The sequence below is a fragment of the Caenorhabditis elegans genome, chromosome I (assembly GCF_000002985.6).
Source record: "Caenorhabditis elegans chromosome I".
Taxonomy (NCBI): domain Eukaryota; kingdom Metazoa; phylum Nematoda; class Chromadorea; order Rhabditida; family Rhabditidae; genus Caenorhabditis; species Caenorhabditis elegans.
In genome coordinates this window covers 10,886,692-11,009,298 of record NC_003279.8, presented here as the reverse complement: position 1 = coordinate 11,009,298, position 122,607 = coordinate 10,886,692, and the positions used below count along the sequence as shown (strand labels likewise).

At 33.4% G+C, this 122,607-nt stretch overlaps 22 protein-coding genes, 7 non-coding genes and 1 pseudogene across 35 annotated transcripts in view; 16 read left to right on the top strand and 14 right to left on the bottom strand.

Moving 5' to 3' along the window:
* Positions 1–5,015: 5,015 nt before the first annotated feature.
* On the top strand, positions 5,016–29,710 carry Y52B11A.4 (GTP-binding protein GEM; the record flags this gene model as incomplete). Its single annotated transcript, NM_001392946.1, has 10 exons — positions 5,016–5,173; positions 18,672–18,795; positions 24,213–24,298; positions 25,856–25,957; positions 26,748–26,994; positions 27,715–27,808; positions 27,851–28,023; positions 28,199–28,292; positions 28,759–28,995; positions 29,203–29,710. The coding sequence occupies 10 exons, from the start codon at positions 5,016–5,018 to the stop codon at positions 29,289–29,291; spliced, it is 1,404 nt and encodes a 467-aa protein (NP_001379254.1). The 3' UTR covers positions 29,292–29,710.
* Positions 5,707–5,727, bottom strand: 21ur-14744. The gene has a single exon (NR_050537.1).
* On the bottom strand, positions 29,548–38,812 carry Y52B11A.3 (the record flags this gene model as incomplete). 3 transcript variants are annotated; one of them, NM_001440232.1, is made up of 8 exons in its annotated part: positions 38,661–38,812; positions 37,048–37,140; positions 35,972–36,149; positions 34,480–34,691; positions 32,715–33,087; positions 31,243–31,649; positions 30,346–30,509; positions 29,548–29,750 (listed from the first exon to the last, which is right to left on the bottom strand). In NM_001440232.1, exons 1-8 carry the CDS (start codon positions 38,799–38,801, stop codon positions 29,696–29,698), a joined length of 1,623 nt encoding a protein of 540 aa, NP_001427142.1. In that variant the 5' UTR covers positions 38,802–38,812. The 3 variants fall into 3 exon arrangements, with proteins under 3 accessions (NP_001427142.1, NP_001379039.1, NP_001367059.1); NM_001392945.1 differs by having other exon boundaries at positions 35,978–36,149; positions 38,661–38,806; NM_001381214.1 differs by lacking the exon at positions 38,661–38,812 and adding an exon at positions 37,198–37,276 and having other exon boundaries at positions 29,696–29,750; positions 32,673–33,087; positions 35,978–36,149.
* A 309-nt stretch (positions 38,813–39,121) lies between these two features.
* impt-1 (Protein IMPACT homolog) lies at positions 39,122–42,974 on the top strand. Of its 2 annotated transcripts, none has more exons than NM_001026611.4 (5): positions 39,122–39,284; positions 40,379–40,526; positions 40,579–40,740; positions 40,959–41,153; positions 42,693–42,974. In NM_001026611.4, exons 1-5 carry the CDS (start codon positions 39,133–39,135, stop codon positions 42,807–42,809), a joined length of 774 nt encoding a protein of 257 aa, NP_001021782.1. In that variant the 5' UTR covers positions 39,122–39,132; the 3' UTR covers positions 42,810–42,974. The 2 variants fall into 2 exon arrangements, with proteins under 2 accessions (NP_001021782.1, NP_001379419.1); NM_001392943.1 differs by having other exon boundaries at positions 40,573–40,740.
* Positions 42,917–44,827, top strand: spe-38 (uncharacterized protein). The gene is made up of 6 exons (NM_060452.9): positions 42,917–43,066; positions 43,210–43,266; positions 43,317–43,400; positions 43,691–43,764; positions 44,489–44,677; positions 44,727–44,827. Exons 1-6 carry the CDS (start codon positions 42,986–42,988, stop codon positions 44,779–44,781), a joined length of 540 nt encoding a protein of 179 aa, NP_492853.2. The 5' UTR covers positions 42,917–42,985; the 3' UTR covers positions 44,782–44,827.
* Positions 44,828–49,392: 4,565 nt separating this feature from the next.
* Positions 49,393–51,002, top strand: Y95D11A.2 (annotated as a pseudogene). Its single transcript has 8 exons — positions 49,393–49,585; positions 49,648–49,809; positions 49,889–50,103; positions 50,193–50,385; positions 50,439–50,509; positions 50,633–50,708; positions 50,788–50,866; positions 50,988–51,002. Coding segments are annotated over exons 1-8 (1,004 nt in total).
* A 3,092-nt stretch (positions 51,003–54,094) lies between these two features.
* On the top strand, positions 54,095–56,365 carry Y95D11A.5 (uncharacterized protein; the record flags this gene model as incomplete). Its single annotated transcript, NM_001361838.1, has 5 exons — positions 54,095–54,280; positions 54,524–54,578; positions 54,627–54,702; positions 55,979–56,069; positions 56,117–56,365. 5 exons carry the CDS (start codon positions 54,095–54,097, stop codon positions 56,363–56,365), a joined length of 657 nt encoding a protein of 218 aa, NP_001348692.1.
* Positions 56,366–63,405: 7,040 nt separating this feature from the next.
* On the bottom strand, positions 63,406–63,478 carry Y95D11A.t1. The gene has a single exon. It is a non-coding gene; the product is annotated as a tRNA-Phe (tRNA).
* Y95D11A.4 lies at positions 63,408–63,478 on the top strand. Its single transcript, NR_050536.1, has one exon. It is a non-coding gene; the product is annotated as an Unclassified non-coding RNA Y95D11A.4 (non-coding RNA).
* A 133-nt stretch (positions 63,479–63,611) lies between these two features.
* Y95D11A.1 (Large ribosomal subunit protein mL52) lies at positions 63,612–65,089 on the bottom strand (the record flags this gene model as incomplete). The annotated part of the gene is made up of 4 exons (NM_060451.6): positions 63,612–63,867; positions 63,918–64,044; positions 64,633–64,720; positions 65,008–65,089. 4 exons carry the CDS (start codon positions 65,087–65,089, stop codon positions 63,730–63,732), a joined length of 435 nt encoding a protein of 144 aa, NP_492852.1. The 3' UTR covers positions 63,612–63,729.
* A 6-nt stretch (positions 65,090–65,095) lies between these two features.
* Positions 65,096–68,621, bottom strand: Y95D11A.3 (BZIP domain-containing protein). The gene is made up of 5 exons (NM_001129088.4): positions 68,479–68,621; positions 67,996–68,078; positions 67,489–67,716; positions 66,411–66,697; positions 65,096–65,440 (listed from the first exon to the last, which is right to left on the bottom strand). The coding sequence occupies exons 1-5, from the start codon at positions 68,612–68,614 to the stop codon at positions 65,377–65,379; spliced, it is 798 nt and encodes a 265-aa protein (NP_001122560.2). The 5' UTR covers positions 68,615–68,621; the 3' UTR covers positions 65,096–65,376.
* Positions 68,622–68,777: 156 nt separating this feature from the next.
* prp-17 (Pre-mRNA-processing factor 17) lies at positions 68,778–72,484 on the bottom strand. Its single transcript, NM_060450.6, has 4 exons — positions 71,772–72,484; positions 70,211–70,900; positions 69,566–69,785; positions 68,778–69,147 (listed from the first exon to the last, which is right to left on the bottom strand). The coding sequence occupies exons 1-4, from the start codon at positions 72,457–72,459 to the stop codon at positions 69,042–69,044; spliced, it is 1,704 nt and encodes a 567-aa protein (NP_492851.1). The 5' UTR covers positions 72,460–72,484; the 3' UTR covers positions 68,778–69,041.
* A 73-nt stretch (positions 72,485–72,557) lies between these two features.
* Positions 72,558–72,974, top strand: F49D11.14 (uncharacterized protein). The gene is made up of 2 exons (NM_001306349.3): positions 72,558–72,851; positions 72,907–72,974. The coding sequence occupies exons 1-2, from the start codon at positions 72,594–72,596 to the stop codon at positions 72,925–72,927; spliced, it is 279 nt and encodes a 92-aa protein (NP_001293278.1). The 5' UTR covers positions 72,558–72,593; the 3' UTR covers positions 72,928–72,974.
* A 765-nt stretch (positions 72,975–73,739) lies between these two features.
* On the top strand, positions 73,740–75,489 carry tag-296 (Glycolipid transfer protein domain-containing protein). 2 transcript variants are annotated; one of them, NM_001368568.3, is made up of 4 exons: positions 73,740–74,116; positions 74,160–74,264; positions 74,313–74,398; positions 75,063–75,486. In NM_001368568.3, exons 1-4 carry the CDS (start codon positions 73,752–73,754, stop codon positions 75,182–75,184), a joined length of 678 nt encoding a protein of 225 aa, NP_001355496.1. In that variant the 5' UTR covers positions 73,740–73,751; the 3' UTR covers positions 75,185–75,486. The 2 variants fall into 2 exon arrangements, with proteins under 2 accessions (NP_001355496.1, NP_001380241.1); NM_001392942.1 differs by having other exon boundaries at positions 73,746–74,116; positions 75,060–75,489.
* A 103-nt stretch (positions 75,490–75,592) lies between these two features.
* Positions 75,593–82,418, top strand: F49D11.10 (WD_REPEATS_REGION domain-containing protein). Its single transcript, NM_001129008.3, has 9 exons — positions 75,593–75,672; positions 76,190–76,417; positions 76,463–76,773; positions 77,524–77,844; positions 79,226–79,328; positions 79,858–80,215; positions 80,333–80,524; positions 80,902–81,228; positions 81,944–82,418. Exons 1-9 carry the CDS (start codon positions 75,596–75,598, stop codon positions 82,208–82,210), a joined length of 2,184 nt encoding a protein of 727 aa, NP_001122480.2. The 5' UTR covers positions 75,593–75,595; the 3' UTR covers positions 82,211–82,418.
* On the top strand, positions 81,636–81,718 carry F49D11.12. Its single transcript, NR_050535.1, has one exon. It is a non-coding gene; the product is annotated as an Unclassified non-coding RNA F49D11.12 (non-coding RNA).
* Positions 81,645–81,716, bottom strand: F49D11.t1. The gene has a single exon. It is a non-coding gene; the product is annotated as a tRNA-Gly (tRNA).
* F49D11.13 lies at positions 81,810–81,898 on the bottom strand. Its single transcript, NR_050534.1, has one exon. It is a non-coding gene; the product is annotated as an Unclassified non-coding RNA F49D11.13 (non-coding RNA).
* F49D11.t2 lies at positions 81,815–81,886 on the top strand. Its single transcript has one exon. It is a non-coding gene; the product is annotated as a tRNA-Gly (tRNA).
* A 1,130-nt stretch (positions 82,419–83,548) lies between the features above and the next one.
* On the top strand, positions 83,549–85,059 carry cpn-4 (Calponin-homology (CH) domain-containing protein). Its single transcript, NM_060448.5, has 5 exons — positions 83,549–83,666; positions 84,135–84,217; positions 84,581–84,707; positions 84,767–84,844; positions 84,897–85,059. The coding sequence occupies exons 1-5, from the start codon at positions 83,553–83,555 to the stop codon at positions 84,957–84,959; spliced, it is 465 nt and encodes a 154-aa protein (NP_492849.3). The 5' UTR covers positions 83,549–83,552; the 3' UTR covers positions 84,960–85,059.
* Positions 85,060–85,354: 295 nt separating this feature from the next.
* F49D11.7 (Cysteine-rich transmembrane CYSTM domain-containing protein) lies at positions 85,355–85,725 on the top strand. Its single transcript, NM_060447.4, has 2 exons — positions 85,355–85,539; positions 85,655–85,725. The coding sequence occupies exons 1-2, from the start codon at positions 85,400–85,402 to the stop codon at positions 85,716–85,718; spliced, it is 204 nt and encodes a 67-aa protein (NP_492848.1). The 5' UTR covers positions 85,355–85,399; the 3' UTR covers positions 85,719–85,725.
* Positions 85,712–87,891, bottom strand: F49D11.2 (F-box associated domain-containing protein). Its single transcript, NM_060446.2, has 7 exons — positions 87,717–87,891; positions 87,432–87,568; positions 87,263–87,389; positions 87,149–87,211; positions 86,775–87,096; positions 86,039–86,346; positions 85,712–85,983 (listed from the first exon to the last, which is right to left on the bottom strand). Exons 1-7 carry the CDS (start codon positions 87,881–87,883, stop codon positions 85,815–85,817), a joined length of 1,293 nt encoding a protein of 430 aa, NP_492847.1. The 5' UTR covers positions 87,884–87,891; the 3' UTR covers positions 85,712–85,814.
* Positions 87,892–89,521: 1,630 nt separating this feature from the next.
* On the top strand, positions 89,522–89,922 carry F49D11.11 (G_PROTEIN_RECEP_F1_2 domain-containing protein; the record flags this gene model as incomplete). Its single annotated transcript, NM_001264607.1, has 2 exons — positions 89,522–89,616; positions 89,790–89,922. The coding sequence occupies 2 exons, from the start codon at positions 89,522–89,524 to the stop codon at positions 89,920–89,922; spliced, it is 228 nt and encodes a 75-aa protein (NP_001251536.1).
* A 237-nt stretch (positions 89,923–90,159) lies between these two features.
* F49D11.3 (Carbohydrate sulfotransferase) lies at positions 90,160–92,249 on the bottom strand (the record flags this gene model as incomplete). Of its 2 annotated transcripts, NM_001047201.3 has the most annotated exons (7): positions 90,160–90,394; positions 90,484–90,641; positions 90,920–91,060; positions 91,112–91,243; positions 91,329–91,471; positions 91,998–92,044; positions 92,100–92,249. In NM_001047201.3, 7 exons carry the CDS (start codon positions 92,233–92,235, stop codon positions 90,207–90,209), a joined length of 945 nt encoding a protein of 314 aa, NP_001040666.1. The 2 variants fall into 2 exon arrangements, with proteins under 2 accessions (NP_001040666.1, NP_001040667.1); NM_001047202.1 differs by lacking the exons at positions 91,998–92,044; positions 92,100–92,249 and having other exon boundaries at positions 90,207–90,394; positions 91,329–91,426.
* Positions 92,250–93,614: 1,365 nt separating this feature from the next.
* On the bottom strand, positions 93,615–96,928 carry F49D11.4 (FBA_2 domain-containing protein). The gene is made up of 4 exons (NM_060444.6): positions 96,291–96,928; positions 94,291–94,623; positions 94,118–94,243; positions 93,615–93,815 (listed from the first exon to the last, which is right to left on the bottom strand). The coding sequence occupies exons 2-4, from the start codon at positions 94,486–94,488 to the stop codon at positions 93,786–93,788; spliced, it is 354 nt and encodes a 117-aa protein (NP_492845.2). The 5' UTR covers positions 94,489–94,623; positions 96,291–96,928; the 3' UTR covers positions 93,615–93,785.
* A 178-nt stretch (positions 96,929–97,106) lies between these two features.
* F49D11.6 (Carbohydrate sulfotransferase) lies at positions 97,107–102,544 on the top strand. Its single transcript, NM_060442.4, has 7 exons — positions 97,107–97,248; positions 97,300–97,346; positions 100,694–100,836; positions 100,887–101,021; positions 101,522–101,659; positions 101,835–101,992; positions 102,300–102,544. The coding sequence occupies exons 1-7, from the start codon at positions 97,113–97,115 to the stop codon at positions 102,485–102,487; spliced, it is 945 nt and encodes a 314-aa protein (NP_492843.2). The 5' UTR covers positions 97,107–97,112; the 3' UTR covers positions 102,488–102,544.
* Positions 102,533–104,929, bottom strand: srt-61 (G protein-coupled receptor; the record flags this gene model as incomplete). Its single annotated transcript, NM_001377631.2, has 7 exons — positions 102,533–102,650; positions 102,810–102,904; positions 103,078–103,175; positions 103,256–103,591; positions 104,082–104,213; positions 104,256–104,405; positions 104,747–104,929. 7 exons carry the CDS (start codon positions 104,927–104,929, stop codon positions 102,601–102,603), a joined length of 1,044 nt encoding a protein of 347 aa, NP_001364776.1. The 3' UTR covers positions 102,533–102,600.
* Positions 104,930–107,078: 2,149 nt separating this feature from the next.
* Positions 107,079–110,210, bottom strand: srt-62 (Serpentine Receptor, class T). Its single transcript, NM_060440.5, has 6 exons — positions 110,064–110,210; positions 109,810–109,959; positions 109,631–109,762; positions 108,044–108,379; positions 107,889–107,986; positions 107,079–107,398 (listed from the first exon to the last, which is right to left on the bottom strand). The coding sequence occupies exons 1-6, from the start codon at positions 110,187–110,189 to the stop codon at positions 107,275–107,277; spliced, it is 966 nt and encodes a 321-aa protein (NP_492841.3). The 5' UTR covers positions 110,190–110,210; the 3' UTR covers positions 107,079–107,274.
* Positions 110,211–115,061: 4,851 nt separating this feature from the next.
* The window catches only part of lrk-1 (Leucine-rich repeat serine/threonine-protein kinase 1), a 14,469-nt gene continuing 6,923 nt past the window's right edge, over positions 115,062–122,607 (top strand). The window contains exons 1-12 of the mRNA NM_060438.8: positions 115,062–115,160; positions 115,208–115,364; positions 116,155–116,352; positions 116,462–116,567; positions 116,618–116,680; positions 116,956–117,100; positions 120,369–120,460; positions 120,512–120,680; positions 121,051–121,169; positions 121,215–122,059; positions 122,108–122,457; positions 122,504–122,607. The exon at positions 122,504–122,607 is cut by the window's right edge and continues 1,248 nt beyond it. Of these exons, the coding sequence (NP_492839.4) occupies positions 115,074–115,160; positions 115,208–115,364; positions 116,155–116,352; positions 116,462–116,567; positions 116,618–116,680; positions 116,956–117,100; positions 120,369–120,460; positions 120,512–120,680; positions 121,051–121,169; positions 121,215–122,059; positions 122,108–122,457; positions 122,504–122,607 (2,435 nt within the window). The 5' untranslated portion in view covers positions 115,062–115,073. The remainder of the gene's footprint in view (positions 115,161–115,207; positions 115,365–116,154; positions 116,353–116,461; positions 116,568–116,617; positions 116,681–116,955; positions 117,101–120,368; positions 120,461–120,511; positions 120,681–121,050; positions 121,170–121,214; positions 122,060–122,107; positions 122,458–122,503) is intronic.
* Positions 117,110–122,607, bottom strand: part of mop-25.3 (MO25-like protein 3) — a 10,641-nt gene continuing 5,143 nt past the window's right edge. The window contains exons 2-7 of the mRNA NM_001330937.4: positions 120,002–120,338; positions 119,087–119,320; positions 118,567–118,710; positions 118,186–118,524; positions 117,958–118,141; positions 117,110–117,396 (exon numbers count right to left, since the gene is read on the bottom strand). Of these exons, the coding sequence (NP_001317755.1) occupies positions 117,260–117,396; positions 117,958–118,141; positions 118,186–118,524; positions 118,567–118,710; positions 119,087–119,320; positions 120,002–120,325 (1,362 nt within the window). The 5' untranslated portion in view covers positions 120,326–120,338 and the 3' untranslated portion in view covers positions 117,110–117,259. The remainder of the gene's footprint in view (positions 117,397–117,957; positions 118,142–118,185; positions 118,525–118,566; positions 118,711–119,086; positions 119,321–120,001; positions 120,339–122,607) is intronic.

Sequence of the window (122,607 nt, the reverse complement as noted above, 5' to 3'; positions counted from 1 at the left end):
GAGAGTTTCAAAATTTAAAAAAAATCGGGTTTATAGTTTGTAGTGTAGTTTGTAGCCCAAGCTGAAAAAATAAATTGAGGCTAACAAGATTGTAGTTTGTAGTCTCTAAGCCTCAACCAATCAATTCAAATTTGTTTTCAAAGGTGCTTTACCTAGTAAAACCGGGCTCTAAAAACATTTGCTCACGGCGAGTACGGGGTGGATGTATCATATTTCATCGTTTCAAGTATTTGGGTATTCAGCCAAAAAAATATCTATCTAAAATTTTTATTTACTACTGGGAAAGCAGGTTTTGAATAAATAGAACGCTTTTTCGAAGCCTAGAAAAAATTGAGTTTTTGCGTTTAAAATGGTAATTTTGTGTAGTTTGTAGTTTTCAAAATTTTGCAAATTTAAAATGTTCATGTAGAAAATTAAATTCTGAGCATTTTGTCAGTTGGCGTAATTTTTTCAGACTCGAGTATTTTCAAACCTAAAATTTCCAAAAAAAAAAAACAAATCTTTGTAGTTTGTAGTGTACCTTTCCTAATAGTAAACATGCTTAAATTTCAATCTTTCAGGTTTTTTTTGGAAAATGAAGCTAAAATGTAGCCAAAACAAAAAAAGTGATATTGAATTAATTTGTCACCCTCTCCTTTTCATTGACGCAACGAGACGAAAAAAGAAAAAAAAAGAAAAAATTTGCACAAAAAATTATGCCGGCTTCTGATTACCCCCTTTTTTGTGCTGAAACTACACTGAAACGTGATTTTTTTAAAGATTTTTTGGTTTTTAAGGATATCCTAAACAGTGAAAATTTATATATTTATATTGTTAGCTCGGCATTAAAAATATTTTTTTATGAAAAATTGTTTTTTAAACCAAAAAAAAAAAAAAAAACTTTTTTTGATTCTTGAAAATCTTTTGCAATTTCAAAAAACCGTTCAATTTATAACACATATTTTCTGATATGAAATTCAATTTTAAGTAATTTTGCAATTGAAAATTTTCTTATAGCGCTTCTAGTTATTGTGCTAAAGTCCAATACATTTTTGGTGAGGCTCACCTGGTTTTGTAGTTTGTAGTCTATTTCAGTGGAAAGGGGAGATATCAAAAAGTTTACAACTAATAAAATTTAGGAAAACGTGAGTAGAGTATTTTGGTGTTAATCAAAATTTTTTTAGCTCTGCTCCTCGCAAAGTTACAAGGGTTTGAAGTTTCGTTGAGGCTAAGACTACAAACTACAACTTTTTCAGCCTCAACCAGGGAAATTTTCGATTTTTTGCAATTCTGTGCAAATTATCAAAACAATTTTCAGAAATTAAACAAAAAAAGTGTAGTTTGTAGTCTGAGCCTCAACCAATTTTTCCAAAAATTCCAAAAAAATTTTTAAGTGTTTTTTTCCAAACTCCCGGAAAATAAGATAACAGTTCCCAGCAATTTGTAGTTTTTAGTCTGTAGTTTGTAGTCTGTAGTCTGTAGTTTGTAGTTTGTAGTCTGTAGTATGCAATTTTCTTTTCCAAAATAATAATAAAAAATTATTCGAAACTCCCAATATATATGAAATTTATGACTCATCAGTTTTGTAGTTTGTATTTTGTAGTTTTCTAGTTTGTAGTTTGTAGTTTGTAGTTTGTAGTTTCTCACCCTTGATCCGACTCAAAATTAATCAATTTTTACCTGTTTTTCTGCCAAAAAAACTTGATTTTTCTGAACTATTTCCTTGTTTTTTTTCCACCCACGGTTTTCTATTCTATTTATAAAGTCCTTCAATTATTCATTAAATTTATTTATTTCCTCTCCCCCTTATTTTTCCTATAATCGAATTTATTAGCGACACCGAAAATTTACATTTTTTCTTTCTCATTTTTCCATTTTCTCTGAAATTTTCACAATTTTCAAGAAAAAAAATTCAAATTTTAAGATGGTTGAGGCTTCAAATTGTGTAGTTCGTAGTCTTTGAGCCTCAACCAATATTTTCCAGTTACCTGAACCTTTTGTCAGTTTAGAAACCGAAAGAAAATGGAATTTCAAAAGAGCAAAGGGGTCAGATGACACATATGACCTTTTGGTCGAGGTTGAGATATTTTGTAGTTTGTAGTCCGTGAGTCTCAGCAAAGTTTAAAAAAAGGGCAAAGGCTACAAACTACAACTTTTCAATTAATTTTTCTTTAAATTTAATTTTTTTTAACAGTTTAATTTTTTTTCAAAACACTTTATTCAAAATCAAATGTTTTTTGCCTAGACTACAAACTACAACATGCAAAACTTTTGCCCATATTTTCACATTCGTGCCTTTTTTAATTAAATGTCAATATTGTGGTTGAGGCTGAAAAAATTGTAGTTTGTAGTCTGAGCCTCAACCAATCTTAAAACTTTTTTAACTTTGCAACGAGGAGTTCTAGAAAAAAGTTGTCAGCTGAGAAAATGTTGGAAATTTTATGTAGAATATTTTGTCTGTTTAAAAAATGTTGAAATCCCTGTTCCTAACGGAGTTAGGAGGGTTTTAGGGCAGGACTACAAACTACAAGTCTCCCATTGGCCTTAACCAATATTGTTCTGGTTATAACTCTAAAACTAAAAGAGCTATCGAAAAATTTTCAACTACAAACATGTTTAAAACTAAATTTTACATTCTAAAATTTTAATTTCCAAAACTACAAACTACAATTTCCCCTCAAGACCCTGCTAAAAGTCAAAATCCGTGATATTTGATCAAATGTCGAAATTTGGCATTTTCAAGAAACGACTAGGAGCAGGTGTATTAAAATTTCCTCAATTTTTTTTCTGAAACTTAATTGATTCAAGCAGTTGTTCACTTTGGTGTGTATATCTGTGTGTGTGAATGTAAAAAAGACTGCGGGAGGGGAAAAATTAATTAATTTTTCCGTTTTTTTTCTTTTTTTTTGTCTATTTTGCTGATGTTTGTTTTTTTTCACACATCATTCAATCAGAAAAATTGCAAAAAATTGTTGGTTGAGGCTCATAGACTACAAACTACAACATTTTCTGAGCCTCAACCAAAAATTTTTAAATGTTTGAGTTTGCAGAAAAAAATTCCGGTTCTAGGAACTTGCACTTTACGAAAAAAATTATTTTTTAGATTTTGAGCTGTATATTGTAGTTTGTAGTTTGTAGGTTGTAGGTTGTAGTTTGTTGTTTGATGTTTGTAGACCTCATTTTAACATAAAAGCTGAAAAAAATCTCGGGTTTATCGATTTTTTGTAAAAAAAAAGATCTAATTAGTTGTATAGTTTGTAATTTTTTTTCGACTTTTTTGACGCTCAGGGACTACAAACTACAATTATTTAAAAAAAACTGTAGTTTGTAGTCTTATGTAAATATGAATTTGCAAATTTTGTAAAATGATTTTTTTTCAATTTTTTGGAAATTTTTTTCAATCCAGTTGTAGTTTGTAGTCTGTAGTTTGTAGTTTGTAGTTTGCACTTTGTAGTTTGTAGTTTGTAGCTTGCAGTATCAGCCAGACACATTTTTGTCAGTAGTTGTTTTCCTATTTTTTGACAATTTTTTCTCAAAACATTTTAGGCTTAAATTACAAACTACAAACTACAAACCACAAACTACAAACTACAAACTACAAACTACAAATTAAAAACTCTAAAAACTACAAACTACTCGAATTTCGTCCAAATCCAACTTTTCATGCCGAAAAAAGTATTGGGAATTTTGTAGTTTGTAGTTTGAAGTCTCTAAGCCTTAACATTGGGTTAATGTGTAAACTACAAACTACAAAAAATTGTTAGCCTCACCAAAAACTTTCTATTCGAATTTTTCAGAAATTTTTTTGCCAAAAAAAAAAAAAAAAAATTTCCCAAGTAATTTGTAAGTCCTCACCACAACTAATTCCCCCACCATCTACAGTAGTACCCAATTGACATTTTCTCATTAAGGTGTCACACACTCCTTTTCCCTTTTTCTTAACCGAGTCAAAAGTTGCCCTTAGCCGTCTCTTTTGACATGCCCCCCCCCCCCCTCCCCCCCGTGCTTCCCTTCTTTCTTCCCCGAATAATTATCCAAGGAGAGCTCCGGGGGTGCTCGCCGAGCATGTTTCTTTTTTTTTATTTTGCTACGACTCTTTTTTTAGTTTTTTGTTTTGCTATACGTGCTTGACTTGATTTTTGATGTAGTTTGTAGTCTTGTTGTAACTTGTAGTTTGTAGTGTACAGTATTAAAAAATGTATGAAATCAAACCAGTCCTTTATGAAAACTGTCAGATAGTTTACTGGTGTTTTGGCACTTTTGCGAACTCGCCACACTTTTTGGTTGAGGCTCAGAGCAGTTTGTAGTTTGTAGTCTGCTTGAGAATAAAATTTAATTCTAATTATTTTTGTAGTTGAAAGTTGTTTAATAGCTATTCTAGTTTTCAAGTTACCAGCTAAAAAAAATTTGAGTGAGGCTCAGGGGAAATTTTGTAGTTTGTAGTCTTTAAAAAACCTTTTTATTGTAAAATTTCCGGTATATAATTCAACTCAAAGCATTCCTTCAATTTAAAATTTTTTGATAGCTCCTCTAGTTTTCGAGTTACAAGCAATTGAAAGATTTTGATGTAGCTAGTTTCGGCGGAGTTACTCCGATTTTAAGTTGGTAACTTATAACTCCTCTAACTCCGCCCACATTAACGCTATTCAAAAATTGTCAACTAGTAAAATTTAGAAAAACTTATGGACTATATTTTGTTAGTTAAAAAAATTTTGCTATCTTTGCTCTAGACGGAGTTATAGGGGGTTTGAACTTGGGTGAGGCTCACACTACAAACTACAAAACTGTCTTGGCCTCAACCAATATTATTTTGCTTATAACTCTAAAACTAGAAAAGTTATTAGAAAGTTTTCAATTGGCGAAGTGTTCACAATTTTATTTTCTATCTGAAAATTCAAATTTGCACAAAGACTACAAACTACAACTGCCGCTTAGCCTCACCCATCATTTTCACATGAAAAAAGTCACGTTTTCATCGAAATTTCTCGTTTTTCGCTAATTTTTCAATTTCCAAATGGGTTTTCTTTGTGTTTCAGATGAGTATCCATCGAAGACGTCAACTGCCGGCTTCACCGGACGACATTGCATCTGGTAATGTAATTTATACATCAATGACACCACAAATAATGCGAAGATGTCATCCGAGACTTCAGGAGGTCAGAAGCTTTGACCCAATGCTTGTGGCTCAATTGAGGTGAGTTAGGGAATGTAGACTACAAAACTGTAGGCTTGAAAGTCTAAAAAAATTTAAAAATTTTTTCGTTGAAAAATGTTGGAAATGAACCATTCTCACTGTAGACTATAAACTACATGGAGAAATTGTAGTTTGTAGTCTAAGCTCATCAGACTACAAACTACAAAATTGCCTAATGACATTGTAGTTTGTAGTCAAAGCTTCAACGGAGATTTATTTCATTAACTTAATTACCCGTATAGTAGATTCGTAAAATATTCTGAAACTTTTTTCTATTTTAGAATTTGTTATATGTTTTCATTTAATCATAATGCAGCTAATAATCCGGAAGTAACATGTTTTATAGTTTGTAGTTGAATTTTATAGTTCAAACCGATTTTCTTAACTCTTAAGAGCTACGGAATTTCAAAAAAAGAGGGACACATAAAAAAAATAAATTTTGTCCAATTTTATCTCAAAAACTAGAATAGCTATTTTAAAATTTCGGTTCAAATTTGACAATACCCTAAATACGTAATTTGACAACACTTTTTGCTCATTTTTAATTCTCACCAATTTTTAAAAACTCATATAATTATTATTAAAGACAATGTGAAAATTAAAAAAAAAATAACTAAAAAATAAATATACCCCATTATGAAATTTCAGTGTGAGCAAAATGTGCTGACTATTGAACTTCAAACAATTTTTTATTTCTTGAAATTTAAAACTTTTATATCTCAAAAACTAAGCTAGCTACAAAAAAAGTGCTCACTATCAAAATAATTAACATAAAATTTCCTACATTCTGCCAGTTGACAACTTTTTGATAGCTCTACCCCTCACCGAGATATACAAGTTCGAAGTTTGGTTGGGGCTCACACTACAAACTACAAAATTGGGTGCGGCTAAGATTTTAGGTTGACTTATTGCGGATTTAAATCAGTTATTGTAAAAAAATTATTAAAGTACTGTATCAAAAAATATGTTTTAAAAAATTTATTTTGTAGTTTGTAGTTTGTAGTATGAGCCTCACCCAAATCAATTTTCATAATAATTTATGGATTGCTTACTCAAATTTTTTTTTCTTTTTTTACATAACCACTATTAATTTAACTTGGCCTTAAAATTTCGTCAACCTTGCATTTTGTAGTTTGTAGTTTGTAGTCTATGAGCCTCAACCACTAACACCTGATCGTCAAATAGTATATATCCGTAATAACCACGCAAAAACTAAAAAAAAAAAACTTCAAACGATGTTCCCGTCGCCGCCGCCAATGTTCTTTCGTTTTTTTCGAAAAAGTTCCATGGGTGCTTCTGTCTTTCTTCAGCGGTGTCCCTTTTCACGATACTATTACACCCGCCGGGAGGCTCCGCCCACTTTACGGAGTACCAGCGGGGCTCTGCAGCTGATGATGATGACCACACACTTATACTGGTCTTTGTCTATCTTGTTTATCATGTTATCATGTTTTTTGGTGGGTTTGGTTGAGGCTGAGAGCGTTGGTGTAGTTTGTAGTATCTGAACCTCAACCAAATTTTTTTGTGGAAACTTTGAATTATTGTTAAAAAAAAATTTTTTTTTTTCAATTTTTTTTTTGAAAAATCCGAAAAATTCAAAAATTGTAGTTTGTACCTTAGCCAATATTTTCCCTTTTAAATTTTGTATTTTGTAGTTTGTAGTCTCTGAGCCTCAAACAATTTTTTATGTCGAAATTTTGAATTTTTGAGAAAAAAAAATTTAATTTTCAATTTTTTTTATTTCGAAAAATTCTAAAAACTCGAAATTTGTAGTTTGTATTTTAACCTATATTTTCCGTTTTAAATGTTGTAGTTTGTAGTTTGTAGTTTGTAGTTTGTAGTCACTGAGCCTCAACCGATTTTTTTGTGGAAACTTTGAATTTTTGATTAAAAAATTTCTTTTCAATGTCTTTTTAATCCGAATAACTAAAAATTGTAGTTTGTACCTAAACCAATATTTTCCGTTTTAAATTTTGAAGTTTGTAGTTTGTAGTCTCTGAACGTCTACCAAAATTTTTTGTAGTTCGTAGTCAAAAACTTCGATTTAAAAAAAACATTCTTTCGATACTTTTTATATCGATTAGGGAGATGGATTTCTAAAAATTTTTCAGTTTGTAGTTTGTAGTTTGTAGCCTCACCTAGCAGTTAAGAATCAAAAAATCATTTTGGAATTTTTTGTACTTTTTTCGTTTTTCTTTCAAAATTTCACCTTCAACTCCTCATACATTTCGAACGGCTCAAATTACGGCAGGCTCCGCCCACTTTTCGCAACATTCCAGTACTATACTAATTGTTTTTCTGTGACTAGTTTGAGATTGAGGCTAAAAAATTTTTGTTGTTGTTTGTAGTATTTTTTCCAGAAATTTTGAAAAAATTCCAAGAAAAAATTTTTTTTCCAAATCTTTTTTTCAAATTAACTTTTTTCAAAAACGAAAAATGCTATCAAAAAGTTGTCAACTAACAAAATAATGTACATAAAATTTCCTACATTTTGTCAGTTGACCACTTTCTGAAATTTTTTATTTCTGCAGAGTTACAGGGGCTTGAAGTTTAGAGGCTCGGGCTACGTTCTTTTAAAATTTTTTTTTTGCTTTCTGATACTATTTCAGCATTAACTTTAAGGTAATTGAAATAGTCAAATGTCAAAAAAAAATTTTTTTTAAGTTTGTAGTTTGTAGTCTCTGAGCCTCACCCAACTCATTTCTAGAACTTTCTCCCACCTAACCAACTTGTACTTCATGTTCGCTCCCCCCTCGTTGGATATCCGTAGTACAGAGAGTGAGAGAGTAATAAAAATAGCGAGACGCAGACACCCAGAGACACCATCACGTACTGTTTGCTCTTTTGTAGACGGAGCTCAAAGCCTCGAAAGCTGCTCTGGGAGAACTTTTTTTGCTATTGCTCGGCTCTTTTTCGTACCGCTCATTTTCATGGTTGAGGCTTGAAAAGGGGGTGTAGTTTGTAGTCTAGTCCTCACCAATTTAATTTTTGATATAATCCTGATGGTTAGAAGTTTTGCAAAAAAAATTTTTTTTTTGAAAGTGTTTTATTTTCAAAAAATTTAATTTTTTACATAAAGTCCAAAAAATTTTTTGTTGAGGCTCACCATTTTTGTAGATTGTAGTCAATTTAAACATTTTTTGAAAATTAAATTGGAAAACAAATATTCCAAAAATTCTGAAGTTTTTGTAAAAAAAATTCCTTTTCTGGTTGAGGCGTTCACAATTTTTGTAGTTTGTAGTCTTAACAATTTGAATTTTCATAGATAACAATTAATTTTAAACATTTCTTCAGTTGGAAATTTTTTGGTAGCGCTCCTAGTTTTTTTGTTATAAGCGAAAATAATTTAGTTGAGGCGCAGAGAGTTTTGTAGTTTGTAGTCTTCAAATGCTCATAACTCCACAGTGACAAAATAAATCAAATTTTTGTTAATATATTAAAATAATCTACATAAAATTTCCTATATTTTGTTAGTTGACAACTTATTTATAACATTTTTAGTTTTTGAGATATTTCAGAAAATAAGAATAGTAAAAAAATAATTTTTAAATTTTTTTCTAAAATTATTTTAAATATCTCAAAAACTATAAATGCTATAAAATTTTTGTTAATTAATAGAATAATTTACATAAAATTTCGTACATTTTGTAAGTGACAAATTTTCAATATCTTTACTCTCCGCAAAGCTACAGGGGTTTTAAGTTTGGGCCTCACTAGACTACATACTACAAAAGTTAACTTTTTACCATTTCAACGGTATTAGAGTAGTAATAGTAGTAGTAATCAAACATCAAATGACCAACCTAAAAAATTTTAAAATCCATTGTAGTTTGTAGTCTGTGAGCCTCAACCAAAATAATTTCCTTGTTTTTCGCTTAGAAATGGCCTCAGGGGGCCAATTTTCCTCTGATTTTCCCGCCGAGAGTTCACTAAATTTTGTGTGTTTCCAGTATTGTTTTTCTCATTTTATTTTCTTTTTTCTAGTGTGGCTCATTTTTTCATTTAAGTGGCTCATTGGCTCTCAAGCTTAGAAAATGAGCATCATATGGGCTATGAGGAAGAGGAAAATTTGTGTTTTTTTTGGCGGGAAAACTCAATTTTTTTGAATTTTAATAGGTTAACGCTTTCCATTAAGTAGACAAGTTTTTTTTTTTTCTAAAAGACTACAAACTACAACGTTAGCCTCAACCAAAAAAGCGAAAAAAAATTAATTTTTTTTTGAAATAAAAGTTTCTTGTAGGTTTTTATCGTTAACTTCTTTATCAAAAATTTAAAACATTTTGTTGGTTGAGGCTCTCATCTCAGACTACAAACTACAAACTACACATTTTTCAAAAAAAAAACTTTTAAAAAAATGGTTTTTCCTACAAAGTTTAATTTTTCTAGACTCAAAATTTTTTACTACAAAAGGGTTCAACAAAAGTATTTTAGTTTGCAGTATTTGTAGTTTGTAGTCTAACTTTTACCTTTTGAATTTAAATTTCAGTTGAAATAGGAGCTTTAAAAAAATTAAAAAATAAATTTTTTGGAATTTTTTTTTTCAAATCTGAATTTTTCAAAAAAAAAAATTGACACTACTAGATTTCCTATTATGTAAATATTTTACACAAGTAGTACTAAATTTAACATTTTTTTTTAAAATAACATTTTGCAAACTTTCAAATAAAATGTTTTAAAAAATTCAAAAAAAAAAAATTCCAACATTTTTATTTTCCTAAATATCTCAAAAACTAAAAGTGCTATTAAAAAGTTATAAACTATGAAAAAGTAGCAAATTATTTATTCTATAAGATTATTCAATAAAATTTCCAAAAAATCAATTTTCAAGCCCTCAAACCAAGGCTTGAATCAATGCATCTCCCCCTGAACTTGGGTAGTTGCCTCTCGACCCTAAATTGGTATAATCTCAATTTTAACGACTATTAGGTACCAAAAAAGCACAAAAATTTTATTAAAATCATTGAAAGACGCCTAAAATGACTCATATTCCTATATTTTCGTGGTTTTTGGCGGGTTTGGAGTGTATTGGTCAACACGCTCATAGCTACTCCCACCCACCCACTTTAGTCCCTCTTATAATTAGTGAAAAAGCCCATTTTTAGAGAAATTTTTTCTGGAAAAATGTTCTATTATAGTGAGTTATTAGTTTTAGATAGTTTCTGAAAAGTAGAAAAAAAATTTTGGGAATTTTTTTTCAAAATTTTTTTTTTGCAAAAAATATTTTCCCCATTTTTTTTAGAAATTTTTAAATTTTTTGTTATTTTTTCATTTTGTTTGTCTGTTTGTCAAAAGCTTAACTCTTTTTCCGTCTCAACATGAAGTCCGAATAATTCAAAAATAGTTTTTAAAAAATTCCCACCCCAGATTTTGGCTTAAGGGAATCCCATTTTGTCATGCTGTTCACATGATTTAAAGTATAAAAAGTTAACGTTTAAAAACTACAAACTACAAACTACAAAAAATAACTATAAAATGCTTGACATCAGATTTGTTATTTTGAAATTAAAAAAAAAACATCCAAATTTAATTTTTGATAAAAAATTTTTTTGGTGAGGCTAAAAATTGTGTGGTTTGTGTTCTCTGGACGTTGAGCTATAAACTACAAACTACAATTTTTTATGGTAAAAGTTCTATATAAATATAGAAAATTGATTAGTTTGTTTTAGTCAAGTTGAAAAAAAAAATCTTAAATCCAAACTGGCCCCGCTTTTGACTGGGTTTAGACGCAGGCTACAAACTACAAACTACAAAATTTTCCAATTTTTAATTAAAAATCTTGCATGGTTATATATTCAAACCAGAAAAGGCGTAATTGGAGAATTTCGGAAGAAAAAAAAACAAAATTTAATCAAAAAATTTTGCTTATTCCTCCAATATTTCAATTTTTGGTTGAGGCTCAGAAACTACAAACTACAATTTTTGCCTAGTTTTAACTAAAATTGAATTCAATGTCTTAATTAACGTGTTAGTAAAATTTAAAATAAAAAGTTTGAATAAATTTTTTTTTCTGAAAAAAAATTCACTTTTTTTTTTCAAAAATCTCAAAATTAGAAATCCTTCAAAAACAAATCTAAAAAAATGTTTTTTGTCACACTACAAACTACATAATTGTCTCAGCCTCAACCAAATTAAATTATCCCGTACATCACCCCCAACAGGATAGCACAGGGTGACAATAAAAATTGGGACTTTTTTGTTTTTTTTTCGAAAAAAATATTTGTTTCTATAGTTTATAGGTATTGTAAATTATTTGGCAAAGACTACAAACTACAAAATTTTCTGAGCCTCACCCAAACTTTGTAGTTTGTAGCCTGAGCCTCAACCAACCAATTTTCGGGATTTTGAACCTATTTTCCGCGTTTTTTTTTCACTAATCCTTTAGTTTCAGTGATATTTTGCTGAAAAAACCAGTTTTTTTTGCCAATGCCACGTCATTAATACTAAAACGACAAAAAAACGAAGAAAAGAGCCTGGAGGGGATTAGTGTTTCTTTCGAAACTTTCAGCTTTTGCTCTCTTCTCTTTTTCCAGATTTTTGCTCATTTTTGCTCATTTCTATAGTGTTTCTTGGTTTTTCTTCTGACAAATTGAAAAAAAAAAACATTTTAAGAAAATAATATTAAAATTCGAAAAAATCGAAAAAAAATTTCTGAAAAAAAATTTTCAAAATTTTTTTTCAATTTTCCCCAATTTTAAGTACACCAAAAAAGAAAGAAATGGAACATAATAAAAACGAGTCTCTTCTTCCTTCTTCGGGCCCAACAAAGTGGAAGAAATTCAATTTTCTGAGAAAAAAAAACGAGAAGTTTCAACTTTTTCGCCTCCCAAAATCCATTCATTTTCCGTTTTTCGGAGACTTGGTTGAGGCTGAGAGAATTTGTAGTTTGTAGTGTAAATATTTCAATAAATTAGAAAAAAAACATAATGAATAAAAGAATTAAGTAGTTGTATAGAAAATGTTTTAAAAAATTTTAGAATTTTTTTTTCAATATTTTTCAATTTTGAAACCCCTGTAATTCTGCTAATTTTCAATATTTTTTGACTATTTTTGATATAACCTAATCTCTAAATATTTTTCTACAATGATCACTCATGTTTTTTTTTTAGAAAAATGTGCATTTTTAGAAAAAAAAATTTTTTTTTTTGAACTTTTATATTTTTAAACACTTATAATTTCGCTCATTTTCAACATTTTTGAGTGATTTTTTGTTCAAGAAATGTGAAAAAAAAATGTGTTCACAATTTACATGTAGTAACTAAAATCAATTTATGTTCAAAAAATTAAAATTTTTATCCAAAAAAATTTTGGATTTTTTTCGATAAATTTAAAACTCTTGTAGTTCTTCAAGTATTCAACAGTTTTTGGCGAATTTTATTTCAAATAATAGGCTAAATATAAATCATCAATAAAAATCAATAAAAACAACTATTAGTTCAAAAATTGTCAAAAAAAATAAATAATTTCAGAAAAATAAATTTCTAATTTTTTTTTAATTTTCCAATTTTCAAACTCTTGTAATTTAGCCAAATTCCAACATTTATTCATATTTAAAATTTTAAATTGAAAACAAAGTATTTATCTAATAAATGTGTATATAGTTTTATTTTTGGAATTTAGGTTTTCAATTTAAAAAAATTGAATAGAAAATCTTGTTTTTCAAAAAATTCAAAAATTCAATTTTTCTAATTTTCAAAAATTTATAACTTTGTCACTTTTCAGTGTTTTTGAGTTATTTTTTACGCATTTTAAAGTAAAAATATTATTCTACAATATCTGTAAACTTAAAAAAAAATTTGGAATTTTTTAAAAATTTCCCAAAAATAATATAACTCACGGCCTCTCTTTGTTTCAAAAATTTAAAGTAAATAACGTGATGAACTGTCTCTGCGTCTCTCATGGGCGAGAGAGTGAGATTTTTATAACCGATTTTGTACTGAAAACGGAAAACTAGGCTGTAAACGGCAGATATTGCAAAAAAGTCAGATCAAAAGTCATGATCAGATTGCTCAAACACATAGCAATTGAATGAGACAAAACGCAAGTTTGGAGGTCACCTATGAATAAGTCAATTCGCGAAAAATCAAAACTAGTGATTTTCCAGATAAAACTAATTAAAGCCGGCGATTCGCTGATAAATCTTCAATTTTTTTATTAATATATTGTCAATTAAGACTAAGTTTATCTGTTTTCATGCAAATATCTAGTTTAGTGATGTTTACGACGCCGACAGACGGAAAAACACAAGGTTACCTCGAAAAATGGATTTTTTCGGGACCTCTAGTGATTCTTGAAAAGAGAAATTTGAAAATTGAAGGCCACCATTTTGTAGATAATTTTTTTCTGATTATTTTCTGTTTTTGATGAAGGTTTTTTGATGAAAATTGACGTCGGCATCTTCAAAACAAGAATTAGGCCTGAAAACTCCAAAAATCGTTAAAAAACGACAATTTTTGGCGGGTTTTCCTAATTTTACGAGACGCGCCAAGACACAATCAAAAATCTAACCTCACCAAAAGTTGCAAAATTCTCTAAGGAAGAGATTAAGATGTCAATCACCTGATTTGGTCAAAAACTGATTGAGTAATTTGAGTTTTAGGACAATGCGATTGTAATTTTTGGACAACCGCAAGCTTAATAGTTGACTTGAACGCTTTTGAAAACATATAACTCGAAAGCCAGAAAAGCAATCAAGAAACTTTAAAATACAAAAATAATCTTGATAACACAAGAAACATTTTCTATGTGTATGACACTTGGTTATTCTCACAAAATACATAGCTTAAGCTATGTAAAGATTCAAAGCTTCGAGAAACTTTGATAGAGATACCACGAAGGTATTCGAAATCATCCGTTTGTACAATCAACTCAAAGAAGCACAAAATAACAAAGTATGCATTAATATCATCTGATACCTTTTTCATATGTCACTTTTTGTTTCTCCCGTACGGGATCCCGTCCTTACAGTCGGCAACCGACTAAACCGAGGTCAGCAATGAATAACTCCGGTTGTGAACCGTGTCGGAAAAGTCTCATCAGTTTTCCATCACTGTACGACGAAAAATATAATTGGGTACAATAAAACCAGAAGGGTACGATAGGGATACGATAGGTTTATAAGTTATGTAAGTTTCTACAAATGCAACTAGTTAAGTTTCTTTGTACCAAACTTCGAAGAATTTTTTATTACTAAAGATAACTGAAATAGTGAGCCGTTGTCTGCGAGATCAATTCTGTCCGAAAATTACCATTTGGTACCGGTCCTAACAAATCAGTATTTATACGAAAGTTGTTTCATCGTCAATATTTTGAATTTAATTTTTAAAAAAACATATATTATTCAATTTTTAATCTCACGTGAGAGAGTGCGAGAGAAAAAGAGGAATTTTGAAATTAATGAAATTGAGAGAGGCCGTGTAACTTTGCTTTTCCAAAAAAAATTGCAAAAAACATTTCCCCTGTCTAACTCCTAGTTTTACCAAAAAATCCAAAATCCCCTTTGTAGTTTGTAGTCTGTCAGCCTCAACCATTCCCCACGAAAGCTAATTTTATTTGACCATCTGTCACGGGGGGGGGGCGGTGACGTCAAGAGACACGAAATATATTTCATTTTCGAAATTCACCATCTCTCTTGAATTATTTTGAATTTCAATTTTATTTGTTTTCGTGTTATTTTTAGGAATTGGCTTTTAGCTTTTACCATCAGTCATTTGACAAATTTAGTTGAGGCTCACAGACTAGAAACTAGAATTGTAGGTTGTAGTCACTGAGTTTGAGCCAATTATTACCTATTTTCAAATTGGTTTAGGACTAAATTTTTTGATGCAAAATATAGCTAACATTAATTTTTTTTTTAAATGGGCTTAAAAAATTTGTAGTTTGTAGTCTCTGAGCCTCAACAATTGATGAGTCAGAAACAGATACAAATTTTTGACTTGTGGAAAGCATGAGGAAGAAGCACATAAATTTTATTACGAACGCTGCTCACTACTCTTTAGTGTAACGTTGTTGCACTCTCATGGTGAATTTGGTTGAGGCTCACAGGCTACAAACTACAAAAGCTCTACCAAATGCGTAGTTTTTTTTTGAATTTGGAAATAAAGCTTCAGGGTGAAAATGTTTGTAGTTTGTAGCCTCCGGATCCCTCTTCCAAAAACGAAATAAGCTCAAAACGGCAGTCATTTCAATGATTTGAATGAGTCGTTTTTCGTCCTCCCCAACACAAATGGCACTTGATGTGCCAACAACAATTGGAATAGATATTGCGTTCCGGTTTTTTTTTTGGGTTTCAGAAATTTCTAGCCACAAACTACACACTTTTTACCACGTTTTTACAGTTTAAAATTCTTTAATTTTTTTTTTGAAATCTTATTTGAAAAATCAATAAAAAACATACAAAAATTTCTTTAAAATATGTGGGCAATTTTCGAAAATAATTTTTTTTCAAAATTTCTGGTAATTGCCAATTTGCCGGAAATTTTCAATTCCGGCAATTTGCTGATTTGCCGGAAATTTTCAATTCCGGCAATTTGCCGATTTGCCGGAAATTTTCAATTCCGGCAATTTACAGATTTGCCGGAATTTTGAATTCTGGCAATTTGCCGGTTTGCTGATTTTCCGGAAATGTTCAATTCCGGCACTCTGCCGATTTGTCGGAAAATTTCAATTCCGGCAATTTGCCGATTTGCCGAAAAATCTCAATTCCGGCAATCTGCCGATTTGTCGGAAAATTTCAATTCCGACAGTTTGTAGATTTGCCGGAAAATTTCGATTCCGGCAATTTACCAATTTGCCGGAAAATTTCAATTCCGGCCACTTGCCGATTTGCCGGAAAATTTCAAATCCGGCATTTTGTCGATTTATAAACTTTAACCGTTATTTATCAACTGTAACACAATTCCAATTGTTAAAAATTCGAAAAATAATTATCAAATTTTTCTTCAAATCCTAAAATTCCTCATGTCGGTTTTTTTGCAAAATTTTTTTCACAAAAATTTAGAAATCATCTTTCGTAACAAATGTATTAGAATTTAAATTAATAATTTAAATTACAATTTGTTTTAAAAAATATCGAAAATGAGGTATTTTCTAAAAGTTCTTTTTTTCTAAAAAAAAAATTCCAAAAAATTTCAAAAAAAATTTTCCAACAATTTTTTTTTCAAAAAAAAATTCAATTTCTCAAAATTTTTTTTTCGAATTCCAAAACTTTCCAGCACCCTCTAGGTTGCCAATTCATCAATATTTCCACTCCATTGTAAACTGAAGAGGACACCCCTCCCGTTCGTCCCTCTGAATAGTGCAACTCTACTCCCTTCATCCACCCAGAGCTCCACTCTTTTTTCTCTAAATCTCTCAATTTTCCAGTACTCTCTCGGGTACCTAGAGTGTGTGAAGGGCTTTTCGAAAGTGTAGTAAAATTATGACCCCTGAGGACCCACCCTGGGTGTCCTCAGCACTTTCATTTCCTTGCCGCTTCACTTGTCGCCTCGTTGAAATTCGAAATTTGGTTGAGGCTAAAGACTACAAACTACAACTTTTTTTTTGGAAATTTTTGTACTAGACATTAACTTAAAATACTTAAATTAACTTAAATAACTTAAATAATTACTGCTTACCGATAATTTTGAAAATTTGCAAAAAAAATTTTTTTCGCGATTTTTGTAAATTTTGGGCGAGGCTCAGAGACTACAAACTACAAAGTTTTTTTTATTGATTAAAACCGTATTCTGTAGTTTGTAGTCTCCAAGTCTCCTTTTTGTAAGTGAGACTACAAACTAAATACTACATTTTAACGGAGCAAATATCCAGAATTTTTTTTGTAGTTTTTAGTCTGAACATCTAATTTCCTCCAATTTTGATTTATTTTTTTTCCAAAATTCTTAAAATGACATGAAAATTTGTGTACTTGAAGACTACAAACTACAAAAGCGTGAGCCTCAACCAAAAATTTTCCCGGCTCATTTTCCCACCATAGGATTAGCCAGCAACGGTGATGGGACTTAAAATTTTTAAAATTTTCCGGAAAGTAGTAAAAACAACAACAATACGTCATTTTTCTTATTAGAAGTAGCTAAAATTTCTAGGTTCGAAAATGGTTGAGGCTGAGCTGATTTGTAGTTTGTAGTGTGGGCCTCAACCAACTCTAAAGGTCTTTTAAATTAAATTCTCTTATTAATATTGATAATATTAACTGAAAAATTTCAAAATTTAAAAATTCCAAAAAAATTTCAGTTCTCCCAAATTTTTTTTCGGCGAAAATTTTTGAAAACTTCAAAAAATCTTTTTTTTTCATTGCTGAAAATTGGCAGAGGCTCAGCTAATTCTGTAGTTTGTAGTGTGAGCCTCAATCTCAGCGAGTATTAGAAATATCAAAAATTTGTCAATTATTTTATAAATTAACTGCCCGCCAAGTTAAAGGTGGTTGAAAGGAAGGCTCACACTACAAACTACAATATTGGTTAAGCTCCCGAATTTTTTCTCCAAATTTTGTAGTTTGTAGTCTCTACGGCTAAACTGTAAATTAATATTATAATTCAAATTTTGAAATTAAAAAATAATTCAATTTTTTTGCAAAAAAAAATTTCAAAAAAAAAATTCCTTTTTTTTCTAAAATTTCAAATTTTTCGCTAATTTCTGAACGTTCCAAGCTTTGTAGTTTGTAGTTTCTGAGCCTCAACCAAAAATAAATGTGTCATATCAGTTGATGATAGTAAAAAAGATAAAAATAGCTGCAAACTCCCCGCCGCCAGCAGTTGTTATTGTTGTTTTCTTTTATTTTTTCCGGTTTTTTCTCCGGTTTTCCCAAAAATTCCCTATTGTTTCCGGCGCCCCGCCAAGAAAAAATTTCCGGCAAAAAGTGGGCGTGGCCTGAAAGTTTTCTGAGAAATTGATGAATCTCTTCCCCACATTTCAGATTGGGATCATATTTCATTGGACTTTTTTCGCTTTTTCGTTTTTTTTTGGAGATTTTCCTTTAAAGTTCACTACAAACTACACATATTTCTGAGCCTCACCGAAAAATTTTTTGAGTGAGGCGCTGCACTACAAACTACAAAAATTGTATAACTAGAAAAAAAAATTTTTCCTAATTGGTTAAGATATGATAAAGTATTTTAGTTTTTAGTTTTTAGTTTTTAGTTTATAGTTTGTAGTTTGTAGTTTGTAGTTTGTAGTTTGTAGTTTGTAGTCTCTGAGCCTCAACCAACTTTTTGAGTGAGACTCTAGACTACAAACTACAGATGAATTTTTTTTTCGAAGTTCGCAATAACTTAATTTTCTATTTCGTTGGGGCCTGTCAAACTTGTAGTTTGTAGTCCCCTAGCCTCAACCAATGTCGTAGTTTGTAGTATATAGATTCTCTGCCTCACTAAATTTTGTAGTTTGTAGTTTGTAGCCAAAACGCTAAAACTTTCAAAATCATCTAAATAAGCTAGTTTTTGACCGATTTTTTTGGTTTTTTCTTTGGAATTGCTGAAATTTTCCAATTTTTCTGTAATTTCAGAACCGATTCTGCAAATCGAGAACTTCTTACTGGTGACAACTACCTTGGAGTCACAGACATGCGGAATTCAACGACAGTCGCACGATCACAGAGTTTCAAGCATCGGCCCAAGCCGATGGTCGAGGTGAGCATTTGAATTTATGGAATAGTTGTAGTTTGTAGTTAACTACAAACCACACAAAATTTAGATTTTTTGTAAAGTGGCGAAGATATAAACTTCCATGAATTCCAAAAAAAAAAATTTAAAAACAATTTTTTTTGGAAATGTTCAAAAATTTTGGAGCATTTTTAAGCAAGTTTTTAAATTTCTTTATTTTTCATGAAATTTTTTTTAATTTTCTGTAGTTTGTAGTCTCTAAGTCTCTGTGCCTCAACCCTTCATTAATTACAAAAATTCGGTGGTTGAAGCTCACACTACAAACTACACGTTTTGAAATGAAGCCAATTTTTTTCCATCCCGGCTAAAAATGAATGAGGTCCTAAATGTCACGTATACGGTAATAAGCTTAGTTTAGAATTGTACTAGGAACCACCAAAATTAGGTGCTAAAAAGGGGCGGAGGCTTGGAGATTTTCACGTTCTCAGTTTTTTTTGTACTGATTTTCTGGAAAAAATTTTAGATTTTTTTTGTAAAAATTTTTAGAATTATTCCGCTTTTGCCCATCTTGTAGTTTGTAGTCTAAGCCTTAGTTTAAATTTTTTGCACAAGAAAAAAAAATATGGCTCAGACTACAAACTACAAAAAATTTAGCCTCGCCCAATTTTCAGGGATTGTTTTTTTTAATTTTTGTAGTTTTTTTCTCAAAAATTTTCCAACTTTTTATAAAAATGCTATGAGTAGTGTTAGTATAGATCTAAACAAATTATTTCAGAAAAAATTATTGGTGAGGCTCAGAGACTACAAACTACAAAAAGTTTAGCCTCACCCAATTTTCAGGAATTGTTTTAAAAAATCTTGAAATTTTTTAAACGTTTTTTTTCCAAAACTTCGAAAGGTTTTGGCAAAACAGTTGTAGTTTGTAGTCCAACATTTTACCCAAAAAAAAGTATTGTTGAAACTACGGACTACAAACTACAAACTACAAATAAATTTTTAGAGCCTCAACCGAATATTAAAACTTTTGGAATTAATAAAAAATTTCAAATTTTGTTCCAAAATTTTATTTGACTTTTAGGCAAAAAACATGTAGTTTGTAGTCCAAAATTTTGCGAAAAAAATTAGAGTTGAAACTACAAACTACAAACTACAAGCTAAAAATAAATTTGTTTAGCCTCACCCAATGTTCAAAAAAAAAATTGGAATTTTTTTTCGAATTTTTTTTTCGAAAAAAACCTGATTTCTGAAATTTCAGAGATCAATTTTTTTTTTGCTTCACGTGATACGAAGTACTATAGAATCAAGTTTTTCCGGCTGTTTTCTGTAATTTTCAGTTAAAAACCAAGTGATTCTTGGTGTAATTAGTGGGGATTTAGATATATATTTTCTTGTGACAACTGACAACTGCTAACTTTTGAGATTTTTAAGATTACTTCTTTTTTGTTTTCAGAGTAGGTTTTTTGTTCAGTTTTAGTGCATTTTAGTGACGTTCACACTACAAACTACACAGTTTTTGGGCCTCAACCAATTTTTAAACCCCTGTAACTCTGTGGGGAGCTGAGTTAGAAAAAAGTTGACAACTCATAAAATTTAGGAAATTTTTTGTAGAATATTTTGTGAGTTCAATTTTTTCAAATATCATAGTCCTCCGTTAAGTTACAAAGATTTCAAGATTGATAGAGGCTATGGCTACAAACTACAATTTTGGATAGCTTTTCAAACCGAATTTTGATTTTAAAAATTGTTTTTCGTGAAATTAAAATAAAAATAAAGCAAAAAATTGCGAAAAAAAAGTCGAAATTTCGGAAAAAATAATTTGGTGAAAAAATTAATTTGAAATATTTAAATTTTTGTCAAAAAAAAATGTTTTTCTGAATTTTTTTTCTCATCACTTTTTTTCAAATTTATGCTATATATATATAATAAAAGGAAAATTTTCAAAAAAAAATTTTAAAAATGTAGTTTGTAGTCAGAGCCTTAACCAATTTCACCATCGTCTTTAGCTGTTTTTTTCCAGTTTTTTTTTTTGGGAAAAGTTTTGCAAACCAATGGATTTTAATCATTCTCATGAAACAATTTGGTGAAATTTTATTGAAAAATGTATGAATATTTGGAATTATAGAGGAAAATTCAAGTTTTCAAACAAAAATTTTGAAAAAAAATTTGAAAAAAAAAAAATTTTTTTGCAGTGTTTTTTTTGAAAGTTAATTATCTATTTTCTCAAGCTTAACTTCTTTTCAAATCTTTTATAGTTGAGGCTGAGACTACAAACTACACCGTGCACTTAGCCTCAACCAAAATCTGAAATCGAATCGACCCCCCCCCCCCCCCCATCCCCTTTCCTCCGGCGGCTGCGCTCTGAAAATTAAATTTCCAGTTGAAAAAAAAGTCTGAAAGTGAGAAGAACAGGAATAGACAAAAACAGAAAAAAAACGAAGATGGCTCCTCGGAGCCATCTTCCTTTTTTCACTTTTTTGTCACGAAATTTAGTTAGAAAATCTCCGTGTTTCTTTGGTTGAGGCTAAGAGACTACAAACTACAAAGTTTTTGAACAATATATAAATTTGATTGGATTTAATCACATATTAAAAAATTGTAAAAATTCTACAAAAAATTTCTGAAAAAATTTTTAGACTGAAGATTTCAAAAAATTGTCAAATAACAAACTGTAGAAAATTTTATGTAGATTATTTTGTTAGTTGACAATTTTTTGATAAACTCATTTTCCACGGAGATATGATAGTTTTAAGCGACTTCTTTGATTTTTTAATTTTAACATTTTTTTCATCATTTCAATATTTATTAACTGTTCTATTAACAGTATAGTTATAAGCAAAATAAACAATGATTTGAAATTTCAAAATAAAAAAAAATTGTCAAAAAATCTTGAAAGTCAAAGATTTTCAGACATTTTCAAAAATAGTGCCAAAAATTTTTTTTTAATTTTATTTTATCCAAAATTAATTTTATTTATAATTTTTACTGCCAATGTAGACTACAAACTACAAATATAGACTACAACAGAAAAAAAAACGAAGATGGCTCCGCGGAGCCATCTTCCTTTTTTCACTTTTTTGTCACGAAATTTAGTTAGAAAATCTCCGTGTTTCTTTGGTTGAGGCTAAGAGACTACAAACTACAAAGTTTTTGAACAATATATAAATTTGATTGGATTTAATCACATATCGAAAAATTGTAAAAAATCAACAAAAAATTTCTGAAAAAATAAAAAAAAAAATTTTTTTTTCGAATTTTTTCCAATTTTCAAATTTCAAAAAATCAAAATTTCTTGAATTATTTTGTAGAAATATTTATAAATACGCTTTTTTAACCAAAAAACTCAATTTCTGTTATAAAATTCGTTCTAAAAATCGGTTGAGGCTACCCAAAAATGTAGTTCGTAGCCAGAACCTCCACCAAATTTCAAACCTGTGTATCTCAGCGGAGACTGAAGATTTCAAAAAATTGTCAAATAACAAACTGTAGAAAATTTTATGTAGATTATTTTGTTAGTTGACAATTTTTTGATAAACTCATTTTCCACGGAGATATGATAGTTTTAAGCGACTTCTTAGATTTTTTTTAAATTTTAACATTTTTTTCATCATTTCAATATTTATTAACTGTTCTATTAACAGTATAGTTATAAGCAAAATAAACAATGATTTGAAATTTCAAAATAAAAAAAAATTGTCAAAAAATCTTGAAAATCAAAGATTTTCAGACATTTTCAAAAATAGTGCCAAAATTTTTTTTTTCAATTTTATTTTATCCAAAATTAATTTTATTTATAATTTTTACTGCAAATGTAGACTAAAAACTACAAATATAGACTACAATCTACAAAACATTTCTTAGCCTCACAGTCAGTAAAAAAATTTTAAAAAATTTGTTCTCCCAAAATTTTTTTCGAAAATTTCTTTTTCGAAAATTTTTACAAAATTATTTTTCCAAACTTTAATCCATTTTTTCCGAATAAAAATATTTATTTCCAACTGACGTCTTACCTAGTGAGTACTTTTTCAATAGGCCCCACCGCCCCCTCGCCTACAATATTTACTTTGAAAATCCGCAGCCGATTTTTTGACGTCATTTGACACGATCTGACATGGATATATACTTTATAAATACATAGATAATACCGTTTTTCAAAAAAGTGGATGGTTGAGGCTCAGGCTACAAACTACAGAATTTGTTTGCCTCTACCAATTTTAAAACTGTCATATCTTTGTGCAGAGTGATGATTTCAAAAAAATTTTCACTCAAAAAATGATCTACTCAAAATTTACTACATTTTGTTAGTTGATATATTTTTTATATCTCTACTCCCCACAAAGTTATAAGGGTTGTAAGTTTGGTTGAGGCTCGGGGCTACAAACTACAATATTGGCTGAGCCTCACCCAATTTTTTATATGTTTTATCGAACTCATTTTTTAGAAAATAAATTATTCTTATTAACAGTATTCGCATTAATCGGTTGAAAAATTTGCTGACTTTTTTTGGGCGAGGCTAAAAATTGTGTAGTTTGTAGTCTATGAGCCTCACCAATTTATTATGATTTTTATTGCTGTTTTTAGCCAAATTTCGAGCTTTTTCCTTCTAAACTTATTGCGGAAAACTTTAAAAACACTTTTTTTTTGAATTTTGCCGAAAATTCTGAGATATAAAACAATTTCCATTTAAAAAAAATTCCAAAATTTTTTTCCAAAACCTCCTAACCTTGCCAATTTCTAAGCTATCTTTACCAATTTAGACTTAAATCAAAGCTAATATATTTAAACTTTTATATTTAATGTATATTTACCTTTAAAAACCATAAAAAAAACCCCTAAAATTATGACTTTTTCCAAGTTTTGTCACCAAATTACCCCCCTCCTCACCTTTATTTCCAAATTATCCTTTAGAAATGGCTGAAAATATTCTGAAAATAGATTTTTCTTTTTTCTTTTTTTATTTTTTTTTTATATCTTTCGATTTCACAAAAATTAAAACTTCTGAAAATTTTCGAATTTTTTTTTAATTTTAGAAAATGACGGATCTTATCAATCCAGAAATGCTTCTACAAGTTGAGGTAAAATGTGCAATAGAGCGTTGTTTGATTGGAAAATTATTTGAAATGTAAAAATATAAAAATAGTAAAATTTGAATTTAAACAAAAAATTTTTTTTAATTTTTTGAAAAAAATTTTTTTTCGACAATTTCCAAAAAAAAAATTGTTTTCCAAATTTCAAATTTTTCTTTTATTTCAATTACTTTACACATGCAATAGAGCGCTGTTTGATTGGAAAATTAATTTGAAATCTAAAAATATAAAAATAGAGAAATTTGAATTTTCCAAAAAAAAAATTTTTAATTTTTTGAAAAAAAAATTTTTTCGAAATTGCAGATTTTATTTCAATTTCAAGAGTCTAATGTAACCATTTCTAATTTTTCATAACTTTAGGTCCGCCGAATGGCAATAGACGATGTGGGACCACATGAGCGGCGCAGAAGTACCCCAACTGTATCCAGACGTCCTTCTCTACAAAAGTAAGCGATTTTTTGGAATTTTCGTATTAAGATTTGGATTTTAAGTCTATTCTAAATAATTTATAAGAAAATTCAAAAAATCGTCAAAAAAATTTTTGAAAAAAAAATCGAGTTTAAAAGAGATTAGTTCAGATTTTAGTAGTTGTTTTTTTTTCTTTGGGTGAGGCTAAGCGAGAATTGTAGTTTGTAGTCTATACAAACTAAAAAGTATAGACTACAAACTACAAAGTTCTAACTACAAAATACGATAATTCGAAGCCTAACCAAAAGTTGGATCAGAAACTTTTTTTGGCTACAAACTACAAGTTGCTGAAATTTATGTAGTACTACAAACTACAAGCTACAAAATACAAATATTTAAGATTTTTTGTGTAGTTTATAGTCTGAAAATCGCATTTTCAGTCACCTACAAGTGATTTTTGTCCAATAAAATCACGTGATGACCTTCTGTTGCCCCCAATAAATGGGCGTGGCCTAATCAATTTGTTTATATAAATAATGACATATTGAAGATCCCAGATGTATTATATTCACTTATTCATCCACCAACGCACATGGTTTTGTGATTTTTGAACTTTTTTGCAGTAATCGTTATTTTGTGTCGTTATGGTCAATCTGGAAATTTCAAAGAGAAAATTTCAGACAAATTGAGCTTAAAATAGTGTAGATATTACATTTAAAACATTTTGAAAGTTAAAAGTTTGTTAAAAAATAATTCACTACTGCATATTGTTATTAACTAAAAAATTTCAAAAAAAATTTTTTTTTTTTAGAATTTTGAAATTTGATACGTATATTAATATACATTGCACTTAAATAGAACAACGTAAAAAAAATTTCAAAAATTATTTAATTACTACCTATTAACGTATACTGCAATTACTACATATGTACATTAATATGATTTTTTTTTAAGTGTAATGTTTCCAAAAAATGTTATGGCATTTGTTACTAATGTATATTGCAATTAAACAAGATACCAAAAATAGATTACAAACTACAAAATTGGTTGAGGCTCATAGACTACAAACTACAAAATTTTTAGCCTCAGCCAACTTTTTAAAACATTAATACGAATAATGTTAATAAGATAATTTAGTAGTTTATTTTTTTCCCAACAGTTTTTAATTTTTGGTGTATAGCGTAATAACGTTATTAAGTCAAAATGGGAATCGCCATCATAACAGTTACTGTAGTTTGTAGTTTGTAGTTTGTAGTTTGTAGTTTCAGCTTGTCATCAATCTTTGCTCTTGTTCACTTATATAATATTAATTTTCAATTCAAATTTCGTGTCGTTTTCATTTTCACTTATTTCCATGCCGAAAAAAATGTCACATTTTCATTAAAAATTCCAGTTTTTCGTGACAATGTTTCAAATTTTCAATTAGTCCACACCATTTCATACAGCCTAATTTTTTGGCCTCCATGAAAATGTCATTATTATTATTGTTATTATTGGTTTTTGAAACACTGAGAATATTGCAAAATGACGAAAAAGAAACGGTTTGAATATTCAGGCTTGAATTACTGTAATATTCCAAAAATAATAATTCTCAGATCCCGAATCATGGAGCCCAGAACCGATGTGTGGCCTGAAGCAAAGCCTATTGGCCTGGAGGAACGATTTTTGAAGCTTCCCGATTCTGAGGATTATACCAGGTAAATAGGTCGCTGTAGTTTCTAGTCTTTGTAGCTTTTGTAGTGTGATATTTATTTAGTCACACGAGTTTACGATATAATCGTTATAACGTTATAACGTTATAACGACTATAATAGGCATTATTATTATCATTATTATTATTATTATTATTATTATTATTATTATTATAGAAAGCTTTGTAGTTTGTAGCTTTTGTAGTTTGGTATTTTAGTCATTCAAGTTAACACTATAATCGATATAACGTTATAACGATTATGATAACCATTGCTATTGTTATAGTAGGGTTTGTAGTTTGTAGTTTTTGTAGTTTGTAGTCAAATACTAAATACCATTAATCGAATTTCATTTTCAATCATTGTAGTTTGTAGCCTTTATACTTTATGTAGTTTGATATTTGTTTAGTCATTCAAGTTCATAATAGGATTGTTATAACGTTAAAACGTTATATTGCATATTATAGTAGAAGATTTTGTAGTTTGTAGTTTGTAGTTTATAGCTTATAGTTAATGAATGAACCACACACTAAAAATATTGTAGTTTATAGTTTTTGTAGTTTCTGTAGTTTTATATTTTACCGGTATTAAAAAGTATTAATTTAAAGCCGTTATAAGCATGGTTATCAATATAGTTTCTACTTCTTCTAGTTAATGTGATTCTTTCTTTCTTGTAGTTTGTAGTTTGTAGTTTGTATTCTTTGATTAAGAAATATTCATTTAACAGCGTTTATAGTTTGTAGTCTTTGTAGTTTGTAGTCTAGCCCTCCGTTAACAATTTTCCTGATTTTTCCAGAGTCCGCCAATTCAAAATCGATGAAAAAGGAGCTGTGGTGTCCCGTGGTGACTCATTCCGTCGTAAACGTACTCCAACGTATAAATCCGACAAATCACCGTCCCCATTCCCGGTTTCTGTGTCTACGGACTCGGCACGTGGCTCACGAAGTGAAAGTGAGGCCAGTGAGCCGCTCATTTCGGATGACGTGGCAAAAATGACGGTTAATGAGATGACTAATGCGTCGACTAGTCATAAAACTTATAAGGTATGATGTTTTTGAGGAAATTTGAAATTTAAAAAGTTTTAAAACTTTTTGGAAAAAAAATTTTTTTTTTTGGAAATTTTTTTTGAAATTTTTTCAAAGTTAAAATATTCCAAAACCTTCTAACTTGGTCAATTTTTGAGATTTTTAGCAATTTTTTAACATGAAATGTGCAGAAAAACTTGAATTTTTATACAACGTGCAATACTAACTGCTTATTTGCCAAAAATTTCAAAAATTCAAAAAAAATTTTAATACATTTTTTCCCACAACCTATCATATTCAAAGTTGTGTAAAAATGCCAATTTTCAAAATGTTAGCACGTTTTTAACTCAAAATGTGTGAAAAACTTTGAATTTTGATAAAATACATTTTGTTTTCTACTAAAAATTTTGAGAATTTTAAAATTTCTGTTAAAAAAATTGGAAATTTTTTACAAAATCAATAATTTTCAAAACCTTGTAAATTGGTTCATTTTTGAGATTTTTGAATAATTTTTAATGCAAATTTTGTAATTTTTTTTTTTAATTTTTAGTATAAAGTTTAGACACAAGCAGTTATGTTCCGAAAATAACAAATATTTTTAATTTTCAAAAAATTTAAAAAAAAAACAATTTTTTTTTCGAAAATTTAAACAATTTCAAACTTTCTTAAAACACTCATTTTCATATTTTTCTAACAATTTTTTAAACATAAAATATGCCAAATTTTCTAAATTTTCAGATCTACGTAGTCGGGGACACAGGAACCGGAAAAAGCTCTCTCATTTCTCAGCTAATCACATCAGAGTACAAAAACGCGTTTGCCGACGAGATTCGTAAGTTCTAACTACAAAAACTACAAAGACTACAAACTACAGAGGACTACGAAAATACAGTATCCATTTGTATTGGTGGTGTTGAGTGTGATTTGGTGTTCTTTGAATCGGATATGTCTGACCCGTGCTGGCTTACAAATGAGATTCACGCATTTTTGGTTGTCTATAGTATTGATTCGAAATCCAGTTGGAAGCAGGCAATGGTTGCGTTGGAGGTGAGACTACAAACTATAAACTACAAACTACAAACTACAAAAAACCCGGGAAATTTTGACCCAATATCGAGGAAAATAGCTTGAAAATGAACGGGTTTACCGAGGATTTAAGTTTGGCAATTTGTTTGAAAAGCCTTGGCTACAAACTATACACTACAAACTACAAAATTTTCAGATGATTCGCGATCGTCCGGGCACGAGAAATTTGCCAACGCTGGTGGCAGGCAACAAAATCGATTTGGAGAGGAAAAGGACAGTCACGAAGCAAGGTAGGCTACAAACTACAATGTGTAGACTACAAACTACAAAAGCTAGACTACAAACTACAAAACGTAGACTACAAACTACAATATGTGCAAACTACGAACTACAATTTTTGGACATTTCTTAGTAGTCTAAACCAACTCATTATTACTTATGTAGGTATTAAAACGTCAATTTCAATTTAAACAACATACTACAAACTACAATAGGCAAACTACGAACTACAATAAGCAAACTACAGTCCATAAACTACAAACTACAAACTAGAAACTACAAATTTTGGAAAAAGTTTTATCACAACTTATTACGACTTCTGAAGGTATTAAAACAAGAGTTTCTATTTAAACAACAAACTACAAACTACAATAGGCTAACTACAAACTACAATAGGCTAACTACAAACTACAATAGGCTAACTACAAACTACAATTTTCAATATACAAACTACAAACTACAAACTACACATTACAGAAGTGCGCGCGGCGAAAGCCGCCATGGGCTTCGAGCATTTCGAGATTTCTGTCGCGTTGGACCATGACGTCGACGATCTTCTGGTGGGATTAGTTGCTGAAATTCAAGAAGCTTTTGCTCCGGAATCTGTGCTCCAAAAACCATCGCCACGTCATCATCCGATCGACGATTTTCACAGTGCTATTCGGAGATATTCGCAGAGGAAGAAGAAGGCTCCGTTGAATGATTTGGAAGGAGGTGAGGCTAGAAACTATAAACTACAAACTATGGACTACAAACTATAAACTACAAACTACGAACTATAAAATTTGTTTAGCTAACATCAACTTCCAAATACGCGAATTTGTGCTTTTCGAGCTTTTGACCCGATTTTTTGTTTTTTTTTCTGAAAAAAAAGCCCCAGACTACAAACTACAAGCATCAAACTAATTTTTTTTTTTGCAGGAAAGTGCACAATGCTCTCCCCGACCGGATTATTCGCAAAATTCAAAAATTGGCGACGTGGCAGCTCGCCAAGGATAGAAACCAACTGAAAATCCCAATTTTTCCATTTTTTTTTCTCGTTATTTTCCCCCTAAATACTTTTAAAAAGCGGTTCCCCTCTTCCCAAACCCCCCGCCAATTTGATCTACAAAAAGCGCGGAAAATCAATTTTACGGAACATTTTAATTTCCCGCGTTTTTTTTTGGTAGATCAAACACCTCAAACTTCTGCATTTCTTGCTATAAATCTGTAAACCCCCCCCCCCCCCCCCCCGCCCATAAATAAGTACCAAATTACAAACATAAGTAAGCTCCGCTCATTTATTCTAGGCTCCGCCTCCAACAACCGTTTAAGCTCCGCCTATTCACAGTGAATTGAAAATTAAAAAAAAAAGAAACAATAATAATAATACATAAAAATGAGAATATATATATCGAATGAAATAAAAACGTGATTATCCTTGGAAAATGTGTATTTGATCGGAATGAAGATTCAGGGATTCCAGGGCGCTGAAAAAAAAAAGAAATTTAGAATTGACTACAAACTACAAAGTTGGTTTAGCCTCAACCAACTTTTTTAGCGTAATTTTTCTGATTTTAGGTTAAAAAGTTGAGAGAAATAGTATTTTTTAGACTTTTTCAAAAAAAAATCGATAATCAATATTGAAAATTAATTTTTTATGATTTTTTTTTTCAATTTTTCAGGGTAAATAGTACAATTTTGATTGAAATTTTGGAAAAAAAAATTGTAATTTAAAAAAATATTTAATTTCAAAATGTGTTAGTTAATTAGTATAGTTAATTAAAATAATATGAAAATTTTTTTGAGTTTTTTTTTGGAATTTTTGAAAAAAAAATGAAATTTTTGAGAAATTTTTTTTTAAAACAAGTAAATTCAATTTTAAAACTTTTTTTAAAATTAATGTGTTAATTAAAAAAATTATTTTTGGAAATTTCTAAAAATACTTTTGATTACATTAATAAGTGTATATTAATTAAAAGTAATATTTATCTTTAAAAAATTCAGCAAAATCCAGGTCTTAAAAACTTTGTAGTTTGTAGTTTGTAGCCAGACTACAAACTACAAAATCCCTTCAAAGCTCACGTTTTCGCCGCCAAAATGAACCCATCAGGACCACAAATGAATGCTCTTCTCGATGCTGTCGATGACGTGGAAATTATGGAATTCAAGAGGTCTGTAGATACTCTTCCATTGAAATATTCTCCAGTTTCAACAGGACATTCTGATGCGGAAAGCACGTTTTTCATCTGAAAATGGGGGGAAAGTTGGGTTTGGGTGAGGCTAACGAGACTACAAACTACAAAACTGGGGAAAAATTCGGAAAAAAACAACAAAAAAAATTTTGGTTGAGGCCTCCCAAGTTTTGTAGTTTGTAGTCTATGAGCCTCAACCAACTTTTTTTTGAAACTTAATTTTCCAGGTTTGTAGTTTGTAGTCATTGTAATTATCTAGAGGAGATCATTAGACTACAAACTACAAACTATACATAGGTCAGTGTAGTTTATAGTCTGAACCATTTGACTACAAAAACTACGAAATTCCAAAATTGTAGTTTGTAGTCTTGTATCATCTTTAATTGTGAAAGTTTCTAGACTATAAACTACAAACTACAATTATACAAAATGTGTAGTTTTTGTAGTCTTTGAGACTTTGAAATAATGTAGTTTGTAGTCTATATCAATATTGTGTTGAAATTTCAAAACTACAAAAACTTGGTTCGTAGTTTGTAGTATTTGTAGTCTCATTCATTTAGCTACAAACTACAATTTTACAAAATTTGTAGTTTGTAGTCTGTGAGCCTCAACCAAAAAAATTGAATTTTCATTCAAAAATTTGGCATTTTTTGCAATTTCTTTTAGTTTTTTGTAGTCTTTGTAGTTTGTATTGGCATTTTCAAAAACTACAAAAACTACAACATTTCTTGTTTTTGTAGTTTGTAGTTTGTAGTTTGTAGTTTGTAGTTTGTAGTCTGCAACGCACCACAATCCGCTCGTCTCCGCGGTATTTTGAATAGAAATCGGCCATTTTCCACGTGGATTTCGGATTCTCTTCGGGTTTTCCAGTTTGTAGATCATTTTCAGTCTTATTAAACATCAAAAAGTACACTTTTGAATTAGAATTTTCAGTTTTTTGGATTCTTTTCTCCATAATATCAATCATCGGTGTAATTCCACTTCCCGCAGCCAAAAGTATCAATTCCTGAGCATTTTCCGTCCATTCAGCGAAATTTCGTTCACCAATTGGGTCACTGATCTCCAATTCGCCGCCGATTTTCAGATTTTCCAGTGATGGAGTACATATTCCGTTCGAGTAGATTTTTATCATAAAATCAATTTTTTGGGGGTCCGGATTGGAGATTGGGGTGTACGGGCGGTAGAGGACAGAGTCTGAAATAGGATGGTTTTGTAGTTTGTAGTGTGTTCCTAGACTACAAACTACAAAGTTTTCTTTGTTTTTTTTTCGGAAAATTCGGAGCAAATGCCTAATTTTTTGAAAAAAAAACGATTTTTTCGGCAATCGGCAAATCGGCAAATTGGCAGAATTGAAAATTTCCGGCAAATCGGCAATTTGCAGGAATTGAAACTTTCCGGCAAATTGCCAAAATTTAAAAATTTTCGGCAAAACGGTAAATTGGCGGAATAGAAAATTTTTGGCAAATCGACAAACCGGCAATTTGCAGGAATTGAAAAATTTCGGCAAATCGGCAAACCGGCAATTTGCAGGAATTGAAACTTTCCGGCAAACCGGCAATTTGCCAGAATTGAAAATTTTTGGAAAACCGACAGCTTTCCGAAATTGAAAATTTTCGGCAAATCGGCAAATTGCCGGATTAATAATTTTTCGATAAATCGGCAATTTGCCGAAATTGAAAATTGCCGGCAAATCGGCAAACCGATAAATTTGCCGGAACGAAAACTTCCGGCAAGTCGGCAAATTGCCGGAATTGAAAAATTCCGGCAAATCGGTAAATTGCCGGTACTGAAAAATTCCATCAAATCGGCAAACCGGCAATTTGCCGGAATTGAAAATTTCCGGCAAAGCGGCAAATTTCCGGAACTGAACATTTCGGCGAATCGGCAAACCAACAATTTGCCGGAATTAAAAAATTTTTCACCGTATTTTTCAGATTTTTCAACAGAAAAAAGTTGAAAATCGATTTTTTTGACATTTTTCCAAAAAAAAAAATCACGATTTGAAACAAAAAAATGCAGTTAAAAACCCGTTTTTCACAGAAATTTTTTCTCATTTTTTTCAGAATTTTTGAGCTAAAATTGGGTCAAAATCTAGATTATCGCATTTTTTACACTATTTTGTATTCCGAAAGACGTTTTTCAACAAAAAATCTCAAAAATTTCCCGTTTTTTAATATATATTTCTATGGGTTTTTACAAATTTTTACAAATTTTTACACCCAAAAATCAAAAAAAATTTCCACGAAAATTTCCCCATACTTCCTTTCCGAATTTTAATCGAAACATGATGTCCAATAGGTATTCGATATGTAGTGTGCTCGGGGAGCTGTAGACTAAAAATCAATGTATCATGATTTAATCGATATCGATCAATAATTTCCGTCGTGTGATATGTGACTCCTGGCCGTCGTTGAATTTTACACTTTGATCTATCAATTTTTCCTCCGGAAATTTCACGGGAAAATCGAATTTCCACGCGATTTTTCATAATTTTCAGGGTATATTCGACGTGGCAAAGTGCTGGAGTTGGCTCGAATTCAAATTCCATCGCTGGTTTCCAGAAATGATGAATTAGTACTCGGAGACGAGCGTGCTCTTCGGTATTCTCCTCGCCACGTGTATTTATTGATGTCTGGGGAATTATTAGGATGTTGTTGGGTGAGGAGGATGGGATACTACAAACTACAAAATTTGTTTTTTTTTCGGCTTTTAAGTGGAGAGTTAGCTTTTTTGACAAAAAACTACAAAAAATGGTTTTTTTTTTTGGTTAAAATTCTTCAATTTTGCATAGAAAATTTGAATTTCCAGCTGAACTGTATTTTAAAAAAAAATCAAATTTTGTGTAGTATGTAGGCTGGGAGGACACTACAAACTACTTTTTTTTTGGGGTTTTAAGTGGAAATTAAGTGGGTTTTTTGAGTAAAAATGAGAGCAAATGATAAAAAAAAATTTGATAATAGTTTTGAAAATTTTATTTTGAATTTCCCGCCAAACTTTTTTTCTTTTTTTCCAATAAATTTAAATTTCCCTGCAAAAAATTTTTCGCAGTTTTTTTTTGTCAAAAAAATCGAATTTAGCGTCAAAAATGGTGTTTTTGATAAAATTTGAAATTGTCTTCAAAATTTTTTTTCAGAAATTTTTGAATTTCCTGCCATAACATTTTTTTCCGGAAATTTTGAATTTTCCGCCGAAAATTTATTTTTTTATCAGAAAATTTGAATTGCCCGCCAAAAATATTTTCAGAGAAAATTTGAATTTTCTACCAAAAAATTATTATTGTTCAGAAAATTCGAATTTTCCGGCAGAATTTTTTTTCAAAATATTTGCATTTCCCGTGAAAATTAACTTTTTCCTAAAAAAAATTGAATTCCCCCGCCAAAAACGTTTTTTTTTAAATTTAATTTCCCGCCAAAAATTGATTTTTTGCTGAAAATTTAAATTTCCCGCCAAAAATGTTTTTTTTTCATAAAATTTTGAATTTAACGCCAAAAATAATTTTTAAATTTGAATTTCCCTGCAAAAAATTTTTCGCAGAAAATTTGAATTTCCGCAAAAATAATTTTTTTTTAAATATAAATTTCCAGCAAAATTAATTTTTTCAGAAAACTTGAATTTCCCGCCAAACTGTTTTTTTTTTCAAAAAATTTGAATTTTCGGGAAAAAAAATTTCTAAAAATTTTGAAATTACCGCAAAAAAATTTTTTTTCAAATAATTTGAATGTCTCGTCAAAAAAAATTTTTTTTTCAGAAAATTTGAATTTACCGCCAAAAATTTTTTTTACAAAAAATGTTTATTTCCCACCAAAATATTTTCCAGAAAATTTGAAACTAGCGCCAAAAATTTTTTCTAAAAAATTTAAATTGCCCTGCAAACTTTTTTTTTTTTAATTGAATTTCCCGTCAAAATTAACTTTTCTCATTTTTTTAAATTCTCGGCCAAAATTAACTTTTCTCAGGAAAATTGAATTTCCCTCCGAAAAAAAAAAATTTCTAAAATTTTCTGTAGTTTGTAGTCTCTATGTACCTTAACAAAAACAGGCACTAATGAAACAATAACATTGTGCTCGGTGAGCTCTGTCCAATCATCATGCTCAAATGAAATTCCAGAATTGTCAGAAAGGGTCTCGACACGAGCTCCATATCCATTTTCAGATGGATCTGTACTGAAAAGTGCTGAGCTGGGAACACCGAGCTTGTTCTTGTCATCCGAAGTTGTTGGTGGAAGTGGTGAAGGTACTGGAAAAATATTATTGGTGGTAGTGAGGCTCACAGACTACAAAAACTACAAAACTACAAACTATACAATTTTGTGTGTAGTTTGTATATATTGTTAAACTTTTGATGATGCTAAAAATTCGGCGAAACTTGAAAAAAGTTATAGAAAATTTCAAATTGAATCGGTCCAAATATAGTGACTACAAACTACAAAAATTTTGAAAATTTAGACTACAAACTACAAACTACTGAATATTTAAAATTCTAATGAAATTCGAAAAACTACAAAAATCCAGCATCCACATTTTTGTAGTTTGTAGTCCAAAGATTGGCGGAGACTACAAAGACTACAAAAACTACAAACTGCACAATTTTTGTGTGTAGTTTGTAGTTATTGTCAAAGTTTCAAAGCTGCTAAAAATTAGGTGAAAATTTCAAATTGAATCGAATAAAAATTCAGTGACTACAAACTACAAAAATGTTTTTTTTTCAAAGTTGTGTAGTTTGTAGTCTTTGTCTAAAGACTACAAAAACTACAAAAATTTAGACTACAAACTACAAGCTGGGAATTTTGATTTTAAAGTATGTTGGTACTACTAGTCAGACTTTAAAAACTACAAACTACAAAATATTCTAAATTATGTGTAGTTTGTAGTCTACACTTTTTCATACTAAAACTACAAAAACTACTGATTTTTTTAAATTCTAATGAGAGTCGAAATAAATAATGTTACCAACATTGTAGTTTGTAGTCCAACGTTTGTTGGAGACTACAAAGACTACAAAAACTACAAATTATAAACTATACAATTTTTGGGAAGTTTACAGTTATTGTCAACGTTTTGATTACAAAAATTGGGCAAAACTTTTTTTAAAAAAAGTTACAGAAAAAAAAAATACAGTAACTACAAACTACAAACAAAACAAATTTTTAAGTATGTGTTGTTTGTAGTTTGTAGTCTTTGTCTATAGGCTACAAAAACTACAAAAAATTTTTTTAATATTAGAGCATCTAATTAAATACAATGACTACAAACTACAAGCTGAGAAATTTGATTTTAAAATATGTTGGTACTACTAGTCAGACTACAAAAACTACAAACTACAAAATGTTCTAAATTGTGTGTAGTTTGTAGTCTTTGCCTATACTTGTTTATATTAAAACTACTGAATTTTCGAAATTCTAATGAGAGTCGAAATAAATAATGACTCCAACATAAACATTTTTGTAGTTTGTAGTCCAAAGATTGGCGGAGATTACAAAGACTACAAAAACTACAAAGACTACAAAAACTACAAACCCTCACATTTTGTCAAATCTCCGATAAATGGTCCAACTACACATGCTTTCAGCATACTCTCATAATTCACCCACGCGTGGTATTGATTGAAAAGGGGCGTGGCGTCTCGGCCAGCGCCACGTAGCAATTCGGGTATACCGCCCGGATGGAAATCCAGGTACTTGGTGACGTCATACACCTGAAAAATATTTTTTTTTTGCGGGACTACAAACTACATTTTTCAAATCTATTTTTGAAAATGTTTTGGATTTTTTCGATTTTTTTTAATTTTAAATGTTATTTTGTTGTCAAAAATCACATTTTCCGAAGAAAACTGACTACAAACTACAATTTTTACAGCCTCACTCATAAAAGTTTGGTGAGGCTCAAACAACTTTGTAGTTTGTAGTCTGTGAGCCTCAACCAAGTCATTTTTTCAAATAATCGCAAAGTTTTAGTTTTTTTTTTAATATTGCAATTTTCACTGTTAAAAATCACGATTTAAAAGCCCGTTCACCAGCAAAAAATCGGTTGAAAATTGATCAAAAGCAATGAATTTCAGATTTTGGTGAGGTTGAGAGCATTTTGTAGTTTGTAGTCTCCGAGCCGTCACCCAATTTTATTAGCTTTTTAACGGATTTTTGTTGTAAAAATAGGATGAAAATCGTTAATTTTTTGGCTTTCTAGATTATTTTCAATTTGATTCAATCTTTAAATTCAGTTTATAGTGAGGTTGAACCGGGTTTTGTAGTTTGTAGTTCCTCAGCCTCAACCAAGTCATTTTTTAAAGTTTTTTTTTTTTATTTTTTAATTTTCACTTTTAAAAATCACGATTTTTTCGTTTTTTTTCCCCAAAAAAATCGAAAATTTTTCAGTTTTTTCTAAAGTGAAATTTTAGTTTTATGAATATAAAAATTTCAATTTTTCAGTTTTTTTCCTCAAAGATCGGACATTTTTTTAATTTTTAGTGTAAAGTTTAATCCGATCGATCGTGAAAACAGGTTAGAGATTAATTTTTGGATTTTTTTTTTCGATTTTTTCAACTAATTTCGCAGTTTTGTAAGTTTTTTCCTCGAAAGTTGGAAAAACCGTCTTACAATTCCAAAAAGGTGTACCCAACAGTCGTCTTTCGTGTTATGCTTCATCAATTCCACGTGATCCACACCTCCACTGACTCGTTTCGCCAAATGCTGAAAATTTTCATGTTTTTGGTAGAATTCAGGCTACAAACTACACAAAAATCTTACTTTTCGATAAAATTTCACGAATTTTGAGCACATTTTCTAGTGATTAGACTTAAAAATAATGAAAAGAAAAAGGTTTTTCCATCGGAAAATGACGAAGAAGCTGTGGTATCGGAAGAGAAAGAGACGCAGACATGTGAGATGCTGTGTGTGAGCCTCCGACGGCAAAAAAAATGCGAAAAAAGTGCAATTTTTCAATTGGAAATTGATTAATTTGCCTTGGAATGTTGGTTGAGGCGGAGAATTTTGTGTAGTTTGTAGTCTCTTAGCCTCAATCAACAATTTCGATGCAATTTTTATCGAATTTGAGCCGTTTTTTGTGAAAATTTAGTGAAATCGGTCCTATTTTAAACATTTTTTCTGGTTTCAATGTAAAATTCTAGCTTAAAACGCAATATTTAATTTTTGGTTGAGGCTAAGCCAGTTTTTGTAGTTTGTAGCCTGTTGAACAATAAATTTTAATGTGAAAATTGGGATTTTTTGAGAAATTTTGACTTTATTGCAAAAATGCAAGAAAAAACAACAGTTTTTATTTGATTTTCCGCCATTTTTTTTTCAAAAAAAGTTAAGCGTTTTTACTTTTAGTTGAGGCGTCGAATTTTGTGTAGTTTGTAGTCTCTTAGCCTCAACCAACTATTTTAATGTAATTTTTATTAAAGTTGAGCGGTTTTTAGTGGAAATTGCTGGAATTTCAGTAAATTTGGTGATATTTTATACTTTTTTTCTTATTTCATTGTGAAACTCCAGCAAAAAACACAAAACTCAATTTTTGTAGTTTGTAGCCTGTTTAAAAATAAATTAAAAATATGAAAATTGGGATTTTTTGTGAAAATTTGACTTTTTAAATTGACTTTATTGAAAAATGCAAGAAAAAACAACAGTTTTTATTCGATTTTCGGTCATTTTTTAAATTAAAATGTTGTTTTTGGGTGAGGCTCATAAATTTGTGTAGTTTGTAGTCTCTGAGCCTCAACCAAGAATTTTTATCGGATTTTTAGTGAAAAAAACTAGAAATTTCTTAAAATCGGTGCTGAAAATCATATACATATAGATTTTTTTAAATCTGGTTTTACTATAAAATTCCAGTATTTGATCTGAAACGCAATGTTTCAATTTTTGGTTGAGGCTGAGCAATTTTTGTAGTTTGTAGTCTATTTCAAAGCAAATTTTAATGTTAAATTTGAGTTTTTTTGAGAAATTTTAATCTTTCAATCTGTTTTTATTGAAGAAATGCACGAAAAAAAACAGTTTTTATTCAATTTTCGGCCGTTTTTTCGAAAAAATTAAAGTTTTTTTCAGTGAGGCTCAGAAATTTGTGTAGTTTGTAGTCTCTGAGCCTCACCTAGCGAAAAATTGAGGTTTTTCAGATTTTCAGGAATTTTTGCGTGAGTTTTAAGCTTTTTCTAGACTTTCTCATGCACTTAAAACGTTTAAAAAATCGAAAATTTAAATTTCTCCCCACAAACCTTATTTGTCGTGAGCCTCAACCAATCCATAAACCCTTTTCCGGGTGCCAACGCCACTTTGACCCGTCCATATTCACTTCTTCCTATTGTTGGTTTCGCAAAAAGTCCATTACTTGATCCATTAACCGATAAATTGTTCATGAGATCTGAAAATTCCAGTTTTAAAATATTTTTCGATGAGTTTGCAGGCGAAAATTGAGAAAAATTGGGTTTAATTGAAAATTTATTGATTTTTAGAATCAATAAAATAATTTTAAGTTAGTTTTTTTTATTAAAAATGCAAAAAGTCAATCAAAAAACATCTGGAAATCGCTTAAATCCGAAAACGCGCCAGCATGCGCGAGAAGTGCGCCAACAAAATTGCTGGCGCATAACTCGATCACATGGAAATTTATTCATTTTTAACTGTTTTCTGTTATTGTTTCGATATTTTTCAATTAAAAAATACGAAAAATCGAATTTTTCAGACAAAATGAGCGACGAGGAGCAAAGAATAGCAGAAATTGAGTCATTGGCATCGATTTTTCCGGATTTATTAGAAGAAACAACTGATAAACAGCTGGTTTTTAAATTCGATAGGGATATTGGAATGACAATTAATCTGCCAGAGGATTATCCTTCGATGTAAGTGTTTAAAATATTTTAAATTTGAAAAAATATGTTGGTTTACGCGGAATCTGGTCTAAAATTGGAATTTTTATTGAAAATTTTTTTTAAAAATCTGCTATCGATTTATTGCCGAAAAATGGAAATTAAACTCAAAAAAATACACAAAGAAAGTAAAAAAATCAATTTTTTAAACCAAAAATTGCAAAAATCACATTGATTGAGGCTCAGAGCGTTTTGTAGTTTGTAGTCCGTGAGCCTCAACCAAAATAAAAATCGTCAATTTACTTCGTTTTTGTTAGAAAAAAACATAGTTTTCTCTTTATATTTTATCAATTTTTGAACATAATGAACGGCAACAATAAAAAATCCGGTGAAAATTGATAAAAAACGATGAAATTCAGTTTTGGGTGAGGCAGAGCGTTTTGTAGTTTGTAGTCGGTGAGCCTCAACCAAAATAAAAAATCGTCAATTTACTTCGTTTTTGTTAGAAAAAAGCGTAAAAACCTAGTTTTCTCTCCATATTTCACCAATTTTGAATTAAATGAACAGCAACGGTAAAAATTGAGCAAAAACGATGAAATTCAGTTTTGGGTGAGGCTCAGAGCGTTTTGTAGTTTGTAGTCACTGAACCTCAACCAACTGGAAATTTACCAATTTTTGCTCTAAAAACTGAATTTTACCATTTTATTCGGTTAAAATATTGAGAATAACAGATTTCCTAATTTTTTCATGCAAAATTCTTGAAATTAAGATTAAAAAATCGCAAAAAATCACATTGGTTGAGAGCGCTTAGTAGTTTGTAGTCCGTGAGCCTCAACCAAAATAAAAAATCGTCAATTTACTTCGTTTTTGTTCGAAAAAAGCGTAAAAACATAGTTTTTTCTCCATATTTCACCAATTTTTAAACAAAATGAACCGCAACTATAAAAAATCCGGTGAAAGTTGAGTAAAAACGATAAAATTCAGTTTTGGGTGAGGCTCAGAGCGTTTTGTAGTTTGTAGTCGCTGAGCCTCAACCAAACTTAAAATTCGTACTTTTTCTTCGTTTTTCTTCAAAAAAAAACATGCAAAAAACACGTTTTTTCTCGTATTTCACCAATTTTTTCCAGATCTCCGCCAATTTTCGAACTAAGTGGTCCATATCTCCGTCGGGAGCAGAAAGAGGTGCTTCACAACAGTCTAAATGACGTTTATATCGAAAATATCGGATTTCCAGTGATTTTCAATTGGATATCCCTTGTTCAAGACTTTATTCGGGTAGGTTTTTACCGAAAACACGCGAAAAAAAAGAAGTTTAAAATAGTTTTAGGATCTTCCCGAAGAAGTAGCGGAGCCCAGCCATGTGGCCGATGACGTGGTGACACCGATGGCCGAGGAAATCGATGATATGAATATTCGACACGGAGAAGTGCTTACAGACCGGAAAAGTGCATTTCAGGCTCATTTGGCCGAGGTTCGGAGTAAGGAAGATGTAAGCCTCAACCACACTACAAACTACAATATTCTATAGCCTCAACCAAGAAAGTTTTCCACGTGGAAGTCTTAGCCTTAGCCTATAAAGGCTTATAAATTAAAAAATTTGAATTTGATATTTAAAAAAAAGCTGTGAAAATGGAAATTTTACTTTTAAAATTCTGAAATTTCACAATTTTTTTTGTAGTTTGTAGTCATAATTTCCATTTTTTCCAGGTGGATCGAGTGATGCGAATCCTTAAATCGAATACAAAAATCTGCCGGGCAACACATAATATTACAGCATATCGATATATGACTGAAATCAATGGAAAACCAATTCATCATCATGATTGTGTGGATGATGGGGAATTTGGAGCAAGTTCGAAAATGTTAGAGCTCATGGATCGAATGAAAGCGGATAATGTGATGGTAATAGCTTTTTTTCCGCGAGAAAATCCGCTGAAAATTGAGCAAAAACGATGAATTTCGGGTTTTGAGTGAGGCTCAGGGGGTTTTGTAGTTTGTAGTCTCTGAGTCTCACCCAATTTTTGAATTTTCTATTAGTTTTTTTGTAAAAAAGTGAAATTCGTTAATTTTTTTGCGTTTCTTGAACATTTTCAATTTGAAACTCGAAAAAATTCGAATTTTAGTTTCAAACACACCCTGAAATTCCGTTTTTGGTGAGGCTGAGCCGGGGTTTGTAGTTTGTAGTCTCTGAGCCTCACCCAAATTTCCATAGTTATTTTAACGGTTTTTTCCTGTAAAAATAAACTTTTCCACTGGTTTTTCCAAAAATATTGAGAAATCTTGTTATTTTTTTGGGTTTCTTTTTAAAAAAATTCGAATTTTAGTTCAAAAAACACTCAAAAACCGATAAAATTCAGCTTTTTGTAGTTTGTAGTCTCTTAGCCTCACCATTTTTTTTTAGTTTTTTAACAGATTTTTTCTGTAAAAATATAGTGAAATTCGTTATTTTTTGCGTTTCGTGAACATTTTCAATGTGTAACTCAAAAAATTCGAATTTTATTTTGAAAAACACCCTAAAATCAAGTTTTGAGTGAGGCTCGGAGCATTTTGTAGTTTGTAGTCTCTCAGCCTCACCCATTTTTCGTAGCTTTTCAACGGATTTTAGCGGTAAAATAGGATTTTCTACTAGTTTTTTTTTCGCAAAAAAGTAAAATTTATTAATTTTTCTGAGTTTCGTAATTATTTTCAATTTGAAACTCGAAAAAATTCGAATTTTAGTTTCAAACACACCCTGAAATTCCATTTTTGGTGAGGCTGAGCCGGGGTTTGTAGTTTGTAGTCTCTGAGCCTCACCCAAATTTCCATAGTTATTTTAACGGTTTTTTCCTGTAAAAATAGAATTTTCTACAAATTTTTTAAATCAAAAATTGTGAAATCCGAATTTTTTTATGGGTTTTTAAAAAAATTCAAATTCTAGTTCAAAAAATACTCAAAAACCGATAAAATTCAGCTTTTTGTAGTTTGTAGTATCTGAACCTCACCGAAATTCCAAAATTTCTCAAAAAAAATTTGTTTTTTTTTGGTTTGTAGTTTGTAGTCAAGAAACTATAGTTTGTAGTGGTCCTGAGCCTTTTTCCAGAATATATTTTTGTAGTTTGTAGTCGCACGTGGAGTCAGAAAGTCCCATTTCGTTTTGATCTTCGAAAAATGCGGGAGAAGAGACGCAGACATCTCATCTCATTTCGTATGGTTAAGAGCGTGCTGACGTCACAATTTTTCTGGAAAAATATCCCCGCATTTTTCGTAGATCAAACCGCAATGAGACAGCCTGACACCACTTGTAGTCGAAAATAGCAAGATTGTTCAAATTCATTAGAAAAAATGTTTTTGTAAGAAAAAAGATTGATTTTTGCATATTAAAAATCTTAATGCTTAAAAAACTGAAAATTTTCCAATTTTGTAGTTTGTAGTCTCTGAGCCTCAACCAATTTCTTCTTTCAGGTCGTCGTTTCACGTTGGTACGGTGGAATTCATCTTGGACCCGATCGTTTTCGACATATTAATAATTTAACTCGGCAAATTTTAAGTGATAATAATTATGGACCGAAGAAGTCTTAAAATTCTATATTTTTTAACGTGATAATTTTTTTTTCTTCAATTTTAAACTCCCTACGTGTGCTTTTAATATTATTAATCCAACAACTCTTTCAAATTGTAATCATTTTCATTTATTTTTCAAAACATTGGTCACTTTATACTAATAAATAGTTTTTCAATCAAATATGCGTTTTCTGATGGAGTTGGGCTCACCGAACGATGCAAACTACACTGTATTCTGCTGTTCTCATGTCGTTTTGGCTTTTGCCATTTTTATGGTAATTTTTGGAAGTGTTCTGGGATAATTTTTGGAATTTTGGAATTAAAAAATTTTTTGAAAATTTTGGGAAAATTTTTTTTTTTTTCAAAAATTTCAAAACGTTTTTTTCACTTTTTTTTTTGAATTTCAAATATTTTCCAGATCCTTGACTTTACCCTAACTCTATTCTCATTTGGCTTAGAGCTTTTCCTCATTTTCGTAAGTTTTTCTCCTGAAAGTTCCCCTCAAAATCCCCAATTTTCCTGCAGTTCCACGACACTTTTGACCAATTTTGGGCGATTTTTCACGGAATTTCACTGGTTACTTCAATTTCCGCAGTTTTGGCGATTTGTGTGAGTATATTTGGCGGAAAATTTGAGAAAATCTGAAATTTTTGACTTAAATTTTAGGAAATTTTTTTTCTTAATCTGAAATTTTGAAGCTGTTTTCCCAAAAAAATCAATAAAAAAGCCTACGATTTCCATAATTACCAAAAAAAAAATCCAAAATTTCCTCATTTACACTCAAAAAAACCGTAAAACCCCGAGATTGAAGCTCAGACTACAAACTACAATGTTGGTTGAGGCTGAGCGCAGAATTGTAGTTTGTAGTCTGAGCCTCACCCAACATAATTATATTTCAGGATAATCCAGTGGCAATTATTGTTTATGGGTGTCGTGTTATGTTGATTTTGGGATTCGTTACAACTCGGTTCATGTGAGTTTGACTACAAACTACAAACTACAAACTACAAACTACAAACTACAAACTACAAAATGCAAACTACAAAATGCAAACTACAAAGTACAAACTACAAACTACAACTGGGAGGAACAAGCTTGCTGAGACTACAAACCACAATTTGGGGTTGCAACTCAAAAAGTTGTAGTCTGTAGTTAGTTTGTAGTTTGTAGTTTGTAGTTTGTAGCTTGTAGTTTGTAGTGTGCACTCTGTTTTTTGTAGTTTGTAACTTGCAAGTCATATTAGAAACATATTAGCAATTTTCCAAAGTTTCAAAATTCTCACCTAATTTCGCAATACCGATATCAGTACAATAAGTCTTATGGAAGTTGTAGTTTGTAGTTTATAGTTTGTAGTTTGTAGTTTGTAGTTTGTAGCCTGCAAGTGATGTTCGAGACGTATTGGCAATTTTCCAAAATTTCAAATTTCTTACCTAATTTCTCTAAACCAATACTAGTGCAATACGTGTTAGGGAAATAGTAGTTTGTAGTTTGTAGTCTGTAGTATGTAGTTTGTAGTTTGAATTTTGTAGCTTGAAAGTCATATTCGAGACATATTGAGGCTTTTCCAAAATTTCAAATTTCTCACCTAATTTCACAATACCGATATCAGTGAAATACGTGTTAAGGAAATTGTAGTTTGTAGTTTCTAGTGTGTAGTTTGTAGTTTGTAGCCCTTCCAACCCATTTCCAAACTTCAGAATCTCAATGCGTGATTTCACATCAAAAGAAGAGCCAACTCTGAGTGAATTGTTGAATTTATTCCAAATCGTGATTGTGATAATGTACACAATTGGCATTTTCCTAGTGATTCGTCTATTTACCTATTCAGCTGGAAGATATCGTGGATATTATGACGTGGATGATGATTTGAAAGACGAAATTCGAAAGTATGTTTTTAGGGATTTTGAAAAATTGAAAAAAATACGTTTTTTTCAGAAAATTCCTGGAGTATGAGGCGGATTTGGATGAGAAATCAGAGAAGAAGGATTAATTTTTTTAAACTTTTGAATGATTTTTAATAAAATGGCTGAGTAGTTTGGGTTTTCAACCGGAATTCAAATTTTCCTTCAATTTTTTTCTTTCTGCTCATTGAACAGGTCTCATAAGCTCGAGAAACTTCTGGAATGGATAATTTTTTGACTCTGTCGAAAAAGTGTCAATATTAATGCAAATTATGAAAATTTATTCTCAGAAACAATTACAATCATGTATTATAAACGTTTCTGCCATTCACCAAGCAGTCGGTACAACTTTTTTTTACCCAACACGATTCCGGACTTCTTGCTCCAGCGCAGTTTGCAATCCAACCATCACTTCTCACATCTTTATCACAAGTTTCCGCACATTTTGGTCTTTCAGCTTTTGGACGTAGTTCAGAACACGCAATACGGCAATAATCGTACCGATAGGTATAGGCATTACAGGCCGAGAGGCACAACAGCAGGAATAGTACGATTTTGGTTATCATTATGATGAAGTAGAATATGGTGATATTTAAAATTTTAAAAACGTGGAATTTGAGTTATTCGTTTTTAAGACAATTGTTATGCTACTTAGGCCCCGTCAACTGTCAATGTAAACAATTATGTCTAGACCGGAAGCTTATCAGCTGCACGGCCTGTAATTAGGCTCCTCTGACCAAAACTACAGGGGTAGGCGGCTTAAAACCGATTTAACCGAATTCGCCGATCGGCTAACTTGGCTAACTCGGTTAATATTAGCTAATATTAAATAATTTTTGTAGCAATACCAAAAAATTTTTGTCCGAATGTGCCAAATTAATTTATTGAACTTCATTGCAACAAATTACCCTAAAAATTGTGATTTTCTTATTAGACAACCCGAGTTATAAGGTATTTGAAAAATTTGAGAAAAAATAAAGTAACCTTACTTCAAATTGTCATCCATGGTAGAAAATGTTTTCAAATACAACAAATTCCATATAAGTTTCTAAAAAAATTATGAAAAACTGAAAAATCGTCCATGATGTCTAATCCTTTCCAGACGGCCAAAAAATACTACCTGCATGCATTATTTGTAAATCGACGCTTTAATGTTATCTAATTATCGTGATGTCTTTTTGCAACAAAAAAATCGTCCATTAAGTCGAAGAAAAGAGAAATCGATTTTTTAACAATGCAAACTGATTTTTTTCCAAAATGTGACAACAATCAACCATTAATACTGTTCAAGCTATCCACCAAACACTGCTTACACTCAGGCCGTTTTTACACCTTTTTGCAGGCATGGTATTAATTTGTCTACAATGAGACCTAAGTCTCTCGTGCATTTTGACTCCATTATAATCTGCTCATTAATATAGTACAAAGAATTAGGGTTGTGTTTACCCAGGTGCATTACTACTGTTTTATTTTCAGCTAGTCCAAGTTTCCATTTTTCATACCAATCAGTAATGATAGTAAGAGATTTTTGGAGACTAGCAGAGTTTTCGCTGAAGATCTTAAGATCGTCAGCGAAAGCAACTACCGAGACATCTGGGGGAAAAGATGATAAAAGATCATTTATATAAAGAAGAAATAGGAATGGGCCCGTTACTGCACCCTGGAGTACGCCTGATATATTGGAAAATGTATTATGTGAAATATAGTCACCTATCTTGACTTTGAATATTCTGTCAGAAAGAAAAGCTCAAAACCATGCAACAAGATTATCATTTAAACCAAAATTATGTAGTTTTAGAAGAAGTAGCTCATGTGGCACGGTGTCGAAAGCTTTGCGGAAATCTATGAGAATTACATCAATATTTGGGTTTCACTAGGCACTTTTGATACGTAGATAAGGCATCAATAAGAGCTAACGGGCATGATCTTTTATTCAGAAAACCATATTGAAATTTTGATATTTTATGACCAAAATCTCTCATAAGTGAATGGAGTATTATGCGCTCAAATAGACGGGAAAGGGGATGTGTTAGGCTGATAGGCCTAAAGTTGGTGGGGTCCGTAATTTTACCTTTCTTATGCAATGGCACAACAATAGAAGTTTTCCAGCAAGACGGAAATGTTTTGGATGTGAGAGATTCGGTGAAAACTAAGGAAAGGGGGACAGTAATTGAGTCAAAACATTTCTTAATGATGAGGAAGTTTATATTATCTAGGGAAAATCCTACTTTAGATTTTAATTTTTTGATAAAGTAAGCAATTGCAAAGGGTGATAGGTCAATTTTGGTATCTAGAGGTTGCGATGCAGGTAGAGCGGGAAAGTGGGGTGATGGGGGGGCTGAAACTTTGACAGAAGGTATTTATGAATTCGTTAGCAAAACCAGGGGGGTCTCTGATTTGGCTTTGATTTATCACTAAATGTGATATAGAGGTTTTGGAAGTTAATTTGTTTCGAATGAAACGGTATAATTCTAGTGATTTAGATTTGTAAATGATATTATTCTCAAATCTACTATTCTTTTTTCGTAATCTTTTGATATATTTATCAACTTTCATTTTGATCTCGTCAGCTGAGGAAAACGGATGCTTTCTTTTGAATTGCTTGTATTTCAGCAATACAGTTTTTGTTTTCGGCTTTGAGGGATCATTTTAGGTGTATACATTTCAATAAGTTCATTAAACACCTTAAGAAAATGATTTAGTTTAGATTCAAAACTGGAAAAAAATTTGTTTGTTTTGCCCAGTTAAAAGAATGCATATGAGCATTTAGTGATATGAAATCGCATTTGCGATAAGCAAGTGTTGTTTTCGATAAAGTGCTATTGATTTCCTTGAAGTAAGGTAGTTCTAAAACAAAATTAACTGAAAGATGATCAGATTTCAGAAAGTGTGGACGTACAAAAACAGAGTGACATGAGCTTTTGTCATTGAAAAATAGTACATCTAGGAAAAACCCGCAGAGTGGGAAAACACTGCAGAAGACCAGGTCTGATTTACGATGTGACTTTCTAGAGTACGTGGTACGGGCTGTAAATGTACTTTTAAATCGTTATTCATATGTAATTTCTGCCTGCTTAACATGCACATAAGGTTTTTCAATAACAAAAACTCTTTCCGGTTGCCTGTTTATCACAAATGACGGTACCATATTCAATAACAAACTCCAAGTATAAATACCATCCCATAGCATTCATTGTTTCAAGTTGAAACTTTCAACAATGATGTTAAATATCGTATTCTTAATATTACTATTCCTTTCGCATGTGACATGTTCTCGTCGATATAGATATTGCGAAGTTGCATGCGTTGAAAGACAAATAGGATATACCCGGCTTGGATGTGCTGTTAAGTGTGATAAAGATGTGAGAAGTGACGTATGGATTAAAAGCTGCGCTGGAAAGAGGTCTGCAAATCAGTGTAGAAGATCGTCCCGGTGTAAGCAGTGTTTGGTGAGAAGCTTGAACAATATTGATACTTGATTGTTGTCACTTTTTGGAAATAAATCATTTTGCAAGCTTTTTTTGCATTCCATCACTTTTGAGAATAAAAATAAAATAAGAAACTATCATATTAGAAGTCAGAGATTAATAAGAATATGCTCACCAGGGATGTTTCCAGTTACCCGTTTTTTCAAATTTTTACAGGTGAAAAGTATCCCTGGTGCTCAAACAAGGCAAGAGGATACATGGTCAAACTCCCGAAACAGTACCAAATAGGCAGCTGATATTTATTTTACAACACGCAGAAACCCCGGTCTCCCGGGGTCTAGTTTATTGATTAAAGGTGGAGTAGCGCCAGTGGGGAAATTGTTAAAAACCACTTCTTTGGTCTCAAAATGACCAAATATCATGATAAAACTTTGAAAAAAAAATTGAAATTTTTTTATTTACACTCAAAAAGTGGCAATTACTCAGTTTTTGCCACTCATAATTTTGGAAGTCGATCAAAAAAACGTTTTTTTTTTTCGACATTTTTTTTTGTTTTAATTTTGTTTAAAACATTTGTATTAAAACATTGTAGGGGTCAAAACATGCGGCATTTCTTTAAATTTCCTCAAAAGCTCATATTTTTCAAAATGTTTGCACTTTGCCAAAACTTTGACCGGAAATTATGAAAAATCTAAAATGTTTTTGAGTGTTTTATTATGATATTCGGTTGTTTTGGATCATGTTGAGTGCGTTTAGAGGTAATCCCCACTGGCGCTACTCCACCTTTAAATTAGAAAAATTAGTAAAAATGAAGTGAAAGTTAAATGAAGGACTGCATTGGAAACAGCGGTGGAGATGAGTTTAAAAAAAGTATATTGAATGTTTGACCGAAGGCCTGAAGAATTATAATATTTGGTTTTTGTAATTCTGGGTGAAAGTTTCAACCAAAAGATCACCTCTAAGTTACTGGCGCTTCAGATTTTAGCAGGGAGTAGTAAAGGACTTCTCTTGATGACCGAATCTCTTAAAGAGGATTCTGTAGTCGTGAAGAATGCAAAGAATCTAATGAACATGCCGTAGCATACCCACTGAAAATAGTCCCCATGCAGTGTGTCCACATGTCATTTTGCTGGATCGATTCTTTGTTACTGTTTCGTGAGTGAATGCAAAATAATATCGATCATTCTCTTTTCTTTATACATCTTCTTACCTTATCTTTTTCTTTAATATTACTTCTAATTTCAGTTAATTAATTCTAAAAGTACTCAAGTTATGAAAGACGAATGCAATCCCAAATTGTTTATCCCGTGGTGCCTGTCCAACATATTTTTTTTCGGAGCAGTCACTGTGGCAATTGTCGGTATTGGTAGACATTGTAGTTTGAGACAATGTCTCATCAATGTCAATATTGGTCAGGAGCTCGGCACGTTCTTTTTAATTGGAATGGCGCTTGGTACTTGTTGTGGTGTGTTGTGTTGTTGTGGTAAAACTTAAGAAAAAAAATTGTGCACAATAATTATAATTCAGAGTACATGGGTGACAATTTTATAACCAGAAAGATGTACCTACCTTATTCGACGAGTCACCAGCTATGCATTGGTGTCGGTGTACTGATGATGTTTCTTCTTCCATTCAACGATACTGGAGTCTTATTGTATTTGTATTGTGCTACTAGCGGACTTTTGTGTTGTGAGTGAAGTTTAATATACAATTTTGTTTAATTTAATATTAACTTTCTATCTCAAATGAAAACTAAGCTAGTTCTTAGTCTCCACTTTTCTCTTCACATCAACTCTCAATTGGCCTATCATAATTCGTCAAACTATGCTTGCAAGGCATATTTCGAGAATGCACTAATGTATGGGCTGCTGCAGGATACTTTCACGAAGATGAAATTGGCTCTCCAACGAGTATGGGGTTTCTTTCTCGCTGTGGTACCGGGACAACACAAGTTGCTGCGAACATTTCTCTTGATTTGATGAAGTTTTTTTAAATTCATGTAATGTAAAGTTGACGGAATATCCGAACAGTAGTGAATTTTTGAACTTAGTACTATTCGATCTATTTTTCAGCGTTTCAATACGTTTTTTAACACCAATAAATCATTTCAATTCAACGCTTACTCTCATTATGAGTTTCATAGCAACGACACTCCGAAATAACCCTAGCGCGCCCTCTTAGCGAAAATTTTATTCAATTTTTTTTTGCATTTTTTGCAATTTTTCTCGTTTTTTTTCACGATTACCGCTTATTTTGCGTGATTTTGTGAGCTTTCCGCACAACATATTCTTCTTTTTCACATTTTTTATAATTTGCAGATAAAAATCGAGAAAATCAACGAAAAGGATCCTTCAAAACGACGGAATAGGAAAAAGATGCCAAAAATCAGGTATTTTCAGAAATATTGAGAAACTCTGCGTCTATTCTTCTGTTAACTAATTATAATTGGTTTCTTATTCGAAAAATATAAATTTTTGTCACGAAAAAAGCGAGAAATAATCTTCGAATTCAGATTTTTCGTCCCGACGCAACTTCGCCGGCTTCGACGAGGAATCCTGCAGCGAGGGACACGATTATGAGCTGTTAAAGTGAGTTTTAAAGTTTTAAAATGTATTCTCCCGAAAGAAAAACCGTCAAACTAACTCTAAAGCATGATAATTTTTACAGGAGTGTCGCCGGCACCGACTCCGAACGAGAAAAGCTCCGACGACCGCAAACGAGAGCCGAAGGAATCCGGAAAGCGAAGGTAATATTTTATTTTCAAATATCGATACTTGTTTCTAACGAGCGAAAATTTATAATGTAATGTAATAATGATTAATCTTCTTTATTAAACTTCTTTAAAATTAATCATTTGAATTTTTCAGAAAATGGATCGATAAAATCGCTTTCTGGAGGAAGACAAAAGGAAGAAAAGCGGAAACGAGTCAATTGCCGATGACACCAGAGGACGATTCATCGAAATCATCAAACGATGAAATAAATTATTTTGTTTTTTTTTCGATTTAAAATAAATGATAATACTATAATATACTCGTTTTATGAATATTATTCTTCACTGAAAAGCAAAAGGAGGGGAATGGAAACGATAGCCTTCACCCATCGCTCACCCATCACTCACCCATTAGCGAGCCGCTAACATGCGAACGGCGGCCCACCGGTGTGCGCGCTGTTCGTGTGTCGGCGGTTCCCCCCTCGCCTATATGCGGTCCACCGGTGGGCCGCCGCTCGCACTTGGCGCTTTACCTGTGCATGCGGGAGACACCTCAAACTGGGATGTAGGGAAGAAAATTTTCTGGAGGAAGTCGTCTTTCGATTCCGCTTTCTTCAAATATGACTATTTGGGGAAAGACGTTCGAAAACCGTTTATCACTGCTAAGCCAGCGGGAAACCTAATTTTTGAAAATTTTATTACAGGATTGTACTCATTATTCAATTCCCGAAAAGGAGACGTACAGTTGAGGGTTATATCTTGTACACAGACAGATGTATAGAAGAAAACAAGTTTTGGCCTGAAAATTAAAAAAATAATATCTCTTGGCAGAGCATTGCTAACGCGACGAAACTTCATCTTCCATTAAATAAAATCAAAAACTATGAATTAAAAATACATTCCGCAAAACTTTAGTGGAAAAAATGTTCAGGAGACGCAGGAAACCACTCCCCCCAGTACTAAATTTTTGAATTTTTTTTTTCTTGAAAAATTTTCCCACTGAACTTTTTACAAATTTTATATGTCTCGATGCGTCTTGATGAGACCTACACGTCAATTTTTGGAAAACTAAGAAAAATTGAAAACTGACCGAGTTATGATTGAAAAAGTAGATTCGCGAAATAGGGGAAGTGTGCAAAATTTGGCACTTATTCGTCTTGCTCGGCCGACTCATAGAACTTTTTCCAATTCTGAGTTAAAAATCGTGCTCAGCGTACTTTTGTACGTGGGGTAAACAAAAAAAATATCAAAAAAGATGAAGTAGAACTTGAGATAAAGACGAAAAACTACTTTTTCGAAAAAAAAATTTTTTTTGGCAAAATGGCATTTTTTGGCCTTTTGTTTTATCACAACTTTTTTCCATTTGCACTTATGAACTCAAACTTTTTTTCAAAAAATCAGTTTCTCTGAGTAGTATCTTGCACATGAGTTTGAAACAAAACAGAGCAAAACCCGAATTTTAATTCAATTAAAACATGCTTTTTTGGGGGTAAAAAGAGCAACAAAAATTTTTTTCAAACTGGGGAAAGCCGTCCTGGGCTCAATTTTTCTCCGAACTTAGTGCCGTTTTTTGCTCCACCGTGGGGCAAAATATTTCTAGTAGGATTTCAAATATTAGAACATGAAGTCACACGGCTCTGGAGTTATTAACGAAAACGAAAGGGGACATTTTTTCGCAAGTCAAAAAAAACGCGAAAAAGGGGCGGAGTCTGTACACTCGGCATTTATTAGAGGCTGCTTGGCAGAATACTGAAATCACTAATACAGTTCAGATCTAGGATAATTTGGCTTCAAACCTCAAGGATTAGAAATGTGCGGTCCAAAGTTTTAAAAACTATAAAACTATAGCTATAGCTTAAAAGTTGTAATTATTTGAAATCTCAGAAACACGTTATAAAATGTTATTAGGTCTCCAAATAAGTTCCGGGTCAAAAATCATAACTTTGTTCGCTGCGTTTCGATTTTTATGAAACTGGGAATTTATGTTATCAACCATGATCTTTCATTTGACAATAGTCACAAATTTTTTTGGCTGTCCGAAGTGCCCTAACTCGGAGCCAATTTTTTCAGGCATTTTTCAGATCTCGCTTCTTTTCAGGTTTTAATTGAGGTTTGTGTGCGGATTTTGCTTAGTTTAGTACACAATGTAAGAAAACAAGAAAAGTTTGGAAAAAAATTTGTTCGAAAATTTTTGTCGAAAATTCTTGATTTTTTATACAAAAATGATGTAACCGTGTGATTTTTACACATACAAAAAATTTCAATTTAGTGCGTCACACTAAAATAATAACAGAAAACACAGCTTTTTCGAATTATTTTCGAGTTTTTGTAGTATTTCTCGAGATCCAAATATCATACTCAAATGTTTTGTATGTGTAAAATTAGTTTGCACACGGTTACATCATTTTTGTATAAAAAATCAAGAAGTTTCGACAAAATTTTTTTTGAAGATTTTTTGACGACCGACAAAAATTTTTTTTTTGTACGGATTTTTTTTCAAAATTGTCTTGTTTTTTTACATGGTGTACTAAACTAAGCAAAATCCGCACACAAACCTCAATTGAAACCTGAAAAGAAGCGAGATCTGAAAAATGCCTGAAAAAATTGGCTCCGAGTTAGGACACTTCGGACGGCCAAAAAATTTTGTGACTATTGTCAAATGAAAGATCATGGTTGATAACATAAATTCCCACAGTTTCATAAAAATCGAAACGCAGCGAACAAAGTTATGATTTTTGACCCGGAACTTATTTGGAGACCTAATAGAATCGTGTTCAATCAATGTGTGTACAATCTCGTTTTATTAGTTATCAAGCGCTTTAATCATCTTGCGCGGAACGGGAAATTTTTTCACTTTTGATCACTGATATTGTGTCGTCTATTAGAAAAAAGAATCACAAGGCGGGAATCATTAAAATGAGATTTAAAATTATATGTGGCACTTTTTGTATCAGCAGTTCAATTTTCTAGCAATTTTTTTTCATTCTGAGTACCTTACTTTTTTGTTGTTTTATGGTTAATAATTCATAGCTATATTTTTGAAACTTCAAAGTAGTGCACATAATTATGGTCCACTCCGTATAATTGATACATTGAAATTGTTTTCTATCTTTTTGGGCAAAAAATACCCACAGACGATACTTCACTTTTTAGTAATAAACTTTTTCATCAGTAAAAGATGCTTAAATAAAACTTACTTATATTACGTATTTTATCGACGACACCAACATATTTTCAGCTTTGATTGTACATAGTTGTGCAATGTATTGGGTTACACCTTTCATAGTTTTCAATTTATTACAATCTATGGAGTTCTGCATGAGAATGGTTCCGCCTGATGACGTTAGCATTACTACGGAAGGACCAACTATCGTGACCGAAGCAACGACAGAGCCGGTGGTAGAAGCAACGACAGAGCCGGTGGTAGAAGCAACGACAGAGCCGGTGGTAACATTGCTCAATTTTATTTGAAAATTCATCAAAAACAAAACTTGATATAAATAACGAGTAGGATTTTTTGAGAGTAACGAAAAGCCCAAGTCAATAAAAGAATTTTTGAATAAAAGTTTATTTCCGCGAGTTGTGGCTTTGCCAATTCAGCAAAATTTAAAATTGGCCATTTTTTGAGAACTTTTTAACTTCTCCACTTTAAAAAAAATTGTGTTTATTTGTTAATAAAATAAGTTTCAGACAACAGAAACAGTAACAGTAACCGAAACTGACTCAACAACTGCTGCAGCCGAAGGTTAATCAAGAAGATAATCATTTAACAACAATTTCATGGAATATTTAGATTGTTCAATGTGTGACATAGATGCTATTACTTTAAAAACAGTTGAAGGGGACAAATATCCGCTTACTTTTTCACAGTAACTCTTTTTTTTTTAACTTTTCAGTGTTTTATTCGCTCCATATGGAGTTGTTTTTAGAGTAGCTATCATTAAAGGTGGACTACGCTCAGTGGGGAAATTGCTTTAAAACATGCATATGCACGGGTTTCTGGCTCGACCCCTCGGTGTATTTTGTGCAAACACCGTCACGCGCAAATGCATACACTTTTTCAACGCGCTCACGGCCCGGCAAGTGGTACGTGTACGCAATTTGTCTACCGTATTCCGTATGTCTGCTCGGCTGCGTTGACGCGTGTTTCTCAAAAACGGCACGCTCATTTTTTTAAAATTTGAAAAACAAAATGACCAAAAAAGAATTCTCTAATTTTTGTACGTGAAGTTTTTTCCATAACTCGCGTATGAACCTGTATGTGCGGTGGAGCGCATTTGCACTGATGTACCACTTGCCGGGCCGTGGCGCTGCGTGAAAATTCCTCTTGCGATTTCAAAAAAATTTTCCCGCCATTTCAGCGTCCAATGGAGCGCGGGGTCGAGCCAGAACCTCGTTCATATGGGGTCACAATGACCGAATATCATTTTTTTTTTAATTCAAAAAAATTTTCTAAATTTTATATGATTTTTTGAAAATTGGAAAAATCTCAGTTTTCACCTAATTATTTTGAATTTCCGCCAATTGGATTTGTTTGGTGGAGCGCGCTTGCATTATTTTCATAAATTAATTTTATTTCTTCTCATTATTGGACTGATTTTCTTCATTTTTTGGGGTTTTTCTTCGGAAAATGGAAGAAATAAACAAGAAAAATGCAAAATGTTTGTTAAAAAGTAACTGAAAAGTCCTAAAACTGTCAAATATACTAATTTCAGGCTTGTCGTCGTCAGAACTCAAAAAATCACAGTTTTAGGAATTTTCAGTTACTTTTTAACAAACATTTTGCATTTTTCTTGTTTATTTCTTCCATTTTCCGAAGAAAAACCCCAAAAAATGAAGAAAATCAGTCCAATAATGAGAAGAAATAAAATTAATTTATGAAAATAATGCAAGTGCGCTCCATCGAACAAATCCAGTTGTCGGAAATTCAAATATAATTAGGCGAAAACTGAGATTTTTCCATTTTTCAAAAAATCATAAAATTTAGAAAATTTTTTTGAATTTTTTTATTATGATATTCGGTCATTGTGACCCCATATGCGCGTTCAAAGAAATTTCCCCACCGAGCGTAGTCCACCTTTAAACAAACTATACTAAATACTCTAAATACATCTTAATGCTCCAAAATTGTTTTGATCATTTCAGACCAACAACACCAACAGGAGAAGATTGCATAGAGCAAAACTTGTTTTGTGGACCTCCAGTCGGAATGACTTGTCCCGACGTAACAGTATATGTAAGACAACTAGATGGTTAGTAATATGGAAAACTGTGGAATTTCAGGGTGTTCTTTCGATATGTAAACACGTATGGCACAGGTGGATTTTAGAAAAATGGCATTGCGGCGGATTTTTGAAAAATGTGCCGCAATGCCATTTTTCAAAAATCCGCCGCAATGCCATTTTTCAAAAATCCGCCGCAATGCCATTTTTCAAAAATCCGCCTAAATTGGTGCTATTTGGTGCTACATCGGTGCTATTTGGTGCTCCATTGGTGCTAAATTGGGGCTATTTGGTGCTCTATCGGTGTTAAATTGGTGCTATTTGGTGCTCCATCGGTGCTATTTGGTGCTCCATCGGTGCTAAATTGGTGCTATTTGGTGCTTCATTGGAGCTAAATTGGTGCTATTTGGTGCTTCATTGGAGCTAAATTGGTGCTATTTGGTGCTCTGTCGGTGCTAAATTGGTGCTATTCGGTGCTCTGTCGGTGCTAAATTGGTGCTATTTGGTGCTCCATCGGTGCTAAATTGGGGCTATTTGGTGCTCTATCGGTGTTAAATTGGTGCTATTTGGTGCTTCATTGGAGCTAAATTGGTGCTATTTGGTGCTCTGTCGGTGCTAAATTGGTGCTATTTGGTGCTACATCGGTGCTATTTGGTGCTCCATTGGTGCTAAATTGGGGCTATTTGGTGCTTCATTGGAGCTAAATTGGTGCTATTTGGTGCTTCATTGGAGCTAAATTGGTGCTATTTGGTGCTCTGTCGGTGCTAAATTGGTGCTATTCGGTGCTCTGTCGGTGCTAAATTGGTGCTATTTGGTGCTCCATCGGTGCTAAATTGGGGCTATTTGGTGCTCTATCGGTGTTAAATTGGTGCTATTTGGTGCTTCATTGGAGCTAAATTGGTGCTATTTGGTGCTCTGTCGGTGCTAAATTGGTGCTATTTGGTGCTACATCGGTGCTATTTGGTGCTCCATTGGTGCTAAATTGGGGCTATTTGGTGCTTCATTGGAGCTAAATTGGTGCTATTTGGTGCTCCATTGGTGCTAAATTGGGGCTATTTGGTGCACTATCGGTGTTAAATTGGTGCTATTTGGTGCTACATCGGTGCTATTTGGTGCTCTGTCGGTGCTAAATTGGTGCTATTTGGTGCTCTGTCGGTGCTAAATTGGTGCTATTCGGTGCTCTGTCGGTGCTAAATTGGTGCTATTTGGTGCTCCATCGGTGCTATTTGGTGCTATTTGGTGCTTCATTGGAGCTAAATTGGTGCTAATAGGTGCTTCATTGGAGCTAAATTGGTGCTATTTGGTGCTCTGTCGGTGCTAAATTTGTGCTATTTGGTGCTCCATTGGTGCTAAATTGGGGCTATTTGGTGCTCTATCGGTGCTATTTGGTGCTCCATCGGTGCTATTTGGTGCTCCATCGGTGCTATTTGGTGCTCCATCGGTGCTAAATTGGTGCTATTTGGTGCTTCATTGGAGCTAAATTGGTGCTATTAGGTGTTTCATTGGAGCTAAATTGGTGCTATTTGGTGCTATTTGGTGCTTCATTGGAGCTAAATTGGTGCTATTAGGTGTTTCATTGGAGCTAAATTGGTGCTATTTGGTGCTATTTGGTGCTTCATTGGAGCTAAATTGGTGCTATTTGGTGCTCCATCGGTGCTAAATTGGTGCTATTTGGTGCTATTTGGTGCTCCATTGGTGCTAAATTGGTGCTATTTGGTGCTCCATCGGTGCTATTTGGTGCTACATCGGTGCTATTTGGTGCTCCATTGGTGCTAAATTGGTGCTATTTGGTGCTCCATCGGTGCTATTTGGTGCTAAATTGGTGCTATTTGGTGCTCCATCGGTGCTAAATTGGTGCTATTTGGTGCTCTGTCGGTGCTAAATTGGTGCTATTTGGTGCTCCATTGGTGCTAAATTGGGGCTATTTGGTGCTTCATTGGAGCTAAATTGGTGCTATTTGGTGCTTCATTGGAGCTAAATTGGTGCTATTTGGTGCTCCATTGGTGTTAAATTGGTGCTATTTGGTGCTACATCGGTGCTATTTGGTGCTCTGTCGGTGCTAAATTGGTGCTCTGTCGGTGCTAAATTGGTGCTATTTGGTGCTATTTGGTGCTTCATTGGAGCTAAATTGGTGCTATTAGGTGCTTCATTGGAGCTAAATTGGTGCTATTTGGTGCTCTGTCGGTGCTAAATTTGTGCTATTTGGTGCTCCATTGGTGCTAAATTGGGGCTATTTGGTGCTCCATCGGTGCTATTTGGTGCTATTTGGTGCTTCATTGGAGCTAAATTGGTGCTAATAGGTGCTTCATTGGAGCTAAATTGGTGCTATTAGGTGTTTCATTGGAGCTAAATTGGTGCTATTTGGTGCTATTTGGTGCTTCATTGGAGCTAAATTGGTGCTATTTGGTGCTCCATCGGTGCTAAATTGGTGCTATTTGGTGCTTCATTGGAGCTAAATTGGTGCTATTTGGTGCTCTGTCGGTGCTAAATTGGTGCTATTCGGTGCTCTGTCGGTGCTAAATTGGTGCTATTTGGTGCTCCATCGGTGCTAAATTGGGGCTATTTGGTGCTCTATCGGTGTTAAATTGGTGCTATTTGGTGCTTCATTGGAGCTAAATTGGTGCTATTTGGTGCTCTGTCGGTGCTAAATTGGTGCTATTTGGTGCTACATCGGTGCTATTTGGTGCTCCATTGGTGCTAAATTGGGGCTATTTGGTGCTTCATTGGAGCTAAATTGGTGCTATTTGGTGCTCCATTGGTGTTAAATTGGTGCTATTTGGTGCTACATCGGTGCTATTTGGTGCTTCATTGGAGCTAAATTGGTGCTATTAGGTGCTTCATTGGAGCTAAATTGGTGCTATTTGGTGCTCTGTCGGTGCTAAATTTGTGCTATTTGGTGCTCCATTGGTGCTAAATTGGGGCTATTTGGTGCTACATCGGTGCTATTTGGTGCTCTGTCGGTGCTCCATCGGTGCTATTTGGTGCTCCATTGGTGCTAAATTGGTGCTATTTGGTGCTATTTGGTGCTACATCGGTGCTATTTGGTGCTCCATTGGTGCTAAATTGGTGCTATTTGGTGCTCTGTCGGTGCTAAATTGGTGCTATTTGGTGCTACATCGGTGCTATTTGGTGCTCCATTGGTGCTAAATTGGTGCTATTTGGTGCTCCATCGGTGCTAAATTGGTGCTATTTGGTGCTCCATTGGTGCTAAATTGGGGCTATTTGGTGCTCTATCGGTGCTATTTGGTGCTCCATCGGTGCTATTTGGTGCTCCATCGGTGCTATTTGGTGCTCCATCGGTGCTAAATTGGTGCTATTTGGTGCTACATCGGTGCTATTTGGTGCTCCATTGGTGCTATTTGGTGCTATTTGGTGCTAAATTGGTGCTATTTGGTGCTCTGTCGGTGCTAAATTGGTGCTATTTGGTGCTCCATTGGTGCTAAATTGGTGCTATTTGGTGCTCCATCGGTGCTAAATTGGTGCTATTTGGTGCTCTGTCGGTGCTAAATTGGTGCTCCATTGGTGCTAAATTGGTGCTATTTGGTGCTCCATCGGTGCTAAATTGGTGCTATTTGGTGCTCCATCGGTGCTAAATTGGTGCTATTTGGTGCTCTGTCGGTGCTAAATTGGTGCTATTTGGTGCTCTGTCGGTGCTAAATTGGTGCTATTTGGTGCTCTGTCGGTGCTAAATTGGTGCTATTTGGTGCTACATCGGTGCTATTTGGTGCTCCATTGGTGCTAAATTGGTGCTATTTGGTGCTCTGTCGGTGCTAAATTGGTGCTATTTGGTGCTACATCGGTGCTATTTGGTGCTCCATTGGTGCTAAATTGGTGCTACATCGGTGCTATTTGGTGCTCCATTGGTGCTAAATTGGTGCTATTTGGTGCTCTGTCGGTGCTAAATTGGTGCTATTTGGTGCTACATCGGTGCTATTTGGTGCTCCATTGGTGCTAAATTGGTGCTATTTGGTGCTCCATCGGTGCTAAATTGGTGCTATTTGGTGCTCCATTGGTGCTAAATTGGTGATATTTGGTGCTCTGTCGGTGCTAAATTGGTGCTATTTGGTGCTAAATTGGTGCTATTTGGTGCTATTTGGTGCTCCATTGGTGCTAAATTGGTGCTATTTGGTGCTCCATCGGTGCTAAATTGGTGCTATTTGGTGCTCCATTGGTGCTAAATTGGTGCTATTTGGTGCTCTGTCGGTGCTAAATTGGTGCTAGTTGGTGCTCTGTCGGTGCTAAATTGGTGCTATTTGGTGCTCTGTCGGTGCTAAATTGGTGCTATTTGGTGCTCCATCGGTGCTATTTGGTGCTCCATTGGTGCTAAATTGGTGCTATTTGGTGCTCTGTCGGTGCTATTTGGTGCTCCATTGGGGCTAAATTGGTGCTATTTGGTGCTCTGTCGGTGCTAAATTGGTGCTATTTGGTGCTCCATTGGTGCTAAATTGGTGCTATTTGGTGCTACATCGGTGCTATTTGGTGCTATTTGGTGCTCCATTGGTGCTAAATTGGTGCTATTTGGTGCTCCATTGGTGCTACATCGGTGCTATTTGGTGCTCCATTGGTGCTAAATTGGGGCTATTTGGTGCTACATCGGTGCTATTTGGTGCTCCATTGGTGCTAAATTGGTGCTATTTGGTGCTCCATCGGTGCTATTTGGTGCTACATCGGTGCTATTTGGTGCTCCATTGGTGCTATTTGGTGCTATTTGGTGCTAAATTGGTGCTATTTGGTGCTCTGTCGGTGCTAAATTGGTGCTAGTTGGTGCTCTGTCGGTGCTAAATTGGTGCTATTTGGTGCTCTGTCGGTGCTACATCGGTGCTCCATTGGTGCTAAATTGGTGCTATTTGGTGCTCCATCGGTGCTAAATTGGTGCTATTTGGTGCTAAATTGGGGCTATTTGGTGCTCTGTCGGTGCTAAATTGGTGGTATTTGGTGCTTCATTGGAGCTAAATTGGTGCTATTTGGTGCTCTGTCGGTGCTAAATTGGTGGTATTTGGTGCTTCATTGGAGCTAAATTGGTGCTATTTGGTGCTCCATTGGTGCTAACTTGGGGCTATTTGGTGCACTATCGGTGTTAAATTGGTGCTATTTGGTGCTTCATTGGAGCTAAATTGGTGCTATTTGGTGCTCTGTCGGTGCTAAATTGGTGGTATTTGGTGCTTCATTGGAGCTAAATTGGTGCTATTTGGTGCTCCATTGGTGCTAAATTGGTGCTATTTGGTGCTTCATTGGAGCTAAATTGGTGCTATTTGGTGCTCCATCGGTGCTATTTGGTGCTCCATTGGTGCTAAATTGGTGCTATTTGGTGCTCTGTCGGTGCTAAATTGGTGCTATTTGGTGCTACATCGGTGCTATTTGGTGCTCCATTGGTGCTAAATTGGTGCTATTTGGTGCTCCATCGGTGCTATTTGGTGCTACATCGGTGCTATTTGGTGCTCCATTGGTGCTAAATTGGTGCTATTTGGTGCTCCATCGGTGCTATTTGGTGCTCCATTGGTGCTATTTGGTGCTCTGTCGGTGCTAAATTGGTGCTAGTTGGTGCTCTGTCGGTGCTAAATTGGTGCTCCATTGGTGCTAAATTGGTGCTATTTGGTGCTCTGTCGGTGCTAAATTGGTGCTATTTGGTGCTACATCGGTGCTATTTGGTGCTCCATTGGTGCTAAATTGGTGCTATTTGGTGCTACATCGGTGCTATTTGGTGCTCCATTGGTGCTAAATTGGTGCTATTTGGTGCTCCATCGGTGCTAAATTGGTGCTATTTGGTGCTCTGTCGGTGCTAAATTGGTGCTCCATTGGTGCTAAATTGGTGCTATTTGGTGCTCCATCGGTGCTAAATTGGTGCTCCATTGGTGCTAAATTGGTGCTATTTGGTGCTCCATCGGTGCTAAATTGGTGCTATTTGGTGCTACATCGGTGCTATTTGGTGCTCTGTCGGTGCTAAATTGGTGCTCTGTCGGTGCTAAATTGGTGCTATTTGGTGCTATTTGGTGCTTCATTGGAGCTAAATTGGTGCTATTAGGTGCTTCATTGGAGCTAAATTGGTGCTATTTGGTGCTCTGTCGGTGCTAAATTTGTGCTATTTGGTGCTCTGTCGGTGCTAAATTGGTGCTCCATTGGTGCTAAATTGGTGCTATTTGGTGCTCCATCGGTGCTAAATTGGTGCTATTTGGTGCTCCATCGGTGCTAAATTGGTGCTATTTGGTGCTCTGTCGGTGCTAAATTGGTGCTATTTGGTGCTACATCGGTGCTATTTGGTGCTCCATTGGTGCTAAATTGGGGCTATTTGGTGCTTCATTGGAGCTAAATTGGTGCTATTTGGTGCTCCATTGGTGCTAAATTGGGGCTATTTGGTGCACTATCGGTGTTAAATTGGTGCTATTTGGTGCTACATCGGTGCTATTTGGTGCTCTGTCGGTGCTAAATTGGTGCTATTTGGTGCTCCATCGGTGCTAAATTGGTGCTATTTGGTGCTCCATTGGTGCTAAATTGGTGCTATTTGGTGCTCTGTCGGTGCTAAATTGGTGCTAGTTGGTGCTCTGTCGGTGCTAAATTGGTGCTATTTGGTGCTACATCGGTGCTATTTGGTGCTCCATTGGTGCTAAATTGGTGCTACATCGGTGCTATTTGGTGCTCCATTGGTGCTAAATTGGTGCTATTTGGTGCTCTGTCGGTGCTAAATTGGTGCTATTTGGTGCTACATCGGTGCTATTTGGTGCTCCATTGGTGCTAAATTGGTGCTATTTGGTGCTCCATCGGTGCTAAATTGGTGCTATTTGGTGCTATTTGGTGCTAAATTGGTGCTATTTGGTGCTCTGTCGGTGCTAAATTGGTGCTATTTGGTGCTCCATTGGTGCTAAATTGGTGCTATTTGGTGCTCCATCGGTGCTAAATTGGTGCTATTTGGTGCTCTGTCGGTGCTAAATTGGTGCTCCATTGGTGCTAAATTGGTGCTATTTGGTGCTCCATCGGTGCTAAATTGGTGCTATTTGGTGCTCCATCGGTGCTAAATTGGTGCTATTTGGTGCTCCATCGGTGCTATTTGGTGCTCCATTGGTGCTAAATTGGTGCTATTTGGTGCTCCATCGGTGCTATTTGGTGCTCCATTGGTGCTAAATTGGTGCTATTTGGTGCTCTATCGGTGTTAAATTGGTGCTATTTGGTGCTCCATCGGTGCTATTTGGTGCTCCATTGGTGCTAAATTGGTGCTATTTGGTGCTCCATTGGTGCTAAATTGGTGCTATTTGGTGCTCTATCGGTGCTAAATTGGTGATATTTGGTGCTACATCGGTGCTATTTGGTGCTCCATAGCACCACTTTAGCACCGGTGGAGCACCAAATAGCACCGAATGCCCGAACCAGGATCGAACTGGTGACCTAACGATTTTCAGTCGTACGCTCACCCCAACTGAGCTATCGAGGCGGCGGTGTGTACCCTATGAAAAGGTATATGAGAAATCTTTTCTAAATCAGACTGTTTCAAATTTCTCAATTATGAAAACTAGAGCCATTATTCAAAGTTCCTGTGCGATTTGCTATTTCATGAAAAAAAATTTTTTAAATAATTGTTTAATTCGAAAATGTTCAAATGACAAAAAACAGAAAACAGAGAAAATCTAGAAAAAAAGAACTGCGACTACAACAAGAACGATACGATTTTTTTCAGAAATTAAATCAATTAATATTTAAATTTCCCTTTGCAATCGGTCGTCGTGCAATTTTCTCTGCTTCTCTGCGCTCTCTCGCTTCCTGTTCTCTCTTGTATACTTCTTCAACGTCTTCAGTTTCCTTCAATAGCGCCACCATTTTTTTCTGAAAATTTCAGATTTTTAAACAATTTTCCAATAAAATTAGTGACTAACAGCGAGTCGAATCTGATCAAGTTTGTAGTTTAGCTGTTTTTGCGAAGTAACATGAATAGTTCGTCCATCTTTAAACGAAAAATCCGGAGTTTGTTCAAAGACATGTTGATGGGGAGCCGTGTAGATTCTGGAATATTTGGAAATTTTCAGAAAAAAATAAATGTTTATGGAAACGCAGAAAAATGCCCATTTCGTGATGTAAACGCGCTCCACGGCGAATCAAAATCGCTCCGCCTTCAAACCATGGGTCTCGTTGGGTATTTGGTGGCGAAACAGTAATTTCAAACAATTTTATTTAGTTTCACAGATTTTCGTATTTTTTGTTGTGTTTCTCGTCGTTTTGAATGATTTTTACGTCGAAATTGATGAAGTTAACAAATTTGACAGGAAAATTTGAATTCCCATGCCAAAAATGGGTGTTTTGACGTAAAAATTCTAAAAATTTCCATTTTCTACTTCAAAAAAGTTATTTTCCGGCTAAAACCCTATTTTTTTGGACTGAAAATCCAAAATTTCAGGTCAAATTTGTTTTTTCCATCAATTTCAAAGCCAAAAGTCATTGAAAACAAAGGAAAATGCTCGAAAATTTTTGAATTCACGATTTTGCCGCCAAATTCCTAACGAGACCCGTGGGTCGGGCGGAGCGTCTCCAATCGTCCATGGAGCGCGTTTTCGCGTAAAACGGGCATTTTTCTGCGTCTATATAATAACTAACGGTTTTCTCCAACTCTGAACTCTTCCTTTCTTCGCTTCCGATGCCTTTCGAGCCACTAATGCCTCGGCTTGATCTTTGATTGGATCTTCTGTAAAAAAAATTGAATTTTCAAAAAAAAATCTGATTTTTTGGTTGAATTATTGTGTCACACACTTTTTAAAAATACAAAAATTTCCAGATTTTTAGAAGTTTTTTGCAGATTTTCATTAATTTTTCACTTTTTCTTATTAAAATCAACTTTTTCATATATTTTACCGATTTTCAGATTTTTAACTAAAAATTAGAAAAAAATAATTAAATTGTCAAATTGAATGGTAAATTCAAAACGAATGACACAAAATCCAGCTTTTCAGCCAGAAAGCACCAAATCCTTACTAAAATCAGGTACTGTTGAGAAAGCGGCAGCTGAGAATCGAAGAGAAGATTCAAGAAATGGAAATCTGACTGCAGAGAGCATCTGAACTTTGGGCAGTTTTTATAAAATCTTTAAAAAAAACCAATTTTCACAAAATAAGAAATAATTACAGTTCAAGGAAACTGGTAAATTTTCAAAACAAATTATATAAAAAAGATTTTAGAAAACATTTTGTTAATAAACAGAAACTTCAAGAAAACGATGAGAAAATTAACAAAATAACCCATAGAAATGATTAGATGGATATGATAATTTGAGATCAAATGGAAAAAAAATTAGCAGTTTTTGAAAGAAAAAGAAAAAAATCGAAATTAAATCCAAAATCAGAATCATTGATATTGATAACGATGCTGTGTATGTCCCAGTTGCTTCGATAGTTTCGTTCGTTCACATCTGGAAATACATTTATTAGGATTTAAAAAAAAAAAATGAAAAAAAAACACAAAAATTCAGATTACAAAAAGCCAAGAAGGGTTTTTTTCCAGATTTTTTGCTTAAAAACCAAAAAAAAATTTTTTTAATCACATATGCTGATTAAAAAAATATTATATGCTTTTCTAGATTTTTTTTTTGATTTTTCTAAAAATTTTGCAAAAGAAATTCCAATTGATTGAATAATTTTGAATAAATTAATATTATTTGAAAAAAAAAATTAGATTGAAACATATATATGTAAAATTTGGAGAAAAATAATAAAGTTTTTTTCTTAAAATTGAAAAAAATAAATTTTTAAGGAAAAAGCACGAAACAAGTTTTTAAATTATTTTAAATGAAAAAATTATCAATTTTTGTTTCAAATTTTCTTGTTGGAAAATCTTTTTTTTTCAGATTTTAAATTTTTTTTTTCAAAATTTAAAACAATTAATTTAATTTTTAAACACAATTTTTTTTTTCAAAATTGAGAAATCCTATAATTATTTAGAAAAAACACCAAAAATTGAAGACAAAAGAAAGAAATTTGTTCAAATTTTTAGCAAAATAATTTGAAATTTCTTTCAAAAGTCAATTAAAAAATAAATACAAATTCAAATTTGAAAAAAATCTATGTTTAAAATTTTCTAAAGAAATTTCTCGTTTTGCCCCAATTTTCCAGAAAATTGAAGAAAAATCATTTTGAAAAAGTTTGTTTTTTTGTTCAAAGTGAGGAAAATCTGTCATCAAAAATTTGTTCCAAAAGTGAAAAAATCATTAATTTTTTTTTAAATTTAGGTTCAATTTTCAACAAAAAACTGCATATCTTCATCGCAATTTCCATGAATTCTCGGATTTCCAAGTCATTTTTAAACATTTTTTCAACACTTTTCTGGACCAAATAGCTCGTTTTTCTCGCAATTTTCTCAATAAGTTCTACAATCTTTCATACTTTGCTCTAGTCAAATCTCTCTGTAATTGCCGTTTCTCTTCCATTGCCATTTTCTGACGTGCTTTTGCCTCATTAAATACCATATTCACTGAATCAACTCGTTTTGTGACTGCCTCATAATCCTTTTTCAACAAATCATTCTCTTTCGTCAAAATTTCAATTTCCATTTGAATTTTTTGCAGAATTTCCGATTCTTCATTAATTGAATTTGATGTTGGATCAATTGACTCGTGAATTCGTTTTGTCACTACTCGGCGGCCATATTGGGTCACAGAATTCACATATGTCTGCAATTTTTTTTTAAATTTATTAACACCGATTTTTTTCAATTTTTCTAAAACTATTTTTAAGATGAAATTCAAATTTTTTTATAATTTCAAAAACTTTTTTTAAATTAAAATTTAAAAAAAAAACATTCTCTCACTGATTGTGAAATATATTTCTTTTTTTTATGAATTTATAGTTTTCTAGACTTTTATTTTTAATTGAAAATCGATTTTTTTTCATAATTTTCTATAATTTCCTTATTTGTAAATAAAAATCCTCATTATTTCTGATACATTTATAGTTTTTCCTATTTTCTTCAATTTTTTTTTCAATTTTTCGGCTTTTTTTTTTGAAAAATCCAAAATTTTTTGTATTTTCCAATAATTTATTTATTTTTTAAAAATTGTCTTTTATAATTTTTTTTAACCGAAATAAACTTTTTTTGATAAACTTACTAGTTAGTTTTCTCCTTTTAAAAATTTTTTTGGAAAAACGAAATTTTTTTCATAATTTCCTATAATTTTTATTTTTTTGGAAAATACAACTTTTTCTCATTGAAATATATACTTTTACGATAAATTTATAGTTTTCTCTCATTTTTTAAAACATTTTTACTTCGATTTTCTCAGGAAAAAACCTCGATAAATCGAATATTTGGTCTCCATGTCGATTTACGCAGCTTCTCGTGTACTCCCCGAGGAGATCATGAAATTTTAATGATAAAATTCAGAAAACTGGCGAATTTCTTCCTCGAGGAGTACACGAGAAGCTGCGTAAATCGACACATGGACATTTTTTTTATTTTACGAACCGTTTGGAACGCCAACGGCCTATAATTCGGTTTTTCATTTCCAGTTGCAGTTGGGCCTCCAGATTTCCGTCTGTAATACGTATTTGGCTGAACTGGAGCCACCGTTGACGGCAGTGACGTCATCATTGATGACGTGGAAGGCACAGATTGATCAATATATTCGACATCGTCAATTTCTTCATTATTTTTGAGTTGATTCGGGTCGAGCTGATGAATTTGATCAGTTTCCTGGAAAAACTTGGAAAAATTAGCTTTTTTTTAAAGGAAATTTTGTTTTTTGCGGCAAAAATAGAATGGTAATAGGTCTCGACGCGAAGATAATATTTTCTGATTTTCAACAAATAAATACTTTTGTTTTCAACGAAAAAATATGAAAAATCAGCAAAAGTTCGAAACTACAGTAACCTTCAAAGGCGCACACCTTTTTTAATTTAACAAAAATTGTCGTGTCGAGACCGGGTACCGTAGTTTTGGCTCAAAAATCGCCAAATTTCGGATAATTGATACCTCATCGAATAAATAAACATCATTTGGATCCACGTCATTGGGAAATTGGTAGTGATGGTGATAACCGCTGGTGCTTGGCTCATCTGGAAATTTGAATTTTAAGAATTTCTGAATTTTTGAATTAAAAAAAAATTTTTCAACGGTTTATCGATTTTTTCTGTTATTTTTATTGACTTTTCGGTCAAAAAATGCAATTTTCTATAATTATTTTTTCGAAAATTGAATTTTTTGCGAAAAAAAAACAAGAAAAGATTTTTTGCCGGCATTTCAATTTTCAAAACTTTAAAATTGACCATATGTCGATTTACGAAGCATGTGTACTCCCCGTGGAGAAGATTTTACACTTTTCCGTTAAAATTCTTGATTTTGAACAATTTTTGCTGATTTTTTTCTTCAATTTAATATTCAAAACGCCTTTTTATCACTATTTTAGGTTTCATTTTTTGGAATTCTGGAATTTTTCAGCGTAAAACTGTTCCGTACCATGAGAAAATGGTTCATCTTGTGTCCCTTGACCATCATGTTCCTCTTCATCATATTTTACATCAAAACTATCAATTTCTACTTCATAAGCGACGACTTGCTCGTCAACCATTATGAGCTCCGGTTGAGAAGCCATCTGAAATTTTATTTATTTGAAAAAATTGAATTTTTTTAAGAGTTATAAATTTCCAAAAAAATATATAACTTTTTTTCATAGAAAAAAAAACTAATTTTCCTTTAAAAAATTAAAATAAAATCTGGTCGATAACCATTAATTGGGTAAACTGAAATTTCAGGCTAAAAAATAAAAATAATTTTATCAATTTCCGTGTGTCGGAAATGTTCTGTAAGAATAGGGTTTAAAATTGGAAGAAAAAACAAATAAATGAACAAAGATACAAAATAAATAATTGAAACAGGAGAAAGTAAAACATTATTACGAAAAAAAAAATTTTTTTAATGAACAGGGAAATGTGAGAGATGGGACAAAAACTCGTGAGAAAAAGAGCCAAAATTTGGGAAAATAATAATTTTTTTTTGGGAAAAAAGGGAAAAATCAACAATTAATTCCACATTTTAATGAGACCATCCCATCCAGCAGTAATCATTCGGCTTTTTTCATGTGGATGCCATAGTGCTGCGATACAAGTGCTATCATGAGCTTTCCATCTGAAAATCATACATTTTTTGGAGGTTTTGGGGTTTTTTATTTTAATAATGGAAAATGTGGCGTATTTACTGAAAATAACGATTGAAAAATTGAAAAATTACGATTTTTTCAGAAATTTTGACGCATTAAAATCGAAAAAAAAGTTTATTTTTTGGATTTTTCGGGTTTAAAACTCAATTTTTAAGGTAAAAATCGTTAAAGTTGGGTACTTTTCACTTTTTTATTCAATTAGAATGTTTTAAATTAGAAAAAATTTAATTAAATGAGAGAAAATTTTATATTAAATTCAGGGCTTTCTCAGCATTTTTTTATATTAAAGCGCAAAATAATCGGAAAAATCGTGATTTTTAAATTTTTTACCAGTTTCCATCTTTTTTTTAAACAAAAAATCAATAATTTCCACATAGAAAACCTTACTTTCCAACAATTTTGTGTGTTCTCCAATCCCAAATAAACAATTTTCCATCAGCATCACCAGAGATTAGGAAACTTTGATCCGGCGAAAAATCGATATTGCACGCATATCCAGCCGCATTGTGTCCTCTGAAAGCCTTCTTTTTTGAGAATCGAAGCTTATCATCGACAAGCTGGAAAAGGACTATCCGATTGTCCATGCATTGTCCCACAACCCATTTATCTGGAAAAGAAATGAGAGAAATTTGAGCTTTAAGTATTTTTATTACAGGAGCACAAAGCATTGTGAATGTGTATTGAGCAACATATTCGACGCGCAAAATATCTCGTAGCGAAAACTACAGTAACCCTTAAAATGACTACTGTAGCGCTTGTGTTGATTTACGGGCTCGATTTTTGAAATATTTTTTTTTAAATAGTGGCAACGGTATTTCAGCTTCCTTCAATTTTGCGAAAAATTGGAGAAAAAATGAAAAATCGCTCACTATTCGAAATGAAATTCGTTCCGAAAATTGAGCCCGTAAATCGACACAACAGCGCTACAGTAATCATTTTAAGGATTACTGTAGTTTTCGCTACGAGATATTTTGCGCGTCATATACATTGCACAATACGCGTTCCCTGAATTTAATGTTCCTCAATAATTACCATTAGGACTCTTTGTCATAGTCGGAATCGCATGAAGTCCAACATTTTGAATAAGTTTCGTGTCTACTGGGATCTCCCATTCCCAAATTCTGACACTTTTATCATCAGAAGTGGATGCGAAACGACGATTCTTGTCGAAAAATGTGATAGAATTGACTGCCTGCAAGTGACGATCGTATTCTTGAACAATTTCTCCAGATCTTGAATCCCATTGAATAATCTTCTTATTCTGCATTCCAACCAAAAACATATGATTCTTATCATCATCTGGATGATATTTCAAGCAATACGGTACGTGTCCAGTATGAAATCTCTGCTTAACTTGTCCAGTTTCAGTATCCCAAAGCTTCACGTATCGATCAAAAGATGCTGACAAGAATTCTGTACCCTCATTATTAAATGCAACTTCACGAACAGGAAGCTTATGGCCTGCGTATGTTCTGACAACTCGCTGACGATCATATACTTCCCATAATTTGATTTTTGTGTCCATTGAGCATGACAAGAATAAATGAGCACTTTTCGGGAACCATTGAAGGAAATTGACACCTTTGTTATGTCCTCGATACGTGTGAACAAGCTTTTTCGGTACGAAACATCGCTCGGGAACGTAGTCCTCTCGGAGATTGACACCGGTGAATGATGGTGGAACAAGAAATGAGCGACCTTGGTAATCCTCGGCTTCTTTCACTGAAAAATTAATTATTAGAAGAGTTGATGTACTTCCAGAAAAACTTTTGAGCATAACCGAAAAATCGAACCATTCGAAAACCGAAAAAAATCTTCTGAAAACACTCTAAAATTGGTATTTCTTATTCAGAATGCAAAATTTTCGATTTTCGAAGCAATTTATCCATGTTAAGCGAAATATTGTTTCAAAATTTCAAGATAATTTAAAAAATAAGGTGCCAAATTTCGGTAAAATTCTTTAAAAAATTGAATCAAATTCCAAAAATGGCTAAACTGAGCTGAAATTGTTGAAATTAAACAACAAATAGCAAATTTTATCTTAAATCGTTAACAAACTTGGGCCAAATTTCACTAAAAATGTTTAAAATGATCAGATTAAATTTAGCAAAAATCTTGGAAAACTATCTTTTTCTCTTATCAATACAAATTGTTTTAGATTTCCCTTGAAATGCCAAAAAAATTTCGCTAAAAATAAAAAATAAAAGTTTAAAATCTCGGAAAAACAGTTAATTCGCTGAAAATCGGTTAAAAATTTCAAAAAAAGAAACGAAATTTCTCTGCAACGTTTAAAAATTGGGTTAAATATTCGAAAATGGCTAAAATGAGCTTAAAATTTTGCTTAAATCTAATAAAATGGCTCTAAAATTTGGCCAATTTTAGCTAAAATCGTAATTTATCCAATTAATCTTCCATTTTCACGTTTATCTAGCGTTTTCTGTTTATCTAATTACATTTTCAGTCAGAAAGAGCACAAATCTGATCAAAAAATCAACTGAAAATTGGAAAATTTCAGCTAAATTTAGCACATTTCCGGAACTTTAAAGGCCTTTTTGAGCCATTTCAAGCCAAACAATCAAGAATAAACTCGTACAATGAAGCGTGGAGCTCTCTTCAGCCATTTGCTCACTATCCTCCTTTTCTTTCTTGAATCGCCTGCTTTTTTCTTGCCTCTTCTTCACAATTTCATCCATTTGTTTCTGAAGTTCTGGTGTTGGTTTAGCGACTGTCTTTTCATCAATAAATCGACTCCATGGTCCAGTATATCCATCAATATCTGCTGAATCATCATTTCTAACTCGTTTTCTCTTCTCCCCGCCAGTCTTTTTCGATTCAAAAAGTGAAACTCCTTTCTCGGCTTCTGCTTTTTTGACGTCTCCCACGAAATGAGTTGTACCGGATTCGGCAGTCGGATTCTGAGCGTACCCAAGAGTATCAAAGCTTCGAATTTGTCGATTAAAATGAAATTCATTGAGATGTGCAGGCTCGACGAATCCTGTCAATGTGTTCTTTTGTGATCTTTGTTGCTCTGATTTAAAGTGATTTACTGGCCCAGATTCTGGCTTGAAGAGCTGATCAAATTTTGGATTTGATTTAATCTCTTTAGTCTTTGGATCTACAATCGCTACTTGTCGAATTGCACTTTTCGACTCAACGTCCGGAGCAGTGACTATGGCTCTTTCCAGCAATGTCGATGATTTTCCTTTTGCGACCTGATCCATGCTGGCGTCATCATCTGAGTGTTCACTGTCGCTACCGCCATACGCTTGTAGCGCATCCATTTTTGATTTGTTTGAGTTTCTGAAAAAAAAACTAATTTTAATTTTTAAATTTAAATTTCACGTTCGTTTTCGAGAAAAATAAGAAAAAAATTAACATTTCTCATTTCAAATACAGAGAAAAACTACAACAAAAAATGGACAAATATCAAGTTTCACACTATTTCAAGCACTATCAGACGGACACTTCGGAGCTCTATTGGTCCTACATTGGGCTCGCCGTCATCTTTGTCGTCTCCGCTTCGATACCGCTTTGGTTACAGTATCGGGCGGTTGGTGACGTGACAAATGGTGACGTGGCATGCGAGACTCCTGTTCAATGGCATTTGGAGCAAGAAATTGCGAAGATTAAGACGGATGCGAGACGGAAGAAAGGGAAAAAGAAGCGCGGATCGGTGAGGGATTGCCGAGAAAAAATAAATGAATCTGACAAATTCTGTATATTTTCAGCTTTCAACGGAGGAAAATTGATGTTCGTGCTGTACTTGATCTTTTAGAATAAATATTTTTCGTTAAATATGTCTTGAAACGTTTCTATCGATTTCTTGGAACAATTGTTTAACCTCCAGCGGGAAACTTTCAGACAAGAGAAATACACCCAAAAAACCAAATTGTGATGGTTCCCGATGCATTCCGACAAAATTTAGACAATTTCTAATAGCTTTTACATCAAAAATCAGCGCAAAAGCATTAAAAAACAAGGAAAACCGATATTTTTACACAAAAATAAATGAAAATTGCCATTCGAATGATTCGAAAAGAGAGTGTGCATTGGGGCGCTCTTGCATTACCATCGAAAAAATAAATTTTTATCAATTTTTTCCACGTTTTTCAGCTTTTTTTTTTCGGTTTTAGAAGTTTTTAAACGGATTTTTATGTTTCAAATTGTTTAAATACTAATTTATAATTTATTTAAGCATGTTTTCCGTTTTCACATTCGCCGAATACGGCGAAAATCCATGAAAATCAAAAATTGCTGATTTTTTACATAATTTCCCAATATATTGGTCAATACTCAAGAAGATTTGGTTCTGGAATTTCGTTAAAAAAAATGAATTTTACTCATTGTTTCTAAAGATAAATTCAATATAATTTTGTCGTCTCCAGTTTTGTTTTTCCTGCGATTTCTGATGCTTTTGAATCACGCGCTCACTATGAATCAGCAGTTTAAAATCAAAACAACGGCTTTTATAATACATTTGATGAAAGTTTATCGCCTCCTTTCGCTATTTTCTCTCTATTTTTGTGATTTTTTTTTCGTAAAAATCGATAAAATTCCAAAATTTCAGCTAAAAATGACCGAAGACACCGCTTCACCCTTCTGCATTAAGCTCGTAGCCACTCAAATGAAGAAACTCTCCACTGACGTCATTATCGTGGAGAAAAGTGACGTGGAAAACTGCCCGGAAGTGACTCCGGATGACGTTGAGCTTCTGACATTCGTCGAAGTCTACGAAGAGCTGTGCAAATTCATCGGAATGCTCGGAAAAATCTTTGAATTTGTGGAGAAAGATGTTCGTGAGAAGATTGATCTTCTGAAGGAGCTTCATACGGCGAATCCAGAAGGATACAAAACTGTAGTTGCTCTTGTTCACAGTGAAAAACCAATGGAGAAGAATGGAAAAGAGAGTGGAGCAGTGGCAATTTTACATTTAAATCGGTACTTTTTGACTAGAAATCTTAAAATTTCCTTGAATTTCCAGGGCTCTCGAGTTCATCGTCGAGTTCATGTATGCGGCAGTGGCTGCCACTAACGATGACAGCATTCCCAAGATTTGCAAGGAATGCTATGATGGAACCCTGGCAAAGTATGCTCTGAAAATCTGAATTTCATGTTATGAATTTTTAATTTCCAGACATCATCCATGGATCATTCGTACCGCTGTCAAAGTGGCCGTATACACTCTCCCAACACGTGAAAAAATGCTTGACTACCTTAAAGGTATGGGAAAGTCTGAAGAAAACTGGATTGCTAGGCCATGTGTTGATTTACGCGGCGCGTGTACTCCGCGAGAAGAAGAAATTTCAGATTTTAGACGATTTTCGCAAACTGATAATATTTTTCCCACAGAGTACACATCAATTGTCAGAAATTTTCACAATTTCTGCTTGAAAAGCTTCATTTTAGATCATTTTTCGATGATTTCTTCTCAATTTAGTTATGTTTTAGATGGAAAAAAAAGCTACAAATTCCTGATTTTCAATATATTAATACATTAATCCCTTTCAATTCTATCTGAAACACTAAAAATGAGAGAAAATGGTTCAAAATCAAATATTTCAGTTAAAAACTGGGAAAAATATTCTCCTCGGGGAGTACACAGGCTACGTAAATCGACATTATCACCCAAAAATGCAGAATTTCAGCTAAAAATATGATATTTTCTTGAATGTGTGCTCGTTTTTGCGGAATTAATTCCGCAAATTTAATTAACATGGATTTCTTCAAGTTTCTCTTGTGAAAATCGTAGAAAAAATACTCAAAAAATGGAAGAAAATTCCTCAAAATTATTGTGAACTACAGTAATCTTTAAAGGCGCACACACTTTTATGCATTTATTCAAAAAAAATCGATTTTCCATCTTTTCTCATAACTATCTTAGCAGGATCTGTCACCGACGAATCGCTGATCCGTGTGCTCATCGATGACGTCGTCAGCCACGGAAAAATTGTTCATTCGAGAATCAACACCATCTACACTGTCCACGAGCTCCATAAAATCGCATAATGGTCTTGGAAAATCGATTTGTCTGCACAAAATTGTTCTGAAAATATAATTTCCCTCTGAAAATCCTCATTTTTAAGCCATTCTGATCCAATCAAAAACACATTTTTAGCCCAAACTACGCATTTTCATGTCCATAATGTATTTTTACCCTCCAAATTTATTGGTTTTCATCCATTTCTTCCCCATTTCCACTGTGATTTAATCCCAATCGCCCTCTTTTTCTGGAAAAATCGCATAATGTGCCTTTAACTTGCATCCTGTAACATGTATTGCGTGTCTTTACAATTAAAACGAGATTTTTTTTGAATTTTTGATTTTTTTTTGAAGGTTTAGTCACCTTTTTTCATATCTTTTATATATGTTCAGCGACCTTTTTCAGATGAAATCCTGAATTTTAATCGATATTTTCAGATGGAAACTCTTGAAAATATTGAAGTCACACTTGTTGGGCAGCCCTACTCGAATTTGGTCATCTCACCAAATAATAGGTTCGAACTTGCGATAAATGCAGATTTAAAGGCGCATGGATCAATTTGGATGGGTCTCGGCGCGATTTTTGCAGAAATTTAAAGAGTTTTTTCGTAATAAGTGCTCCGGTAGAAGATGAAAAATCGAAAAAATGCCGTAAATTCCATCAATTTCAGTTATTTTCGCAGTTTTCAAAAAATTTTCCTTTAAAATATTCGAATTGACTTGAAATTAATTAAAACCGATAGAAAAAAATCGGCGAAAATAACTGAAACGTTTGAATTTACAATTTTGCCGTCAACACCCAACGGGACCCAAATTTGTAATTGGAGCATATTTGCACTTTAATTTAAAAAAAACCCCAGTTTTCTGCTGAATTAATTTTTTTAAATAGCCATAAAAAAAGTGAAATTTTGAAGGTTTTTTTTTTGTATAAAAAGCCAGCAAATTCCCATCCATAGACGAGACCCATCCGAAAAACTCCATGCTTCTTTGACAACGAACCCCGGAATTTTTCCACTAAAAATCGAATTTCAGAATCCTCGCCACCACTACTGGAGCATCCTGTGAAGTTTTATTCTCTGACAAGAAGGGAAATGACGCAAGACGTGTGATTAAGCATGATTGTGACGTCATCGCCGTCTTTTTTCACTCAAATGAGCGTCTGGTGACTGTGACTGAAAATGGAGAAGTTAGCGAATTTGAAGCACAGGAAAAAGATTTTGAAAAGCTTGTTTCCAGAAGAGTTACAGCTTTTCCTGTTGTGTAAGTGCTGAATTTCAATTTTAATTTTTAGACGGTTTTTTTCAGTGCCGCCTTTGCCCAAAAACCGAAAAACGCCGAAGAAGAAAAGGAGCTTGAATTGTGGCTTGTCGTCAAAAAAAGTGATTCAAAAAAGCAAAAGAATCCGTCAAAATTCGATATTTGTGTGACTGGAGCCAATGGATCAATTGAAAAAGTTTTGGAAATTCCATCGAATATTCGAAAAGAACAAATTGTGATTTCTGATCGAATTGTTTCATATTGTCAGGGATTGGAAATTACATCGATTATTTTAAATGATAGTGACTTTTCGATTGTCAAGGAGACTAAATATACATCGAAAAATACAGGAGGACATGGTAAATAGGAGTAAAATGCTTTAAAAAATTATGTTTTGAAATTTGAAAGCGTTTTTTGTTAAAAATTTGAAGAAGCAGAAAACGTCATTTTTTTGGCAAAAGACACTTTAAAAAACCTAACGAAAAAGTAATGAAAATCTATGGAAAATTTTGATATTTTTTCGGAAATCAATTTTCAAAGTTTGGGCAAAATCCGGAAATTCCCTGATTTTCTGCAATTTTCAAAAACCCAAATTAAAAAAGTCGCCAATTTTGGCAAAAGCTAACAATTTTTAGAAAATCGACAAATTGCCGTAGTCAAGATTTCGTCGATTTTACGAAAACTACGAAATTAGCTAATTATACAATTTTCTTTAAAAAAATCAATTTTCAAAATTTCGGAGAAAAATCGGAAATTTGCAGCAAATTGCGCAGTTTTTGTTTCAAATTTCGTATAAATAATTAAAATTCTTTGAATAATCGCCAAATTGCCGTTATTAATATTATAAAAACAGGAAATTACCCATTCTGCCAAAAATATTTAACTTTTTTAATTCGAAAAATAATCAGACTTGCCTAATTTTACTTTAAAAAAATCAATTAAAAAAATTCTGGCGAAATTCAGAAAATTTGTGGAGAACTGGAAATTTCGGCAAAGGTTTTTCCCCTAAAATTGTGGAAGAATGTTGAATTTTTTTCAATTTTTAAGCCAAAAATTCAACAAAAGCCCACCAATTCCATCAAAAATGAAATAAAAATCGAAAATTCCAGACATTGACGTGATCCACCAATTCGATCGTCTCTCAGCCAATGGAAATTATTTGGTTGCTGCAATCAGTGATGGACGAGTTCTCGAATGGTCTAATCTCAAATCCTCTGGCGTTTCTGATACTCATCACAGAATTCACTGGAATAAAGTCGGTTGCCACGTGGCTGTTACTCAATTTGGAAATGTGCTCACTGCTGGAGCAGAATGTGCGCTCGCGAGACACTCGAAAGGACAAAAAGAGCCGACGCTGTTGCCGAGATTGGCGGCTCCTGTTACTGGATTGGTTATTTCAGAGGATTCATCCACTTGTGCACTTGTTATGGGTATGATTTTGGAAAAGACCTAAAAATATGGAAAATTGATAGAAAAATGCGTAGATTCTACAAATTACTCGGACTCGGAAAAATAAAATGGATATTGAAAAATTTTAAGGGCTGAATTTAGGTAATTATCACCGTTTTGAAAAAAAAATTGACGCTAAATACAACACTTTTCACAAAAGTTCTTCAAAAACTGCTCTTGCTTTTCCTTATTTCAGGAGTGTGCGGCAACTCTGAAGTTCTTCAAAAATAGCTTATTGCACCATGTTTTTCCAACAGTTTTCATTAAAACATTGTGCAAAAATATAGAAAATCACCTGATTCATCTGAATAAATTTTTTTTTCAGCTGAAAAATTTGAGAAAGTGCCTGGAAAGCTACCGATTGTCAAAAAACTTGATAATCGGCAGTTGGCAATTTCAAGCCATTTTTGAGCATTTTCTCAAATGTTTCAGCAGAAATTAATGCGATTTTCTATTTATTGGCATTATTTTTTAATGCAAAATGTTGGAGCAACATGGTGCAATGGGTCATTATGTAGAGTTGCCGAAAATAGTTGTCCTGATCTCACGAAAAACAGAAGCATATTGCTCCAAATTACTAGAAAATTGGCAAAAAAATCAGGATTTAGAACTAAACCGGATAAAAAAATACTAATGTTCGAAAAATAATTTAACCTATGTATGAAATGAGATGGTAGTGAATTACGTTAGTGGATAACCTAAAGTTCAAAAGTTCAAAGGATCATAGCCTATCACTTTCCAAGCCAAGATTTTCGGAAATTTCCGAAATATCGATATCCGATCAAATCGCCCACACAAACCCTCACACCGCCTTTTTATATAAATAAAATGTGTTGTGATCTCCCAATTCGAACAGTACACATTCTATTGTTAGAGGAATGATAATGGAATATAGACGATATATATCAAGTTACATGTCGCTTATTTGCTTACTGACAAGAGCTCGTTCTTGTTCCTGGGAAACACACACACACACACAAAACATCATTGATCCTTGATTCTCAGCAGTGATCCTTTACCATAGAGATTCGTCACTTTTTGAAATGGAAAAGTGAGAAAATAGGTTCTAGGAAAATCACAAGAAAATTCCAAAATTCATATGTGTCGATTTACGCAGCTCGTGTACTCCTCGAGGAGAAGTTTTTACGCGTTTTGGCCATAAAATTATGGATTTTGGATCACTTTCGTTGAACGCAAAAATAAAATAATTATAATAAAAAAATTTATTGGAATAAAAGTGTGATTTTAATATGAAAAAAAAAGGAAATCTTGCATTTTTTTAATTCCAATTATCATATCTAATGTACAAATTTTTATTTGAAAATTCTAAAGTTTAACTGAAATCCTTTTTTTTTTTTTCAGAAGACAACTCAATTCACACTGTACTCCTCGCCACGATGGCTCTGAAATCGTCAATTTCCACTCTTGAATACTGTCCAAGATCCTTGAACACCGTATTTTGCTGGTAAGTTTTCAAAAAACTGCTCAAAATTTGTCCGAAAATGTGAAAAATTATGTTTCTAATTATAAAACAAAATTATTATTACGGGAACACAAAATTCAGAGAATGCGTCTTGCACAACATATTTGACGCGCAAAATATCTCGTAGCGAAAACTACAGTAATTCTTTAAATGACTACTGTAGCTCTTCTGTCGATTTACTGGCTCGATTTTTGAAATAAATTTTTTTTTCGAATATTTTTCGTATTAATTTCTCTTTTTTCGATCGATAAATAAATGCTTTTTTCATTCCAAAAAAAAATCGAGCCCGTAAATCGACACAAGCGCTACAGTACTCATCTAAAAAATTACTGTAGTTTTCGCTACGAGATATTTTGCGCGTCAAATATGTTGCGCAATACGCATTCTAAAAAGTTTGTGGTAACGTAATCAGCTCTTTTTCGATGCTATGGTCTTTCTCAAAAAATTAAAAAACTCGAAAGAAAGTTTTCGGCGGCACCTCTGCTCGTAATAATCATTGTTTCAATTTCAGCGATCGTCTACGTCCACGTAGTATTGTGATGAACGCGAAGCCTGGTACAATTCAATGGTTTGATCCAGTAACCATTACAACTGAATCAAAAATGCACGTAACACTGGAGAATACGATTGACGGTGATATGACGTCACGTGGTATTCGATCGGCATTCCGTGATGTTCTCTGTGTATCTTTTACATCAACTCTCGCTGCAACTATCGAGAAATTCGTTCATTTTGATGGAGAAAATCATGTTCGATTCTGGCAACGTATCGGAAATGCTACGAATACTAAATTGGTTGCAAGTGTTGCAGTTCCGAATGATGTTGTTTTTGTAGCCACTTGTCAGACAAGCACGTCGTCGAGATTTGCGGTAGGTTGGATTATAATGCTCTGGGAGTTTCAGGGTTTTTCAGAAAATCGGAAAATTTCAGATGTTTCAACAAAAAAAATAATTTCAAAACGAGAAATAAATATTCCAAATTTCCAGAACACCATCGTCACGGCCTCAACGAGTGGAACGATCAGTGTGTGGGATTACACTGAAAAAGACGTTCGTGAAGATCTGGAACGCAGTAGAAATTGGCAGGAAGCTGAAATTCGATCGATTTCCAATATTCAAGCTGACGGAAAATTCGTCAGTGCACATGGACAACATGCGGTGCTTTGGAATGTTAAAAATGTTCGTTTTGAGATATCGAAAAACTTGAAATTATTAATTTTTTCATCCCTTTTTCTAATTTGAAAACGAGCAGTTTATAGAAAAATGGCCAGAAATTTAAGATTTCTATCTAAAAATCGATATTTATCAATTTTTGTTTTCCGATTTTCAAAAAAAAATTGAATTTTCTGATATTTCTTTTTCCAATTTTTCAGGTTTGCTCAAAAAATTCGACAAATAAAAAACAATTTTCGGCTTAGATAGTTCCCTGAATAATCTTAAAATGAGAATTCTTAAAACTAAAATTTTTCAAAAAATATTTTTAAAAAAACTGAAAAATCAAGAATAAAAAATTAAGCAGCAACATTTCCTGAATACAATTAAGACGTTAATTTCAGATGAAAATCATCGATGTGCTCAGCTGCTCCGACGACATTATCTCAGTGGATTTTGCAGCCGACGGACGTCATTTGATTATTTCAACGAAAAAAGGAGTCGTCTGCTGGGATACACTGTGCCTATTGGTTGTTTGGAAAATTCAACAGGCAGTCGGATGCGTTGTCAATTCAATTGGATGTTTTGCATTTGAAGGAGCCCAAGTTATGCGTTTTGATGCGGAAACTGGAAGAGTTTTGGAAACTATTCAATTCTCTACAAATATTGATGAACTTGTCGTTATTCAGCAAAGAGCACACGCTTTGGTTTATGTTGCCAAGACGGCGAAGGTGAGGAGCAAATTAAAAAAAATTTACTTTGAATACGCAGAAATTCCGAGATTCTACAGGAAAAAAACGAGAAAAAATCATTAAATTTGAAAAAAAAATCGATTGATTTTGAGAAATCTGAATTTCCTCGAAACTCCGCCCATTTTTCCGTGCCGCACTTTGTGTTTTCAACACGAATTATTCATTCTTCAATTTTTTTCTTCGAATTTTGGTAGTTTTGTGCACTTTAAGCATTTAAAACTGTGTCTCCGCTTGAAAATTCGAAGAAAAATGGAGAAATACGAAGAATTTGCAATAAAGTCAAAGTGCGGCACAGAAAAATGGGCGGAGTTAAGACACAAAAACGCGGTAATTCAAATTTGCCAAAGTCCACTGTTTTTTCAAACAATTTTGGCGTATTTTAAACCAAAAAAATCTGCGTTCGGGGGGAATCGAACCCCCGTCGAATGCTTGGAAGGCATCCATGCTGACCATTACACCACGAACGCGGCGGGTAACCGGGGTCTTAATGGGCTTGATGTTGCGGAAGAGAGACCCCCGACAACTGTCAGTTTTATAATGGCTTCCTGGAGGCAAGTATTTCGTCGCGTTCGTGGTGTAATGGTCAGCATGGATGCCTTCCAAGCATTCGACGGGGGTTCGATTCCCCCCGAACGCATTATACATTTTTACATTTTTCTTTTCGATATTCAGGCTAATAATTAACCTTTTCCAGGGAATCATATGTCACCGTCCTGCACACATCAAGAATAGTGGAAGATCAGGAGAGATCGCAGTTCCACAGACTCCATTCCAACAACTTGGCTCAAAATCAACAGCTGGCCCATCCACAGTCACATCGGATCAAGCTTTCGTCCGTCAACCCAGGCCTGAAGCGGCCCGCTTATTCTCCGGACCAGTTCATCAGCTCCCTCCAATCTCGTTCATCGCTCCACTTTTTATCGAAAAATCGTTGCTTCCACCGCCTGTACGTGGTGTCTAGAAGCATCTAGAACACTTTCTGATTCATCGCTCTCTCTTTTTGTTTTTGGTTTTTTTTTTTCACAAGTTTCAATCATTTTTTATTGTTGCCTTTCTTTTTTTCAATTTTTTTCCCTTCCACATATGCTACAATCCTTTTGTTATCACACACACACATTTGTTATCGTTGTTGATTTTATTTGTTCATGAATTCGTTTTTTTTAAATTTTTATTTATTTTGCATGATTTTCTTTCAAAACGTACCTTAAAAAAACAGAAAAAATTTCAATGAAATATTAAACTTGTCCGAGAGAAGTACACACGTTTCGCGAAAATGCACAGACTGTCAACTACCGTAATCGGCATAGGCGTAGGCTTAGGCTTTTTCTCATGTTTAGTCTTAGGCCTAAAATTAGGTTTAGGTGTAGGCTTAGGCGTAGGTTTAGGCTTAGGTTTAGGCCTGGACTTAGGCCTGAGCTTGGTCTTAGGCTTAGGCAGGCCATAAAATTTCTTGTGAAGTCTACAGAAACTCCAAAGAAACCAGTAGAAGTAGAGGTGGAAATTAGGATCGGGCCTTTGCCTGAGCCTAAGCCTAAGCCCTTGCTTAAACCTAATTTTGAATATCAGCCTAAACCAGACAAGCCCAAGCTTAAGCCTAAGCTCAAGCCTGAGCCTAATCTTAAATCTAAGCCTACTGGCAAGTCCAACTCTAGGCCTACTTTCAATCGGGCTTTATCAGCAATTAAAGATTTAATATCTAGAGAATGATGGCAAATACTAACATTTACTTTTATTTTTCAAATTTATCACTTCACTTTCAACACAGACACAGTTGAGTTGCTCAAAAGTTGCAAAGAGTCAATAGGTCAATAATACAGGTTTTTGTGTATCCCCCATCTCTCTCTCAAGTGTCAATCACTTTCAACCGTTCCCTTCCAAAAAAAAAAAACGAAAAAACGTTCTGGAATGTTCTGTGCTCGAGCTCTCACTCTCTTGTTGTTTCGAAATTCATCCCCTCCTTGGGGCTCTGACTCCGCCCATTGAAATTCGGGGGCTCACCTCCCGCGGATGAGTCGGCTCTAGCGTCCACCCACACGCGCAAAAATCAACACTAACCTTTTGGAAATAGTGTACAGATTCGACGAGACGCAGACAGTTTAGTCAAGAATATAAATAGGAGCTCGGTGAGCAAGATCCTAGAGTCAGAGCTCGACGAGCAACAAGACAGGCACAACCAGTTTTGCCACCTCCTTTGTTTTAAGTTTCGAAAATCTTCGAAATTTGATTTTTCTTACTGATTTATACTTTTATACTCTACTTTTTGTTGAAAATTTTTGCCTAAAATTTGAGACTTTCTAGCAAAAATGTCACAAAGTTATCATCGACCAAGACCAGCCGGTATGGCCGGAGCCATTTTGGACAAACAGGCAAGCAAGTTCAATGATGTTGAAGCTGGATACTTGTTGGAATGGATTCGGGTAAGATTTGGGTAGATTTACGGAGTTCAGTGTGGATTTACTAGAGAGTGATGTAGTTTTACTTTATATGGAATTACAAAAGTTTAATGTCTACATATATACATGTAGATTTACGAAGCTCCACATAGATTTGTAAAGTTAAGTGTATACTTACGGTCAGTGAAATGTAGATTCACAAGACTCTGTGTAGATTTATGCAAGTTCAGGTAGATATACGTGATAACATTGTACATAGATATCAGGTAGATTTACAAAACTCCATGTAAGCCTATAAAGTTAAGTGTAGAATTGCCGCTTCAGATTTACAGATATATGCGTAGATTTACGATGATTCATGTAGCTTTACGGAGCTTTTGTAGTATTCACAATTTATTGTAGATTTACGGAGCCTTTTGTAGATTTACAGAGTTTCTTCAAGATTTACTCATCCCCCTGAAAAACACCAATATAATTTCAAATTCTTTTCAGGACTTGACAAAAGAGGATTTCGACTGTGAAGCATCTCGGGACAATTTTCGCGAGCAGCTCAAAGACGGGCAACGATTGTGCAAGTGAGTGTCTTTTTTTTGTCTATTTGTACGTAGAGTTGGGGGATGCAAAATGTCAATAATAATCACGAACTGTTTGGGAAATGTGAGATGCTCTGTGAGCTTAAGGTGATGTGATTTTGAGATTTTATTTTCTGTTTTGTGATTATGTTTGTTTGAACACTTTGGATCCTATTTTCCTAGAACCTAGAACAATAAAGTCTCTAAAAAAAACTGTCTTTACCAGACTTTGTGTTTTTACGAAAAGTTTACGAAAAGTTCATGTAGATTTACGAAAGTTCATGTAGGTTTACGGCTTACAAAACTATGTAGATTTACGGAGCACCTAGCTTTACGAATGAGCTATTTACAGTAACCCTATTCCAGACTCGTCAACGCCATCAAAGCAGGAAGTGTGAAGAAGATCATGAAGCCAATTTCCAATTTCAACTGTCTCGAGAACATTAATCAATTTTCCACTGCCGCCAGAAGTCTCGGAGTCAAGGATGAAGAGGTTTAATCTACCATATACTTTTGGCGCGATGTTCAAAATTCAAATCTTCATTTTTTCAGACATTCCAATCTGTCGACTTGTTCGATGGCCGTGACCTTTTCTCCGTTACAGTAACCCTTCAGAGCTTGGCTAGAAAGGTAATAATTTGGTTTTCATTTGCAAATTGATTTGAAAAACTCCAAATTTCAGGTCGAAAAGCTCGGAATCACGCCACCAAAGCAAGTTTCCAAGGACCAAATCGTCAATCAATAATTTAAATTTTTTCCATTTCATATCGGCTTCAATCTTTTTTCGAAATTTACTTTTATTCACTTTCTGTTCCCAATTCACTTTTTATAAAGATTTTTCTTCCAAATTTTTTCTGAAAAGTTCTGCAATGCCGCCAAGGATTTTCCTGCTGATTTACGGTGCTCAATGTAGATTTACGGGGCTCTATGTAGATTCACGGGGGTTCATGTAGATTTACGAGGATCCATGTAGATTTACGGCGCTCGATGTGGATTTACGGGGCTCTATGTACTTTTACGAGTCTCCTTATAGACTGCGTAACTTCAAAAGTTGAATTGTTGTCATAGGATAATAAATTTTATTTTCTTTTCAATTTTAAACGTGAAATGAAAAGTTCAAGCTCTTGCACTCTCTCCAAAATTTTATTTCTAATTATATAAACTTGCTCGAACTCTATTGTGAAAATGTATGGACCAGGATATGCTCCATATTATGGTTCACCATATGGAGACCCATGTTATGGTCCGGCCTATGGTCCAGCCTATGGGCCTACTTATGTTCAACCAATTGCTCAACCAGTTTATGTACATGATACACGTGCGGAGTGAGTATTTTATTGTTTTCAAGCTTTTCTTAATAAAACCTTCCACCACTTTTATTATTAGAGCGCGATTGCACATACATATACTTTAAAATTTTAAAATTTTTTGTTATTTCAGAGAAGCCTGTTGTGCCGGAGCCTGCTGTATGGCACTATTCTGTTGTTGTGCAATGAATTCTTGATATGTGCATTTATTGTAGAATTAACTTAAAATCTTCAAATCTTCAAAAATGGATAAATCACAGAAAATCAATGGCCTGGAATGTTTGTAATTCAATTTATCTATCCAAATATGGGACATGATCCGGCTGCTCCGGGAATCGATTGTGCCAAACGAAAAAGTAGAAAAATGTAGAATCTGTGATAATTGTAGCCAACATTCCATCTTCCCGTTCGATATCGGTTCCTCGTTGGCAATTTATGAAACGATGGGAGCCGAGGCAGTTTCTGAAAGTTCGAATTTTTAAGATCGTGAAAAAGACAATCTCTTTCTACAACTCACGTTTCAAAATCCCAATCATATCTCTTATAATACTCGGCTCTCTTCCCTTCGTCGAACGCTGAAATTTCCAAATCCTTGAAAATATTCCATGGATTCGAATCCTCCTCTATTAAATGCAGGATTGGAATTTCCAAATACTGAAATCGCGTATCGAAAGTGAAGAGCCACTTCTTGATGAATTTATTCAGAGATCGGGAGGATGTAGTTACAGACCAAAGTTTGATTGTTTCACAGTTCAAGCTCAGCAGATTCTTTTCGGAAATTTGGTTTTTGTGGTAGGTAATGCTTAGGTGATCGATGTTGCACATCTGAAAAGTATTTAATACTCGTCTAACAGTGTCATCTTTCTAGCGCACTTTTCTACCTTTCTGGAGCATTTATCAATTTTTCTAGTCAACTTATCCTCAACTTTTTGGTGAGCTACACAGTCTTCATCGCGAACTTTTTTCAAACTTCTTCAATTTTCTAGCAAACTACTCCACTTAAAAAACTTTCCAAAAATCATAATAGCTTTTCCAATTTTCTAGCAAGCTTCTCGAAATTTCTAACGAGCTTTACCGACTTTCTAGAGAAATTCTTCCCTTTTCTGGACAGTTTTTCAGCGCATTTCTTTGCTTTTCTAACAGTCTTCTCCACTATTCCAACAAATGCACCCACTTCCCTAGCGCACCTTCCCTAATTTTCTAGGTAGCTTTATCACCTTTATAGCAAACTTTACCATCTCACTAGAACTCACCTTTGGACTGAAAAACTCGACCTTTCGCAAACTGATATCCAATTTCAAATTCTTCAGACTCTCCATCATTTCCAAAATCTTGTGTGCATCCTCCACAAACTCTCTTTCTCGAACTCCCATTGCCAGACACGATCCCCGATTGATCTGCTGAATGCTAATGAGATCCCTAGTAACATTGATTTCTTCGGAGCGGATTCCTCGTAGATCAATAAAAAAGACCGGATCTTTGCTAGGAAAAACATAAAAGAGATGAAGAAAAAGATCTCGGTGGGCAGCGATCATGTCACTTGTGTAGATGGAGTATTTCCCGTTGCAATGAGCTCTGAAAAGTATCTTGAAAAGTGACAGGGCGTCTTAATTTATTTTAAACTAACAATCTATAATTAAATCCTTCATGTGTCAAATCCAGCCCATACTCTTTTTGATGTGATTTTTCGCTGAAAAAGTTAAAAAATGTTTTCAGATTCTTATACAAAATCCCAACTTACACCAGATAGGTGGCTCCATTTATCTTGCGACTCAAGAATTTCCTCCAAATTTTGGATTTCAAGTACAGGCTGATTCGTTTCAACTTTCCCGGCAAGTTAGAGCGCTCTATGATTTGGATATCAACTTCTGGAAATGTTTGAATTAAATTTGAGATTAAAAATCAAGTACTTGTCTGGCACTGATCAAATCTTTGATCTACCATCCAGAATGTGAAGGTTCTGTCGTTGAATGCGATTCTTGTGATTCCAAGTTTGTACTCTCGGATTTGTTCTTTTGCTTCTTCAGAGCACATGGTTAACTCAAATCTGAAATTAAAATAGCTTGTGCTTAGGCTTTGGCTTAAGCTAAGGCTTAGGCTCAGGCTAACGCTTAGGCTTAGGCTAATGGCTCATAACTGGATTTTCCCTCCCAATTTTTGGCGTTTATCCACACAGTACCCAATCAAAAACTCACAAATCTTCTGGTCGAAATGTTTTATAATAATGTCCACTTTCAATGGAAGACGTCCCTTCTCCTGTTGTAGTTGTTGTTAGAGTATCGTCATATCCATCAGAAACGTCATCAAGCTCAACAATGTCTCCCAGAGCTCGCTGAGATTCTGGTGATGGGAAGAAGTTCATACTGCAAAAAGTTGTGCTTTGTTGGAAAAACCACTGGCTTTAAACTATTGGAATACTGCAAAATTAGATGTCTGTTAAATTTTTGGCGAAAATTTTGTACTCTAGTCTCAAAATGTTTTCCAAGCACTCTAGCTAATCTTATAAAAAAAATAATACTCTAAAAAAATATGTACGAAAAAATGCACTAAATACCGCTGGTACGGCCCGTGAAGCTTGTGTAATTCTTCAGATTAAAAGCTAGGAATGGAACTGAAAAATAAATTTTGAAAAATGAAATAATATCACTTTTCGAGTACGCTCCAAAATCAGTGATAAGGCTCCCGATACACGAAACTCCGCCTTCTTTTCTTCTCCAATTCCAACCTATCATTATCATTACCCTTCTATTTTATTTTTTACTCAATCTCTGATTCTCCAACTATTCAGTTATATCTAACATGATGCTCACGGAGCCGTCTCCCCGCCAATTAGCAATTGGGTGCGAGTGAAAGGGAGAAGCATATCACTATGGAAACACCGTCATGCTTTTCAGGTTTTGAGTAAGAAGAGAAAGAGTAGCAGGAAAGAAGAGATAAGAGCGTTTGGAATGGGAACTTCCGGGTTGTCGATTTTGGGAAAGTGTGACTCCCAAGTTTTTTTATACCCAAAAATTGAATTTTTCCAACAAAAAATCAATAAAGCTTCCAAAAACTTTTTTAAAAAGCTCACCAGATTTCGTGAACCCAAATTTGCCCGATTAGGGAAAATTTCCAAATTTCTATTTAAAATTGTCTTCTCAACAGGCTTGATCTCCGAAAACAGTGGGGAACATTTTTTGCACGGTGTGACGTCATACGACTTCTCTTGTGAGAAGCCAGTGACGTCACAACATTCAAAAACAACTTTCTCGCAATTTCTGGAGGCCGAAAAAAGGGGAATTGAGAAGAATATTAACGAAAATTTTACAACGCCTGGAAAATCTTATCGAAATTACAATTTTCAGAGAAATTCCTATAGATTTTCAAATTTTTTCCTAATTTTCACGAGCAAATTAAAAAAAAACGAAAGAAAGAAAAAGCAAAATCCTTGTGTCAAAACACCAGGTGAAAGTAGGTAGGCTAACACCACTTTTTCAGAATTCCAATTAGAAAATTGGCGTGGTTTTTTTTGGGGCTAGTCTTGCTACCACAAAAAATTGATTAAAATATTTTCTGCAAATAGTTGATTTCTAGCAAGAAACTGAACAAAAAATTGTGGTTTTCGAGGCATTTTATTTTACCAAAAAAATATATCCCTACTGTATGGGTACTGTAGAAGCATAGTTTTAAGAAACTAGTAGATGGTCGGTTCCATTACATCTTATAATGTGCTATATTGCTCTTTTCCGTGAAAATTGAAAATATGTGGTACCTACTGAGATGTGGTTCTTGATCGATGTCAGCTGCTTTGTAAATGGAAATTTTCAGAAAAAATGTTGCTGTCATAAAATATCACAAAAGACAAAACTATTATTTATGCGGGTAGCTTCCAGAAATTGGACTGATATTTTGGATCCAAGTGATCTCTTTTAAATTCAGTGAGTTTAAACCAATTAAGTCTTTTGTAGAGCGCTATGCGTCTCTCAACGTAGCCTTTTTTTAAATTAATAATTTTCAGTGGATGCTCCCCCAGAACCTTTGGAGCTACACAGCTTTGAACTTTATGTGGATATTAAATAGTGGAGTGTATCCCATCATATATTTTATTGTTAACAAGTGAGTTTTTGGGTTTCTTGAGGGCAAGAGCCTCACCCGGAAGACGCATTCAAAAAAGTTAAGGAAAAATATATTGAGCGAAGCTCGTGAGCTAGCTTGTATCAATTTTTCAAGATCTTCACCTGATTGCTCAACTCTGATTTCCCCCGATTCACCCTTGTCTGTACTTCCAGAGCACTTCGTGACCGTATCGGCGTAAAACGATCTACTACAGTAATGGGAGCTGTTTCAGTATTCCAACAGAATAAAACGAAAATGGAACGAACTGGTACGATGACTGGGCATACTATTGTTGTTGTAGCATAGGATTTATTGATTTTATTGATTTTTGTTTGCATGGTTTTTATTTATTTATTAGGAACTAAATATGGTAGGACAGTTTTTGATATTGGTTTTTGGTCCGTAGAATATTTAAATCAATTTTCAGATACCTCAAAGTCATCAAGTGCTGAACAAAACCAGGCGACTGGCTTCTGACGACCTCAATATGTTCTACGAGTGATTTATTAATTTTCTTGATTTTGAAAACAATTATTTAAATTTAAATTTTACTTACATTAATGAAACATTTTTGGCAATGAAACTCAATTTTATTTAGGTAACGTCCAAAAATTGGACTGATACTTTGGATCCAAGTGATCTCTTTTAAATGGAAATACAACATAATCAAAGAAATAAATTTTATGAAGTAAATCTCGAATAAATGGATCTTCTCGTACTTGTCTTTCTGCTTCAATTCTTTCTGCAGACTTATGGGTAGAGTGGCCTGTTTCGCCGGCTGAAAATGATTTATAATTAGTTTGAAATTTCATCCAACTTTAGTAGGCACAAAAAACCGGTCTGCTTTATGTCTAACAATAAACGTACCAATCATATCCTCTTGAATTTTCTCAACAAGTTCCTGTTTAACTCCTTGTTTCTTCAAAATGTTAGCCAAATGTAAAATCGATGATTTTCTTTCATTTGAGTCTGCTCCCATCATTAACAACTGCCATTTTGGGAGATCCTTGTCGAAATCGCAGTTCCTGAAACAAGAAGATAAGGTAGATTACGAAAATTTCATTTTTACCGAAAGAAAACCGAAGTTTTTATTTTATATCTGATACCGGTCGAGGCGTTTCCGAAAAGTATGTACGATGGTTTTTCAACCCAGACTGTTCAGACCAAAAAAAACTAGCGGAATCAAACATCCAGTCTCCTAGATTAAGATCAGGCACGCAGGTTTTTGCGTCTTTCCTAAAGCGAAATTGGCATAGACAGCTGATGGGAAAAATGTCAGGCAGGCCCTGAAACCTACACCTACCAAGACAACGGTGCGGCGTGTCCTTCCATAAACCCAATCTCTGAGTGCCCATCCCAATGATCTTGAATTTTTTTCAATCCTTCATAGATTTTCCAAACTGTACATCTCATGTCGTCTCCGCAATTATAGCACGATTTCTCTCTACATAGAAGTTGGAAATATTTATATTTGAAAACCAGAAAACCTACCTACCGTACACACTTGTTGAGATACAGCGACACAAATCTTTGGATCGGGTCACGAATGAACGCGAATCTTGCAGTTTCGATATCATTTTCCAGAGATTCCGTGGGATAAATGAAGTCGTCGTTTTCAAGACATTTTCTGGAAATAGAAAACTACCAAACCAGTAGGCGTAGGCAAGTTGCGGATGCCTTGCACTAAAAGCCAATCAGGTGGGTTACTGTACCTCTCGGTGAGCCACGTGTCATTGAGGCTCTGATTGTCGTCGTAGAATTGTGTTTCGTTGTAAAGTAGGCACATTATGTTCATTGTTAATTGAGTCATTGATTTCCGAATTCCACAAGAAATCAGTTTGTGCTTTGGAGCCACCTGAACAAAATTTGGGTTACTGCAGTTTAACTGTAAAGGTTGCGGAAACTAGGGAATAAAAAATAGACAAGCAGGCCTGAAGCACGTAAGTATATAGGCATGTATAAGGTTGATTTTTAAGAATGCATTTATAAATGTAGGCAGATAAGTCGGCAGGCAGTGATAGTGTAGACAGGTAAGCAAGTAGGTAGGAAGTAGGCATGTAGTCAGAAAGGTATGAAGAAGAACAAAAGACGCCCAAGTAAGAAGTAGGCGTGTTAAAGAGGTAGAAAAGGCAATAATTCTGGAGTCCATGAGTATTTGCCATGCCTACGTGCATATCTACCACCTTTTTTGGAGTTTTGAGGGTAGTCTGGTCTCTGATTCCACACATGATGTTTTACCGTGCACCTTGGTAGTAGGCAGTTGGAGGACCTTGAAGCCTTAGCCCATAAATTCAATTAAGAAGGGAGCATTTTTCACAAGATAATGTGCAAGGCAAATGAATATGCTACAGAGAAAAAATTGAGAAAAATCCAAAACTTACATAAAACAATTGCGTAAAATTGACAAATGGAACGATGAACTCCTCGACTGAAATTGATATTAATACAGTTATTTAATTAAATTTAAAATTAAATTAAATTACCTCCACTAAAATCTACAACTTTTCCATCAACCACAACAACTGCTAATCTACTAGGTTTTATCAAATAGAAGTATAAACCCAATATTAGCAGAATAAGTAGAAAAATGTTTGAGAATTTCAATGCTTTGACATTCATTCTCAAAAATTTTCTGAATGTAGTGAAGAAAAATTATTTTCCATGTTCGTGATCATTTTAATCTGAATATTCAATCTTCCAAACAGCATACTCACTTAGGAAAATACCGGATTTTTATTATAAATAATGGGGCGGGAAGATATTTTTGCTTTTTTAAAAGCGTATTGAGGTGTGCAGAAGACAGATATAAGAAGACACTAGACACTTATCTGAATTTTGTGAAAGAGAATTGGAAGAGAACTATTCTCAATTAAATAGAAGAATTTTTATGTCGACAAAAAAATGCTTGTACAAAAGTGCAGTTAGATATTTTTTACAGCTTTTTTTTTTGATTTTACCGGTTTTTCAGTATTTGAAAACTGCTAAAAATTCAAAAAAAAAAAACTTAACTGCGTCGTTGCGCCCGTTGACAAAAACTTTTTGTGCCAACTACCGGAAAAAGCTTTCCTTTGCCAGTTTGAAAAAGTTGCCTGAAAGCAACTTCAGATCGACTTTCTAATATTCCACGTGCTCTTGAAATATGCTGAATTTTTTGTAGTAAAACATATCTGAGAATTTCAGAATTTGAGGTAAATTTTGAGTTTTTCAGATTTTTTTACAAATGGCAACAGTAATATTACCAAAAAAAACAAATGTATTTATTTGATGAGAAACATAAAACAAAACTTTCCAATTTTTTTCGTTTTGGGTGTGGTTTTCAAAATCTGCGATAAGATAAAACAAAAACTTTAAAAAAAAACTATGTCTAATACTACTATAAAATATCTCTCACTAGATTTCTGAAGGCTTTGTATCCAATAAAAACTGTTCTAAAAAACGCCGAAACACATATAAAGGACATTTTTGATCAATATCGCGCAATTGCACGCTTAATTTCTTCCTGAACATTCGGGGTTTTTCTTCTCAATTTTCCCTCATGAAGATTTTCTATAGATCACGTCCAACTACGCTAATTCAGTGTTATTTTATTGAAAAATTAATTTTTCAAGGGATGAGAAGCGGGAAAAATTAAATTGAAAATGGTTTTTAAAGTTATTGAATAAACGTTAATTTTCTGAAATTGAAAACTTTAATTTTCTGATATTACTATCAAATAATTAAAAATTGAGTTTGTGCCAAAAACTGCCCCAAAACGTTTTAAAATATTGAAAATTTGAATTCTGACAATTTTTTAAATAATTACCGCCAAAAATTTTCTGGAACTTTTACATTGGAATTACATAGGAAAAATTGAGTTTCAAGAATAAATTGGAATGGGAATCTCTCTTTTTTTGAATTTTTAAAATTTATACTCACGACAAACTTTGCATTTTCTGCCAAAATTGTTTGAAAAATCTATTACAATTCAAATTTCCTGCAAAAGTAAGAGATAGCAACAAAAAAATTCAGAAGTTCATAGGCAAAATACGTGTAAAATTTGAAAATTGGTTTGAAATTGAGCAACTGTACATTAACGACAATCATCAATGTCCCATACAACGAATTCCACACTTTCGTCAATAAATAATAAGGTAGCAATTTGCCCACCACTTCTCTCAATATCCCATCCGTCAATACAATCGAATGATTCCATTCCATATCTGAATACTAATTTACAAGTTGAAATTAAACATTTTTTTATTGAATCGTTTTATACTTTTTTGATAATTTACAGCACTTAGTATCTTTTAAAAAAGTGATCAACCAAAAAATTGTAGGTGACTGGTGATACTTTAAAAAATTTTGAAAAGTTTTATTGACCAGCAAAATCGGCAATAAGTCCATCCCATGGCTTATAGTTAAATTTTTGTAATGCTTCTTCGTAGTTAGCAGGTTGCAAAAATTCATTCATCCGTAGTCTCCGTAGATTAGGTATGTCACTTGACAACCACAGGCGGATTACCTGATTGAGCCCTTTTGGTGTGAATGAGTGCCGCCAGAGCCTGACTATTTTACACTTCATTCCCTTAAAATCTCCCGAAGAAATAAGTTGGGCATGTACAATTTCAATTTCAGGAATATCGAATAGCTGAATAAAATTTTATGTTTTGAAAATAAAAATAATCCAATACTTACGAGCTCTTTATTGAAGCTTTCTTCACACTGACATCGAACCTTAAATCCATGCCTCAAATCAATGTTTCTTCGTATAAAATTCATTTCTTCTGTATTAAGGGAACCATTCCACCCGTAACATTCCACACGATAACATTTCCGAAATATTGGGTGGCTCAATGAATTTTTGATTGTCCCAAATAAATGCTGATGGTTCATTAATAAATCAATGTGGTCTATTGCAAATGTTTCATAGAAACCGTTGATTTTTGATTTATTGATTCGAGTATATTCATCAATTCCTTCAAGTTTGCGTAGTCAATGCTCACAATACTTCCTGTGTTCCACCATAAACTGTAAAAAATTAAATATTTTACTACTTGAGATAGAAAAAACCGAACGGGGCTCAGCGGGCAGCTCAAATTTGGTTTATGAAAAATGAGTTCAACTCTCCACCACGGGAAAATTTTTTGCGAATTTTTTCATCCCAAAAAAAAGGAAAAAAAATCCCATTGATTTGTCTACATAGGGCATCGAAAAGCACCCAATATTTAGAGAACAGAAGATTTTGAGAATTACTGCCTTCAGAAATTGATGATTTTTCCATTGATTTGTCTACAAAGGACATCGAAAAGCACCCAATATTTAGAGAACAGAAGATTTTGAGAATTACTGCCTTCAGAAATTGATGATTCTCCCATTGATTTGTCTACAAAGGACATCGAAAAGCACCCAATATTTAGAGAACAGAAGATTTTGAGAATTACTGCCTTCAGAAATTGATGATTCTCCCATTGATTTGTCTACAAAGGACATCGAAAAGCACCCAATATTTAGAGAACAGAAGATTTTGAGAATTACTGCCTTCAGAAATTGATGATTCTCCCATTGATTTGTCTACAAAGGACATCGAAACGCACCCAATATTTAGAGAACAGAAGATTTTGAGAATTACTGCCTTCAGAAATTGATGATTTTCCCATTGATTTGTCGGCAACCTCGAGAGGTAATGGTTGAGCCCGACTCGCATATGATCCTACTTCTATTGTATCTAACTTACTCTACTGTTTCTTATTATATCTTTCTTATATAAATTCTTATATATTCTACTATTGGACCTAGAACCTGGGCTCGGTCCCTAACCATACGAGAGTGGAATAAAGAGATCCACACTAATAGGCAGGAGCGGAGCACCCCGCCTACAGTATACTTTTTCTTTAGTGCCTCAATGGCTGTGGTGTAGTGTTCAGGAGTAACCTGAATTTTACTCACCAGTGTTTTGGCTTCTCCTTGAAGAGCGTTGATTAAGTGCATGAATTTAACCATATCTGGTAACTCTTTTTTGTGCACGAGCTCTTCGAAGATTGTCCAGAAACTGTCAAATTCCCATCTTTCTCCATTGAAAGTGGGAATCTTTATCTTTGGTAGCGCTGAATCCGATGATTTATTTTCATTCAGAATCGGTGCTACTGTTGTTGGTCTTGTAAGATTTTGTATTCTTACTTGTGACCTTTTGACGGATGCATGAAGCGTGTCACGGATTTCTTGGCTTTCTTCCATTAAATCTGTGACTTTGTCTATTTTGTTTAGACACTTATCGACCTCTCTTTGAACCTCAATTTCATCCGCCGCAATTGTTAGTGCTAACATAGATTTGTCTACATTTGCAAGTTTGCTTTCAATTTGGCCTATCGCTTCTGTTGCGTTTCCAATTTCAACCGTAGTAAGATCTCTTGATGAAAATGTTTTTACTTTTTCAGCCCATAACTGTATGAGACTATTAAGAGAATTTACTGATTTTGTTACTCCAGAAAGTTTATATTGCAGGCTCATCTTATATTGTTGATGAGCTTGCTTTTGCTTTTTGCAAGCTTTTCCTAGAGTTTTGAATTTTTGTTATTCTCGGTAATTTTTTATCGGGATTTTAGTCAAGTGATTTTTTTCCTTGACTTGTTTCAAACCTTTTTCTTTTGTTTGAAAGCTTTGAACTTTACTTTTGACAAAAGGAATAAGAAACTCACTGATGCTCGCCTTTGAAGAATGCCACGCGGTTGAGTTAGTTTAGTCGATGCACCATAAATAATATGTGCAGATGGACAGTGGGATTTCTAGCCTCTGAGATTAGCTCAGAGTTACTTTATTCGAGGAATAACAGATACAATGGAATATGGGAATGGGGAAGAATTGAAGAGTGAACAAGAGAAGAATGGTGAAGAATTGAAGAGTTGGGGAAGAATTGAAAAAAAATTTTTTTTTTGAAATTTCTGTGTGGAACCAAATGGGAAAAATGTTAAAATTTTCTAAATTCTCAAAATTCTTTTAGTGTTCAAAGCTGGTAATATACGTTTTGGGGAGCAAGAAACCTTCAAAACGGAGTTTATTGGAGATTAAATAAAAGTTAAAAAAAAACAAAAAAAATTTAAGAATTGAACCAAACACACGTTGATCAAGCGTCAGTTTTAATTCTATATAAATCTTATTGCAGTCATTGAGAGTTTAGAAAATTTTATTAAGTCTATTTCTATTCGATAATAACATTACCGTTTTCTTGTGTTTAACGAAAAACCGTGTATTTTTGAAAAAGGCGCTAGGCATGTCCTACTTCCCTTGTGTACAAATTGCTTGAAAATCTAATTTTTTTGCCATCCTATAGGAAATTAACAAAAAATTTTGTAGAGAAAAAGTGTTTCACCATCAAAAATCAGATAGAGATGAAAACCTGCCTCACTCCACTTCTCCTCATTGTTCTTTTCCAAAATTGAATCTTCCTGTCGGATCTAAAAAATCAGAACTCATCTATAAAACACTTCGAAATGTTGAAATTTTGAATTTCTATCCGAACAATGACAACGCGAATCCAGAAATTATTTTATGGTTGTCTAGTTTTTTCAATTTCCTTTGCAATTTTTTGGTATTTTCCTGAAATTCGAAAAGGATGTGATATTATAGTTGATGGAACAGTAGTGAACTTCAGTGGTGGTAAGTTAGATTAAAAACAAATTATTTTAATTAAAAGTTTAAGAATTTCAGTTGAGGATTTCATAGTTCCATTCATCAATTATACAACACTGTTTTATGTGAGTTTAGTTTTTTCGGACACAGAGACTAAAATGACCAAACTCCATAGTAAAACTTTTCCAAAATGGCAGAAATTTCAATTTCAAGTTGCAAAAATTTGATTTTTTTCGCTTTTCTCCTAGATTTCTACGATGGAACGCTTGTATTGTCCCTGAATTTTTGATTTTTCCGCCAGTATTCCCTGAAAATTTAAATTTGGAGTCAGTTTACGGTCAAATTGAAGATAAATAAAACGTAAAACATAAGTCTTTTACAGAAATATCTCGGGAAATTAAAGCATGTTTCAACCTACCTTTACCCAAAAAATCAAGAACAACTATTACATACATAAGTAAATTTATTTATTTTTTACACTTTGACGCAAAACTTAAGTTTTAATTTTTCAAAATTAAATTTTACTGGTTTTTTTATTTATTTTTAAAAACAAATTTGATGATGGTACATTAATTAATTTATTTATTTATTTACGCTCGCGAGGAGACGTGGAAAAAGTTGAAGAAAAAAGAAAAATGTACACATACAATAGATTATAAATACAATACACTGAATAAGAGGAATAGAAACAAGAAGAATAAATAGGAACGAAAGTTTGTTAACAGGACAGTTAGGTCAGGCGGGAGGAAATAATGTTATTTGGGTAGTTCATGTTGCAATCATCAGTTGTCAGACATCTCGTTATTCAAGATCTGATATATGTTTTAGAAACTTGGGGTTACTCAGCGTACGGTTTACAATAAAATGCTTTCTAGTTTTAGTTTTACATCTGCTCCATGAGACTTTCTTTTTGGAACGAGTTCGTGTGTTTTCAGAATATGTAAAAATTGAGGTACGTTGAGATCTAGTTTACCATTAATCATCTTCATAATAGTTTTTCTGTCATAGATTTGGCGCCGCGTTTGTAGTGTTGTGAGCCCAAAAAATTCATTGCGTTCGGATGCAGATTTATACTCCGGGTCAGTTGGCGAGATGTATTTGCCTTGTGCTCTACTGTATAATCGTCTAGTAAATGCGTTTTGAACTGACTCAATGGCTCTTGTTTCAGAGTTTCTAATTGGGCTAGTAATTACCGTTCCATACTCAAGAAGAGGTTTAACAAAAGTCTTGTAAAGCAAGGTCATCAATCTTGGGTTTCTACTGTTATACATATTAAATATTTGACTAAGTTGATATTTGGATGCATTTATTGCTTTTTTCCAGTGCTCCGTGAATTTTAGATTTGGAGCGATGAGAAAACCTAAATCTCTAGCAACATCTTCTTTTCTGATAGTTTGCCCGTTTATCGAGTACATAAAGTCCTTTTTGTTGGTACCTAGTGTCATGTGTACCGTTTTACTGTTGTTCAGGTCAAGTTTTGACAATTTAGACCACTCACTAACCAAGTTAATTGACAGTTGCAATTTATTCTCGTTTTCCTTTTTTGGAGTCTTAACATATAATTTTGTGTCATCCGCAAATTGCTGACATTGCACATTCTCAGGTAGTATTGATGATATTTCATTCACGAAAATTTCGAAAAGTACAGGCGAGAGAACTGCCCCCTGAGGCACTCCGCAGATGGCCTGCTTTACACTGGAGAGGGTATTTCCTATTTTTACTCTAAATGTTCTTTTTGCTAGAAATTGCTTAATCCAAATTAAAAGGTTCTTGTTCAGGCCTATTTTTACTAATTTTTCTAAGAGAATATTCATTTTCAATTTTAATATTGGAAAGTACTAACTCTAAAACTAAGTCTAAAACCTTCGTTTTCCTTGTTGGTCTTACCACATGGTTTTTGAGGAAGTTATTTTTACAGAAGTCAACAAATAATGTTCCTAGGCGTGTATCGGATTTGGGGTTGTCTTGACTCCAATTTATATCTCCGGCGTTAAAAACACCTACGATTATAGAATTACCGCTATTATTAATCAGATCTTCTATTTTACTAATAAGGCGTATGGTATTTTTATATGAACATGTTGGTGGTCTATAAACATTTATCACTCGCAACGGTTCTACATCTACATTTAAGTCAACGGCAAGTATTTCATATGAATGAGGGTCTGACTCCGAAGCAATAATTTCTGATAAAACTTTTGTGTTCACAACAGTACAAACGCCGCCGCCTCTATGACCGTCTTTCCTATCTGTTCGGTATACATTATAATTTTTATTAGCACCTATTACTATGGAACTTGGTATTTTATTTGTCAACCATGTTTCTTGTAAACATATTACGCCATATTGCTCGGTTAGCGTAATTACTTGAATTTCGGAGCGGTTGACAACAATTTTTAATTTGAATTCGTTTTAACTCGAGAAAGCTCAGAAAAGTTCTAAAGCCTCTGGAAATTTTCTAAAAAAGTTAAAATCTCTGGAAATTTTTAAAAAAGTTCTGCAAAGTTCTGAAAATTTTTTTTAGAAAATCAAAGACTGTTCTGGAAAGTTTTGAACATTTCTAAAAAATTGGAGAAAGTTAAAGAACTTATCATAAAATTTCGATCCAAAGTTAGAAAGTTAGAAATACTGTAATATGTTCCAAAGACATCTAGAAATTTGAAAAAAGTGCCCATTTTTTACCTTTTTTTTGAAGCAATACACAGCCGAGTTCTGACTTTGCAGATCCGACCGGAAGATTAATTGAAAAAAATTTTGAATAAAACACGAGGAACACAGGTTCCCACTATCTGAATTTCTATAGGGCGAAAGTTTTGCGAAAGATATTCTTCCGTGACGTTTTTCCATAGAAAATCAGATATCGTAAACCTGCTTCCTCCATTTTCTCGCATTACTTTTTTTTGAAAATCATCAAGTCTCTCGGATAGGTCGTCAGAACTCAGCTATAAAATGCTACAGCATTTGAAAATTCTAAAAATCAATTTAAACAATGACCGCACAAATTCAAAAATGGTTTTATGTTTTCTTAGTTATTAATTTGTCTTCTGCAATTTTTTGGTATTTTTCTGAAATTCGAAGAGGTTGTGAGATTGTAGTTGACGGTACAGTAGTGAATTTCAGCGGAGGTAAGTTGATTTTCTCTGAATAATTTTATTGGAAACTTTAAGAATTTCAGTTGAGGATTTCATAGTTCCATTCATCAATTATACCACACTATTTTATGTATGTTCTTAATTTTTGTTCAAATTTTCAAAAATTTTAGTAACAAAGTTTGAACATTTGGTAACGAATTAAATTCTGGCAGAATCCAAAGTGTTTTTATTCTGCAACAAAAAAATGTTAATTTTTGAAACCGGAAGAGTCAAAAAAATTTTTTTGGCAAATTGAAAAACCCCCAATTTCTCAGAATAAAACATTTTTTTGCAAAAAAAAAACATACAGTACCCGCCTAGAGTAATCCAAAATAGTTCAGACTGCGCCAAAATACAAGTTAATTTCATGTGGTCTTCGAAAATCGATGACCCAACTTACAATGAATTTAATGTGCTTATTATACAACGAACAGCAATATTTCGAAGATAATAACAGTTTAAATGACACGTGGAAGATTAAAAGGTGAGGAATTCGATGTACGTTATAACACTGACGGTTATCCAAATTTACAGACGATGCCTTGCCGACGAGTACAACTTTTATTATCCAACAAAGGCTCTGAAAAATGATTTGGAAACTGTTAGATTTGCATTCATTCGGGATCCGATCCAGAGATTCGTGTCACTTTATTTGGACAAATGCGTACAGTTAGTAATTTTTTGAAATTTTCAAGCAAAAAAAAAACTGACAAAAATAAAATTAGAAAATATACAATTTCCTAAAACTTGCCTCTGAAATTCCTGAAACATTTTTTCGAACTTTTTTAAAGTTTTCAGAAGTTTCCAATATCTTTAAAATTTTTCTCAAGCTCTCTAGATTTTTTTTGATTTTCCTGAAATACTTAGAAATTATCCAGTAGCTTTCAGAACCTTCTTCGACTTTCTCGAACTTTACCGATTTTTTTTCGAATTTTCGATAACCTTCAAAGAATTGCCTCAAACTTATCTGGAAATGCCCATATTTTAGAAGTCGAATATGAATTTCCCGCCAATTTTTTCTATGAAAATTAAACTGGAATTTACCATTATTTTTTGAAAACTATGCTTTGAATAACTTTTGAAAAGCCAAAACTTTTTCAAAAATTTAATTAAGATATTTCTGTAAGAATTCTTTAAAAACCACTTCTTTGACACAACAATTTTTTCAGTGAAAAGCGGTGCTACAAATGCGGAACTGATATGAGATGCATTGTGGAAAATATTTATTTAAAATTGAAAGCAGTACAAGAAAATCAGGATAATATTACAGTCACATACATGGAAGGCCACGCTGCTCCGCTATCTTGGTAGGTTCAAATAAATTTTGATACATTTTCTTGGTGAAACAAAATCTCCATTGTCGCCTCTTTGCCATCAAGATTAGCCAAGAAAGTGAAGCCCGAGAAAAGATTAAAATCTCGCCCCTATAAAATACACTGTTTCACTCTTTGATTTAAAAATTCGATTTTTAACATGTTCCAGGAACTGTGAATTTAACACGGACCTTTCGAAATGGCAATTACTGATGATGGGAGCAGATTCATATGAAAGAAATTCCTCGATTCTGCATTTGACAACAATTTTGAAGAAACGAGGAGTTAATGAAACTTTAGTCGAAAAAATTCAACAGGATATGATTGGTAAGTGGAACATTATTTTTTTTTTAACAATGAGTATTTTTGAAAAATACTATGAAGCTTGGCTCATGTCCTGAAATGTTTTGTAAATACATGAAAGAAATTCGTTGAAAATCGGTTATAAATATGAATTTTCCCAAGAAAGTGGCGGAAAGTAGTTAAATTTTATTTTGAATTACCTAATTTGTTTTGTATAAAAAATTAGATTTAAAAACAAATTTTATGATTTGTCTCATTTTGCAATTATCTGTTACCAAGTTTTCAAACATTTTTCTGATATTTATAAATGTTCTATAAAGGCAATTTTCAGCCGGTGAAACAGGCCACTCTACCCATAAGTCTGCAGAAAGAATTGAAGCAGAAAGACAAGTACGAGAAGATCCATTTATTCGAGATTTACTTCATAAAATTTATTTCTTTGATTATGTTGTATTTCCATTTAAAAGAGATCACTTGGATCCAAAGTATCAGTCCAATTTTTGGACGTTACCTAAATAAAATTGAGTTTCATTGCCAAAAATGTTTCATTAATGTAAGTAAAATTTAAATTTAAATAATTGTTTTCAAAATCAAGAAAATTAATAAATCACTCGTAGAACATATTGAGGTCGTCAGAAGCCAGTCGCCTGGTTTTGTTCAGCACTTGATGACTTTGAGGTATCTGAAAATTGATTTAAATATTCTACGGACCAAAAACCAATATCAAAAACTGTCCTACCATATTTAGTTCCTAATAAATAAATAAAAACCATGCAAACAAAAATCAATAAAATCAATAAATCCTATGCTACAACAACAATAGTATGCCCAGTCATCGTACCAGTTCGTTCCATTTTCGTTTTATTCTGTTGGAATACTGAAACAGCTCCCATTACTGTAGTAGATCGTTTTACGCCGATACGGTCACGAAGTGCTCTGGAAGTACAGACAAGGGTGAATCGGGGGAAATCAGAGTTGAGCAATCAGGTGAAGATCTTGAAAAATTGATACAAGCTAGCTCACGAGCTTCGCTCAATATATTTTTCCTTAACTTTTTTGAATGCGTCTTCCGGGTGAGGCTCTTGCCCTCAAGAAACCCAAAAACTCACTTGTTAACAATAAAATATATGATGGGATACACTCCACTATTTAATATCCACATAAAGTTCAAAGCTGTGTAGCTCCAAAGGTTCTGGGGGAGCATCCACTGAAAATTATTAATTTAAAAAAAGGCTACGTTGAGAGACGCATAGCGCTCTACAAAAGACTTAATTGGTTTAAACTCACTGAATAATTATGCCATAGCACATTGAGCACAGTACAATAAACCGTGATTACTGTAGCCTGAATCAAGACTTTGATCTCCGCATTGTAACTTTTCGATATTAAAAATCGCTTTTTCGTTTTCACCAATCGATAAATAATCAATAAATAGAAGAATGCAGATACAAAGATTCCACCGACTTCAATATACATTTCAACTTTCTGGACATAAAATGAGCCCGAAAGTTCATAGTCATAATCCCATGAATACCAATCAGGGATATATCGAATTGTTGCCCAAGGTGAAGCTAGGGCAAGCATAAAGAAGATCCAGAAAAATGAAGCCATTCCTATCCAGATCTGGAATAAAAATTGATGGAATCATAATCTCTCACAGTCTGCGCTAGGACAGTACGTCCGCTTTTGTCAGATGTTCAATTTACAACAGGCATGCAGGCAGGCAATGTTGGCAGGCAGGTAGAATGTTGTTAGATATATCCATGCAAGGTTACCTGCCGCTCACATCATGCCTGATCACTCGCCTGTTTTTCCTACGTGCCTGATTTTTCTAACGGGCCTACATCATGCCTGCCTACCTATCCGTGCATTTACATCATACCTACATACCTTTGTGAATGTCTTTGCCTACACACATTCCTTCGCCTACGTGCCTTTAATACGCCATCTTGCCCGAGTGGCAACATTATTCCCGTCTGCCTACTTGCCTGCCTACGTGCATACCTAGAAGCTACATGTGCCACCCCAAGTCTACGACCATCCTTATTAAATAAACCTTCCTGTCTGCTTTATGCCTATTTACAAAATAGTCATGCCTGCCTACCTAACTTACCATCCACCGGTCTCCTCCAAAGAACACCTTGTCCAGTGACGGAGAGGATAACTGAATAAGTCGATTAAATGATAAAAATATGGTAAGAACCGCGTAGGCAACGTAGCAAGGCGTCGCAATTACACCCATTGCCTGAAATCAGAGTTTTAGAGTTCTTAGAATATCGACACTTACTTTTGCAAGTCCTGGATAAAAAACTGATTGTTTGATTGTAAAAATTCCAGTAACAAAATGTGGGAAACATTGTGCTATGTCAAATATGCCAAGGAAGAACATAAACCGATAACTAGCCATTCGAGAGAGTTCCTTATCTTTGTAAATTGTCTGGAAAAACGTGAGACTGATAATTGTAACAATCTACAAGGTAGGCGAACAATGCCTGCCTGTCGTGTCTTTTTATTTTAGAAACAAAATGACTTTTTTGTCATTAAGATTTGAATAGTTTTAAATCAAAAAAAAAATGTTTAAAAATTCCGAAATTTCATCGTTCAGGCATGCCTGCCTACCTTCAAGCCCACCCACGCCTAAATCATACACACTGCCTGCCTATACCCAAAGAACGTCTGTTGAAATGTGTAAATGTACACTGTACACGCCATGGCAAAATGACATAAATAAATAGGTAGGCAGGCACGTCCAAAAATTTTTTAAAACATTCAACCTACCACTAAAATAACATAATAAGCAATTGCACATGCCAAAGAAAAAATCATCATCAAAATGCCAATAATCCAGTCAGTTTGAACTGTCCGTCCACTTTCAGAAACTTCTTCTTCGGGTACTGTAGGTACTGTAGTCAAAAGTATTGAGGATAAAGTTGCCGAACTGGTTGATCCAATTGCGCCCATAGATTGACATTCACTGGAAAACTTTTTTAAAAATAAAATACAGAAAAACAAAGAAAAAACTTTCAAAATCTAGAAGAAACAAAAACCTTCAAAAAAATCTTGGCATCGAAAAAAAGGGAAAATTCTGAAACCAAAAAAGTAAGTTTATCCTGGTTTCTCTTTTTCTTAAAGCAATACATAATAGAATTGGCCAATTACTTGGTCATAGGTGTCGGCACTGATTGAAATCAAATTTTGAGGGGCTTGCTGCTGGAGAGTCAGAGCACCTTCATGTTTTGTGCGGGGAGTGTATTAGTCATATGTATACACTGAGAGGAAATAGGTAAGAATAGAGCATGAATTGTTTTTCAGATATTAAAATGTGGGATTCCCTATGAAGAAAATGCTTCAGTCAACTCAATTAGTAGCAGCCGACTCTTCACAGGGGTTTTCTTTCACAATGTGGATAGTAGCTGACATCTCAGAGGTCAACATGAAACATAATAAGTAGCAGCCGACGTTTTACTGGTTGCAGCCGACACTACTTAAATGTGGCCAGCGGTTAACAGACAGCTCGGCAACCAAGTAAAGCAGCCGACACATTATTCAGTCGACATCTAAGGGGATGCAACCGACGTGTCACTGGCATCAACCGAGAGATAACAATTATCAGCCGACACCTCACAGGCTGCTTGCATCTCACTTATAGCTTCCGACACCTCACGGTTTGGTAGCGTAAAAAACAATGCATCAGAAACTTTTTAAGAAGCAACCGACATTTCGCGCCCTTTTCGCGGCCAAAGCTAAAAAATGTCAAATTTTTGAATACTAAATGAAAGAAAATGTAAGTATTTTGGTCGAATTTTAAAATAAACGCCCTTTATAAAGAAATCTTGAATAGACATATTCTCGTGAATCTGTCTAGATGAACAAATTGCAGTTAGTCAGTCTTTTTCCAGATATAAATTGTCATTCCAAAAAATCAGTTTAAAAAAAATCAAAGAAACAACTCATTTTACACAGGAAGTTCATCAAGACTATGTACTCATAGATAAGTGCACGAATCAAGTGGGTATTCAAACATTTGGGTCCAAATTTTTTTTGTTGGAATTTTGAACAAATCCAGAACAATGACATCAGATGTTTTCCCCAAGATTTCCGTGAAATTTTAATCAAACTTCCGCCTTTTTTGTGATTATTAATTTAGTTTGGGAATGAAAATATTTACATGGTGGTTGTAAAATATCTATTGTTTTTCAATTAAAACAAAGTATGAATATTAATTTCGGGCAGTTTTTTTTTTGAAATTTGAATTGGACACAACAGATTAGTATTATAATTAAATAAAAATTAATTTTGAACCTTATCTCATAACTCAAATCAAGACACAACATTTTTGAAAAATTGTGCAAAAAAATTATTACATGTGAGAAAAACCAGTTTACAAGAAAACGATGTAGCGTGGAAACTCAAAATAAGTTAAAAAGGAAAAAATCTGTAAAAATTGAAACATTTTAATCAATTTACATCCAGCTTCTTCTACCAAAATCACATGCTCTCAAGAGACACTTCAACAGTGGCTCTACGATTGGTTTTTTTTAATTTTCAAACGGCCCATTTAAGTGAGATTTACACCCAAGAAATGTTGAGATGAGCCTCAAGAGTGGGTTGTTTGAAAGACATCAATAAATCAATTCCATAAAAATAATTTATTGTTGTTTTCAATTACTGACATCATTACATTTCTTGGAATAGTCTTTAGTTTTTTCTTCGATTAAAGAAGTTCGTTTTAGTCGGGAAAAATAATAACTCAAACGCTAAAATTGTTCTGTTATTCGAACTCTCATACACCCCATAATTTTCAATGCTCGTGAGTATAAGGTATAATTTTGGCAAAGAAATAAAAAGTCGAGGAGTAACGGGACGCCTCCTCGCCAGGGCTGAATTTCTTGGTTTAACTTTTGACTGAAAATTTCAGACTAAAAAAACAAACAAACAAACAAACGAAAACTTCCGCAACGTTTATCTACTCTTAGACGTCGTCAAAATTATGGACGTTCTGCGAAAATATCAATTTTTGAAGGCCCCCTGGAATGCGATAACTCGAAAATGATAGATTTACAAAAGCAGAGAATCATGTTTTTGAATTGCCCGTGTAAATTGAATGAAGTATTTTCGAAATTTTTATTCTATTAATGACATGATTTTAAAATTTTTTTTTTGCCTATCCATGTCCATGCAAAAGTTTGAAGTCTGAAATTTACTTTCAACATTCTGAATTTCTGAAACAGGTGTTCTCTTTTTGGCATTAAACAAATTCAGAGTTGTATTGGCATTTTTAATACAAAACAAATTACAATAAAAAATCAATATTTAACAGAAACCATTGTATGATCTGTGCGTGTTTCCATTTTGTGCTTATGTTCGAATACTGAAACAGGTCCCAACGCGGTTCCAGTCCGTTTTACACCAATTTTATGACGCAGGGCTCTGTAAAATACGGCTACTTGGTCGGCAATTTGGCAATTGTGACAATAACTTTTTATCCCTGGAATATGGATTTTCTTGGCAACGATATATGCTTGCGCCTTTAAAGATGAGGTACTGTAGTCTTGAGAAGACAATTAGTAATTACTACCGTAACTTTCTTTAAAGGCACATACTTTATTTGGAAAAATTAAATCGTGCCAGGACACATGCATTTATATTTATTGGAATTGTGGAATAATTGAAAAATTCAAACATTTTAAATTTTGAATACTTACTGCAAATTTTCGAATTTGTAGAATTGCTGTAAATTCGAGTTAAAAAAAATTGAACAAGTTCGGATATTTTCGAATAATTTTTAGAAAAGTTTATCAGAACCATTGAAAAAATTCCTCTGCGGCTGAATTTGTTTTGAATTTCTTTTTTGTAGAGGTCTATTCAAATTTTTTTTTTCCAATCACACGCGTTATATGTAAAACCCATCTAAACTTACTTATTAACAATAAAATAAATAATTGGATGTACTGCACTATTGCATATCCACATAAAGTTCAATGCTGTATAGCTCCATAAATGTTGAGGAAGCATCCACTGAAATACTTTGAAAATTTGAAGAATATTTAAAATTTTAGAACAATCCAGTCTCACCGAATAATTATGCCATAGCACATTGAGCACAGTACAATAAACTGTAATTACTGTAGCTTGAATCAAAATCTTGACCTCTGCATTGTAATTTTTCGAGATCAAGTACTTTTTCTTTGTGTTCAATAATCGAATAATAATCAAAATATAGAAGAAAGCAGACACGAAAATCCCGCCAATTTCAATACACATTTCAATTTTCTGGACAATATGGGAGTACGGTAGGTTTGTGTCATAATCCCACGAATACCAATCAGGAATATAACGGATTGTTGCCCAAGGCGAAGCTAATGCCAATACGAAGAGAACCCAGAATGAGGTGGCGATTCCTATCCAAATCTGAAAAAACACGAATGATATAGACACGTAGGTAGGCAGAAGGATTGAGATAGGTGCCCTTAGGGTCACTGCCTTATCAGGCAGGCACAATATAGGTGCCGAACAGGGCTGGGACCAAAAAAAAATTTTGGACCAAAAAACAAAAAACAAAAAATTGAAGTTTTTGAAAAACCAAAAAAATTGAAATTTTCGAAAACCCAAAAAAACCAAAAAACAAAAAAAAAAAGAAATTTTCGAAAAACCAAAAACACCAAAAAAAAACCAACAAAAAATTTTTGATGCTTAAGTTGATTTTTAATGGGGTTATTCAAGTAATGTTTCAAAATGTATTAACACAGGTAGAACGGCGATTACTAGTTGGCAGATAGTTGGCAGATAAACGACCGCTGATTAGTAATTGGCAGATAGCTCAATAATCACCGATAGCTCAATAATCACCGGGAGAAACAAACTTGAATAATTTGAATGGTGAAGATTGGTGAAGATTGACTAGTAGGAAGCTTTCGTTGATTGATCCACACGGGCACATCATGTACTGGGCGAGCGAGCCTTCCTCACAGTTGCTGCAGCATTTGGAAAGTGGTATTCACCAGACATGGTGTTGTGATAGGTCCTCAATATTAGAAGAATCCGCAGGTGTTGAACTGACTTTTGGTTCAGCTGAGCTAGACGGTTTTCACATGATGAGTTTTTTTAATATTGGCTGCACATAGATATTGTTCAATTTGAAGTAAAGGCTGGCATTTGTTGAGCGGAAGGATCGAAGTAACTGCCGGCATTTGAGAAGGGCTAAGTTCGAAATGATGTTTATGTGCTTCTGGAAGTTCAGCTTGTCGTCGACGAAGATTCCAAGGTCTTTCACTGAGTCCTTTTTGATGATTTTCATTCCGTTTGCATAATATTCCTTTGAAAAAACCAAAAAACAAAAAACAAAAAAACCAAAAAATTCCCAGCCCTGGTGCCGAAGTAGGCTGTAGTCAGGGGTAGGTACGTACGTAAAAGTCATTCCATAGGCAGCCTAAAAATGATGTATGCACGTAAGTAGGTATACATAAGATAGGCGCCTAGATATGCTTAGGCTGCCTATGGAAGAAAACAAAGTAGGCAGCCATGGGATAGACGTTTTAAGCCGGCGAGCATAATGTAGGCACGTAGGCAGACAGAAATAGTTTAGCTACTCAATTAGGCAGGCATGAGTCAGGCACGTAGGTAGGCAGGCAGAGAAGATAATTTGCAAAGCTTTCCACTTACCATCCACCGCCTTCCTCCAAAAAATAAATTTTCGAGTGTAGGTGATGATAATTGAATAAATCGATTAAAAGATAAAAATATAGTCAAAAGGGTGAAAGTAACATAACATGGAGTAGCAATCATTCCCATTGCCTGAAAAAAGTTTGTTTGTTTGTCTGTTTGTCCAGATGTTCACTCACTTTAGCAAGTGCTGGATGGAAAACTGATTGTTTTATAGTAAAAATTCCTGTAACAAAATGTGGTAGGCACTGGAATACATCGAAAATTCCAAGAAAAAACATGAATCGATAACTAGCCATTCGGAAAAGCTCCTTGTCTTTGTAGATGATCTAAAATCGTTTTTATCGGAAGATATCCCACAAAAGAAGAACATCTAAAGTTCGTCAACTATTTTATAGCAAGATCAATCTAGACCGAAATACGTAACATTTACCGATAAAATTAAATAATAAGCAATTGCACATGACATTGAAACAATCATCATTAAAATTCCGATAATCCAATCAGATTGGATTGTTCTTCCACTTTCAGACATTTCTAGTTCATCTGGGAGCTGCATCATTGCATTGTCTGTCTGAAAAAAATTGATAGGGGGAAATAGGGGCAAACGGAAAATTATACAGAAAAAGGTTCTTGGCAAAAATTATGAGCACATTTCATTAATTTGAAATATTTTCCGATTTCTATTCATTGAAAAGTTACTTCAACTCAAAACAAAGCATCACAATGCACAAAAGGATGCGAGCGAGGCCTGAAGTAATATGTATATAATAGACAGTTGTTTTTAATTCAACATAATACCAATAACAAGATGTTTTTTTAATTAGAATTTTTAAATTAGAAAAATAATTTTCAAGAAGTATCAACTAAAAAACTGCCAATAATCCGATTCGGATAAAATGAACCTTTCAAAAATAAAAATATATTATTCTGAAAAATTATGTTGACTTCTTCAATCAGAAAAAAATTCGAAAACATTTTTAAAAATTGAAAAAGCGAAACTTTTCAATTCTTCACAATTTTGAAAACTCATGATATTAAAAAGTATAGCAATAAAATTAATATTTGTACATAAATATCTAACAAACAACAAAAACATGCTACCAGATCAAAAATATACTAATTCGGGGAATGTGTCTACGTGCTCAACAAACTTTTCCTGCAACACACTTGACAAATGAATTGGGAAATTAAATTATTTAGGTTCAAAGTATTCACCAAATATGAGTGATTTTACTTGGTATTTTTAAACTTGAGATTAAAAAGGGTCTTAAAAATATAAAAATAAACACTTGGATTTTATAAGCAAATGGTTTCGGCGATCGGAAAACATATGGAATTAAATTCCCAGAAAATAATCGAAAAATTATGATTTTTGACACCCAGGAGATTGGATTGAAAGTTGAGTACTCCAAATGTTTTCGATACACATTCTAGGTAGGCGTAGAACTGCCTGCTTGTATACAAACTGGTTTGCCTTACCAAGACCTCGTAGGTAGGCCTAAAACCGCGCCCGCCTAGTTTCCCGAATTTTTACACATTGAAATTATCGGCGATGAATTAAAAAAATATAAATTTTTTCTTGGTTTTTCTGTCGCGAATGTTTTATTTTTTCATCCAAAATAGTGCTAGTTTTAAAACTACGGGTTACCGGCTATAAAAAAATTGATTAAAAAAGAACATAACTGAAATAAATTTTCTAGAAAAAAAGGAAGTAAGGCCGCAATTTCATATAACACTATTTTTTGAATACGCTGTTAACTAACATATTTTGACGTACCAATTCCAATTAAAAACCTTGAAATAAAATAGATTAGTTAGACATGTTGAACAGAAAACAAGAATTCTGCTCAAGTGAAGTCTAATGAACTGAACAATAGTGTTTAGCTCAAACATTGTATGGTTCATGAGGGTGTTTCATTGAACCATGAATAACTCAAATCATCTTTGAAGTTCTAAAGCTTTATCAGAATTATTATGGGGAAATGAAATAGAGAACGTGCTTGCTTTTCATAGAAGTCTTGTCTAAAACATTTTTGTTCGAATAATGCATTTATATTATTTGAGTTTTCCGGAAAAACATTGACAAAACGGGCCTCCGTTCATACCTCGTTTTTACATCATGCCAGCTTATCTACACTGATTTTTTACTTGGGGCTATCTGATGAGCGTAAAGCTTTAATACAATTTAATAAATATCTAACTATAAGTTCTTATTCTTTGAAAATTGGGCAGGGAAGTACTGTGAGACTAAAACATTATATCCATCTGAATCAGAATATTGGGCAACTTATTTTCACACGAAAATTGTTCTCTGTACCTTTTTTTCAGACTGACGTACTTGTTTTCAGTACACATTTTGCAAATTTTCCCACAGTACATTCTCGGGTATTTTTGAACTTTTTGGTCTATTTTCACCTAGTTTCATCATTAGTTTATAAGGGTTTTTTTAGATTTGAAAAAATTGAAACCGAGTCTATGGAAAATTGAGGTCAAAACATACAACAGTTTACACAGACTACACAATATTGGCCCGCAAAATGTACAAATTTTCCCACGTTTCTTTTTGTTTTTTGCAAAGGCAAAACTTCCTGGAAATCATAAGATTTTTTGTGACATATTGGTCAAAAAATGGGTGGGCAGAGAAGGACTTTAATTTAGTTTTCTCTTTAGATTATGACAACATTCAAATTATGAATGAGTTATGGGATATTTTTGAAGGAAACGGGGGAATTGAAGGCGGAAGTGATTAATGGGAATTCAATAAGAGTAAATTGAAAGTAGGGATCTATTCAACTACGGAGCACAACTTTAGAAGCTTTGGAAATTGTCTAAAAAGTTTGATCTTCGATTTCAAATTCGAAAAATTGTTGCAAAATCAAAATTTTTCTTTTGTTGATAATTTTAGATTTTTAAATAACTTCCAAACTTCAGATCTGCAAACAATTGTATTTGTAAACGAGCGAGGCAGTGGGTACATCTGTAGGCACAAGGAAGGTGTAGGTTGTATTGAAGACAGGCTGGCTTGCTGCATCCGTACATCTGTGGAAGGCTTACCAATTCTTAGATTTTAAGCAATTTTTTGAGTTTTCTTTTTTTGATTTTTTGCCCATTTCTGTTGTTAAATTCATTTTTCTGTCGATACATATATTTGTAAAATAGTTTTTTTTTCAATTCTTAATTTTTCGATTCGATTTTTGGTTTTCTCTGAAATATGTGTACAATTAAAAAAAATGTATCGATAGAATTTCAAAGTTAATTGGCCAAAAACACTTTATCCGACAATTTCCAGATTCTCAGTTCTTCTTCTCCAGATGATCGAGAAAAAGTTTCTGTTCTTTATTTCAGAATCGATGCTTTAATCCTACATTTCCAATGTGAACTAGTGTCACTTTCTGATGGATGGGAGAAACATGTGAAAAGCGTGTGAAATTCAATATTATTTGAAGTTTACAAAGAAATGGGATCGATGGCATGTCAAATACTGCTGACTAAACATTGAATAAACGGCGAAAAATGGGATGGATGAGAATTTTCATAGTAACTTTTTCACTGGAGACATTATGAATTTTGAGATTTTTCAAACTAAAATACCCTTTCTCTGGCATGGAAAATGTTTGAGATTTTGTACTGATGAAACTTTCGTCGTTCAATTGAAAAAGTTTCTAATGGGGTTCTACAAAAATTCATATAATATTTAAAACAATCGTTCTGACCTTCAGACCAATTTTAGATTTTTTTTAGAATAAAATAAAATTTAAAAAATTATTTTTTGAGTGATTTTTCACCAAATCACACAAGTTTCATTTTTAACGTCCGTAACAATAAGTGATGCTTAAGAACTTCTCTTGCAGTAGGCATTCTGTAGGTCGCTTTGAAGGCAGGCAGATAGGCCTGTGATCCGTCCCTTTAACCTAGCCTACGTAAAAGAGGTTGACTTTTGACTAGTTTTTTTGAAAGATATTAAGTCTAAAAACATTTATCATGGTGCTGGAATGACCCAATATCGTAACTATAGAAACAGTTGCAGATTTTTCGAAAATTTCAGTCAAAATTTTAAGGAATTTTTTAGCGGACTTTTTATTATTTTAGAACTGCTCTGCAGGTTTAAACTATTAGAATACTCAAATAGAAAATAATGCAACACAAATAAAAGAAAGCAAAGTTCGTTGAAAAAATGTTCCGGTTTACTTCCTTTTTGATTGTAAATTTAACAATTTCAATTTTTTTTGATAACTTTTACTATGACATTTTATTATTTAAGCATTACAGAAGTAGTTTTGAACAAATTCCTCCCGCCAATACCCCACGTTTAAATAGATTATATTTTTTCAAAAGTTCTTCCTAACCTGGTACAAAGGTCACATGCCCTAATTCATTTTCTGTGTCAATTTCGTAAAAGGTTCCAAAAAGGGGTGCCCAGACATCTGTCCATCTTTTCTCTTTCTTCCAATTCATTGCAACAAACCACCCTTCCCACACTTTATCGAAGAGAAATAGACACACGGATGGTTCATTAGAGCGTATTTTCTGCGCATGTCTCCCCAGTATTTGCCAATGTGTTCCCCCCTGTCAACATCGATTATCCTCTTTTTCATCTTTTTTGATGTTTCCGAATGAAAAAGAAATGGATACATTGTAATCAAATTGATTGGTTTTTCTTTGGTTTTAATTAGTATATATATCTAGTTGTAATTGTAACATATACCAATTTCTTATCAAATATTTGCTCATCTCACTTGAAAATGTTATTGTTTGAAATATATATGTGTTAACAAATAAATAAATTATACAGGTTGCAAAATGAGTTTTGCTCTCTGAGTAATTTATATTATTAAAATAAAAATTTCAAACCTGAAATTTTAAGTCATATGTACACTCAAAATATTCAAAAATTATATGTCTTATTTAATTGAAAAAATTTTCAAAATGATGTATTTTCACTCAAATTTAGAAAAAAATTAGTTAACTCCTCTAAGCTTCATCTTTTCCAAAAAAAAACAACATTATTTGAAAAAAAAAATATTTATTCAAGTTTTGAAAATTATTTTTAAAATTCTGTAAAAGTTTTTATTTGAGATAATTTAAAATAAAATCTTGTTTTTTTTTAAATTTTCAACTATGTTTTGATAACATAAAAACCTCATTTTTTGCCCGCTAGTGTCGGCGGGAATTCAAATTTATTAAGAACATTTTGGACGGGATATTAAATTTCTTCAGAAAAATGTATGAGAAATGAAAAACCACAGTACTCCAAAAAAGGCACGACTATTTTTTTGTTCAGTCGTGGTAGGACCTCATCCCTTAATTGTTAGACAAAATTTGAATTTTTAAACCATCATACAATAATTTCCTTGTTTATATTTTTCTTCATGAAACCGGTCAATTTCTCACATACTTTGGATAAAATTTATTTCAATAAAATTTCCAGAAAACATCCAAAATGGACCTCTCAAGTGGGGGTCCGTCATCTTCAAGCGATGTAGCTTCAGAATTGGATAATTCGGATGCAATGCAACTGGTTAGACAGGCAAGTTTCAAAAAATATTTTTAGAAAACAATGAAAATATTATTCAGGCAGTATTATTCGAGAACGTGGAGCTGCTGGCCGACTTGTTCAAAGTGAATCCTTGGGTATGGAATCGGGTTGATCGACATGGAAGGACACCGTTAATGTTAGCTGCTCATAATGGGAAGCTGGATAGTTTGAGGACTATTTTAATGCTTAGTCCTAGTGAGTTTTTGATATTTGAAGGTTTTTCAAAAAAAATTTTCGGCTACTAAAAAATGTTTTTTTTTTTGAAAATCGTAGAATTGTAAAAAAATGCAAAAAATCTAAATTTCATGGCTCTCTAACTATTTCATACTGGATCAAAAATAAAACACTAGCGATGTGTAGATTCACACATCTCTTGTACTTCTCGAGGAACAAATTTTACAGTTTCTAGAGTTTTTGGCTAGAATTCTTGAGGTTGTACCATTTTTGCCTATACCTTGTGTATGATAAACTAGAGTTACCAATTTTCAAAATTTTGTTTTAGATACAAATCGATGGATTTACTGTTGTAAACACTACTAAATTCTAGTTTTTCAAAAAAAAATTTCAAGCATTTGTTGTTAAAAGTTGAATTACCAAGTTTTGTTCATGTCAATGAAAAAAAAACTGATTTATTTACTAGAAAATAAAAAATTTTAATGTTAAAAAATTTAAGTAAGGTTTTCACGAATTTCAAGGTTAATGAAAATTATTTTGATAAAAAATTTACAGTACTTTCTTTTGGAAAAATCTAAAATTTTCAGAATTTTTAAAAAATTCTCTTAAAAAATTTTCTTAACTTTTCTTAATTTCCCTAAACCCAACAAAATCATGAAAACTGTGCAAAAAACTGGATTATTTTTTTGTTTTCTCATCGTGGAAGAATTTGGGTGGGCTCAAAGAAGCTTACAATACAAGCGTGGGATGAGCTGTGATACTTTTCTTTTTTGAAATACTCGAAATAATATAAATTTGAAAAATATTCCAGATTCTCTAAATCTTGTGAACGATCGTGGTAAGACCGCACTTCATATGGCAGCCGAATCAGGTGAAACTTCGATTGTTTTGGAGCTTGTCGAACTGGGCTCCGATCCAATGAAATCTGATAATGAAGGACATTGTGCATTGGAGTTAGCTCAAATGGCTGGACATAATGAGGTTGCCGCAAAGCTTATTGATGCTATTCGTAAGATTTTTTTATTTCGAAGAAAAAATTGAGTGTCTTTTTTTTGTGTCAGTCTTCATAAAAAATTAAAAAAATTTTCAAGGTTCTAGAAAAAATAGTAAATTTTCAGAAAAAGAAAGTGAAGATCTAAATGAAGCCCACACAATGATCATCAGTGCATGCATATCTGGAAGTGCTGACGTTGTTTATGAAATTTCAAGGAGATTTATGGAAAAGTCAGGGTTTTTTTTTCAATTTTTAATTTTTCTAAAATTATATGTTTCAGAAAACAAAGCCGCGAAATATTATTCAACGGTCGAAATGAAGAGGATGAGACTGCACTCTTGATGTAAGTTTATTTATTATTAACGGTTTAGTAGATCAATATTTTTGCTGTGATACACCGAAAAAAGTATGAAATTCCCTGCTACACCATTCAGCGATTAGCTCCGCCCACTCCGTTTGATTGGTTGAAAAGTCGGCGGATCGAGTCGCTGATTGGTCTAGCAGTTTCGCAGCTTGTTTCGGAGGGAATTCAAATTGCGATAATAATGAAAATTGAGTTTTTGAAGAGAAATCTCCCACTTTTCTTTTGAAATTTGTTTCCATAAAAATTTATTTCAGTGCCTGCACAAACGGTCATATCGAAATCGTCCGTCACTTATTACAATTCGAAGAGCATCTTCTACAAAGCCACGTATCCAAGGATACAGTAATCCATGCGGCAGTGTCGTCACAGAATGTGGAAGTGTTGCAGCTGTGTTTGGAGGTAAATTTTATAAAAAGTCGGGTTTATTCACAGAAAATTGAATGGCAAATCTAGTCGGAATATATCTGGAAAAACAGATTTTCACATCACAATCAAATGAAATGGCATATCTGAGAAATTGAAATTAAAAATATGAATAAAAAAAATAGGAGAGCTAGATTATTGACGGAACGGATTTCCGAATTTTAATGGTTCACGGAGGAATTGTTGGTTCGGGATGATGCGGGTACGGTAGACGTGATTCACTTTCGGAAGTCTTGGATTATTGTCGTGGAAGCAAGTTCGGACGAGTTGTTCTGAAAATTTTTAAGGGCTTTTTAGGCTTTTAGGTCATAGTAGAAATGAGCAATTTTTGTAAAATGGTGTCGTTTTTACAAAAAAAAAACGTTTGGACGAGTTTCATAAGTATTTTTAGTCTTTTTTGAAATTTAGCACAAACGAAACATGTTTGCGCCTTTAAAAACTATAGTAGTCCATCCCCATGTGGGTTACTGTAGATGATGAGAACGTTGGGGAAAGTCGGCATTTTTTCTCGATTTTTCGGTTTTTTTTTCTCAAAAATCAGGAAAATGTTGATTTTTTAAAAATAATTTTCAGAAAAAATTCAAAAGCAAATTTTTGTTACAAAAAGGTGTGCACTTTTAAAAAGTACTGTAGTTTCACTTTTTGGAATCCCTGTCGATTTTTCAAAGTTTTTTAATAAAAAAATATATTTTCAAAAATCGTGAGAAAAAACTATCGAAAATCTGGATAAGGAAAACAAAGTTTGAAACTACAGTACTCTTTGAAGTTCGTTTCGAGACCGAGCACCGTAATGTTGGCGGGAAAATCGCAAAATCTTGCATATGAATAATAACCTTCTCGCATTTTCTTTTGATGCGTCCATCCCTCCTCAAAATCTTGTAATTGTTCCTGGGTGAATGGTCTCTGCATATCCCAATTGAGCAACTTATAAGCCATCCGAGCATATTGAGCATCTTCTTTTTCATTTGGACTTCCCTGATAGTAGTGAATTGGGGCTGAGTTGAAGAAGAATGCAATCTGAAGATTTTGATGAGGATTTTTTAATTGGAAAAACTACTTACCAAAACATTTCGATTTCTACCAATGAACTCGTGAACTTCCGGCGAATTGCGTGGATTTCTAATAAATATCTCCAAAATCGAGACGGCTCGAGATCGAACGGCATGTTTATTGCTCTGTATAGCCAGGACGACTAGCTTGATGAATGCGGGTTCGGCCATCCAAAGGGAACGAGTTTCATAGTTTGTTTGAGCAGTGAAGAGCTCATTCAAGAATTTGAATGATTTTGCTTGAATGAAGAAGTTGGAGCAAGCAATGAGTTTATGAAGAGTTTGCATGAATCTTGGCAAATTGTTCTTGATGAAGTTGTTCGCCGATTCATGATTTGTGAAGAAAATTATCTGAAATTAGAGAATTTAGGGAATAATATGAATTTAAACAACCTGCAAAGTGTCGAATGTTCCTTGAATCACATCGAAGTCTCTGAATTTATTAGTATTCATCAATCGATCGAATATTGACCAAATACATCCATCGTTGCGATGTTGAATATTATTCGAATCTTGTCCGTTGTCTTCGAATAGCGACTGAAAATAATTAGAGAATTATAGGTGGTATAGAAAAATTTTGAAAAATTTTCGATTTTTTGCTAAAATCGGTAATCGAAAATTTTTCGTTTTTTGATTTTTTGAAATCAAGAAAATTTTCGCTGAAATTTTTTTTGTTGGTTTTTTGATTTTCCGGAAATTAATAATTGAAATTGTTCGTTTTCCCCAATTTTTCAGAAAACTAAACAAAAATCTTATTTTATTTTTTCTAGTAAAACTAAAATTATTCTGATGAGCTAGAATGTTTTTTCCTGAAAAAAAAACCTGATAAAACTGTAAAAAATTGGGTTTTCAATGACTACCGTAACACGACCAATTTTTTAAAATAAATTTCTGTAAGAGTCCAAAAACTGACCGTCAAACAAAAATCATCGGTCACAAATTCTCGAATAATATCATTATAAAAACCAATACTGGCAGGCATATCGTATCCCTCATCCACAATATCCACAATTTCATAACGGCAATGAAAAAGAAGATCGCGAACTTTTGGTGTAAATTTAGTCTTTGAACGAGTTCTTGGAACGGAACTATCCGGAGCATCATTTGAGCACCATGTTGTGATGAACATGTAGAGATCACGAATTTTCTGAAAAAAAAGGAAATTTAATTTTTTTACAGTTTAATTCAAACGGAAGTAAGGAAATATTTTTGTTGCTCTAAATAGCATTTTATCACGAGAGCACAAAATTCTGAGAACGCATATTACACAGCATATTTGACGCGCAAAATATCTCGTAGCGAAAACTACAGTAATTCTTCAAATGACTACTGTAGCGCTTGTCTCGATTTACGGGCTCGATTTTTGAAACTGATTAAAATTATTTTATTCAATACGAAAAAATAAATAAAAATATGAATAGCGCTGTTATTGTTCTAAAATAAATTTATTCCAAAATACGAGCCCCGTAAATGGACACAAACGCTACAGTAGTAATTTAAAGAATTACTGTAGTTTTCGCTAAGAGATATTTCGCGCGTCAAGTATGTCGCACAATACGCATTCTCAGAATTTTATATTCTCGTAATAAAATTATCAAAAGTTCCAGTTTTGAAAAAAAAAACGCCAAATGTAACTGAAATCTAAAATTTGGAAAAATAGAGTCTTCAATATAATTTTGAGAATTTCAAGTATTTGCTCAGAATTGAAAAAATAGGAAAAAAATTTTCGAATTAAGCTGAAATTACTGATAAGTGTTTAAGTTTCGTGTAAATTTTTGAATTTTTTGGAGCAATGAAAAGGCTCCTACAACCCTAAAAAAAAACCAACCCTTTTAACATCAATATGAACCAATCTAAAAGCGATCAATAGCAGCCTCATAATATCTGGTCTGAAAAGTAGTTCCTCGGCGAGCTCATATTTTTTCTGCGGAGCCGCCACATTTTCTATGTCGAATAAGCTGCTCCACACAGTTCCAACGCGAGCTCCAATTTCTTCTAATTTTTCCGGCGACTTGATTTCCATATATGCTTCGAGAGATTTGAGCAACATTTTCGCTGCTTTTGTTACAGTCTCGCCGTCGCCTGTGAGCAATGGTGGTCCATTTCGAGATGGTGAAGAGCTCGAGAATCGACGAAATAGAGCTTTTGACATCTCTTTGTGGTGCCTGAAAATATTAAAATTACAAATTTTTCAGAAATTCCCTCAACTCGTCAAATCTACCAACAACGAGGGCTCTACGTGTCTACATTGGGCCGCCCGTTGTGGATCTTCGGAATGTGTTTCCACGTAAGACCTTATTTCTATTCGATTTTAATTTTAGAAGGTTTTTTTTTCCAGAATTCTAAACTTTCCATTCCCATCTGAATTTATAATCGAAATCGACACAGTTGGAGCACCAGCTTATCAGCTTGCTCTAGACGTGAATGAAGTTGACGGAGAGTGTCGAACGGCAATGTATCTAGCGGTTGCCGAAGGACATTTGGAAGTTGTCAAGGCGATGACTGATGTGAGAGTTTAAGAATTGAAGAGCTAGAAGACGGCTCAAAAAATTAAGATCAGCTTGTTTTAAATGTGGAGTTCGGAAAACGAGGTTTTGTTTTAAAATACGAAGAAAATCGAAAAAAATCGTGAAAGATAAACAATTCCAACTCAAAAACGAAAATTTCTTCCAAAAAGAGAACTGCAATACCAATCAGCGATTCGCTCCGCCCACTTCATCTGATTGGTTCAATAATAGGCGGAGCGAATCGCTGATTGATCTTGCAGTTCTAATTTTAGTATAAATTCAAACAGGTAGGTTCGTTGAATTTCATACTAATTTTCTGTATATTAAAGCGAAATTTTTTCTATCTGCAACTTTAAAACATCAATTCCAGTTCAAATGCACATCAATCGACGGAAGACAACGTTGCCCGTTTCAACTTGACGTCTACTGTACTCGAGGACGAACACCATTCATGTTGGCCGCTTTTAATCAGAATCTTCCATTGATGACGTAAGTTTCAGACGGCGCTTATCCAGATAATTTTCAAGCTTTTAGGCTTCTTCTCGACGCTGGTGCAGATGTCAACTTGCCGCTGGCAGTCTTGGACACAGAGTACAGCGTAGAAGAAGGTCGATGCATTGGCTCGGGTGCTCTCGTTGAAGCTGTACGATCTGATGGACTACACATTGTGCACTTTCTGTTAGACCGTGGAGCTCTGGACACTGATAACAAGGCTCTTCGACTTGCTGCTCAGGGGAAGAACGAGAAGCTCATTCGGGTTTTTCTGGTTCGCCTGGTTTTTGCGGACCCTGAATATAAGATCAATAAGAAAAACATTGATGTAGGTCAGATTCAAGTTGGTCAGAGTCTGCTACCAAGTTCACTGTGCCCATCAAAAGCCGCCCAACTGAATTGGAATTCAGCCAATTTGGAGCAACTTCAATCGGATTGGTTTGTGGCGGCAGCTCTACACGTGAACCCGAGACTCCGAACAACGAGGTTATCACTGGCAGCAATCACTCGGGTCGATTTATCGGACAATCGTCTCAACACATTCCCAAGTATTCTATTCCAAATGCCATCGCTCAGATCTCTAAATCTAGCTGATAATAGTATACGTAAAATTGAAATTCCAACTTATTACATTAGTTCAACATCGCTAGAGATTCTCAATTTACGGAATAATCAACTCGAGTGTATAGCCATTCAATTTCTATCATCTCTTCCACAATTGCAACAATTGGATGTATCGAAGAACGAGTTGAGCCAACTTCCCGAGTATATATGGTTGTGTCCAGCGTTGAAAGAGCTCAATGCATCCTATAATAGACTGAGCACACTTCCGATGGTTGCAAGAGCATCAAGAGGAGAGAGACCACGACTCAATAATTCTAACAACAGTAATATCAGAAATTAAAACAAGCAATTGAAAACTATTTGATTTTCAGATTTCAACACCCAATCTCCAACACAAGAATCGAATCCAATCGTCGTTGATGATCCTCCGAATGTCACTTCAAACCCTCTGCGTCGCCAAAATGTGTGGCAAGCGAGTATCAATTTGTCAAAAGTCGACGACGATTCCCTGTTCCCCGACTTCCCGGTCACTTCCAGTAACACATTGACGACGATAAATCTATCTTTCAATAAATTCCACACATTCCCATTCTGCCTGGCATGCACATGTCCCCGGCTTCTGATTCTAAACATGTCAAACAACTCAATGACGTCACTTCCACCTATGGCTTGTGTACCTGCGCATCTGAGGACGTTGGATCTGTCTTACAATAAGATACAAGTGAATTGACAAGTTTTCATTACAGTAATCACTCTAAAAATTTCAGGAAAGTTTCATCGAAGCTTCACCTCTCCACGTGGTCTGTCACGCGGTCCCACCGACAACGTCTAATGGCTCAATGCTCCCAAAGCGAAGAAATTCTCCAGCTCG

Excerpts from the sequence above, each read along its gene's own strand:
- impt-1 (NM_001026611.4), top strand. The coding sequence starts at position 39,133 with ATGAGCGACGAGGAGCAAAGAATAGCAGAAATTGAGTCATTGGCATCG. Across the intron at positions 40,741-40,958 it reads AGGTTCGGAGTAAGGAAGAT|GTGGATCGAGTGATGCGAAT; the intron begins GTAAGCCTCAAC and ends CATTTTTTCCAG. Across the intron at positions 41,154-42,692 it reads TGAAAGCGGATAATGTGATG|GTCGTCGTTTCACGTTGGTA; the intron begins GTAATAGCTTTT and ends TTCTTCTTTCAG.
- spe-38 (NM_060452.9), top strand. The coding sequence starts at position 42,986 with ATGGAGTTGGGCTCACCGAACGATGCAAACTACACTGTATTCTGCTGT. Across the intron at positions 43,267-43,316 it reads TAGAGCTTTTCCTCATTTTC|TTCCACGACACTTTTGACCA; the intron begins GTAAGTTTTTCT and ends ATTTTCCTGCAG. Across the intron at positions 43,401-43,690 it reads CCGCAGTTTTGGCGATTTGT|GATAATCCAGTGGCAATTAT; the intron begins GTGAGTATATTT and ends ATTATATTTCAG.
- Y95D11A.3 (NM_001129088.4), bottom strand. The coding sequence starts at position 68,614 with ATGGCTTCTCAACCGGAGCTCATAATGGTTGACGAGCAAGTCGTCGCT. Across the intron at positions 67,717-67,995 it reads ATGTTTATTTATTCGATGAG|GAAACTGATCAAATTCATCA; the intron begins GTATCAATTATC and ends AAGTTTTTCCAG. Across the intron at positions 65,441-66,410 it reads AGAGATTTGACTAGAGCAAA|ATGTGAACGAACGAAACTAT; the intron begins GTATGAAAGATT and ends ATGTATTTCCAG.
- prp-17 (NM_060450.6), bottom strand. The coding sequence starts at position 72,459 with ATGGATGCGCTACAAGCGTATGGCGGTAGCGACAGTGAACACTCAGAT. Across the intron at positions 70,901-71,771 it reads AGAGAGCTCCACGCTTCATT|TGAAAGAAGCCGAGGATTAC; the intron begins GTACGAGTTTAT and ends TTAATTTTTCAG. Across the intron at positions 69,148-69,565 it reads ACACACAAAATTGTTGGAAA|ATGGAAAGCTCATGATAGCA; the intron begins GTAAGGTTTTCT and ends TATGATTTTCAG.
- F49D11.14 (NM_001306349.3), top strand. The coding sequence starts at position 72,594 with ATGGACAAATATCAAGTTTCACACTATTTCAAGCACTATCAGACGGAC. Across the intron at positions 72,852-72,906 it reads GGAAAAAGAAGCGCGGATCG|CTTTCAACGGAGGAAAATTG; the intron begins GTGAGGGATTGC and ends GTATATTTTCAG.
- tag-296 (NM_001392942.1), top strand. The coding sequence starts at position 73,752 with ATGACCGAAGACACCGCTTCACCCTTCTGCATTAAGCTCGTAGCCACT. Across the intron at positions 74,265-74,312 it reads TATGATGGAACCCTGGCAAA|ACATCATCCATGGATCATTC; the intron begins GTATGCTCTGAA and ends TTTAATTTCCAG. Across the intron at positions 74,399-75,059 it reads AATGCTTGACTACCTTAAAG|CAGGATCTGTCACCGACGAA; the intron begins GTATGGGAAAGT and ends TAACTATCTTAG.
- F49D11.10 (NM_001129008.3), top strand. The coding sequence starts at position 75,596 with ATGGAAACTCTTGAAAATATTGAAGTCACACTTGTTGGGCAGCCCTAC. Across the intron at positions 76,774-77,523 it reads GAAAAATACAGGAGGACATG|ACATTGACGTGATCCACCAA; the intron begins GTAAATAGGAGT and ends CGAAAATTCCAG. Across the intron at positions 77,845-79,225 it reads CACTTGTGCACTTGTTATGG|AAGACAACTCAATTCACACT; the intron begins GTATGATTTTGG and ends TTTTTTTTTCAG.
- cpn-4 (NM_060448.5), top strand. The coding sequence starts at position 83,553 with ATGTCACAAAGTTATCATCGACCAAGACCAGCCGGTATGGCCGGAGCC. Across the intron at positions 83,667-84,134 it reads ACTTGTTGGAATGGATTCGG|GACTTGACAAAAGAGGATTT; the intron begins GTAAGATTTGGG and ends AATTCTTTTCAG. Across the intron at positions 84,708-84,766 it reads TCGGAGTCAAGGATGAAGAG|ACATTCCAATCTGTCGACTT; the intron begins GTTTAATCTACC and ends TCATTTTTTCAG.
- F49D11.7 (NM_060447.4), top strand. The coding sequence starts at position 85,400 with ATGTATGGACCAGGATATGCTCCATATTATGGTTCACCATATGGAGAC. Across the intron at positions 85,540-85,654 it reads GTACATGATACACGTGCGGA|AGAAGCCTGTTGTGCCGGAG; the intron begins GTGAGTATTTTA and ends TTGTTATTTCAG.
- F49D11.2 (NM_060446.2), bottom strand. The coding sequence starts at position 87,883 with ATGAACTTCTTCCCATCACCAGAATCTCAGCGAGCTCTGGGAGACATT. Across the intron at positions 87,569-87,716 it reads ACATTTCGACCAGAAGATTT|ATTTGAGTTAACCATGTGCT; the intron begins GTGAGTTTTTGA and ends TTTTAATTTCAG. Across the intron at positions 87,390-87,431 it reads ATTTGATCAGTGCCAGACAA|AAGTTGATATCCAAATCATA; the intron begins GTACTTGATTTT and ends AAACATTTCCAG.
- F49D11.4 (NM_060444.6), bottom strand. The coding sequence starts at position 94,488 with ATGAACCATCAGCATTTATTTGGGACAATCAAAAATTCATTGAGCCAC. Across the intron at positions 94,244-94,290 it reads AAAGCTTCAATAAAGAGCTC|CTATTCGATATTCCTGAAAT; the intron begins GTAAGTATTGGA and ends AATTTTATTCAG. Across the intron at positions 93,816-94,117 it reads CACCAAAAGGGCTCAATCAG|ATATGGAATGGAATCATTCG; the intron begins GTAATCCGCCTG and ends ATTAGTATTCAG.
- F49D11.6 (NM_060442.4), top strand. The coding sequence starts at position 97,113 with ATGACAACGCGAATCCAGAAATTATTTTATGGTTGTCTAGTTTTTTCA. Across the intron at positions 97,347-100,693 it reads ATTATACAACACTGTTTTAT|ACTGCGCCAAAATACAAGTT; the intron begins GTGAGTTTAGTT and ends AAAATAGTTCAG. Across the intron at positions 101,993-102,299 it reads AATTCAACAGGATATGATTG|CCGGTGAAACAGGCCACTCT; the intron begins GTAAGTGGAACA and ends GGCAATTTTCAG.
- srt-62 (NM_060440.5), bottom strand. The coding sequence starts at position 110,189 with ATGCAGCTCCCAGATGAACTAGAAATGTCTGAAAGTGGAAGAACAATC. Across the intron at positions 108,380-109,630 it reads TTGGAGGAAGGCGGTGGATG|ATTTGGATAGGAATCGCCAC; the intron begins GTAAGTGGAAAG and ends GTGTTTTTTCAG. Across the intron at positions 107,399-107,888 it reads ATTTATTTTATTGTTAATAA|AGCCCTGCGTCATAAAATTG; the intron begins GTAAGTTTAGAT and ends CGTATTTTACAG.